This window comes from Bubalus kerabau, chromosome 4 (genome assembly GCF_029407905.1).
Source record: "Bubalus kerabau isolate K-KA32 ecotype Philippines breed swamp buffalo chromosome 4, PCC_UOA_SB_1v2, whole genome shotgun sequence".
In the NCBI taxonomy this organism is placed as follows: Eukaryota; Metazoa; Chordata; class Mammalia; order Artiodactyla; family Bovidae; genus Bubalus; species Bubalus kerabau.
This window is the reverse complement of record NC_073627.1, coordinates 120,884,854-121,029,032: the sequence shown is the minus strand read 5'-3', so window position 1 is coordinate 121,029,032 and position 144,179 is coordinate 120,884,854. Positions and strand designations below refer to the sequence as shown.

General features: G+C 42.2%; 3 long non-coding RNA genes across 4 annotated transcripts; all 3 read right to left on the bottom strand.

Annotated features, from left to right (window-relative positions):
• Window positions 1–29,305: 29,305 nt before the first annotated feature.
• LOC129650179 (uncharacterized) lies at window positions 29,306–35,471 on the bottom strand. The gene is made up of 3 exons (XR_008713652.1): window positions 35,448–35,471; window positions 34,420–34,517; window positions 29,306–30,618 (listed from the first exon to the last, which is right to left on the bottom strand). It is a non-coding gene; the product is annotated as an uncharacterized LOC129650179 (long non-coding RNA).
• Window positions 35,472–56,948: 21,477 nt separating this feature from the next.
• LOC129650178 (uncharacterized) lies at window positions 56,949–132,737 on the bottom strand. Its single transcript, XR_008713651.1, has 5 exons — window positions 132,527–132,737; window positions 66,102–66,214; window positions 59,110–59,213; window positions 57,238–57,333; window positions 56,949–57,118 (listed from the first exon to the last, which is right to left on the bottom strand). It is a non-coding gene; the product is annotated as an uncharacterized LOC129650178 (long non-coding RNA).
• Window positions 132,738–136,194: 3,457 nt separating this feature from the next.
• LOC129651584 (uncharacterized) lies at window positions 136,195–143,235 on the bottom strand. Of its 2 annotated transcripts, none has more exons than XR_008714214.1 (5): window positions 142,560–143,235; window positions 141,455–141,747; window positions 140,213–140,365; window positions 138,445–138,647; window positions 136,195–137,245 (listed from the first exon to the last, which is right to left on the bottom strand). It is a non-coding gene; the product is annotated as an uncharacterized LOC129651584 (long non-coding RNA). The 2 variants fall into 2 exon arrangements; XR_008714215.1 differs by lacking the exon at window positions 142,560–143,235 and adding an exon at window positions 141,894–142,553.
• Window positions 143,236–144,179: the final 944 nt, after the last annotated feature.

The following is a 144,179-nucleotide window of genomic DNA, read 5'->3' as shown; positions in this document are numbered from 1 at the left end:
ACCACAGTCTCCACCTCCCCTTATTGTCTCACACTGGACCACATGTTCCCACTGCCTGTCAGCCTCCAGAAAGCACTGGAGTTTTGGGTCCCTGACTTACCAATAATCAAAATCTTTGGTTTACCAAAAAGCAAAATCTTTGAGATTCAAGATCAAAATACAGGTTTCCAAAGGTAGGGGAAGCAAAAACAATTGCAGGGTCTTTCTGCTAAAAACCTCTGAAGTGATTGAGAATCTAACACTATCTCCTATCTTTCCTATCCCACAATACTTAGACTTAGCTCAGTAGGTACTAAAATAAAAAATAAATGACACATATGGAGCCTACCCACTCAAAGATCTTCCCCTGTGGCTCAGACGGTAAAGCGACTGCCTACAATGCGGGAGACCTGGGTTCAATCCCTGGGTTGGGAAGACCCCCTGAAGAAGGGAACGGCTACCCACTCCAGTATTCTGGCCTGGAGCATTCCATGACTGTATAGTCCATGGGGTCACAAAGAGTTGGACATGACTGAGCAACTTTCACTTTCATCCCCTCAAGTGCCCACTGTATAACAGAAATAGATGCTGACAAAGTCCCCTTCTTCCTAGGACACAGGCCTTGGTCTCTAACATTCTAGGAGCTTTCTCAGCTTTGCCTCTTCACCCAGCAGGGAGAGTGATGTGTAGCCAACTCCACTCCATGTTTTAGTCTCATTTGTTCCCATTTCTTGTCCTTGAAATCCTTCCCCTCCCTTACTATGCTTCTTTTCCTTTTTTCTCCACTGCTTTCTGCACAGGACACTCTGTCCCCATCTGCTATTGTGCAAACCAGGGATTACTAACTCAAAGGCCTTCAGGGTCCCAGTAGGCTGTCTAAATGTGTGAAATCACCAAGCGTAAGACAACAATAAAACAACTGAAGCAGTTGTTTAGATGGTGAACCGCAAACTGAAGCAGTGCACAGCCTAAAGTCAATCACAAGCAATTAAAAAAGAAAGAAATGCTACTATGAATGAACCAACTATTCTATTGCTGGGTTAGAACAGCTGGCCAACAGTTTGCAAAGAGTATTTTAAGCATTCAAACATAAAATCTGGGTTCCAATTCCCAGTCTAAACAAGTTGATTTCCAAGCTTTTTGGTGTGTACATCCTGGTCAGTAAATTATATATAGCATGAATGTTCACATATTCATTCAATGTTCACATATTCCTTTGTAAGATATATCCATTTATCCCTGCACTGAGTTTTGAACTTTCAAAACAAATACGAGGGAACCAAATTGCACAGACACTGAAGCACACCACTCATATTCCCCTTTAGACTTGAAAGAATTCCCAGCAGCTGGAGAGAGCTCCCTTGTGCAGGGTCACATCTGTTTCCAGGACTGCCTGCATCCAGGACTGGTCACTAAGGAGGGTGGCACCCTCTCGGCGACTCAGGAGGTCTCTGAAAAGCTTTCCCAACTCACAGCTCCCTGCGGGTGAGCTGAGGTGTCTGCTGGGACTGGACCACAGCCCAGCTTTTTCCTCTTGTCCTCCCCAGTCCTCCTTCCTTCACTCCCTCCACAGAAGTTCACCAACAGCCACTCTCTAAAACACCCCCTGTCTGTTAAACTATCTCAGAGTCTACTTTCTGGAACTAAGGGGCATGAATACAAGTTTTGATATTTTCTTCTTCCAGTACAAAGGGCTGCCTTACTGTTTGGGTGAACAATGATCTTAAGTCAGTGCAGCCCTACAGAATGTTCTGGAAAGAGGAAAATGTCCACTATGGCAGCCACCAGCTACACATGGCTATGGAGACTGTGATTAGTACAACTGAGGAGGTTAGCATCTTAAATTATTTAATTATAATTCATTTAAATTTAAGTAGCACCATTTGCTGAGGAGCAATCAGTGCAGGTATAAGCTATTTGTATGCCAGGTGGGCAGACTGAAAGGGTCCAGAGTTATTATTATTTTCTCAATACAAAAAGAAGAACAAATGTGCTGCAATGAATAAAATATATATATAGGTAGCCATTTAATTTAATCACAAGTTATAAAAAAAAATCACTTCCTCCTCTTGTCATATGAAATATTCAGTAATATCCCCAGACCACTCCTTTGAGCTGCACACATCAGCTGTCATCATGAGTTAGCCAGGCAGATGCTCAAGGGGCAGAGACAAGGCCTGCCATCTGCTTCCATTTGATCGTTCAGCTCTGATGTAAGTGAACATTCCCCTATCAAACAGTCCATTTTCTTCCCATGAACATGAAGTCTCCATTTAAGATTTCTGACCAAGAACCATCAGCTCCCACCTCGGAGAAATGCTGCTGCCAACCCCCAACAAAACTACTAGGAGTTTGCTCATCAGCAACCGTGCAATAATCAGGTAGATTGCTGGGAGCATATTTGAAAGGGGAGGACCCCTTCACCCCCAACCCCTCTGGACTCCAAATACAACTGCTTAATGACTGTGCTGGTCCCAGAATGTGACTCAGTGGCTTATCATTTTGAAGTTACTTAAGAAATGGCCAATGCAAGACGGACACATTGGCCCTCCTTCTGTCTCCCTGAAAGCAGGAAATAAATCTCTCATGTGAAAGGTACACTCCCTGCATTTGGAACCAGAAGGACACCCTTATCATTCAACATAGGGAATTCCTATGTAAACAAACCCGACACATCTATGTAAAAAAACTTGTAACCTCTTTCCTGTACTACCCCAAGCCCAAACTCTATTTAGACTCTTCACTAATTGAGCATCCCAAGCCTAAATTACTTTGTCCTGTAAATTCCTTACCAATTTACTGTTTGTCTAAAAACTATAAAAGCTGCCTGCTTTGGCCACTTCTTAGGTCCCATTTCTATGAGACTTACCTGCACGTGATTGACATTATTATTGTTGTTTAGTCGCGAAGTCATGTCTGACTCTTTGTGGCACCATGGACTGTAGCCCACTAGGCTCCTCTGTCCGTGGGATTTCCTGGGCAAGAATATTGGAGTGGGTTGCCATCTCCTTCTCCAGGGGATCTTCCTGACCCAGGGATCAAACCCATGTCTCCTGCATTGGCAGGCAAATTCTTTATCACTGAGACATTTGGGAAGCCCTAAATATGATTAAAATTTTTCTGTTTCCAGTTCACCTGCCTTGGTTCAGTTTTGTTTTTTTTTTAATTACTCCAGCCACAAGGAGTCAAGAGGGGTGGGGGAGAAATTCCACCTCCCTTACTACTATAAAGGAAGACCTCCCCAAGTAAAATGTACCTGGAGAACACAGTTCCGTTTCCATGAGAGATCCTTCCTCATCACTCTCCACAGCCCCTCCCTCCTGCATAAAGTAATTCCCTGGGCAGTGGTCATCAGAAGCAAGGGGGAGATACACTCAGATCTGGGAGACAGCAAACCTCACTGTGCTCTGGCAGCCGATGGAAGGTGTGAGGTGTTAATGCACTAACTACTCCTCTGGAGAAAGGTTAAATTTGGGCTTGAATCACAAGTGAAAATGAGCTTGGTGGCCTGGTCATCACCCCTTGTGGGCATTTATCCACAGTCTATAGAAGCCTCCCCGGGCTGGTGGTCTCAGCTCATTAAAGGAGCAAGACATGAGAAAAAGCAGGGTTAGGTACCCAGAGGGCTTTCAAAGTGGAACACTGGCTCATTTTCTCTTCAAACAACAGTGAAGCCACGCCTGCAGAAGGGGGCCTTTTCTGGACAACCAGCTGACCACAAACTCGGCACCTGCCTTTCCACTAAAGGCCTTCACCCCAATGTGTCTGGATGACCCTCACACTGTACTGTTCTCCCCTTCCTTGAGCCTTAGACTAACTTGACCTGGCTATCCAGAATTCCACTTTGCTAACTCTTCTTGGACATGGCTATGAAAGGAGTGACACAGTCCTTGCCTTCATGGAGATGATCGTCTGTCAGGGGAGGTGGATGCTAAACCAAAAAGCACCAGAGAGGAGGAGAAAGAATGCACAGAGAGAGACCTGAGTCCAGGGGCCCAAGGGAGCTTGTTTAAGGAAGAAGTTTCTAAGCAGATAATTCACTCAATTCCACTCCCCTAACTTGAAGTTCAACCTGCCTCAGTGTGGACCAGTATCATGTGTGGACCTCCTTCATAACACTTATGGTGTTCATCTCCCAGGGCTGTGACTATCTGGGCACTTCTGCATCGTAACTGTCTTCACATGTGGCTGTCACATGACTGTCTACAAACATCCCACTCTCCTCCTTTCCATGGCACATGTTAGAACTGTCCTTTCCACTCTTCCTTAGGAATTATTTTTGGCGCCAGACAATAAAATGTGAGTAAAAATAGCATGTGTCACCTATAGACAGAAGTTTTAGAAGCCAGGATGCAATTGACCATGGTCACCACAGAGACCCTGACACAGAGACCAGAGGTCACATGACAAGATGAAGCCACCTGGGGCCTGGGAGCCTGTTGGTTTGCAACCTCAGGGGCTTTTCCAGGTGAAATCTGAGACTGGGCCCTGTACATGGAGAGCAAGCAGAGATGGAAGGAAGAGGTAGGCCGCTTCAGAAGGTAGGTGACAGTTATCATAAGCAGAGGAACTTTTGAGGCTTGTCTCAGGTGGCAGCTAGACAAGTGAATCTCCATCTCTACCTGCCAGAATCTTAAAAGTTCATATAGAGTCCATAACACGGTCCAGATGATCTCAACATTGTACTCTCTCTTAAGACTATAGCTTTAAAATGGCTGCTAGCATGGGAAAAGAAGGTGAAATGTACGTTCCAAGGAGAGGGGAGAGGTGAGGGTCAACCAGTGGCCATGTCCTGTGGATGTTCCAAACAAAGCTTCCTGCTGACTTCATGCGGATGTCAAGTGCAGACACAAAATAAATGTGTTAAACTCATGAGATTTGGAGGATTCTTTGTTACTGCTCTATAATCTAGCCTAGCTGGCTATTACAATATGTTAGTTCCCCCTGGGCTGTGAGCTCCTTAAAAACAAGTGTTGCTTATCTATTTTTGTGTCTCCAATGCCCAGCACATGGTACATGCTCAATAAATGTTGATTAGAGAGTTTTTAATAATGAACCTAGGGAAAGCTCAATTTAGGTGCTGTTTTTAAAAATGATGAGATAATCAGAAAATTGATCACTGTAGGCCACCAAGATAGGAAATGGTCATCGTGGACTCAACAGAAGCAACATCACTGGCTGGGACATAGATCATACGTCATGTGCTATGATCTACAATAACCATGTAAAGAGCCCAGTTATTTGCTTAAAATGCTAACTTGCACTGAATACAAATAAGAGCAAAGTGAAAAAAGTTAATAACATCCTGAGTCACATCCATTATTTTTGTAATTGCATCTCTATTGAAATGACACTAGGGGGAATTAGTTTCAAATTCACAAACCAAGGAGAAAGGATCAGTAATTAGGGGGGAAGAACCCATTCCCTAAGGTTTTCTTGGAATATACTCAATTACTTCCTCTTGAAAAATTTTATCCATTTTTTTGAAAGCAGTTTTCAAGTTCCTGAGTCATCCTATTCATAATGCTTTATCTGAAATTATTTTTCTCACTGTATCTTTCATGGAATACATTTCCAATTTCCTGCTTAATTCCCTGTCTACAACTCATGGATATCTAAGCCTTGGCATTTGGGGTTGGTGCATATGTAAAGTAATAATGCGCTACTATATTCTTCCAAATAATTAAAGGACAAATATTTATTCCTGATTACACCTTGCATTACCCGTTAATTTGGAAATAGATCTTTGCTGAGAGGATAAAAGCAGAATTTGCCATAAATTTAGAAAAGCATGTCCTTTTCTAGACTAGCTCTGTGAAAAGAAGTCATTAATGATGTTACCCTTTAGTACAGTTTCAATTTACATGTCGTTGAGGAATATGAACCACTGTGAATTCTAATTAAAAGGTTATTATCCAAGCCAGTGTTCAAGGTAGGCTAATTGCTGTAATAAATAGACCCAAACACGTGATGTTTAAAACAATAGAAATTTATTTCTTGCTCACTTAATAGTCCTGGATAATGTTCACACATTTTCAGAATGCAGTCAGCTCTCCTCTACATGATCATTCCAATGTCCCTCCTCCCAACTCAATGGCCTTCCTCCTGATCCACATTTAGCCACTGGGAGGCAAACAACAAGACTAGCATGGGTGGTGGGTAGGGGACAGCCCTGGAAATAATACACAGCCTTTCCACTAATGTTACTGAACCTCAGTCTGATGCAAGAAAAGTTGTCTAGGAAAAAGATACAATGGATTTAAGAAACATCTAGCATCTCTGACACAATCAACTTCAGGTTGATGTGCAAACACCACTGAGACAAGAAAACAGATGAAAGGGACAGACATATGAATGAACTGGGCTTGGTTGTTCATTTTCTTGGTATATTCTAGCCACAGCACCAGTGACACAGAATGACATCGGGTCTGACCAACTTTTATCATTTACCATTTCCCCTTCTACGACACATCACTAGGAGGGGGGTAACACCATAAAATATGTATCAACTATTCAATGGTCAGTCCAGCAGTTCTCAAAGTGTGGCCTACAGATATCGAGGGGCCCCTGACACCCTTTTCAGGGGAACTAAAGAGGTCAAGAACATTTTTATAATCAAACTAAAATATTATTTGCCTTGTTCATAATGTTGACATTTGCATAGATGGTACAAAAACAGCTGGTATTTCAGCATAAATCAAGGCATGCACTCACAGCCAGAAAAGAGGTGGGAGGGCCAGGGGAGTAGAGTAGGTTCATTTAAGAGTTCTTGATGAAGTAATAAAAATTATTTTTATTAAATCCCAAATCTTGAGGACACATTTTTAATATTTTATGTGTCAAACTGGGAAGTATACATCAAGTACTTCTGCTACATGCCCAAGTGTGATGGCTATCTCAAAGGAAAGCACATGTGCAAGTGTTTGAAATGCACAAATAGCTTTTCTTATGAAACAATTTTTACTTGAAAAATTCTAAAAAGCAGTAGTCAATGACAAAATTTGAGCTGTCAAGTGAACATTCAAATTTGGGGGAATTTGTATACACCACCATGAGCTTATTAACAACTTCCCAACACTTAAAGACTTCTGATAAAAATCAGTGATAATATTAATAAATAGGATTTTTTTCCTTTATGTTTGATGAACTATGTCAATTTCATAACTCAGTAAACCAAATGAACAATACATAATGTTCCAAAATCATGCATGCAGAAAAGTTTCAAAATGAAAGATAGACTAATGGATTTTAATGTAACCAAATAATAAAATGTCATTAGTACGATTTCAGTCAGATACCACACAACTAACATAAAGAAACTACCATTTTTCAAGTTTCAATACAACTTCCAAAATTAATTTCCTGAAAATGCTTTAATATATTTCCCCCTTTGCAACTACACATCTATGTGAGGCCTACTTTTCTTAATATAGTTCAACAAAAACAACATATAGCAACAGATTGAATGTAGAAGCAGATATGAGAATCCAGCAGTTTTTCTATTAAGCCAGACATGAAAGATATTTGCAAATTCATAAAATTACGCCATTCTTCTAGATTTATTTTTATTTTTGAAAAATAACTTACACTGCATGAAGTATGATATATTAAAATGTAGTAAACATATTATTGCTTTTTAATGAACTAAAATTTCTTTTCAATTTCTGTTTTACCTTCTAATATGATTAAATTCACAAACAATGAGGAAATCTTGACATAAATAGGTTATTAATTCAGCAAATATTAGGATACCTTTTTATCTGTGGAGATACAAAGATGAATATAACACGGTTTCTGCCATTAAATGACTTGCCCAAGCTTGTGTGTCAGCTTTTATAAACAGACAAAAATCACACAGACATTATATAATGGCCTGGGATATATCACCTTAGAACTGAGAGGTTAGACAAAGTTAAAGAACATTTAGCTTGAATCTAAAAATGTGCTTTGAAGGTAAGATTCAGTTTTTGTATTTCAGAGCTTTAGCTTCTCCAGTCCATAAAGTGGGGCAACTATCTACTTCTCAGAATTGATATGAGGGTCAAATGTAGCATTTAAAGTGAGATACAAATGTTCACACTTAGGAGGAGGTTCTAAGATGGTGGAGGAATAGGACAGGGAGACCACTTTCTCCCCAACAAGTTCATCAAAAGATCAATTGAATGCTGAGCAAATTCCACAAAACAACTTCTGAACACTGATGGAGGATACCAGGCACCCAGAAAGGCAGCCCATTGTCTTCAAAAGGAAGTAGGACAAAAGATAAAAGATAAAAAGAGAGACAAAAGAGTTAGGGACAGAGACCCATCCCAGGGAGGGAGTTGTGAAGGAGGAGAAGTTTCCAAACACCAGGAAACACTCTCAGAGGCAGGTCTGTGGGGAGTTGCGGAATCTCAGAGGGCAACATAACCAGGAGGAAACACACACACACACACACACACACACACACACACACACACACAGATTATGGGCCTAACCGCAACTCCCAGTGGAGAAGTAGCCCAGACTCTTACGTTCACCACCAGTAAGCGGGGGCTGAACAGGAAGGCATAGGCAGCACTGCTTAGGGTAAGGACAGACTGGGCCTGAACACCCTGAGGACAATCTGAGGGGACTAACATGAGATAGCAACCCAAACTGCAGGATAGCCAGAGAGAGGGGGAAAAAAGAGAGAGAGAGAGAACTTTCCCACAAAAAGCTCTAACATAAGGCACTGCCAGGCCCACTCACAGAACAAAGGACTGAGCAAATACCAGAGGAGAGCTAGCCAGCTGCGGACTGGCCCATCCCCCGCTGGAGGCAGACAGGCAGGTGGGCAACAGCCAAAGCCAGAAGGCAAGGGGCAATCTCAGCCCCAGAGATGACATCCTCTACCAAACTGCAAGCAGACTCCCAGTTGCTAACCAAGTCTTCCTGGGATCCTGGACAGTTGAAATCCGCCAGGAGGCTTGGAGCCAGAGATCAGCTCCCCAGAGGAGACACATGGCACAACTGAGATGGTGCTCCCACTGCACTCCCAGGAAGCTGAGCGGCTGGGACCAGGGAGGTGATAAGACACACCGCCCACCTTGGGAGAGTGAGCTCACCAAGCACCTGGTCAGTTGAGCTGCTAGGACCTGGGAAGGGCACAAAATGCAGACCCAACCGAATCTGTGCCTTTGTGGAGTACCCAAGAACCTGAACCTGAGTAGCTTAGACCTAGGACGTGCATGCAATCCAGGGCCCGCTTTAGACTGCTCCCCTGCAGAGCAACCTGGAGCCCGAGAAGTGTAAACTGGGAAAGCACACACACTGTGAGTGGGGGCAAACCCAGTGTGGCTCAGACACTGCGAGCACGCCCCACACATGCCAGTGATATTTGTTTGCAGTGTTCCTCCCTCCCCACAGCACAACTGAACAAGTGAGCTTAAATAAGTAACCACCTTGACTCCCTTGTGTCAGGGCAGAAATCAGACACTAGAGACTTGCAAACAGAGGAAGCCAAAATAAACAAAGAAGAGGGAACTGCTTTGGAAGTTACAGGTGCAACATATTAAAACCCTGTAGTTAGCACCAACTACATTGGAAGGGGCCTGTAGACCATGAGAAGAAGCATAACCTGGAACAAGGAATTATCTGAAACTGAACTGACCCCACATTATCCTCAACAGCTCCAGAGAAATTCCTAAATATATTTTACTATTATCATTTTTTAAATTTGTTTTATTTTTGAGTCCTTTATTACTCTTTTAATTTTCATTTTTATAACCTTCTGTTACCTTACAAAAAAAAGAACCTATTTTTAAAGCAAATGTCATATATATTTTTCATAATTTTTGTGATTTTATTTTTTTAATATTGTATTTTTGAGAGTCTAAACTCTACTCTAGATTTTTAATCTTTGCTTTTTGATATTTGTTATCAATTTTGTACTTTTAAGAATCCAATCCTCAGTACCCATTTTTACTTAGAAATGTGATTACTGGCTTGACTGCCTGCTCTCTCTTTTGACTCTCCTTTTTCTCCCCCAGGTCACCTCTGTCTCCTCCATCCCCCTTCTCTTCTCTACCCAACTCTTTGAATCTCTTTGGGTATTCTGGGCTGTGGAAAACATTAGGGAACTGATTACTGGCTAGATCAGTCTCTCTCCTTTTGAAACCCCCTCCTCTCCTCCTGGTCACCTCTATCTCATTCCTCCCTCTTCTCTTCTCTGTGTAAATTTGTGAACCTCTCTGGGTGTTCCAGACTGTGGAGCACACATAGGGAATTGATTACCGGCTAGATTGCTCTCCTCCCTTTTGATTCCCCCTCTCCTCCTCCTGGGCACCTCTATCTCTGTCCTCCCTCTTTTCTTCTCCATGTAATTCTGTGAAACTCTCTGGGTGTCCCCCCCTGTGGAGAATCTTTTCTCCATTAACCTAGATGTTTTATCATTGGTGTGGTATGGATGGAGAAGTCTTGAGGCTACTGTAAGAATAAGACTGAAAACCAGAGGCAGGAGGCTTAAATCCAAAACCTAAGAACACCAGAAAACTCCTGACTCCAGGGAACATCGATCAATAAGAGCTCATCCAAAAGCCTCCATACCTACACTGAAACCAAGCTCCACCCAAGAGCCAACAAGTTTCAGGGCAAGACATACCAAGCTAATTCTCCAACAATGCAAGAACATAACCCTAAGCATTAAAAAAACAGGTGGCCAAAAGTCACACCAAACCCATAGACACCTCTAAACTCACTACTGGACATTTCATTGCACTCAAGAGAGAAGAGATCCAGCTCCACCTACCAGGACACCAACGCAAGCTTCCCTAACCAGGAAACCTTGACAAGCCACTTGTCCAACCCCACCTACAGCAAGGAACCTCCACAATAAAGAAGAACCACAAATTACCAGCATACAAAAATGCTACCCCAAACACAGCAATCTAAACAAGATGAAAAGGCAGAGAAATATTCAGCGGGTAAAGGAACATGATAAATGCTCACCAAACCAAACCAAGGAGGAGATTGGGAGTCTACCTGAAAAAGAATTCAAAATAATGATAGTAAAAATGATCCAAAATCTTGAAAACAAAATAGAGTAACAGATAAATAGTCTGGAGACAAGGATTGAGAAGATGCAAGAAATGTTTAACAAGGACCTAGAAGAAATAAAAGAGAGACAATCAATAATGAATAATGCAATAACTGAGATCAAAAACACTCTGGAGGGAACCAACAGTAGAATATCTGAGGCAGAAGATAGGATAAGTGAGGTGGAAGACAGAAAGGTGGAAATAAATGAAGCAGAGAGGAAAAAAGGAAAAAGAATTAAAAGAAATAAAGACAACCTCAGAGACCTCTGGGACAATGTCAGATGTCTCAACATATGAACAATAGGAGTCCCAGAAGAAGACAAAAAGAAAGGCCATGAGAAAATACTTGAGGAGATAATAGTTGAAAATTTCCCTAAAATGAGGAAGGAAATAGCCACCCAAGTCCAAGAAACCCAGAGAGTCCCAAACAAGATAAATCCAAGGCGAAACACCCTGAGACACATATTAATCAAATTAATGAAGATCAAACACAAAGAACAAATATTAAAAGCAGCAAGGGAAAAGAAACAAATAACACACAGGGGATTCCCACAAGGATAACAGCTGATCTTTCCATAGAAACTCTTCAGGCCAGAAGGGAATGACAAGACATACTTAAAGTGATGAAAGAGAAAAAACCTACAGCCCAGATTACTGTACCCAGCAAGGATCTCATTCAAATATGAAGGGGAAATAAAAAACTTTACAAACAAGCAAAAGCTGAGAGAATTCAGCACCACCAAACCAGCTCTTCAACAAATGCTAAGGGATTTACAAAAGGTTTATAAACTCGAACCCAAAACAACAAAGTAAATGGCAACATGATCATACTTATCAATAATTACCTTAAATGTAAATGGGTTGAATGTCCCAACCAAAAAACAAAGACTGGCTGAATGGATACAAAAATAAGACCCCTATATAGGCTGTCTACAAGAAACCAACCCCAAACCAAGGGACACATACAGACTGAAAGTGAAGGGCTGGAAAAAGATATTTTATGAAAATGGAGACCAAAAGAAAGCAGGAGTAGCAATACTCATATCAGATAAAATAGACTGTGAAATAAAGGCTGTAAAAAGAGACAAAGAAGGACACTACATAATTATCAAAGGATCAAACCAAGAAGAAGATATAAAAATTATAAATATATGTGCACCCAACATAGAAGCACTGCAATATGTAAGGCAAACGCTAACAAGTATGAAAGGGGAAATTAACAGTAACACAATAATAGTGGGACACTTTAATATCACACTCACACCTATGGATAGATCAACTAAACAGAAAATTAGCAAGGAAACAAACTTTAAATGATACAACGGACCCGTTAGACCTAATTGATATCTATAGGACATTTCACCCCAAAACAATGAATTTCACCTTTTTTTCAAGTGCACATGGAACCTTCTCCAGGATAGATCACATCCTGGGCCATAAATCTAGTCTTGGTAAATTCAAAACAATTTAAATCATTCCAAGCATCTTTTCTAACCACAATGCAGCAAGATTAGATGTCAACTACAGGAAAAAAAACTATTAAAAATACAAACATATGGAGGCTAAACAACACACTTCTGAATAACCAACAAATCACAGAAGAAATCAAAAAAGAAATCAAAATATGCATAGAAACAAATGAAAATGAAAACACAACAACCCAAAACCAATGGGACTCAGTAAAAACAGTGCGAAGGGGAATGTTCATAGCAATATAAGCTTATCTCAAGAAACAAGAGGAAAATTAAATAAATAACCTAACTCTACATCTAAAGCAACTAGAAAAAGAAGAACTCCAGTGTTAGTAGAAGCAAAGAAATCATACAAATTAGGGCAGGAAAAAAATGAAAAAGAAACAAAGGAGACCATAGCAAAAATCAACAAAGCTAAAACCTGGTTCTTTGAGAAGATAAATAAAATAGACAAACTATTAGCCAGATTCATCAAGAAACAAAGGGAGAAGAATCAAATCAACAAAATTAGAAATGAAAATGGAGAAATCACAACAGACAACACAAAAATGCAAAGGATTATAAGAGACTACTATCAGCAACTACATATCAATAAAATGGACAACTTGGAAGAAATGGACAAATTCTTAGAAAAATATAACTTTCCAAAACTGAACCAGGAAGAAGTAGAAAATCTTAACAGACCCATCACAAGCACAGAAATTTAAACTGTAATCAGAAATCTTCCAGCAAACAAAAGCCCAGGTCCAGACGGCTTCACAGCTGAATTCTACCAAAAATTTAGAGAAGAGCTAACACCTATCCTACTCAAATTCTTCCAGAAAATTGCAGAGAAAGGTAAACTTCCAAACTCATTCTATGAGGCCACCATCACCCTAATACCAAAACCAGACAAAGATCCCACAAAAAAAGAAAACTAGAGGCCAATATCACTGATGAACATAGATGCAAAAATCCTCAGCAAAATTCTAGTAAACAGAATCCAACAACATATTAAAAAGATCATACATCATGACCAAATGAGCTTTATCAGGGATGTAAGGATTCTTTAATATCCACAAATCAATCAATGTGATACACCACATTAACAAACTGAAAGGTAAAAGCCATATGATTTACTCAATAGATGCAGAGAAAGCCTTTGACAAAATCAACATCCATTTATGATTAAAAAAAAAAAAAACCCTCCAGAAAGCAGGAATAGAAGGAACATACCTCAACATAATAAAAGCCATATATGACAAACCCACAGCAAACATTATCCTCAATGGTAAAAAATTGAAAGCATTTCCCCTAATGTCAGGAACAAGACAAGGGTGCACACTCTCACCACTACTATTCAACATAGTTTTGGCAGTTTTAGCCACAGCAATCAGAGGAGAAAAAGAAATAAAAGGAATCCAGATTGGAAAAGAAGAAGTAAAACTCTCACTGGTTGCAGATGACATGATCCTCTACATAGAAAACCCTAAAGATTCCACCAGAAAATTACTAGAACTAATCAATGAATATAGTAAAGTTGCAGGATATAAAATTAACACACACAGAAATCCCTCACATTCCTAAACACTAACAATGAGAAAACAGAAAGAGAAATTAAGGAAACAATTCCATTCACCATTGCAATGAAAAGAATAAAATACTTAGGAATAAATCTACCTAAAGAAACAAAAGACCTATATATAGAAAACTATAAAACACCGATGAAAGAAATCAAAGATGACACGAGTAGATAGATAAATATACCATGTTCATGGATTGGAAGAATCAATATAGTAAAAATGAATATACTACCCAAAGCAATCTATACATTCAATGCAATCCCTATCAAGCTACCAACAATATTTTTCACAGAATTAGAAAAAATAACTTCACAATTTGTATGGAAATACAAAAAACCTTGAATAGCCAAAGCACTCCTGAGGAAGAAGAATGGAACTGGAGGAATCAACCTGCCTGACTTCAGACTATACTACAAAGCTACAGTCATCAAGACAGTATGGTACTGGCACAAAGACAAAAATATAGATCAATGGAACAAAATAGAAAGCCCAGAGATGAAGCCACACACCTAGGGACACCTTATCTTTGACAAAGGAGGCAAGAATATACAATGGAGAAAGACTATCTCTTAACAAGTGGTGCTGGGAAAACTTGTCAACCACTTGTAAAAGAATAAAACTAGAACACTTTCTAACCACATACACAAAAATAAACTCAAAATGGATTAAAGATCTAAATGTAAGACCAGAAACTATAAAACTCCTAGAGGAAAACATAGGCAAAACACTCTCTGACATAGCTCACAGCAGGATCCTCTATGACCCACCTCCCAGAATATCGGAAATAAAAACAAAAATAAACAAATGGGACCTAATTAAACTTAAAAGCTTTTGCACAATGAAGGAAACTATAAGCAAAGTGAAAATACAGCCTTCAGAAAGGGAAAAAAATAATAGTAAATGAAGCAACCGACAAAGAATTAATCTCAAAAATATACAAGCAGCTCCTGCAGCTCAATTCCAGAAAAATAAGTGACCCAATCAAAAAATGGGCCAAAGAACTAAACATACATTTCTCCAAAGAAGATATACAGATGGCTATCAAACACATGAAAAGATGATCAACATTACTCATTATCAGAGAAATGCAAATCAAAACCACAATGAAGTACCATTTCACGCCAGTCAGAACAGCTGCTATCAAAAAGTCTACAAACAATAAATGCTGGAGAGGGTGTGGAGAAAAGGGAACCCTTTTACACTGTTGGTGGGAATGCAAACTAGTACAGCCACTATGGAGAACAGTGTGGAGATTCTTTAAAAACTGGAACTAGAACTGCCATACAACACAGCAATCCCACTGCTGGGCATACACACCGAGGAAACCAGAATTGAAAGAGACATGCGTACGTCAATGTTCATCAGGGCACCATTTACAATAGCCAGGACATGGAAGCAACCTAGATGTCCATAGCAGACAAATGGATAAGAAAGCTGTGGTACATATACACAATGGAATATTACTCAGCCATTAAAAAGAATGCATTTGAAGCAGTTCTAATGAGGTGGATGAAACTGGAGCCTATTATACAGAGCGAAGTAAGAAAGAAAAACACCAATACAGTATATTAACGCATATATATGGAATTTAGAAAGATGGTAACGATGACCCTATATGTGAGACAGCAAAAGAGACACAGTTGTAAAGAACCGTCTTTTGAACTCTATGGGAGAAGGCGAGGGTGGGATGATTTGAGAGAATAGCATTGAAACATGTATATTATCATATGTGAAACAAATCGCCAGTCCAGGTTCAATGCATGAGACAGGATGCTCAAGGGCTGGTGCACTGGGACGACCCCGAGGGATGGGATTGGTGGGGGGGAGGTAGGAGGAGGGATTCAGGATGGGAACACGTGTACACTGATGGCTGATTCGTGTGAATGTATGGCAAAAACCACTACAATATTGTAAATTAATTAACCTCCAATTAAAATAAATAAATAAATTTTAAAACAAAACAAAAAACAAATGTCACAGTTATTATCTATGTTATTATCAAATTTTTTAAGAAACTCAGCAATCTGAGCCAATGGAGTAAGGTGAATAGAAATATTACACTGTTTATTGTGTTACCGTTATAAAATATAAGAACTATAAATTCTGAAACAAAGCTGCCTCCAAGCCTTTGGGACAGATTGTAAACCATTTATCTTAGTTCCACTCATAATAAGACCAAGAGAAGACAGAATACTTTTCCCCAAAATTGGTTCTGAACCATGGACCAACCTGCCCAGCCAGCTTGGAATCTACCTAACTGCATGGTTTAAAGGGATCTCGTGAGTGACTGTTGGATATTCCAATGATCTACTAGCTTCCTATCCTCTAAAAAAAGAAGCATGTTTCCATTAGCTTGAAATGATTGGTTCTAGGACCCCAAATTGGCTCACAGTAATAATAAGTTTCTTATCTAAGTAATCATAAGTCATCTGTTTAAAGCTTGTTTTTATCATTGGAGAAATACTTCCATAAAACTCAGTATCCCATGCTTTTTATATAGTTTGAAAAATCAACAATATTTAATATATTCAGTTGACAAGTATGTTTTAAGCACCTTCTGAGTGTCTGACACTTTGCTAGTCAATGGCAAAGTAAGATGAACATGGTTCTTACACTCTCAGGTCTAAAATAGTCTGGCAGGAAATATAGGCAACAGCAAGGAGATATTATAAAGCATAATAATATATACTAATATAGCAAGTTTGATATTCTAGAAGTACATTTTAAAAGCACTCAACAGATCTTACAGAAATATGACACACAGAGCAATCATGTAGGACTTCCTAGAAGAAGATCTCAGCCAGTAGATCTGAAGGATGAGTAGAATCAACCAGATGAAGAGAAAAGGGAAAAATATTTTAGGCAGAGGGCACAGCTACTAACATCTTCTCTCCCTCCAGCTATGACCTAAAGATTTCATCCCCTTCAGAGCAAAAATTCAAGAAACATTTTGAAGTCATCATTTTTCTTGGCCACTCATGTGTATTTGGCAATCCCTCTTTCTTGAAACCCTGGCTTCCCTTAGCTTATGTGACATCACAACACATTTCTTGTCTCTTTATTACTCTGACTTTTGGTGCTTTTTGTAATTTCATTCTCTCTCTTTCTCTGTTAAATCTTGACTTTCCTCAAGGCTTGGTCATGTGCCCTCTCCTCTTGACACGCTATGTTCTCTCCCAAAGTAATTATATTAAAGCCCACAACTTCAATTACAAATTCTGCAGGGTGTCTTACAGTGTTTGTCTCCAGCCTCGACCTCCCCTCAGAGCTGCAGAACACTGACCTCTCCACCTGCTCAGCTCAGAGGCTCCTCAGACTCTGTCCACCAAACATGTGAGTCACTCTGGTCTTCTTCCATCACCTCCTCTACAGGGACTGTCTCCACTGCCATCCAGTGACCCAGCCCAACACCTGGCAGTTTTCTTTGACAGGCCCTCCTTTATTCACCTCTTGTTTAATCCACCACCAAGTCCTACTGACTTTACCTCCAAAATCTCTCTCAAAACAACCCCTTACTCTCCACATCCTCCATTACTATCCTAATCCAAACCAGGGCATCAGTTGCATGGATTACAACCACCTCTTCCCCCAACAGATGCATTCCTCACATCCTGTCAGCCTCCCTCTCCATATTCACTCTGCAGACAAAATGATCCTTTGCAGACATTTTATCCTGCTGCCCCTGCTTGAAATGCCTCAGAGACTTTCAACCACCTTTAGTACAAAGACAAACATTCTTTTTTCAAAGCCTACAAAGCTGAGCACCATCTGATAGTGCTGACTCACCTCCACCCTCTCCAGCTACGCTGACTTCCTGTGATGACTCATCATCATTAAGGATTCCCTTGCTGGACAGGACTTCATAAATCCTGTTCCTTCCTATATTGGAAACACCTTTCCTTTCTCTTCTTCCCCTAGTTAATGCCTATTCCTCCTCATCCATTTTACCAGGTTGACCTGGTAGAACTCTTTGACCTGGCTGACCCCATCTCTCTCCTTATCTCTGTCACAACATTATAGTTTATTTGATTATTTAATCATTATTTGAATAATTATCATCTCCCCTCACAAAGACCACAACTCTTTCTATTTTTATTTTCTCTTTTATTCTCCTTTATATCTTTTCAACACCTAACACAGGGCCAGGATCATCAAATATAGCTTTTGAATTAGTTAATATAACATGTGCAAAGGCTCAGAGAAAATTACATATACTTGAGAAGCTGGAATGTAAGGTTGGAACCTCCAGAAGAGGGAACAGATGGAGAGAGTCAAGCCCGGAGAGACTGATGAGAGGCAGGGCAAATAGCCACAAGAAGTGATGAAATGGAAAGTCCCAGCAGCGGTCTTGACAGGATCAAAACTGCATCACTCTGACATCCCTGCAAAGGCTACACAGGAAATGCAGCCAAGTCTAGAGACAGAGAAAGGATTTCAGCTCCTCAGTAATCTGGGAAGTGAATGACTGACTGAGAAATAGAGACTGACAGTAGTGACAAGAAAGACTGGAGAAAACTGGGTTGATCTGAAAATCAGAAAATGAGGAGGACTCAACAAGACTATTGGGGAAGGCAACGGCACCCTACTCCAGTACTCTTGTCTGGAAAATCCCGTGGACGGAGGAGCCTGGTGGGCTGCAGTCCATGGGGTCGCTAAGAGTCAGACACGGCTGAGCGACTTCACTTTCACTTTTCACTTTCATGCATTGGAGAAGGAAATGGCAACCCACTCCAGTGTTCTTGCCTGGAGAATCCCAGGGACGGGGGAGCCTGGTGGGCTGCCATCTATGGGGTCACACAGAGTCAGAAACGACTAAAGCGACTTAGCAGCAGCAGCAGCAACAAGACTATGGCCCTTTGTCTTCCAAATGAGGCTGAAATCACCTACTAATTTCAGCATCCGGACCCTGTCTTTTCTGTCCCCAGAGAATTGAATGTACTGAAAGCAGCCAGATGCTCTCTTATCTTGTATATCCTCTTGACTCCAAGGGTCTTTGTAGGTCATGCTCCCTGATCCAGAACCTTGCTTCTGTATACTATTAGTTCTGTAGCTCCCTGCCATGTGCGACATTATGCCATAAAGTAGAAAAAAAGAGTTCAAACATTTGAGGAACACTGTAGGCAATTAAAAAATTTAGCCTCCACAGATGAATGGATAAAGATGATGTCATACATATATACAATGGAACAGTACTCGGCCATAAAAAAGAATGAAAAATGCCATTTGCAGCTACATGGATGGACCTAGAGAATGTCATACTAAGTGAAGAAAGAGGCAAATACCATATGATATCACTTATATGTAGAATCTAAAATATGACACAAATGAACTTATCTATGAAACTGAAACATATTCACAGACAGAAAACAGTCTGTAGTTGCCAGGGGTATAGGGGAGGGAAAGATTGGGAATTTGGGACTAGCAGATGCAAACTATAATTTATAGAATGGATAAACAACAGATTCCATTGTATAGCAATGGGAACTATATTCAATATCTTATGATAAACCATAGTGGAAAAGAATATGAAAAAGAATAGACATGTATAACTGAGTCCCTTTGCTGGATGCCAGGAACAGACAACACTGTAAATCAACTATACTTCAATTTTTAAAAAGTCAGGACTTAAAATGCTCTGATTAACACAATGATTAGGATTAAATGCTATTCAATAAATATACTAATGATATATAAGCACAAACTTTAGAAGCCCCAAGACTCTCCTGGGGATAAACTGATAACCAAAGCATAAGAAGGGACTTTTGATCTGAATCTTAAAAGCTGAGTGAAGTTTAATGTACAGAGAACATGTGAAAGGCATAGAAGAGAACATCCCATGTAAATTCATGAGCTGTTATAATAATGTGACGTGATCAGATTTGTTTTTTTAGGAAAGTAACTAAACCAGTCATATTGGTTTCCTTAGCCACCTCTCACTTTTCTTCCTCATTGGTACCATTTAGTATTATACTGTGAATTTCTTTTAGAATCTCTCTGGACTATCTTCACTTTTAGAGAAGAGCTAGCTACTAGTAGAAACAACAGGCTTCCCAGGTGGCTCAGTGGTAAAGAATTCGCCTGCTGACACAGGAGATGCAGGTTAAGTCTCTGAGTCAGGAAGAGCCCCTGGAGTAGGAAATGGCAACCTGCTCCAGTATTCTTGCTCAGGAAATCCCATGGACAGAGAAGCCTGGGGGCTGCAGTTCAGGGGGTCGCAAAGAGTCAGACACAACTGAGCATACACACTCACAGTAGAAACAACAGGATATCATGTATCCCATGCTTGTTTCTTTACACTAGATTGGTCTCTGAACTGAACTGGTCTAGTGGGCGCTGGGTGGAGTCAGTAAATCTGGCACCAGGTCTTCAACAAGACAACTCTTTATTTATGAGGAAAGACTGCCCTTTGCTTACCAATTCCTATAATCCCTTCAGGAGAAACTACAGAAGCTCAAAAGAAGCAAGTGTTCTAACAGGAATCACACAACCCCAGGTATCATATATAACATTAGGGGGGAAAAAAAGTGATTCTGGTTTTCACTACTCTTTAATTGCAAGCAAAGTCTGCTGTGTTTCACCTTACTCATCCCCTCTTTCTAAAAGAAAAAGAAAAACCACATTTATTGGTAACCCTTAATCTAAGATGTAACTAGGACTTCCTGCCTTGAGCAGGAATCCGGGCCTTCCAACTTCAGCTGACTGAATGCCTGTGCTTTGTGTCTGAGTGGCCATGAACTTCTACAGCCCCTGGGCTGTATACTCATCAGCACTTCTTCACACCCTCAAACTTCCATTATGGATAAATACCCACAACACATGTTCTCCCTTCATATCCTGGGTGAACTCTTAACCGTCCTATCTCCAAGAAACAGGCTCATCCCCCAACCCCTGAGTATCAGAAACCAAGGATTTCTTAAAGACAGTGGGAGGAAAATGCTCGTTAATGAGCAATCGTCTCCTGGGAAACTCACAAATACACACCTACCCCATCATCATTCTCATTAGCCATAACGTCAAAAGGAAGAACTAAGATAGAAGGGTCAACAGCATTTTTCAGCCTCTGCCAGGAAAAGACAGGTTTTTTAGAGCTGAAAATGGTCCCTGTTGAAACTGTCATTTCCAGATTACAGCTGGCAGGACCCGGAGCAGCAAGGAACCGACAGGAAATCACCAAGCCTGCTCCCAGCCGGCTCCTTGGGAATAGCAGGCCGCCTGTCAGCGTGCCTCTCTGCCCACAGAAGTGAGCAGCTGGGCGGCTGCAGCTCACACACCACCTGACAGCCCCATCTCCCGAGGCTCCGTATTATTACAGCCTGCCCTTCTGCTGGCGTGGAATTAACTTGTTCTGACGCTGTGACAGTTCTGGCGACTACACAGTTTGAGGCCAGGAGTCGGGTCACACACTGCTACATGCATGGGCTGTCACTAACTGTGCCACGAAAACCAGACAAAACCTTGTCAGGGGAGATCAACTCCTCTGGAGACAGAGGTAAGTGACTCAACTCGTGGCCGTCTTGTGAGGGGTTTGTTCAGTTCAAGGACAGGATCCGCTGACAAAAGGACCTGATGTTTCAGAAGGACACCATCGACTACAGCACAGGGACAGAGGCATAGATGCAGAAAGAGAAAAACACACTGGGACAAATGTGAGAGTGCTAAAGGAGAAGGGCTGCTAGGAGGCGGCCAGAGAAGATCGTGTCCTCGCTTTTGAAAATCAATGGTGTAAACTCCCAAATCACACCAACTTCACAGCCATAAAACCTCCAGCAAGGAACGAAGGCAGTCAACCTTGGTTTTACTAAATACGGTATCTACTGCATGCCTGACAGCGTGCCAGGTATTAGAAAGGCTACAGAAACATAGCATGTGACTCCTAGATTTGGCAACCTTACAATTTAGCTGTTGAGGTAAGACTCACTTTCATAAAAAGATATAAATGTGTTAAACATAACCCTCTTTCCCTAGGCCAGTATGCTCTGTGGGAATCTGAAGACCCAGGCTGAGCTCCAAAGAGAGAGACTAAGAAACAGGGATGCCCAACAAGAAGAAATCAGAGAGAAGTCACTCCAAAGCTCATCACACCTTCCTTGGGCTGCTAATGGTCATAATTTCAGCTATTCTTTCCTCTCTTTTTGGTTGTGCCTGAGGCAAGGCCCTCCAGGGTCCAGGCTAAGAATCAGCTGACTTGGTTTTCACACATCATAGTGGTGTGCTTCTTAACGTACTCCCTCCTGGAAGTGCTCACACTCCGAGATCCTGATAACTCTGGTAAGCCCCAGGTTCATCCTTCTGTCTCCTCCAACTCCTATCCAATCAAAACTCATGCAAGTTAAGTGATAGGAACAATGTGAGTATATGTCCCATGGCTGCCCAACTAAAAAGATGGGCTCTGGGGCAGTTAAGTATTAACTGTGTGGCCTTAGTCAATTTAATCTGTGTTTCCATTTTTCTTACTTGCAAGGACTTATGTAAAAAAGAGAAATTACATGGAAGTGCCACACATGGTACCTGATATTTGGAAGACAATGAATAAAAGCTGGTTGGTTTTAATCCTTTAACAATGACACTGAATACCTAATTAAGTGTAAATGGCTATATAGTCTCTAAGTCCTTAGTTAATATAGTCAGTTCTCATTACTCACCGAGTCTACATTTATGAACACCTATTCACTAAAATTTACTTATCACCCCAAAATAAATACTCATGGAACAATTTTGTGGTTGTTCACAGATCTACATAGAATGGAAGAAAATTTGAGTCACCCAGGGCACACATTCCCAGCTGAGGATGAACAAGGTGACGTTTTGCCTTCTTTCAGCACTCATATTGTATGTAGACAGGTATCCTTTTCACAGTTAATTTAGTGTCACATCTTTCACATATTGGGGTACTTTTTTGGTGATTTCACTGTTTAAAATGACCCAAAAGCATGATGTTGAAGTGTTTTCTAGTGTTTCTAAGGGCATAAAGGCTGTGATATGCCTTCAGAGATAATACATTTTTTATAGACAATCCATTCAAGCATGAGTTATGGTGCCATTGGTCATGAGCTCAATGTTAATCAATTAACACTATGTATTAAATAATGTGTCTTTAAACAGAAACCCACACAAAACAAATGAATTGATCGGTTGACAGAAATGTGAACCAGGAGCTCACAGGCACCTAAGTCTATTTCCTTTAGGAGCAGCAGTTCAGACTTTGCTAATTCAGCATTTGATGTCACTTTACAGAAAGCACCTGCCAAGAACAATGAGAATCAATATATATCCTTTCTTCATTTAATTTCCACATCCATCCTGTGAGGCAAAGGGGTAATCAGAAGGGTCACTAAATACATCAAGACAAAGGAACAACTGTCTGAGTATTGAAGGATCTTAGAGCACAAAGGACCTTGGGAGAGAGGGGAGGTGGGCGGGCAGTGGAAATAGACAACATCTGTTGATTGCAAAGGGCTTCACTAGATCAGAGGACAAGGTGGTAGGTACTAGGGCTTTGTGGCACATTTATACTTCTATGAGGGGGTCTATATTATTAATAAATCATTTGGGATGACTGGATAGATGACATGCATTCTTCTTTCCCTCGAATCTCTCTAATGAGCTTAAGCATTTGTATGGCATTTGTCTACAATTAGCATGATAGTAGGTGATATGCTAAATCTGGGGTAAATTTCTAAAACCAAAATCTGATGATATATCAGAAACATCAGGAGAGTTTTTTCAGTCAACCTCTCAGCTAACTCAGGCAAGAAAAATGAAAAGATTCAATATGTCTCTATCTGGAAATCATCTCTTCCTTGCTTTCATTTCCTGCCCTAAACACACTCTCTCTTGGACAGCACAGGGATTTAAAGAACTCTAAATAAAACGCTTCTTTCAAGGAAGTTTAGAATTACTGTTTAGGGACAGGAAGGGAGCTTGATAGCCATCTGTTTCAATTCCCTCTATTTCAAACAAGAACTCTGAAGTTATGGGAATTACTGTGACAGACTGGGAACCATAACCTATTTCCAACCCATAACCAAAGCCCAGTTAAGTGGACTTTCCATATCTATAATTATGACACATATGCAGATTTTCCAGGAGAGCTTTGGTTTTGAGGACATTTGTTCCCTTCATTGCTCTAAGAGTACTTGTATCTGTTAGTCTCTGGGTCAGATAATATGGTTACTACAATTATTATGCTACATTTTCTCTAACTGATAGCTAGACTTTAAGTTCTATCCTCCTGTGGCTATTCATCCAAGACTGTGGCTTCTCTTGTCACATCTATATGAATGATTGCCAAGTCAAGAAAGAAATTCATAGAATTTTACAAGAAATAGACTAATTGGTCATTTAATCAGTCCCTTCGTTTTACTGATAACAGTGAAACTGAGTCTCCAGGAGGCTAAATCATGACCAAAACACAGCTAGCAAAAGAGAGATTCCAAAAGTAAAATAAGCCTCCTATAAATATTTTAAAAGTATAAAGAGATTGGTTAACATACTTGCTATTTCAACATTATGATGGACCTAAGGGTTGCAAGAACCTCAGAAGAAGCATTACAAAACATACACAATACAATGGCAATGACGAAGACTTTCATTTGTCTCCCAGGTGAGAGGCTGCAAGCTGGTTTCCTCAGTACATAAGGCAATACTGACTGGGTTATATCAACATGAAAAACAAGTGCCCTGAATAGCTACCTGCAAAAATAACCATGAAAACATTTGCCAGGGGTTTACATAATAGAAGGAATACCTTGAACAAAATACAAATACCTGGTCTACATTTTAACAGTGCTTAAAAGTCAATTATCATTTCATACCAGAAGTGACAGCAGGGACACTGTCAGGCTCTTAGTGACAAATAGACACAATAAGACTAAGCTTTTAGGTCATTTAGAATCTTCTCAAACTGCTAAAGGCCAGCAGATCACATGAGGTGAATAGTTGTGCTAAATGATTAAGAAGCAAACAGTAATTTGGCCTCCCTAAATCTTTGCCATTAAGGAAAAGCCTTGTTTAAAAGGCACACTGGGTTATAAATTAGGGGGTATCTGGCAATGGAAGTGCATGGATACTCTCATCACACTGCCCTTCCTCCACAAAGGACATGCTGATAACTGGGCTTTACATCTGCTTATACAAAATAGCTGAGTCACTGCCACCACCTCTTCCTTGGTCTCAGTGACTCACAATTCTTGCCCTTCTAATCCATCCTACATTCTTTGGTCCAGGCATTTCTGCGTGAAACATCATGTTACTCATTCCAGTCCCTGCTCAAAATCCTCAGTTACTCAGAGGAAAGCCAAAGTTAGGAAGTACCATCTGGGACAGGAGCCTATTCCTTCATTCTGTCTGGAGTGATGTCCCACGATCTGGGGTCAAAGGAAGACAAAAAACAACCTGGAAGACATAACTATCCTAGTGCAGCCCAAAAGCCACCTGGGCTACAGGTAGGTGGCCCTTACGCTTCAGTCTGCCTGGCACATCACAGTTTGTGCCTATTATTCCAGCTAGTAGCATCCCCTCCAGCTCTAAAACAGGCTCTAGTTTAGATGTTTAGAAATGTCATGATAACCCTAGTTCTGACTATTATGATGCCTCGTGCCCTCCACCAACAGAAACATTTTTTTTACCATAAGTTACAGAACCCACAAGAAGCCCATCAGTATGGTGCATCATAGTCCTCTGACCTCATCCTCCACCTGGCACTGCATAATCAGCCTGAGAGTGAGGAGGAAAGAGCATGAAGATGGGCAGGATCAACCAGCCAGCTAGTAAAAAACTTTATCCTCTGTCCTAAGGTTGCATTCCATGTTTTCCCTATGTGCCCTTGGAACCTGTGATTCTCCATCTGAAAACACAGAAGGGCTCAGGTTTTACTAGACATCTTGATGCATGTCTGCCTCCTGCCTGTCCAGCCATCACTAGGTTGGCACTGCTGCTGCTGCTGCTAAGTCGCTTCAGTCGTGTCCAACTCTGTGCAACCCCATAGACGGCAGCCCACCAGGCTCCCCCGTCCCTGGGATTCTCCAGGCAAGAACACTGGAGTGGATTGCCATTTCCTTCTCCAATGCATGAAAGTGAAAAGTCAAAGTGAAGTCGCTCAGTCATGTCCGACTCTTAGCGACCTCATATACTGCAGCCTACCAGGCTCCTCCGTCCATGGCACTAAGTAACCAGAATTATACCAGCACCTGTATTAGCCAGGGGAGAGGTTTGAAGGTATAACTTTAATTGTAGTTTTGAAGGTATAACTTTGCTGAATCCTGGAATAATTAAAATCTAAATCCTAATGTTCAAATGCCCCATGTATTCCTACTGAAGTTCTTCTAACAAAAAAGGAATTTTAAGCACATAGCTTGGAAATAAATATTTATAATCCTTTGATCACACAGCTATTAACTTTTTGTATATTCCCTTCTAATCTTTGTCATGTGTATAGCATTTTTATAGTCTCCATTACACCATACATTTAATTTTATATGACGCTTTGATCAAAACTACTTTTCCAAGTTGTAACATAGAGTTACCAAGTGTAATTGCAGGAGCTTCGCAAAGGTTTTTTTGAATTGATAAATTATAATTTAATAATTTCTCTGGTTTTAATATTTTGCTAAGCTCTGAGAATAATAAGGTTAAAAAATAAAAATAAATGCTTTTTACTGAGTAAAATATTTTTGACTCTTTTTGAAGATCAAATTTCAACTGTTGAAATAAATTTAAATAGCTCTAGTACCTTTTTCATACATTCATCACAAACTTGAAGAAAATAAAGAAAAGGCAAATGAGAGAGAAAAGACCAGAAAAGGAATGGGGGAGGGGCATGGAGGGGAAAAGAGAACAGGAAGATAAGCAGAGGGAAGGACTTATAATTACAAGGATAAATTGAAGGTCTTACTTCTGTTCTGACATTTGCTTCATGTAAATGATGAAAATACCATACAAATTCATTTGAATACATGTCAAGTCTTTCCATGAATTATAATAAATGTCAGCATCATTCTAATATTTAAAAACAAAAGCTATCTATAACTCAGACATGACCCTTTCCCTATTGTCTACTCCATCATGTAAAATATCCATTGCCTGGCCTTTAAGGCCTTATATACTCTAGCCCACAGAGCCAAACCAATTTTTCTGCACACAGAATTTCATCTCTAATCAGAAAGACATCCTGGGAAACAAACACAGAGAGGCTGCAGTTTCAGCCATGGAGCAGTAGCCTACATCAGAATCTGACTCCTACAACTAAGAATTAAAAGTCTCTGGACAAAATTATTAAAAATAGAAAATTATCTGTAGGCCCTAGAGAATAACTAAAAGTATGCACAAACTGGAGGGCAGTAAACCCTTGAAATGGGAGAATTGAACCAAGAGAGAGCATCCCTTTTAAAGCTTTTCTCTTAAGTGACCTCCTTGGCCCAAGGGATGTTCAGGTAGAACTTGATGTTTGAGAACAGAGTCCAGGGCCTCCAGAGTAGCTAGAGATTAAGAAAGGAAATCCAGAAAATGAAAGCATCAAAGAAAGGAATCCCTCGATCTGATATATACACTATTCTCAAATCATTGGCTGACTTTGTTACATCTACACAGGAAGACTGCTGAAATCCAGCAGAAAGCAACAGCTGGAAGGTTGGTGATGAGCAGGAATATTTGGTGCTGCTCACTGAAGAGTAGGAAGAGTTTAAAGTTGGAGTGTTTCCAAGTTATAAGCTTTTGGTAATAAACACCTTGGTCTTTCCACTGAAATCCAAGGAGGACATGTCTTAGGATTGACTTGTATGTCTCTGAAGTATTAACCCCATCAATACAAAGGGCAAAAGTAAACATACCCATCTTAATAAAACAAACCCTCTATAAGTTTAGCCAATAACTCCGTTGCCTAGAAGAATGTTAACTTACTATTCCAAGATTTCATAGACTTTCAAGCAGAATTTTTCAAAAAATTTAAACCACATATATAAACATCATAGTTAAGCAGCTGAAAACCAAAGGTAAAAAGAAAATCATAATAGCATTCAGAGAGAGAAAAAAAGAGACTCTTGGTGAAAGTGAAAGATGAGAGTGAGAAAGTTGGCTTAAAACTCAACATTCAGAAAACTAAGATCATGGCATCCAGTCCCATCATTTCATGGCAAATAGATGGAGAAACAGTGGAAACAGTGGCTAACTTAATTATTTTGGACTCCAAAATCACTGCAGATGGTGACTGCAGCCATGAAATTAAAAGATGCTTGCTCTTTGGAAGAAAATTTATGACCAACCTAGACAGCTTATTAAAAAGCAGAGATGTTACTTTGCCAACAAAGGTCTGTCTAGTCAAGGCTATGGTTTTTCCAGTAGTCATGTATGGATGTGAGAGTTGGACTATAAAGAAAGCTGAGCACCGAAGAATTGATGCTTTTGAAGTGTGGAGTTGGAGAAGACTCTTGAGAGTCCCTTGGACTGCAAGGAGATCCAACCAGTCCATCCTAAAGGAGATCAGTCCTGCATATTCATTGGAAGGACTGATGCTGAAGCTGAAATTCCAATACTTTGGCCACCTGATGAGAAGAACTGACTCACTGGAAAAGACCCTGATGCTGGGAAAGATTGAAGGCGGGAGGAGAAGGGGATGACAGAGGATGAAATGATTGGATGGCATCACCAACATGATGGACATGAGTTTGAGTAGGCTCTGGGAGTTGGTGATGGACAGGGAAGCCTGGTGTACTGCAGTCCATGGGGTCGCAAAGAGTCAAACACAACTGAGTGACTGAACTGAACAGGGAAACAATAAATAATAAAAAAGAATACTGAGCTCTCATCAATAACAGTGGAGGCCAGAAGACAATAGAGTATCTTTTTAATTACAGGATAAGGAGAAAAGGGGAGAATCTATCAACCTAGAATTTGATATCAAGTGAAAACATTTTTTGATGTTTCATGATACTTCATGACACTGAAAACTGATAAAGACATTCATCACCAAAAATGATAAGAAATGATAAAATTATTTTGAGAGAAATGAAAACAAATGGAAACTCAGATCCATAGGAATGAATAAAGAGTACCAAGAATAATAAATATATGAATAATTATGAATGAATTTTTTTTCTTCTCTTAATTTTCTGGTAGAGGTATTAAATTGTGCCACTGCTTAAGAAAAAGTTGACAGTCTCTCATAAAGTGCACATCTGATCTATAAATGTGTGTTATCTAATATTTCTCTAAGAGTGATGAACATGTATATCCACAAAAATACTTCAAAGAATGTTTATTATGCATGACTCATAACTGCTAAAAACTAAAAGTGATCCAGATGTCCATCAACAGGAAAATGAATAAACAAAACTGCGGTATACTCAATTAATGGAATACTATTCAATAGTAAAAAATGAGTTACTGGGACTTCCCTGGTGATCCACTGGTTAATAATTTGCCTGCCAATGCAGGGGGCAGGGGTTCAATTCCAGGTCCAGGAAGATCCCACATGCCACCGGGCAGCTAAGCCCATGTGCCACATTACTGAAGTCCCCAGTCCTAGAGCCCTTGCTCCACAACAATAGAAGTCACCACAATGAGTAGCCCCCGCTCATCACAACTAGAGAAAACCCTGTGCATTAACAATGACCCGGCACAGCCAAAAATAAAAATGAATGAAGTACTGACAAACAGCATGGATAAATCTCAAAAACATGATGAGTGAAAGAAACTAGATTCACAAGAATACATAGTGTATAGTGAAAGTCGCTCAGTCGTGTCCGACTCTGCGACTCCACGGACTACACAGTCCATGGAATTCTCCAAGCCAGAATACTGGAGCAGGTAGCTGTTCCCTTCTCCAGGGGATCTTTCCAACCCAGGGATCAAGCCCAGGTCTCCTACACTGCAGATGGATTCTTGACCAGCTGAGCCACCAGGGAAGCCCACATACATAGTGTATGATCCCACTTATATTAACTCCTAGAACAAAAAAAACCTGGTTTATGGAAATGGAAATCAAAAAACTGAGTACTCCGGGAGAGAAAATGACTGGAACTGGAAGGAAACTTCCTAGATGATGGAAATTTTCTTTATAATGATGGTAGTCAGGCAAGTTACACACATTTAACAAAACCCATCCAACTGTACTCTTAAGACTTGTGCATCTCATCGTACATAAATCGTATCCATACTAAGAGTCTCGAATCAGCATTGTCCATCTTCCAGAAATATGTTTATCTGCTTTGAGATTAGCCCATCCAGACCCTCCAAAAGCTCTTCCTCCTCCAGAGAGCATTTCTTGACAGTGCAAGTTTCCATGGAGTTCTCTCTTCTCTCAAACAGTCTGTGTGTTTTAGCTTTATCATCCTGTAACAGATGGCAAGCTTCTTGAGGGCAGGAACTGTACTTTATGCGCAAATGTCAGTGCCAAGGGCAAGAATGTGGTTTAGCTCATCCAATGGGCAAGGCACCCTGCTGAGTGTTCTTGTGTGAGTGAGAAATTCTCAGGTCAGTAAGGCACAGATTCAGCCCCGGAGGCACACCCCGTCCAGTGTTGGAGGTACACAATTCATCCTGATCCTAGGAAAACTGAGAAAACAAGAAAAGAAAAGCATCCCATGAGAAGTGGGGATGGAAAATCAATTCCAGCTTAGGAGACCTGGAAGTTCTCACTGAAGAGGTTTGAATTCAATCGAGATATCAAAAGGAAAAATAATACTTCCCACTTATGTAATGCTTATTATATGTCAGGCATGGTGCTAAGTATTTACACACAGCATGTCATCTGATCCTGATAAAAATTCTATGAGGTCTGTGCTGTTTTCTCACAGTATTAACAATGAACTGGTCTTAAAAACCATCCAACAAAGCCACATAGCTAGTAAGTGTCCAGTAAGTGGGTTTAGGCACAAAGATGCCAAACACTGGGACTTGATGACACTGCTCTATATTAACAGGGAGAAGAAGAGGACTGAGGTATTTCACAAAAAAAGACAAGCAAGTCTCAGAAGACAGTGCATGGAACTGTAGCATGTGATAATTACAAAGCTGGAAACAGACGACCTTAAAGACCAGGCTCAAATTTCTGGACTGTTTCCTCCATGCCTTAAGTACACTCTGTCTGAAAGCTCTTCACTGGTAGGTTTCATAAGTAATAAGTCAAGGGATCATTTTCTAAGAAATATTTAATATAGTTAGCTAGGAAACTTAAAATAATACAGTCATCCTGTTGTCTGTGAGACCGCTTGCTTCCCTCATGGTTCAGTGGTAAAGAATTCACCTGCAATGCGGGAGACCACCCACAATGCAGGACTGGGTTCAATCCCTGTGTCAGGAAGATCCCCTGGAGGAGGAAATGGCAACCCACTCCAGTATTATTGCCTGGGGAATCCCATGGAGAGAGGAGCCTACTGGGCTACAGTCTATGAGGTCGCAAGAGTCAGACATGACTTTGGGTCTAACCCACCCACTAAACCACCACCACCAGTATTCCGTATATAATCATACTTCTTCAGGGCTTCTCTGATGGCTCAGACAGTAAAGAATCTGCCTGCCAATACAGGAGACCCAAGTTGGATCCCTTGGTTGGGAAGATCCCCTAGAGGAGGAAAGGGCAATCCACGCCAGTATTCTTGCCTGGAGAATACCATGGGCAGAGGAGCCTGGCAGGCTGCAAAGAGTCAGACATGACCGAGCAACAGACACACACAATGTTAGACTCAGGGCAGTGTCTCCAATGGAATGGGTAGTTCCTTTTGGGAAAGCTTTCTGAATTCTTTGTAGTGGAGTGGAGGTTGGTTAGAGCTGAATTCAGGGAGGCTGAGAGTGAGAGCAAATTAGCCTGAGGATACTCCACTCAAGTATGGATGAGTTTCTCTCACTTATCTAAACTTATTTTGATGCTATATAGATGAATCTAATGCTAACTTTTTTGACAACATAAATCAGTGACATAGACCAACCACAGTGAATTCATGGAAACAGAGGCCTCTCATGAGGCTGTTTTTGTAAAGAAGAAACAAATTACAATGTGATGAAAAAGAAAAAGAGACAATGCCCCAAGAGTCTAACATTACCAGTTTTATCTTTCCCTTTGAAGGTTTATAATTGTATTCAAATAGAAGAGAGACAGACAATAAGTTGTTCTGAAGTTCTATTGAAACGAAAGTATTCATTGGTCAAAACCATAACAATTGATGAATGAATGCCCATACTAGTCATCTGTACATCACACAGAATATTAAAGTTAAAGGGTGTGCCTTATTGCATGCTTTAGACTGACTGTACCCGCTCTCTATTTAGACACCAATTTGCAAAAATAATTATACTTATTTGAATTCAAAGCTTTGGGTACTGTTGTTGACTGAAGCCCTTGAAATGCTTGCTGATTGCAGTGCCAACATAATGTACATTAGCAGAGAGAGCAAGTATTATACAATACCCTTAAATCAGAGAGAGTTACAAGAGGCTAATAATGAAGATGAAGTAATGCTGCGAGTACTAGCCTTTTATTCTGAACTCAAGAAATGCATTAGAAAATAAGTTTTAAGAATAGGTCACAGAGAATGTAAATGTAAAGCAGAAGAAAGAAAAGGGGGGGAAAACCCTCCTGGACTAAAGAAGGAGACCTGGAGAGAAGGAGAGGAAAGAGGCCATACCTTAAGGGGATACGAATAATTTAGAGAAAAGAAAGGAAGAGCTCCATAAAGGAAGTTCTGTCCATTTAGATAGAGTGGCAACAGCTTCCACAATAACCAAGAGGACCCTGCCTGCAGTCTCTAAGAAGCATTTGAATTTGAAGGCACATTTATATGAAAATCTTCAATACTGCATCCCCATACCATGCTCTTAACTAACGCATCCTTTCTACCAACAGTTTCATTTCCAAAAGCCAAGAATAACCTATGTGAAGCTGTGACTCAACATTTTTAAATAGACCAGGGTGGAAAATAAATAAGTAATGAAGTCTTTACAAGGGAAATAAGCAAGACGTAAGATAAGGCTCAGGGAAATATTAATTGACAAACTTTGTGTCTTGTGCTGAAGGTGGACTGTAAATCTGGTGCTGGGCTTTACATTTTTGTCAATCTTATTAATGTCTGGCTTAATAGAAGACAGCTGGACTCCCATTTGTGCTTCTGCATTCCATCTGTTGTGATAACCATGTGTGTAGCCCCTGGAAAACTCCACCATACACCCATGAGACAGTGAGAGTTCAAAAGTGAAATACCATCTTTGTATTATGAGGAACACAGTCTTTCCCTCAGGGACTTCCTCAATAGGTCTCAGGGACCCCTATGGATCTCTGAAAGACATTTTGAGAACTACAAAGTTACTGCAAAAACAGGTCCTATTAAAACAAAAGCAAAGATTACTCAAGAGGTACGTGGTCTTTCAAAGAGTGAGTTCTGAGAGAAACACGTTTCCTTCGATCTTAAAGGAAGAGACATGTAACAGGGTATATGCCAGCTCAGCCCATCCCCATAATGCATGCAGCAGTGAGTGGCATATGATTAGCCATTCAGAAGGGAGATATACATACATTCCCTATTTCCCATAATTTATAGCTTCTGGACAAAATGTGAGTTAATGAAATTGACGCTTCCTGTAATTGATGTCAAGTGCATTCTGTAATTATGTTTTGTGGTCTGTGACTTTTATGAGCTTACACCATAAAACAATTAACAACTCCATAAAAATAATGCTTTGACATTTTTTTTCACTTAAAGCCTTCTGCTCTAGCCATGCTATCAAAAAAAAAAGATACAGTACCACTAAACCATGACTTTTCACTATCTGAATAAGATTATTTCTCTTATCTCCAAACTATTCTAACATGTTTTATTTATAAATTATTAATATAAAAATTTCTTAGCAGTTAAGATAATAACTTTGGAGAAAGGCATGCCTGCATTAGAATCCCAACTCAACTTTTTATTCGTTTTGTAACCTTGAACCCTTTCTTTGACCTCTTGAAGCATCAATGTCCTCATATGTAAAATGAGAGTCATAATAGCAGCTACCTCATTATGTCACTGTGAGAAGTAAAAGATGTAGAGATAAAAATATCTTAGCACTTAAAAAACAGCGAAAACATTAATTATCATTAACTATGGTTATTACACAATCTTCCCTCTCTGGATCACTCTTCTGGTTCCATGGTCAAAAGCACATTATGGACCCAAAAGAAAGGTGGGAAGTGATAGCAAAATGTAGAACAAGGGAAGGGGAGGCCAGAAAATATACAGCAGTAGAACTAGCAACTTAGAACTGGGGCCAAGGAGCAGGGAGACTCTGAGGATTCTCATGTCTGAGCACTTTCCATCCTTCCACAGGACACACAATGAATGCCAGCCTCCGCTGAGTCTCTGTGCCTGTGTTTCTACTTACTGTGAGTCTCTGTGATGATGGATGAATTGCACTGATGAGCTCCTTGTGCCGAGCACATTACCACTAGATTCCTCCAGGGGTCATGACTCCCAACAACCCTAGGGTGATTAGTTTAAGCATTATTGATAATACTCATTTCTCTTTTCAGCAATTATTTTAGGAATTAGAAATTCTGGTTTATATCCCAAGAGACGAAATCAGCTTTGGGAGGAGAGAATGTAATAATATGGATTATCGTTCATTAAATATTCACTACCCAACTCTTCCCACTTTGAGTGGAGTTTCATCTCCATCCCACTTGTGTGAGACTTGCCTATGGAACTTGCTTTGGCCAGTGGGATTCAGTAGATGGCTAGTCACAGGGCTTAAATGTGCACGTACAGTGTGACTCAGCTCTTATTCAAGTTTATCCGCCATCAGAAGACATGTGTCTTTAGTAGTAGCTGTCCTTCAGTCCATGTCCCAAAACAAACACCACTGAAGCAGACCTGAAGCCAACCCAGAGCCTAGAGCTATTCTCAGAAGCCCCTGTAAACTAAAGTAGATCTGCCCAGCCTACAAGAGCCAAACCACAGTTGAATTATAAGTATAAACATATATACTTTTTCTTTACTACAAATGGGTACTCTGTTACTCATTATTACTATGGCAATAGCTGACATATACAACTGGTTGGGCAGAGTATCTGGGAAAGATTTGTGTAATTCCTAAAAAGAGATATACCAGAAGAGAATGGATGTGACACCTGGACCTGCTGCAGCTATCTTGTAACCACGAGGAAGGCAGCCTGCCACTAAGGAGGCCCTGACCTTGGTAAGCCTCCTGATGACGGAAGGCCTGTTGCTTGCCCTCCCTGTTAGGAAATTTTTTTTTTAATATTCTTAATGTTTAGGCCAGTTTAAGACATATATTTCTATTTAGTACAGGAATATTCTGATATTTTTGTTTTATTAAAAAAAATTACACAATGAAAAGAAAGTATAAATACACTCTGCTGGCAATAATAGGATAGAGATATTATCTGATACCTTAGAATTTTGCCTTCTAAGAGGGTTGTCTTGGTGCCTACTGATGTCAGTCTGATTTCTAATCTTCTTTTCCAATGAGGTAATTATTATATTTTTGAAGAAGGTTCTGGACTGTGTATTCATGAGCATCTGGAAGACCAAGCTACTTTATATTAACTGTAAGGATTTTCACCAGGCAACTGTCACTTAGAACTAGGGCATCTTATGATGCATGGGGAGCTTGAAGGGATGGTCTTGGGCTCATCACTGAACCTCTGAATTCTAGTTTCCTCATCTGCTAAATGAGGTTCCCTTTTACTGGAATTCCCATCAGCTCTAAAACCACTGTAACTGAGTTTCTTATAGGTTTTTTGAGCTGATGTGCCCTAAGGCCTCAGTGTAACACACAGCAGCCTCCCATAACATCAAGCCTCCATGGACCTCTTGGGCTCCAGGACCTCAGGCCAGCTGAGTGTGTACCAAGCTGGTATGCCTGAACTTCCCTGCAATCCCTGCATGTTTTTTGGCTTCCTCCCTCATCCTCCCAGCGTTGGTTTCTCTGTGTTCCCTCTTCACACTCAGTGCTGCACCCCCACTGACACTCCCTGTGATGCAGAATGGTCTTCTAGAATTGCTGCCCCAAATGGTGAGGACCAAGTCTGTCTGAACTTTTTCCATCCCACCTTTCTCCTAGAAATCCTCTGTCCACAGCTATCTGAAGGCACCTGACTACTGCCACCCCAGCTGATGGCCTCCACAAAAAACACCTGGCCTGGAGCAACAGATGTTCTTGCCGGTGTTCCTCCAAGCCTTAGAGTATGAGATACAATGACAGGGAAGGGGGGGAAATATACTTCCTGAAGCAAACAAGATTGAATGACAATTTTGTTTTCAAAAGCCCTACTACCCAATTCGTGAAAGCAACCTTCAGTTCCCCACCTTACAGTGACATGAGATACACTCATTCAACCAAGAAAGCTTGGGAAATACAGTAAAATTATAATATCCTCTATCACTGGAAACTCTTACCACTGGAAAAACAAACTGATTTTGCCACTAGGTTTGGTCTGAAGAAGGAGAAAAAAAAAATGACTCCTAGATTTTCCCCAGACTGACTGTCCACTCCTGTCAAAACACCCTACATGTTTTCATTCTGTAACTCGGTGGCCAAGGCATTCGTGGTGCCTGTCTCACTTATATTCTCCAGTCTTGACTGCCACTTCCACAGCCTGAAGTAGACTGAAGATTGAGAGGATAATTAGGAGATTTCCATGCCACCAGACAAGGATAGTGCGCTGGCAGGGTGAAGTCCCATCAAATCACATAACACCCACCCAGTATTTAGGCATCAGTTACTGCTGACAGTTTCCCCAATCCAGGCTTGCTCCTTTTGTGGGGAGGCCAGCATGCCTGATGCTTTCTGTCCAGGTCTTCTGAATACTGGGAACTTTTCTATCATTAATACACACACACACACACACACACACACACACACACACACACACACACACACGTTTCCAAGTGTATCAAAGGGGACCATAATTATCTGACTAGGATCTGTCCCACTTGGGGATTCTACCAGCCCTTTTTTGAAGTCTCTGAACCTATTACCAAGTCTTTTTTGCCTTGCAGTAACCTTCTGTTCTCAGTTAAGCATCCAGATTTCACCCATCTAGCAAATGTGTACCAAACCCCTACTATGCATAATTCGTACACTTATTATTAGATTCTTCATTAGATCCTGCAATTAGCGACTGCCAAACTTGCACAGCTGCCCTCTCCACCCTGCCAGGGTCAAGAACATATGCTTAAATACATAAAAAACATTCTTGACACTCTGTCCTAGAGCTTAATTTTTAATTTGCTGCAAATACTACACAAAAATAATTGAATTGAGCTGTTAAATCACATTTTTATGGCTAGCCTTCACTTCCTAGAACACAAAGACTTCCTTTTTCTCACAAAGACACAACAATCAGAAATGAAAACATCATCTATGCCCCCAAGTTGATCAGTTTTCTTCCTTGAACTTCAATGACAAGAGAATCATTTGCATCAAGGAGTATCTTTCATTCTCCCACTAATCAGGAATAAGCCATTCCAAAGGCTTCTTAAACCTTGGCAGATTTCCCCCATAAAAGCCACAGAGATTTTCACCAAAAGTAAATTACAGGAACGTGTAACTTGACTCTGTCTCTCTTAGAAGAAATCCATATTTCTTACTTGGAATGATAAGGCCTTCACCTGCTCTAAAGCCATCTATCTTATTTAGTCTCTCCCATATTTCTATCATATAGTTTTCTACCAATGTCACTATCTGAAATTACTTTATTAATGTATATAATTGGCTACCCTTAGGATGAGCAAGCTCCTTGAAGGCAGTGAGCATGCCTGCCTCATTGTCATTTGTTCAGTACCTAGCAGAGCGCCAGGCAATAGTACGTGCTCAATAAGTATTTTTTATGAATAAAGAACAGATGCCTGGCTCTTCTTAAGCTTTTGTCAACATACTTAGGGGAGGTAGACAGCATCCTTCATTTCAGTGATTTCTGTTCTTTCCATTGGCAAGGCCTCAACCACAGCTTTCTTGATCACCCTCCTGGAACTGCTCATGACTATCATTATTTCTTTATATGCTTTTTAGAAACCAATGAGCTGATTGAACTTCTTTGCATTAAAGAGTTTGGTGAACCACCACAAAGTGTGGCCAGGGTTGACCCAAGCTGCAGCTGCTGCAGTATATTTGGTTTACTGCATGAGATTTTTTCCTTTCGAGACACCAGATCTTCCATCTAAATAAATGCCTAAAAGACCTCCACCTTCCTTTTCTTCAATAACCACAAAATATAGTACTGAACTTTTATGCACTTTTAAAAACTTTGCCAGATCAGAGGTCTTTCTAGTTCTTTCCTAAGAGCTCAGTGTGTGAATAATAACTCAGAATTCTTTAATGCATTTTTTCATCTATGGATTCATTAAAGATTAACATGCAACTATGGTTTAATATAACTTTAAAGTCAGAAGATGCCTACTTTGCTGTTTGCATCTGTAGCTTGTTCCTTTGGCTGTGAAATAGTATCCATTGTATGAAATGTTACGATTTCAGTTGTCCCTTCACATGTTGATGGGCATTTGAATTATTATCAGGTTTTACAAAGGTAAGTAAAGCTGCTATGAACATTAAAAATAAGTGAATAAGTAAAATTGAAAAGAACTTATTTTCTGGGAAAGAGCAGATTTCAACTACCCAGGTAGGCTTGCCTTCAAGATGGGGTCAAAGAGATGACACAGAAAATGAACTACAGTGGGGGTGGCAGCAGCTGTCGTTATGGTCTGAGTTGTTCCTCTAAGTGTGGGGCACTCAGCATCCTGTTCTTCCCATCAAGAGTGACAGACAGATGGGGACACGATGACTCATAGTACCAGCAAATGCTCAAGCTCTTTTAGACTTCAGCTTGTCCACACCTCTGCTATATGCTGGCCTGAAATGTTTTGGCCAGAGAGGAAAAGGCCAGTGGGAAGGGGGAGTCACGGCACAAAAACAGAATTTCTCTTGCCACTGCCCCTTTCACAGCTGGAGCCAGCAGTACATTTTATCGCATGGGATCGCAGAGGACTCAGACTCTGGAAGAGGTGTTTGCTCCTGTTCCTTTCACTAAAAGTCATGGTGAGGTCTCAATCCACTGAATAAACAGAAGCACAAATCCAGTTTGTCACAGGGAAGGGGAAGGCATGAGTGTGAGATAAAACCTCTGGAATCTGTCACTGAGAAGAGGGGGGGAGAAAAGCAAGGCAACTATAGAAACACATGTGCTGATCCAGATCCATGTTTTCTTCTTACTGATACCCCAGGAAGTTCAATTCATTACTACTATGAACTAAAGGGCAAGGCAAGCTGGCTAAAAACACCAGTACATCTTGTGCTTGGGAGAAGGCACAAGCAGTGTGATTTCAGCTCCTTTTCAGAGGCACGGATGGAATATTTCAGAAGGCTGTGTTGCCTTTGTTATTAAGAAGCTGTACATCATCAAAGGAGGCAGTGAAAGGCCATATTCCCACAGGGTCTCACCCTCCTTTCTATGCAATGCCTAAACAGGCTCATTTATTCCCATCTTATTCGTTTCTCTCTAGCTGATACCAATGACCCCCAAAATGTTCAGCTCCTAAGTTAATGCACATTTACAGCCAGGGAGTATTTTCCTGGCACTGAATTTGGGAATGAGGAGTGGGGAGGGAGAAAGGAGGTAATTTAAGTTGCTCTTTTGTTGGAAGGGAGGGGAGTAATTCTTGCTTCTATCAGCAGCTTGCTGAGTCTCGCCATCATTCCTACCCCCTTTTATTTTATTTATCTCTTTATGGCCTATCTGATAATGCTATAACCATTTCCTGTTGTATCCTAGCTGAGGAAGCTTTCTCCAGGCCCAAGAGCAAATCAATAAAAGCAAGCCATAGCGATTCATAAAAATAAAATTGTCATCATTATTGTTCAATTATTGCTGTGTCTGTGGAAAGAATCTCAAGACCTGAAGGCTTCTCAGCTAATATTTATAATCTGCGTTGAATGGTGCTAATGAATGAGTGGGTGTGCATTAGACTGAAATGCGATGGTGTTTGATTTATACCAAGTCCAGGTCTGATTGCTAATGTTAAATCCATTAAAGTGTCTCTTAGATCTGCTTTAATGTACTCCCCTGCATATAATAGAGCTTAAACATACCCGTTTACTTAGCTTTTCATTATTGGTTGAATATTTGTCTTTATTACATTATCCCCATGATAAATTTGACTTATGATAGTTTAAAAAACAGCTCTTCGGCAAAGCTAGGCTTTTAAGAAGCTACAGAAGTAACTCCAGATTCCCCAGCCTTCCCACACATAAAACAGCAGAATATCCCCCAAATAATTATTTTTTAAAAGTTCAAACTGAAATCCGAGAATCTCCCAGATCACAAAACCCAGACACTCCGGGGAAGAAGAACTATTTCATCCTGGAAGGGAAATAACAAACAGAGGTATGAACATTAGCTGCCTAAGCTGACACCTTTGCGGGGTCTCTGGGATGCAAAGCTTTTTGTATTTCTTTAAAACTCTTCTCCCCGAAGGAATCCATAAAGCACAAGTGTAAATAGGGACAACAGGTTGAAAAGACTTAGGCATAATCATCGAGAGTCCTCTCTAAGGTCAACCGTTTCACTGGGATTCTGCAAAGGACTGTGAGGATGAAATACATCCGCTGCCTACACTCCCCGGCTTTCATCTACAATAGTTTTCCATTCACAGCTGAGGCAGTCCCAGGCGGCAGGCGCCAATCCAATTTGGGGTCTATTTCTGATGCCTCTCGCCTTCCGTGGTTTACTGACTTTACTTGAAACTTGGCTCTCTGCTAAGTCTGTGTTTGGTGAGGTGTGTCTGGATTAGGATGAGGTACTTCCTGTTTATTTCTGACAACGCTGCCACTACTTCCACCCTTAGCACTCGTATTCACCCTCTTACAGAAGACCCAAGACAGACAGGACACACAACATGGAGAACAAACCCTGAGGCTCTGGACAAAATGAGGCAAGATAGATAAATAGGAGAAATAAATAAATCCCATCAATAAAGTAGCTAAACGTGAACTGCAAAGTAGCATGGAGAGGATTCCCTAAATACCTTCATGGTTATTTAGTTCCTACCCAGGATGTGGACAAGATGGTGCTGAACAAGGGATATTGAATATGCCCATGCTGGGCAGCATGGGAAACATGGAGAATAGGCCACACAGTTCCTCCCCTCAGATAGTCTATAGCTCTGTTTTATCTTGTGGAGGAAAATGAGAAACATATACTAACTTGGATAACCAGGAATAAATAAGCAATATAAAATCTCGGGGGAACACATGTATGCCTGTGGCAGATGCATTTTGATATATGGCAAAACCAATACAATATTGTAAAGTTAAAAAATAAAATAAATTAAAAAATAAAATAAAATAAATTAAAAAAAAAAATCTCAACTACTGCCAATACTCATGCAATGGTTGGGGATAGAATAGGCTGGTCCTTGCAGGGCTTTTAGAGAGTAAGATGGGCTCAATACAGACTGTGAGGGAGAGGCTTTCTGGGAGAGGTGGGGAGTGAACTACAGCAGTAGAGAGGTGTGCGCTGACGCAACAAAGTGTAACATAGTTTGACTTACATTAGGCAGAATCATATTTCAAAACTGGAACATAAATAAATGCAGGCACAAATGCAACTACCAAAATCCCAGTATTCATCACACATTTTCATTGAACCCATACCTGTAGTACCACTAGCGTGAAATACTGACATATTTTGGGTTTACATAAACAAATCTAATCCCACAAACTGGATCTATAGTCAACTCTATTTTTGATGGCTTCAGATTTCATGATGAAAATTGTACACTCCTTACTCTAAGACAAATGCTAAAATTAAGTTTCACTAAACTGAAATGGTAGGGTTTATATAGATATAAACTTAAGGTCCCTAGATTCATTCTTAGCATTGTTGCATGAGGTGCTAGGTAAGAATGGAAAAAGAGTAACTTTAGTCTTGCAATATATGTTGCCAAGGAGTTGTCACATTATCTGGTAGCTGAAACTCAAAAAAGAAACACTTTCCACATCATAAATATTAGCTATAGAACAGAAGGGTCCTTCTTAGAAGGGTGTATAGCAAAAAGAATTATTTTTAAAACTGTACACTGTCATTTGAAATACTACTACAGATCCTCTTTCCACAGAAAATCCATGTGGAAGTTTCCCTCCAGCAACAGGAATGAATTCACTCTGATCCTTCCACCATCTCTCAGTCCATTTTTCTCGGGTCTAATGAAGGCACAAATTTGGAAGTTGACTGACTGGATTAATAATACAATGAATGTTCAAATAAATACTGGACAAAGTATACACAAAACAAGTACACATCTCAACTAGAAATGCACACAGGCAGGGAAGGAAGAGAGAGAGAATGGTCTGAATTATAGTCAAAACTTTTACCAATGAAACAGATCCCTGAGTTTAAAGGACTACTGGACATAATGATCCCAGCATTCCCTCCAATCTCTGAGGTTCTGTGATTCTCTGATTACTGGGATAAGGGATTATTGTTGAAGTAAAGAAAACAGACGGAATGCTAGATGGAGACTAATATTCATTAAGCATCTACTGTTTATCAGAGAAGATAGTAAATATTCACACACAATAGCCAATTGCAATTTTCCAACATTCCTAGTATGTCCATTTCACGGATGAGTAAAACAAGGCTCAGAGAAGCTACTTAAATACATGGTTACATAGCTACTAGGTGGCCAGGCAAGGATTTTAGCCTAGATCAGTATAACCAGGGTTGATAGCCACAATATTTACCAGCCAGTATGGCATGGATTGGAGAAGGCGATGGCACCCCACTCCAGTACTCTTGCCTGGAAAATCCCACGGACGGAGGAGCCTGGTGGGCTGCAGTCCATGGGGTCACTAAGATTCAGGCACGACTGAGCGACTTCACTTCCACTTTTCACTTTCATACATTGGAGAAGGAAATGGCAACGCACTCCAGTGTTCTTGCCTGGAGAATCCCAGGGACGGGGGGAGCCTGGTGGGCTGCTGTCTATGGGGTCGCACAGAGTCAGACACGACTGAAGCGACTTAGCAGCAGCAGCAGCAGCACGGCATGGATACTGATGAATCAGAGCAGATACAGCAACCAGTCAGAAAAGATGTCATTTGTGAACAACCAGCACAGGATCTACAGAAATCAGCTCAGGTTTAACTCCATGCCCAGGTTCCTCCTTTTATTTTTTTTTTTTTTTTTTTTTTTTTTTTTAATTTTATTTTATTTTTAAACTTTACATAACTGTATTAGATTTGCCAAATATCAAAATGAATCCGCCACAGGTATACATGTGTTCCCCATCCTGAACCCTCCTCCCTCCTCCCTCCCCATTCCATCCCTCTGGGTCGTCCCAGTGCACCAGCCCCAAGCATCCAGTATCGTGCATCGAACCTGGACTGGCAACTCATTTCATACATGATATTTACATGTTTCAATGCCATTCTCCCAAATCTTCCCACCCTCTCCCTCTCCCACAGAGTCCATAAGACTGTTCTATACATCAGTGTCTCTTTTGCTGTCTCGTACATAGGGTTATTGTTACCATCTTTCTAAATTCCATATATATGCGTTAGTATACTGTATTGGTGTTTTTCTTTCTGGCTTACTTCACTCTGTATAATAGGCTCCAGTTTCATCCACCTCATTAGAACTGATTCAAATGTTTTCTTTTTAATGGCTGAATAATACTCCATTGTGTATATGTACCACAGCTTTCTTATCCATTCATCTGCTGATGGACATCTAGGTTGCTTCCATGTCCTGGCTATTATAAACAGTGCTGCGATGAACATTGGGGTACTCGTGTCTCTTTCCCTTCTGGTTTTCTCAGTGTGTATGCCCAGCAGTGGGATTGCTGGATCATAAGGCATGTCTATTTCCAGTTTTTTAAGGAATCTCCACACTGTTCTCCATAGTGGCTGCACTAGTTTGCATTCCCACCAACAGTGGAAGAGGGTTCCCTTTTCTCCACACCCTCTCCAGCATTTATTACTTGTAGACTTTTGGATCGCAGCCATTCTGACTGGTGTGAAATGGTACCTCATAGTGGTTTTGATTTGCATTTCTCTGATAATGAGTGATGTTGAGCATCTTTTCATGTGTTTGTTAGCCATCTTTATGTCTTCTTTGGAGAAATGTCTATTTAGTTCTTTGGCCCATTTTTTGATTGGGTCATTTATTTTTCTGGAGTTGAGCTGTAGGAGTTGCTTGTATATTCTCGAGATTAGTTGTTTGTCAGTTGCTTCATTTGCTATTATCTTCTCCCATTCTGAAGGCTGTCTTTTCACCTTGCTAATAGTTTCCTTTGATGTGCAGAAGCTTTTAAGGTTAATTAGGTCCCATTTGTTTATTTTTGCTTTTATTTCCAATATTCTGGGAGGTGGGTCATAGAGGATCCTGCTGTGATGTATGTCAGAGAGTGTTTTGCCTATGTTCTCCTCTAGGAGTTTTATAGTTTCTGGTCTTACGTTTAGATCTTTAATCCATTTTGAGTTTATTTTTGTGTATGGTGTTAGAAAGTGTTCTAGTTTCATTCTTTTACAAGTGGTTGACCAGAGTTCCCAGCACCACTTGTTAAAGAGATTGTCTTTAATCCATTGTATATTCTTGCCTCCTTTGTCGAAGATAAGGTGTCCATATGTGCGTGGATTTATCTCTGGGCTTTCTATTTTGTTCCATTGATCTATATTTCTGTCTTTGTGCCAGTACCATACTGTCTTGATAACTGTGGCTTTGTAGTAGAGCCTGAAGTCAGGTAGGTTGATTCCTCCAGTTCCATTCTTCTTTCTCAAGATCGCTTTGGCTATTCGAGGTTTTTTGTTTTTCCATACAAATTGTGAAATTATTTGTTCTAGCTCTGTGAAGAATGCTGTTGGTAGCTTGATAGGGATTGCATTGAATCTATAGATTGCTTTGGGTAGTATACTCATTTTCACTACATTGATTCTTCCAATCCATGAACATGGTATATTTCTCCATCTGTTAGTGTCCTCTTTGATTTCTTTCACCAGTGTTTTATAGTTTTCTATATATAGGTCTTTAGATTCTTTAGGTAGATATATTCCTAAGTATTTTATTCTTTCCGTTGCAATGGTGAATGGAATTGTTTCCTTAATTTCTCTTTCTGTTTTCTCATTATTAGTGTATAGGAATGCAAGGGATTTCTGTGTGTTGATTTTATATCCTGCAACTTTACTATAGTCATTGATTAGTTCTAGTAATTTTCTGGTGGAGTCTTCAGGGTTTTCTATGTAGAGGATCATGTCATCTGCAAACAGTGAGAGCTTTACTTCTTCTTTTCCAATTTGGATTCCTTTTATTTCTTTTTCTGCTCTGATTGCTGTGGCCAAAACTTCCAAAACTATGTTGAATAGTAATGGTGAAAGTGGGCACCCTTGTCTTGTTCCTGACTTTAGAGGAAATGCTTTCAATTTTTCACCATTGAGGATAATGTTTGCTGTGGGTTTGTCATATATAGCTTTGATTATGTTGAGGTAGGTTCCTTCTATTCCTGCTTTCTGGAGAGTTTTGATCATAAATGGATGTTGAATTTTGTCAAAGGCTTTCTCTGCATCTATTGAGATAATCATATGGTTTTTATTTTTCAATTTGTTAATGTGGTGTATTACATTGATTGATTTGCGGATATTGAAGAATCCTTGCATCCCTGGGATAAAGCCCACTTGGTCATGGTGTATGATCTTTTTAATGTGTTGCTGGATTCTGATTGCTAGAATTTTGTTAAGGATTTTTGCATCTATGTTCATCAGTGATATTGGCCTGTAGTTTTCTTTTTTTGTGGGATCTTTGTCAGGTTTTGGTATTAGGGTGATGGTGGCCTCATAGAATGAGTTTGGAAGTTTACCATCCTCTGCAATTTTCTGGAAGAGTTTGAGCAGGATAGGTGTTAGCTCTTCTCTAAATTTTTGGTAGAATTCAGCTGTGAAGCCGTCTGGACCTGGGCTTTTGTTTGCTGAAAGATTTTTGATTATAGTTTCAATTTCCGTGCTTGTGATGGGTCTGTTAAGATTTTCTATTTCTTCCTGATCGAGTTTTGGAAAGTTGTACTTTTCTAAGAATTTGTCCATTTCTTCCACGTTGTCCATTTTATTGGCATATAATTGTTGATAGTAGTCTCTTATGATCCTTTGTATTTCTGTGTTGTCTGTTGTGATCTCTCCATTTTCATTTCTAATTTTATTGATTTGATTTTTCTCCCTTTGTTTCTTGATGAGTCTGGCTAATGGTTTGTCAATTTTATTTATCCTTTCAAAGAACCAGCTTTTGGTTTTGTTGATTTTTGCTATGGTCTCTTTTGTTTCTTTTGCATTTATTTCTGCTCTAATTTTTAAGATTTCTTTCCTTCTACTAACCCTGGGGTTCTTCATTTCTTCCTTTTCTAGTTGCTTTAGGTGTAGAGTTAGGTTATTTATTTGACTTTTTTCTTGTTTCTTGAGGTGTGCCTGTATTGCTATGAACTTTCCCCTTAGGACTGCTTTTACCGTGTCCCACAGGTTTTGGGTTGTTGTGTTTTCATTTTCATTCGTTTCTATGCAAATTTTGATTTCTTTTTTGATTTCTTCTGTGATTTGTTGGTTATTCAGCAGCGTGTTGTTCAGCCTCCATATGTTGGATTTTTTAATAGTTTTTCTCCTGTAATTGAGATCTAATCTTACTGCATTGTGGTCAGAAAAGATGCTTGGAATGATTTCTATTTTTTTGAATTTACCAAGGCTATCTTTATGGCCCAGGATGTGATCTATCCTGGAGAAGGTTCCATGTGCGCTTGAGAAGAAGGTGAAATTCATTGTTTTGGGATGAAATGTCCTATAGATATCAATTAGGTCTAACTGGTCTATTGTATCGTTTAAAGTTTGTGTTTCCTTGTTAATTTTCTGTTTAGTTGATCTATCCATAGGTGTGAGTGGGGTATTAAAGTCTCCCACTATTATTGTGTTATTGTTAATTTCTTCTTTCATACTTGTTAGCATTTGTCTTACATACTGCGGTGCTCCCGTGTTGGGTGCATATATATTTATAATTGTTATATCTTCTTCTTGGATTGATCCTTTGATCATTATGTAGTGACCATCTTTGTCTCTTTTCACAGTCTTTGTTTTAAAGTCTATTTTATCTGATATGAGTATTGCTACTCCTGCTTTCTTTTGGTCCCTATTCGCATGGAAAATCTTTTTCCAGCCCTTCACTTTCAGTCTGTATGTGTCCCCTGTTTTGAGGTGGGTCTCTTGTAGACAACATATGCAGGGGTCTTGTTTTTGTATCCATTCAGCCAGTCTTTGTCTTTTGGTTGGGGCATTCAACCCATTTATGTTTAAGGTAATTACTGATAAGTATGACCCCGTTGCCATTTACTTTATTGTTTTGGGTTCGAATTTATACACAATTTTTGTGTTTCCTGTCTAGAGAATATCCTTTAGTATTTGTTGGAGAGCTGGTTTGGTGGTGCAGAATTCTCTCAGCTTTTGCTTGTCTGAAAAGCTTTTGATTTCTCCTTCATACTTGAATGAGATCCTTGCTGGGTACAATAATCTGGGCTGTAGATTATTTTCTTTCATCATTTTAAGTATGTCTTGCCATTCCCTCCTGGCTTGAAGAGTTTCTATTGAAAGATCAGCTGTTATCCTTATGGGAATTCCCTTGTGTGTTATTTGTTGTTTTTCCCTTGCTGCTTTTAATATTTGTTCTTTGTGTTTGATCTTTGTTAATTTGATTACTATGTGTCTTGGGGTGTTTCGCCTTGGGTTTATCTTATTTGGGACTCTCTGGGTTTCTTGGACTTGGGTGATTATTTCCTTCCCCATTTTAGGGAAGTTTTCAACTATTATCTCCTCAAGTATTTTCTCATGGTCTTTCTTTTTGTCTTCTTCTTCTGGGACCCCTATGATTCGAATGTTGTAGCGTTTAATATTGTCCTGGAGGTCTCTGAGATTGTCCTCATTTCTTTTAATTCGTTTTTCTTTTATCCTCTCTGATTCATTTATTTCTACCATTCTATCTTCTAATTCACTAATCCTATCTTCTGCCTCTGTTATTCTACTATTTGTTGCCTCCAGAGTGTTTTTAATTTCACTTATTGCATTATTCATTATATATTGACTCTTTTTTATTTCTTCTAAGTCCTTGTTAAACCTTTCTTGCATCTTCTCGATCCTTGCCTCCAGGCTATTTATCTGTGATTCCATTTTAATTTCAAGATTTTGGATCAATTTCACTATCATTATTCGGAATTCTTTATCAGGTAGATTCCCTATCTCTTCCTCTTTGGTTTGGTTTGGTGGGCATTTATCCTGTTCCTTTATCTGCTGGCTATTCCTCTGTCTCTTCATCTTGTTTAAATTGCTGAGTTTGGGGTGTCCTTTCTGTATTCTGGCAGTTTGTGGAGTTCTCTTTATTGTGGCGTTTCCTCGCTGTGTGTGGGTTTGTACAGGTGGCTTGTCAAGGTTTCCTGGTTAGGGAAGCTTGTGTCGATGTTCTGGTGGATGGAGCTGTATTTCTTCTCTCTGGAGTGTAATGAAATGTCCAGTAATGAGTTATGAGATGTCTATGGTTTTGGGGTGACTTTGGGCAGCCTGTATCTTGAAGCTCAGGGCTGTGTTCCTTTGTTGCTGGAGAATTTGCTTGTTATGTCTTTCCCTGGAACTTGTTGGCCCTTGTGTGGTGCTTGGTTTCAGTGTCGGTATGGAGGCGTTTGATGAGCTCCTGTCAATTAATGTTCCTTGGAGTCAGGAGTTCCCTGGAGTCAGGGATTGGACTTAAGCCTCCTACTTCCAGTTATCGGTCTTAATTTTACAGTAGTTTCAAAACTTCTCCTTCTATACAGCACCACTGATAAAACATCTACGTTAAAGATGAAAAGTTTCTCTACTGTGAGGGTCACTCAGAGAGGTTCACAGCGTTACATGGAGAAGAGAAGAGGGAGGAGGGAGTTAGAGGTGACCCAAATGAGATGAGGTGGAATCAATAGTGGAGAGAGTGGGCTAGCCAGTAGCCACTTCCTTATGTGCACTCCACAACTGGACCACTCAGAGATGTTCACGGAGTTATACAGGGAAGAGAAGAAGGAGGCAGGAGACAGAGGTGGCCAGAAGGATAAAAGGGGGAAATGAAAAGGCGGGAGACAGATCCAGCCAGTAATCAGTTCCTTAAGTGTTCTCCACCGTCTGGAACACACAGAAATTCACAGAGTTGGGTAGAGTAGAGAGGGGTTAGGGAGGAGATACAGGTGACCTGGTGGAGAAAATGGAGAGTCCAAAGGGAGAGAGAGCAGTCAAGCCAGTAATCTCGTACACTAGTGAAAAATGGGTCCTGAAGATTGGGTTCTTAAAGGTACAAAATTGGTAACAAATACATAAAAACAAAAATTAGAAATTAGAGTAGAGTTTGGAATTTCAAAAATGTGATGTTAATGAAAAGGAGAAGGAAAAGAAAGAGAGAAAAAACGAACAAAGAAAAACAAACAAGGTCGTGAAAGTAATAAAGAAACTACAGGTACAAAATTGATAACTAATACCAAACAGCAAAAATTAAAAATCCAGAGTAGAGTTTGGAATTTCAAAAGTACAACGTTAAAAAAAAAAAAAAAAAAAAAAAAAGAAGAAGAAGAAAAATAAAGAGAGAAAACAAACAAACCAACAAAAACAATGTCGCAAAAATTATAAAGAAAATACAGGTACAAAATTGATATCAAATACCAAAAAGCATAAATTAAAAATCTTGAGTAGAGTTTGGAATTGCAGATATACGATGTTATATAAAAGAAGAAGAGAAAGAAACAGAGGAAAAAAAAAAAGTCACAGCAATTATGAAAAAAACTATAGGTACAAAATTGATAACATATATCAAAAGGCTAAAATTAAAAATCTAGAGTAGAGTTTGGAATTTCAAAAATGCAATGTTAAAGAAAAGAAGAAAAAGAAAAAAGAAAAAGAAAAAAAAAAAAAACCACGGTCAAAAAATTATAAAATATATATATGAAGTTTGCTGAAGAAGAAAAAAAAAAAAAAAATAGGGTCTTTTTTTTTTTTTTTGCAAAGTAATAGTTATAAAAGTGAAAATTAAAGGACAATAGAGGACTTAAAAAAAATTTTTTTTTTTAATTAAAAAAAAAAAGAAAGAAAGAAAGATTGATCGTAAAAATAGTAAAAATATATCTAGGTCTTTCTCTGGTTTTGTTGTGAGTATTGTGGGTTCAGTTCATTTTTGGCAGTTCCTTAGTCCGATTTATATTTCTCAAGATCTATAGGCCCCTTCCTATGTAATCCGTAGTAACCACAGGGTTTTAATCTATGGCCTGTAGCTTCCAAGGCGTTTCCCTCTGTTAGAGCTTCTTCTGTTTGCTGGTCTCTTCAGTGTCTGGTTCCCGCCCTGACACAAAGGGGACGGTGGAGGACCCTATTTTTTTTTTTTTTTTTTTTTTAATTTAGGCTCACTTGTTCAGCCGCGCTGTGGGGAGGGAGGGAGGGATGCTGCAAACAGATAACACTGGTGTGCGCTCGAAGTGCCTCAGCCACACTGGGTCTGCCCCCGCTCACGGCGCGTGTAACCTCCCTGCCCACACTGCTTGGGCTCTAGGTTGTTCCGCCGGGAACAATCAGAGGCCGGCCCTGGACTGAGCTCCCAGGTCCAAGCCGCTCAGGTTCAGGCACTCGGGTAGTCCTCAGAGGCGCAGACTCGGTTGGGCCTGCGTTTTGTGTTCTTCCCAGGTCGAGCAGCTCAGGCGATGAGGTGCTTGGCGGGCGCCAATGCTGCGACTTATCGCCTCCCCGCCACTCGGTTATCTGGGTGTAAAACCGGCGCACCTTCTCAGGCAGATGTTGACCGTCCAGACCCCCAAGAAGTTTTAGTTAGCAAAGAAGCCTGCTTACAGTTTTATAGATAGTGTCTCTCTGGGGCTGCGATTGCCCCCTTCCGGCTCTGGTTGCCTGTCACCGGAGGGGGAAGGTCTGCAGCCGGCTATCTCTGTTCAGTCCTTTGTTCTGTGCGCGGGCCTGGCGGTGTCTTAGGTTAGGGCTGGCTTTTCGCGTGGTAGATATCCCACAGTCTGGTTTGCTAGCCCAAATTATTTCGCTCAGATAGCGCTCAGGACATTCGGCCCGATTCTTACTCTAAGGGACACAGCCTGCGCCGCACTTCCCTGCCCAGCCCCCGCTTGCTAATGCCGTGTGCAGGCGTCTGCGCTGCTTCTCCGCTGGGGGAGTTCCCGTAGGGCTCACAGTCCGCGATTTTTAATTGTTTATTTTTTTTTTTTTTCCCCTCCCTTTTATGTTGCCCTCTGTGCTTCCAAAGCTCGGCACAGATTCGGCAGTGAGAGGGTTTCCTGGTGTTTGGAAACTTCTCTCTTTTTAAGACTCCCTTCCCGGGACGGAACTCCGTCCCTCCCTCTTTTGTCTCTTTTTTTGTCTTTTATATTTTTTCCTACCTCCTTTCGAAGAGTTGGGCTACTTTTCTGGGTGCCTGATGTCCTCTGCCGGCATTCGGAAGTTGTTTTGTGGAATTTACTCGATGTTTAAATGCTCTTTTGATGATTTTGTGGGGGAGAAAGTGTTCTCCCCGTCCTACTCCTCCGCCATCTTGGCTCCTCCCCAGGTTCCTCCTTTTAAACAAACTTGAACTCAGTCCTGAAACGGTTGCTCTGTCTCTAAATGAGAATTCTCATTTACTTATTCAGGTATCTTTTTTGATAATTTAAATAATTTAGGTAGACATCCATCAATCCACTTAAGTAAGTCTTATTTAAGGAGAAGGTAATTTTTCTCTTATCATATTAAAGCAAAAAAAAAAAATCCCTATAACATTTTATCTGCACTGGAGTACACAGGATATGCTTCAGTTATCACTGGCAAATAGTCAAATCATCATTCATTTTCTCTCAAAGCTAATACAAAGTTAATCTGAAAAGCAACGAAGTCTACAGCCATACCACCCTGAATGAGCCCAATCTCGTCCGAAAAGCAACCAAAGAAATGACTTGTTTTAAAATGTAGGTGTGTGAAATCTGTATTTTTCTCTAAATTATGAGGTAATACCAAATCTAGACAAATATAATAAGTGTAAACTTATCTCAATGGAATGTGATCCTGCCAATATTATTTATCACCCAAAAATAATCGACATGGAGGGGACCTATAGAGACTGGCCTTTTCAGAGTCACCATTCACCTATAACATCAAAGATATTAATAGACACATGATAGAAAGATAGAAAAGTATTTCATTTATGTGAAGACACTGTTTCTATCATCAGACCTTTACCAAAACTATACAGTGAACTTACACTCACTATGTAAGTCAAGTTAATCCTTGACACTGACATTTACCACCTCAGAATGGATGTTGGCATGGAATGTAGCATCCTGACCCAGGGATTGAACTCACATGCCCTGTGTCTCCTGCATTGCAGGCAGATTCTAATATTCCACTAAGAAAAGAGCAGCCCATTCTAGGTCAGATTTGGGTGACAGATGTGCTTACTTTCACTGGATAACCACCAATAAATAATCCTTTTGGTAATGCATGGAAATGATTACCTTGTATAAATGTCACCCTCCTAGATTTGTGTGGAACAAAAGGGGAGATTCATTAATAAGGGAAAATTAGACACAGAGGGCAACCCAACATAGAGAGATAAATGAGACAGGAATGCCAGCCAATCTACTGCATATGAGTTACAAACAAGAAAGGGCACTTTGTTTGGAAAATATAACTTACCTACTTATGTTTTCTCTATTTTACAAAATGCACCAAAGCACACTTGAGCGTATTCCCATGTCACTAACAGATGAATGAAGAGCAGAGGAAAGTGATAATAATAGGACCAGACTTTGCTTTTATCTTCATGCCTTTCATCCAAGGATCTTTCTGCCCTTTAATAATAACTGATTAAATCTCACAAGAACCCTACTGAAAGTATCTTCGGATGGGCCTAAATAGAAGCGGAGAGAAGAGGAGTGCATCAGATTACCCAAGTTTAAGCCACAGGGCTCTAACAAAGCTAGAGAATGACCAAGTGAATCACCTCCCCCACCATCACCCATAATCACTGGGAAACAGTCTGGCTTCTGGAAACTGTTGACCAGCCAACCCCCATTTTTAGAGTTAGTTATGCTTTTCACTTAATTATCTTCAGGACATCCACCTTCAACAGCTGCTCCTCAGAGAAGGTGACTAGAGAACTGTCAACAGGCTTGCCTGTAGCCTCCTCAGAGGGCTGCCTCCCAGGATTACGTAGCACCTATCTAGTACAGTTCAGTAATTGAGGGGGCTGCTGCCGAAGTACCTTCATGCTGACTAATTAATCTCTAGTAATAAGCACTCAGAAGTAAGAAGTGTAGTGTTTAAGGGCCGTAATGAGGAAAATAAAATCTGCTCTTCAGAAATTTGCTCAAGAGTTTGATTGCCTTTTTTCAGATAAATAATGGCACCCATCCATTCAGACACAAAAACTGGAGTATGGAATGTACTTCACAGGCCCATACTAAGTATTGCTCAAAAGTTTCCCCAAATAATCAATACGACTAGGTCTAATTCCTACAAAACCTCTGCAAATCATAGAGTCTTAACCTTATTAGAACTGAAAAAAACTTCAGAAATCATCTAGCCCAACTTTATCCTCCTGCAGATCAGGAAATTGAGGCCCAGAGAGGTGAAGACACCTGCTTAGGTCCCTGAAGCTAGTTGGGACAGAGCTGGGACAAGAAAGTGGGTCACTGAGCCTTGTGTCTCACCATGTTCCCCTTTCTCTCATATGAACAGGTCTGAACCCTGCCTGATGTTGGGCAACCTTAAGAACAGCCTATGCAAAGGAGCACCAGCAGCAGATCCGTGGGGGCCCAGATGCCCTGAGACCAGGATGCAGTGTCTCTGCAGTGCCTTCCTCCATCTCCCTCAGCATGAACGACCATTCTTTGCCTTCCTGCACTTCCACCCTCAGCATCAGCTCTTTCCCTGTGTCTCAATCCAGTAGCACCCAACTCTCAGACTGAAGGATTATGTGATCCCCACAGTGAAAGGGCACACCCAGCTCAGGGATACATGTGTTCTACTATAGAACCCTGTGTCCAGAGGCTTTTTCCTGCCGAAGGGACAAAGCTATGTTATGCACACGTGGAAAGAAGGAGAGAGGTGGGGAAAAGAAGCGATCGAGCACTTCCTTTGAATATACAACCATTCTAGATAGAGACAAGTCTCTCTCTTTTATTAGAAAGAATGAAGTCACCCAGTCTTTTATCAACCTCAGGGCAAATGATGGCACCCACAGCATATCATCCCCATTTATGCCTGCCACTCCTTCTCCTTTGCTCCTTTTCCAGGCCTCTACATTCTTTTCCCTTTCCCTGGCCCCAGAGCTGAGTCTCTCCCACCCTCTTATCTGACCAAATGATAAACTAAAGGCAGACACTCTCTTGAAAGAGAGAATCAAGTGCCTGGAGAGCCTGGTGTCTTCTTCCCATGGAAAGCCTTGCCCTATCCATCATTTGAGAAGGAGGAAAGGGAGTGGACAAGGTTTGGACCCCTCACAGCCTCACCTCTGAGAGGTGCTATGTTAATTGTCCATCAAGTAGGGAAGTTCAATTCCTGTTGGGCTGGAGTCAGGCACAAAGCCTTACCACCAGTACCTTGTTGTCCTTTGTGTTTTGGGGGTTTTGCTTTAGCTTTTCCTTTCTGTAAGTAGAAGGTGTGAAGGGAAATAAATAAGCCCTTTCAGAGCTTTCCCCTCCTGTTCTCATTTCTTGCAGCCAGATCTGTATAAGCCAGCCCCAGCCCTGGAGACAATGGGATGCATTGGCTGAAGCACTGGCTGGAGGGGTCCAAATAAGTACACAACTTAAAAAAACTCCTATTAATGCCTCTGTCTCCAAAATTATTTATGCCTCAGACTCCTAATTATTTATGCCTCAGAGGCCTAGAGTAGATATTCTCAATGGTTTCTTTCTGCTCTAATATTTCAGTCCCACTTTTTTTCAGCAAGTATTTATTGAGTACCTACTTAAAGAAATCACTGTCCAAAGTGCCAGAGATAAAGAGGCCAATTAAGCCTCAGTCTCCACCCTCAAGGGTGTCATATACAGTTACCACAAGATTTGAAAAACAGGATAATAGAGCCATATTCAAGTGCTCTGGGCAATGGCAGTGAGATTGTGGGAATAAGCGGGGGTGACCCTGGAAGCCTTCATGGAAGAGATGACGTATGTGGTCGTGAAAGATGAGTTGGAGTTTCCAGGTGAACGAGGCCTGAGAAGGGCAGGGGATGCAGGACATTACAGGTAAAATAAACTACATACACAAAAGCCAAGGTCTGAGAATGTCAGCTAGCATGGTTCAGCTAGGGAGAGGAGAATGGAAAACATCAGGGTTACATCATACTAGAGAGTTTAGACTTTGTATGTGACATGAGTTTACACAATTGCGAATGTGTTAGCCACACCTATGAGACTAAGTCTGATTTTTCTTCATCACCAAAGCACTGCCTGGGAGTGTTATGTGAAGTCCTCATAAAATCCTAATATCTGACCTTACTCCAAAATGATATTTTTTCTTTCTTCTGGGAAACAGGAAGCTAATAGACTTGGCCTCTGGTTTTTAAGCAAGTTCCAACAAGATCCCCAAGACTCTTTCCCAAAAGATAAGCTGCCCGTGGAAATAATGAAGGGAAACAAGTAATGACCGCAAACTTTTGGGTAAAATTCCTCTTCACCTAAAGACCACATTTCTTTCCTTTCTGTGTCTATCAGAGAAGAAAAAATAAGTCCCCTAGAGTCCTCAGATTGGTAGTCAGATTCCTCAGGATTCCTGTCCCAGGTATCACCTGCCCCTTTTGTGAGGTGGGAGTAGTTGCACTAAGCAGCTTGTGAGGACTGAAACCAAGGACTAAAACTTTGCCCTCAGCAATGATAGCGCCCAGTCCTAACCGCTGGACCTCCAGGGAATTCCCGGACCACCTGCCTCTTTTTAACACTCTTCCTGAAAACCTTAGAGTTGAGGACACTCTCTCCCCAGTCTGCTTCTCTGTTTTTTTAATCATGTCAGCTCAGGGGTCCATGACTGCTTGACCACATAAAGAAACCCCACCTTAGGCCGAGGACTGAAAGCAACGCGGCTAGACACAGTTTGTCAAAAAACAAAAGGACAAATAATTCTCTGGGATTGGACACGGCCTTCTGATGTTCTGCAAACTATTGTCCCATCACAGCAAGAAGATTTAAACAGGAAGTAGTCCAGACAGAGATAGCATACCTCCAGACCAGGCAGATTCTGAAAATGTTTATCTCATTGTCTCTTAGAAACCTGAATTGTAATAGTGCCCCTTCAAACCCTCAACATTGGTCCCAACCCACCCCTGCAGCAGTTGATCTACAGGTGTAGCTTCTCCTTCAAGACTATTTTCTCTGTCTCTACAAAGACTCTCCTCTCCTGGGCCAAGCAGATCTCAGACTGGCTTCATTCACTTAAAACCGCAGGTCTGGTACCAGGCAGGAGTCAACACAGTTTTCTAAAAGGGCCTGATAGTAAATGTTTTTGGCTTTATAGGCCAGACAGTCCTTCAGAACCATCAACTCTGCTACTGCAGCATGGAAGTAGCTTTGCTGCTAAGTCGCTTCAGTCGTGTCCGACCTTGTGCAACCCCATAGACGGCAGCCCACCAGGCTCCGCCACTCCTGGGATTCTCCAGGCAAGAACACTGGAGTGGGTTGCCATTTCCTTCTCCAATGCATGAAAGTGAAAAGTGAAAGTGAAGTCGCTCAGTCATGTCCAACTCTTCGAGACCCCATGGACTGCAGCCCACCAGGCTCCTCCGTCCATGGGATTTTCCAGGCAAGAGTACTGGAGTGGGGTGCCATTGCCTTCTCCGGAAAGTAGCTTTAGATGATTCATAAACAAGGGAACGCAGCTGTAGTTCCAATAAAACTTTATTTACAAAAACAACCCACAGCAAGATCCGGCCCTTGGGATGCTGACCTCTGATCCAGACCATGAATCCTGTGGGCACTTATGTTTTATTTAAAGTAGCAGAGAGATTCTCATACTAGTAAAGATTCAGACATGAGCAGAATTTAATTACCTGGAATAATCACAGAACACAAGAAGTCACAGGTATGACACCGAGGACAAGGATTTCAATACACACAGAAGTTCAGACACTGGAACCTCACTCGTTTGGGGCTGGCAAAGGAGACTAACCTAAATCCTCCTGGGGGACATGTTTCCAGTCCTCTTAATTAAGGCCATTCACAAATGGCTTGGAAAATGTCTGGGAAATGAAGCAGTTGGGAAAACCTATGAAATGGAACATTGGCTATTAGCATCTGCTCCTCCCCACTTGCCCCACCCACACCACCACCCCGCAGGCGAACACACACACTGGAAAATAAAAGCATGCACAAGCGTATTTTCAATGATTAATCTCACTGTTTCACTTTGAAATCTAAAAGGGAAAAAAATGGAAGCATTCCTATTTCCCATTGAAAGTAATCACAGCTTTATATCCCTGGGTGTTTACATAAAGAGAGCTGTTTATTTAGAATCCTTGCTGATAAGAACACCACACGCTCATAACTTATTATATATTCCCTTTCCATTTTGTCTCTTTTTTGGAGGGGGGGGAGAATTATGTATATTTTATGATAACCCAAAATGACTTATACATAAAAAATACAGACTTTAAAGATAAAAAGGATTAGTCGCAGGTAATGCATTTTCCATGAGTGGCTATAGGGCTCTCGGTTCCAAGAGGTACCGACTGCATACAAATGAATTGATAAAAGTCTGACGCCGTGGATGGGTAGCAAGGCTCATGCTTTGCTGGAGATGATTCTTAAAGTTACAATAAATCAGACAGACAGTGTCGGCCTTTGAGGATAAACCTGTGATGGCTTGTTGTGCCTCTCTGAATCGCCTCAGAGGCCCAGGGACTCAAAAGTGCCTAGATGTCACATTAAATCTACCGGGAGAATGGAGCACTTCAAAGACGAACGCAATCAGATCTGATGGAAAATACATTTTCTGAAAGCTACTGACAAAAAAGTAATCTTTGATGTGGATGTTGAATAACAATTGATATTGTCTTCCCTGACATTTTTCATTATTGCCGTCTTATACAGCCTACTTCATGTATTAAAGCAATATTAACTGTTTGACAGGGACAAATCCTCCAACTATCACATAAGCAATTGTTTCTGAATTGTCCTAGCCCACTGCCTGTAAAACCTGTCCCAATAACCGCTTTTAAATACGACAGTAGGCTCTTTCTCCTGACTAGCTAGACAGTGTCTGAGCTCCAGTATAGTTCAGTGGAGTCTGGGGAATATTAAAAATGGTTAGGTGGTTATGAGGTGTCATTTGATTATAAGGAAGGAGCAGGAGTGTTTTTTGAAGGTGAGTTTTAATGAGAGAGGTCTATAAAAGTTAGTCCTTATTTTTCCCCTTCTTCGGTACATGTTTATATCGAGTAGATGCCCACAAATCTCAGATCTGCTGCGATTCTTGTTGTTCAAAGCGTAAAGCAACGTACAAAAGATCTTTGTTACTCATGCTATGAAATAAAGCAATCTCTGCCTGTGCAAGAACCTATAAATATACTGGAATTAAGTCCCTCAATATGCTTCTGGAAAGCAATCCAAGCAGATCTGGGAGGCATACATGTCTCTTTCAAAATCCATGCTACCTCCTGAGGTTTGATGTCTTAACCTTCAATTGTAAATAAATGTGATTTCAGTGTAGGTATTTGTAAAACCTAAAATCTCTAATTTTCTGATGACCTTGAGCTTCTTGAAAAATGGACAGGAGAAGTTCTACAAAAGAGCTAGGATTTTTTTTTTTTTTTCATGAAATAGGGTTAATTGTGCCCCAGAGCAAAAGATAGAACTAAAACCCCTCAATTCAAAATCACAAAACCACAGTAACCTATGTTGCAAACTCTCAAAAGTTATCATTTGTGGCTTAGATACCTAGGGGATGTAATATATATTCTTCACTTATATCATTATTATTATTATTTACTCACCTTCCCTGGAGTTTCTAGCTTTCACACACCTTAACAATATTGGAGCTCACCTGCATTTTTATGGTGCAGAAGTTTTTCTCAAACTCTCCTTGTCCACTGGGATTGGGGGTGGGAGTGGAAAGTAGTGCAGGAGGCTCCGTTTCCTATACAATATCTGAAATAAGGCAGGTCATGGTGGGGAAAAAAAATGAACAAACCACTCCCCAAAAGTGGAGAATTATAAGATAAAGCATTGCCACTCAGGAATTTTTGTGACCTTAGGCAAGTCACTTAACCCTTCTTTGCTCTCCATCAGGGGTCAGCAAGCTTTTTCTTCAAGAATCAGATAGTAAACAGTTGATACTTTGTGGGCCATACTGTGTCACAAATACTCAATTTCACTCTTACAGCACAGAAGCAGCCACTGCTGATACATAAATGAATGGCATGGCTGTGTCCAAATAAAACTTTAAAATAAAAAGCAAGCTAATGAGCCAGATTTGGCCTGCAGACCAGATCTGGCCAGTCCCTGCTTAGAATCCCCTTTCTGTAAAGTGGATCTTAACAGACTGAGGTCTAACATGCTTTAACGCTGAACAGATTAAACTAGTTCACAAATGCAAGTGTTTCTCCCTTTGATAAGAAAAAGCGACAGGAAAAAATGCACAACACAGCAAAAGAGTCCCTGGATGAATATATTTATCTTAATACATATATTAATAATATGTAATAATATATTAATAATAAATATATTAAGGCTGTATCATTACTTATTAACCCATTTGGTCAACTTTTCATGACTGTATATTTTAAGATATCATATAGGGACTGCTCTGGTGATCCAGTGGTTAAGTCTTCACTTGCCAGTGAAGGGGACATGAGTTCAATCCCTGGATGAGGAGCAAAGATCCCACATGCCTCAGGGCCAAAAAAACCAAAATATAAAACAGAAGCAATATTGTAACAAAGTCAATAAAGACTTTAAAAATGGTCCACATCTAAAAATCTTAAAAAGAAAAAAAAAAGGATTTAGCACAGCTATGTTCTCTTGAAGTTCTTTACAAACTTGCAAAACACATTATATAGTCTCTCTGATGGTCACAGGAATAGAAGGCTGGTGAAGTGTATCAAAACTATCTAAGGAGAGAAGCTTCCGGGTAGACACAGAAACTTGCCCTCAGGCAGGCCTTCTCTGAATGCTTAAGTAGCCTCTCCTAATAGCACAAATGTGAGATAAATAAGTATACATGGCTTATTAGGGTGCGACAAGACCCGAAAAGGCTAGTGCCTCCCATACAATCACATAAGAACCAAATCCATCAAGACCAGTAAGGCTATGCTGTAACAACAAGAAACCAAGATTTCTTCAAGGTTTAAAAAGGCAACAAAGGTGATTTTCATTCTGTGCTGAACCTCTACCATGGCTTGGCCAGATGGCTTTTTTTCTTGTAGGTATGGCAGAAAGTGAAGAGGAACTCAAAAGCCTCTTGACGAAAGTGAAAGTGGAGAGTGAAAAAGTTGGCTTAAAGTTCAACATTCAGAAAACGAAGATCATGGCATCTGGTCCCATCACTTCATGGGAAATAGATGGGGAAACAGTGGAAACAGTGTCAGACTTTATTTTTCTGGGCTCCAAAATCACTGCAGATGGTGACTGCAGCCATGAAATTAAAAGACGCTTACTCCTTGGAAGGAAAGTTATGACCAACCTAGATAGCATATTCAAAAGCAGAGACATTACTTTGCCAACAAAGGTTCATCTAGTCAAGGCTATGGTTTTTCCTGTGGTCACGTATGGATGTGAGAGTTGGACTGTGAAGAAGGCTGAGCGCCGAAGAATTGATGCTTTTGAACTGTGGTGTTGGAGAAGACTCTTGAGAGTCCCTTGGACTGCAAGGAGATCCAACCAGTCCATTCTGAAGGAGATCAGCCCTGGGATTTCTTTGGAAGCAATGATGCTAAAGTTGAAACTCCAGTACTTTGGCCACCTCATGCAAAGAGTTGACTCATTGGAAAAGACTCTGATGCTGGGAGGGATTGGGGGCAAGAGGAGAAGGGGACAACAGAGGATGAGATGGCTGGATGGCATCACTGACTCGATGGACGTGAGTTTGAGTGAACTCCGGGAGTTGGTGATGGACAGGGAGGCCTGGCGTGCTGCGATTCATGGGGTTGCAAAGAGTCGGACACGACTGAGCGACTGATCTGATCTGATTCAGGGGTCGAGCCTGACAGATAATCTGATCCAGGCTTCTGTGATTAAGAAGGCAAAAGAAATTTAAGTGTGCAGAACTTCACCTGAGCTCTTAAAAGTGGTACACATTGAACTACCACTCACTTTTTCTTGGCCAAAGCAAGTCACAAGGCCAAGTCTGACCTCGATATAGTAAGGAAGTGAAACTCTTCCCTTGTACACAACAGCGGTGTCCACTGTAGAGACCATGTCGTTTTCTTTGTGAAGCTCTGACTTGTCTTCTTCTGACATGTAACTTCACTGGAAACTCTCTAAACCAGGAAGACATGGATCCTGGAAGGGCATAGAAAGAGTCAAGGCTCACCAAGAAGACAAGAAAGGGAAATGGGCTGAGGGCTCCATTCCAGGGCCGAGAGGCTCACGGGAGAGCATTGGCTCTGATACACATGTACGTAGCAGCTCGAGAAGGCTGCAGCCTGATACCCCTGATATCTCAACAGGAATCTGCACCGTGCCACCTTCATGAGCAAACAGAGCCATCCGGATGGGCCTGATTCAAGAGTAAAATTCCACAGAAGGGACAGAACATCCGAGATAAGACCCTGGATCCACTGGCAGCCCCCTTCAGATGCTCAGCCCCAGTGTCTTTCTGTCCAGAATGTGGAAGCACAACCCACTCAACTGGCTTGAGTCAGTCCCTAGAACCTGGGGTCTGAGGAGGTAAATAGAAGTCAAAAGTGAGATTGGCCCAGAGAGCATGACTCCTCTACATCTGAGGCTGGGGAAGGAGTCTTGCAACTACATGAGTAGGAGAGTTTATTCTCTCTACTCTCGTTTTCTCTTTTGTTTGTTCATCAGCATCACGGCATGAGCCGGCCTGAGGAAGTTCCTCCCTTCCATCGAATCCATGCTATCAGGCTTTCACCCACCGCTGAGTGAGAATTTAATGAACTGTTAGGCAGCTGACTGGGAGCAGAGATGAGTTTTGCCACTTAAGCACTAAATGTACAGAACAAAGGCCTTGGGAAACAAAAAGGAGAAAGACACCTCAAAAGCTTCCCAACAAGGGTAAGAGGCTCTGACTCCAGGTACTGCTGGGGCTGGTCCTTCCTGGCCCCTGAAAGTCACACGTACACCCTCGTATTTCATCTGGCAGCCACCGGCAGCTGAGCCCAGCTCACATAACGGATTCAAATCAGACTGGCACACAGACTCAGTGCAAAGACTGGAGCACACCTTTCTTCCCAGCAATGCTGCTCTGCTCGCTCTGACACCTCACCTGCCTTCCCAGAGAGCATCATCACCCCCAGCCACAGGGCGTACATCGCCCAGAGCAGCGAAGCTCACGCTTTAGAGTCTCTAAGATCTGAATTCAGCGTCTGTGCTACAAGCTGTGTGGCTTTCAGAAAATCACTTAACCTTTCTGTGCCTCAGTATTCACATCTGTAAGAAGGAATAATAACCTCTTCACATGCCATTCAGCGGAGGGGAGGGGGTGCCTAACAGCTACTGACCACTATAGCATTGATCCTCACTATCATTTGCCTCTCAACAGTCTGCCACATTCGCAATTCTCTTGCCTTCCTGACACAAGGAAGATGATGGAATTACTCTTCCTTGAGCAACCACTATATACAAATAAATTAGTATATCTAACCTCACATATTTATGAATTTTATTTCATTTGAGGTCTATAAGAGCCTAGACACGTTTGTGCCCATCTTACAAATAAGGAAAGTGAGGCTTGGGATAAGAAACATGTCCAAAGCCAATAGAAGGGAGATTTCAAAGCAATTCTGAAATGCCTGTGACGTGTTGCTTTCCACCCCTTTCCTCCTTGAGCCAAACAGAGCAAGACAACTGGTGTGGGTGGCAGAGAAGGGACCTTGTTGACTGATGAATTCTTCTACCAAAATAAAATAGCAAGGAGGAGGGGATGTGAAGGAGGGGGCGGAGGGCACCGCAAAACAGACTGTGGGGCAGCAGTGCCATCTTGAGCCCCCGGAGAGGCAGCCGCCTCATCTCTTGATTCCACACTGTGGAATCTAGCTGTGTTATTTCACAGCAAGGACAGGACAAGCCTATCCCTTCTGAACATCTGCCTCAAGTCCATCTCTGCCCCCACTGGGGGGCAGACTGTCCAGCTGCCGGCTGCACACTCCCAGAGACCCTCAGAGAAACTTCTGCCCCTTCCAACTTTCCTCCCCTCTGGAGGCACACTCCTCATCTGGATTTAACCAACATCCCCAAGTTTCAAAATAAAGCAACTCGACGAACTGGAACCTTTGTGAAATGTCCCCAGGGATGTGTGTGTTGTCAGGCTCGGCCGAAACTCCAGCAGTCGGAGCCTGTGGGCCAGGAGGTCTGGATTCTGGTCCTAACAGTCACAGGCTCACTGGAGCAAGAATCCCACCCCCAAGCTTGAGAAGTCCCCTCCCCACTGTGCTCAGATGCCCTGTAAGGAGAAGAGCAGATGATCCAATGGCTCCTCCAACTCTAAAAAGCAGGTTCCAAATCAAATCCCTTCCTTGATCAGTTGTCCCAAACATACCTCTTTAAGTCCTAGAAAATTCCCAAGTGGAATCCAGCATTGTAACTATCAACGACCTCACTTTTTCCATGTCAGTTAATTGGACCAAATTTGACAGAGTAAAAATGACCAACCTTAAATGAGGAGAGAAACAGTCTGTCAGTTAATCTCAAACACCAAAATAATTGGAACTGAATCAATGCCACTGAGGTATGAAAAGATAGCAACCAAATGCCTCACTATATATAATAATATATAGCTCTTGTCCTGAGACTCCCATAAGCGGAAAACCAACAGAAGGGAGATTTTGTGCCAAAGAGAGAGTGAGAAGATGTTTGTGAAAATGCTTAAAAACCACCAAGTATATACAGATGATCACCTAATGCATGGTGATAATGGGAACAGCTGAAGTGCTGGCGATACTTGTCCTCAGGCTGTGACTATCATTTTCCTTAAGTTATGCAGGAGAGGTGTTAACTCAAATATTCTGTCGGAAGGAGAAAAAGGGGAGACCTCTATCGGGCACCTACTCCACACCAGGCCCTATGACAGGTGCTTACAATACTTTGCCTCATGGAATCCTCACCCCTGCCTTATGGGGGTGTTGTCTCTGCTATAGATTAAACATTTATGTCCCCCCAAACTCATAGGTTGAAATCCTAACCCCAAGGTGATGATATCAAGAGGTGGGGGACCTTTGGGAGGTGATAAGGTCATGAGGGTGGGGTCATCATGATGGGATCAGTGCCCTCAAAGAAGAGATCTCACAGAGCTCCCTTGATTTTTCTATCATGGGAGGTTACAGAGGAAAGATACCAAGTATGACCCAGGAATAGGGCTCCCACCAGACACTGAATCTGCTGGCACCCTGATCTTAGATTTCCAGCCTTCATAAACGTGAGACATAAATTTCTGTTGTTCATAAATTATCGCTCAGGCTCTAGTATTTTGTTATAGCAGCCCAAATGGATTAATATAACCTCTGTCCTTAGATTTCAGACCTAGAAACTCAACTCTGTAGAGGTTACAAGGACTCTACAGCCACTCAACCAGGCAGAGGCAGACTTGAAGTTTAAGCCTCCAACTCCAAATATAAGTCTATCAGCCCCTGTCTCCAGCCATGATGCCATGAATAAAAGCAAATGCAGCAGAACAGTTTACATGTGGCAAAACAGTTAGAAAAACAAGGGCAGAGTCCAGTAGACTGATTGTTTTTGTCACCTAATATCCATTCACCACTCTTCCAGTTGAACAGAAGCCATGCCCAGTGGGCATATTCAGCCCTGCTGTTTTCACTTCCCGGATTTGAGAGGTAGAAAATGAAGATCCCGCCTGGCCATCAGCACCCTGACCTCCACCACCCACAGGGCCAGCTTCAAGAACAGCTGAGTCCACCTGTTCAAATGAAACATGTCTGCTCTGCATGGCATTGGCTTCTAAGGCACACAGCTGTCCCCACATGGTACCAAGGCTGGCCCCCAGCAGTTGCAAGCATGTATCCTTCCAGCCAAGCAATCCCAACAGATACTTTATTTTTTTCCTCAATCTCCACTTTAAAGTCCTAGGCTGATTTCAGTTTATCTGCTTTGGACAAACATTCTCTTTAGAACCAATAAGGTTGCCAGACAAAACACAGAATTTCTGATTCTTTAAAGTTCAACTTCAGGTAAGTCATTTTTTAGTATGGCAATATTCAAGACATACTTGTATTAAAAAATAATAACTTTTTTATCCGAAGTGCAACTTTACTTGGGCACCTTATTTTGTTTTCGGTTGTTGCTGCTTTGTTAATTCTGGTGACCCTAAGAACCAGTCATCGTGGCCAAGCAGGGTGGAACAATGGAAGCTGTGGCCAGAGCTGGGTTGCATGTCCGCCCCACAGCACATAAGGAGAAAGCTGTCAACCTCGTCTAAGCTACAGGAACAGAGATGGGGAGAAGGGAAGAAAACCAGGTGCCCCTCCCAGGAGAGAGGAAAAGGCTGCTTAACAGCCAGAAACAACAGATGAGCACGAGAACCAGAGAGACTGCCTCTAAGGAAGAGGAACATATGCTTTCAGTGGGGGCGAGGGGCCTGCGGGCCCACTAAGTGGGAGAAAGAAGCAGCCTGCACCAGCTCCTCCTCACCCTTCCAAGCCTGTGTTTTTACCCACACATATTTGCCAGATTGCTCTAAAGAAGCAACAGCTGTGGAAACTGACAGTTTACAGTTGTGATAAATCGCATTAGTAAAGTATTTCAAATAAGTCATATCTAACTAAAAAACAAGAAGTCATCTCTGAACAAATAAATTCCTCCTTCAGTGTGCGGAGCCTTCAAGTGGCAGGTTTCGGCACTTACCCACCGGCTGTTGTTCTGCTTTCCTTGCAGGAGTGCCTTTCGTGGGGGCAGGGGACAGTGCATTCTTTCAGCTGGGGAAGACACTTACTCAGGACCCATGCAAAAACCAAAATCTGAAATGAAGCATGTATTTCATTCCTTGGGGGGGCTTTCTTAATGACTTAGGGCCCAACTTGGTTTCAGATCTGCCTGTCATCCCTCTTGTGTGGCAGGACAGAGGGCATGCAAGAGCTTCCTGTGCAGTCCGCCTGTCCAGCCCCATCTGCCGGGTGGCCAGGCCCCACAGGGCTCTGCTCTCTTTCTCAAGCCAATTCATCTACATCTGTAACATTTTTTAAAAAACTCATGGATAGGTCTTCTCCAACACATTCTTTTTACTTCAGTTTAGAAAGTCATTCGCCTGCACAAAATGAATGGCCTGAAGACATCACTGAGCCTCTTTCTCTCCCAGGGTCAGGGCCAGCACAGCCTCCCCAGACCACAGGGGCCCAGGGCCCCACAAGGAGCTTCAAGCCTTCGCCTCCCCTCCCAGCCCCGCCCACCCCCATTCTCCCCCTCCCCTCCTCCCGCAGAAATCACATCTCTTTCTCCAAAACAGTCTACTTCAGCTTGATTTCCAGCAAATCCTTTACCCTGCCAGTTAGTAATTCAGGACTAATTAGGTGATTGCTTTCATTTATGGTGGCAGTTGGGGTGAAGGTGGGGAGGGGAATGAAATGGTTTTGCCCCTATTCTTGTTGGAAAAATAAATTACATTCATTGTCACTTTAGATCTTATTTTTCCCCCCAATCAAGCAAATTAGCAGCTTGGTTCATTTTCCCAGCATTCACTCCTGAACAGACGGCAGCGCCCTGGAATGTGGCTTAGAGTTGTGTGGTCAGTGCAATTGTTTGGGGTTGTTTGTGCCAACAATGAGAAGAGCCGGCTGTCTTCTGAAAGAGGAGTGGCACTTGTCTTGTTTAGGCCAAGGAGTTGCCATGAGCTAAGCCAGCCTGGCTTCTGAGGAAGATGTACACCGCCATCTAGTGGAGATGCGGGCTCACTGCAATGCCCTCATTGTGGGCTTTTCCTTCTGTCCAGTAAGGACCAGCAATGTTTTTTGTAGGTTCCTGAAACTGTGGTGTTGGAGAAGACTCTTGAGTGTCCTTTGGACTGCAAGGAAATCCAACCAGTCAATCCTAAAGGAAATAAATCCTGAATATTCATTGGAAGGACTGATGCTGAAGCTGAAGCTCCAGTACTTTGGCCACCTGATGCAAAGAACTGACTCATTGGAAAAGACCCTGATGCTGGAAAAGATAGGAGGAGGGAGGAGAAGGGGATGACAGAGGATGAGATGGTTGATGGCATCATGGACTGGATGGACATGAGTTTGAGTAAACTCCAGGAGTTGGTGATGGACAGGGAGGCCTGGAGTGCTGCAGTCCATGGGGTCACAAAGAGTAGGACACGACTGAGCAACTAAACTGAACTGAAAAAGGAGTGACGCTTCTGAACTGTGATGTTGGAGAAGATGCTTGAAAGTCCCTTGGACTGCAAGGAGATCAAACCAGTCAATCCTAAAGGAAATCAGTCCTGAATATTCATTGGAAGGACTGATGCTGAAGCTCCACTACTTTGGCCACCTGATGCAAAGAGCCAACTCATTAAAAAAGACCCTGATGCTGGGAAAGATCAAAGGCAGGAGGACAAGGGGACAACAGAGGATGAGATGGTCGGGTAGCATCACTGACTCAATGGACATGAGTTTGAGCAGGCTCCAGGAGATGGTGAAGGACAGGGAAGCCTGGCATACTGCAGTCCATGAGGTCACAAAGAGTAAGACACCCCTGAGCGACTGAACAAAAACAAGGTCTCTTTATATCACCAGGAGTGAAATATTTGCCTCAATGATTTAATGAAAGTGCAACCCCATGCTTGCACAACATCTCTGTTGTGAGTAGCTCTCTTTCATCCCCATGTTCAGTTCCAAGACAGGTTTGTCATCGTCTGAGCATTGGGTAGCTCTGAAGCTGGGGATCTCTCCCTTGTCCTAAGCAGTGTGGGAGGAGAGCATGGGCATCTGCGGGCAACAGGCTCCTTCTACTCTGCAGCCTCACTATCAATCCATCTCACCCACAGCAAGTCCAATTCCAAAGTGCACGGGGCAGAGGTATTTGAAAGCTTGCTTGTTCACCCAAGGGCATTGCCACTTCCCAGTGGGAGCCAGAAACATATCCAAATCCTAAGACTCTTTCCAGTCTTGGTATTGAGGAACAGGTCCTACTCTCTACTCTAACAACATACAAGTCCGCATCCTTTCCTTTTCCACTGCTGCTGCTGCTGCTGCTGCTAAGTCACTTCAGTCGTGTCTGACTCTGTGCGACCCCATAGACGGCAGCCCACCAGGCTCTCCCATCCCCGGGATTCTCCAGGCAAGAACACTGGAGTGAGTTGCCATTTCCTTCTCTAATGCATGAAAGTGAAAAGTGAAAGTGAAGTCACTCAGTCGTGTCCGACTCCCAGCGACCCCATGAACTGCAGCCCACCAGGCCCCTCCGACCATGGGATTTTCCAGGCAAGAGTACTGGAGTGGGGTGCCATCGCCTTCTCCATTCCTTTTCCACTAAGTCTACCTATATGAAGAGCATATTGATCTCCCCTATTTTAACACCGGAGCCACAATTTTCTTGGATTTTGTGTACAGGGAGAGGGGAGAATGGGGATAAGAGAAAATAAATCCCAAAATGGAAGGGTTTGGGGCTGTGGTTGGCAAGCTGGGGCAATTTTGCACCCAGGAGACATTTGAAAGTGCCTTGGGACATTTGGGATTGTCACAATTTAGGGGCTGCTAAAAATTCTTCCATGCACAGGACAGCCCCACCATAACAAAGAATTATCCAACCCCAAACAGCAGTAGTGCTGAGGCTGAGAAAGCCTGGTTCAGGCTCATAAAGACTGCCCTCCAGCAACCGAGTTAACACCGATTGTCCTCCAGTGAGCCACACTGCAGAGGCTGTGGATAATTCATCCTCTCCCAAGTCAGTATTTACCATCGTTTTTCTTCTTTTAGACCCTTCCATTTTAAACATAATTTAGCTGTCTCTTCCCCCGCCCCCGCCCCCTCCCCTACCCGCTCTGCTAGGAAGAGAAAGGATAGGGAAGGGGGAGGGAAGGCGACAGAAAAGGAGGATTAGAGGCATGACCTGTTTCTCCTGGAGAAGCCGGGCACATTCCTCTCTCAGATGTGCTTTGTGACCGAGCAGGGTACAATTAAAAGCACAATAATTTACTTGTTATTCAAGTCAGGCATTAGTCCGGGTAATGGCGTGCTTGGTGGAGAGATGGATTTCCTTGTTAGGAGCTAAGCACAGGATTAGCTGAATTCTCCATGGAGAAATCTTGATTTGTTCAAGGTCTTTCATGTTTTCTACAGAGAAGGGATTATGTCTTCTTAAAGAGGGGCCCTGCTTAAAAAGCTACAAAGTATAAGAAAAGGATTTAGGGCAGAGGGGCCTGTGGTTAAGTAGCTGAGGGGTACAGGGAATTTTAGAGCAAAGGATTATTTAAAGCCATAAAGTTCAAAAAATAATTGGTTTAGCTCTACTGGGTCAGTGCTGGCAAGTACACTGTAAAGGCAATTAAGCATGAGCTAATATTCATTTTACTTTGGCTAATTATTGCATGGATCCAGGAAAGAGAGGGGAAAGACAACACGCCCCCTCCCTGGCAATCAGGACGTTGTTTTTGGTTTCTTTGCCTTATAGGCACGCTTATTAGTTGGGGTGCCCAGAATCCAGCCATCACAAGGGCCTTATTAGTTAAAACACAGGAAAATTGTTCTCTCAGGGCAGAACAGTGCATGCTTTGCTATCCCGGCAACAAAGTAGAAGCCACTATTAGTTTCAACTCCATGGATATTATTGGCCAGAGAGGACACGAAATACACAATCCTGACTTCATTGATGCACCAGCTAAGCCTGGGTCAGGGGCTCTCAACTGGGAAAACCAGCCATCCACCCCCACCCCTGAGGGACAACTGACAGTTTCAGGAGACATTTCTGCTTATCACAACTGAGGAAGTGCTACTGGTATCTACTGGATAGAGCCCAGGGATACTGTAGGAATACCTCCCAATGCCAAGGACAACCCCACAACAAAGATGCAAAATGTCACCAGTGGCAAGGTAAGAGGTCCTGGCCTAGACAGAGACAATTTCCTCTCTTTGAGAAAATGAATGTCTTCAGAATCTCTGCTTTCTCAAATACCTAATTGACAAGTAATCAGATGACCATATTTAATGCTAACTAACACACTTTTCTTCCTCCTTTTCTACACTGGGCATTCATTCTCCCAATTCTGGAAATCAAGCAATGCAAAGAAAAACTTGCCCTGGAAGAATGGTCCTTGGGGGCCAACCAGGACCCAAGTCTATGACTGCCTTCTCCTTCCAGGATTCACACACACACACACACGCACCTCCACACACATCCAAGAGAGAAGAAAGCAAACTTCTCCGCAATCCTCTGGTTTGGAGTTTTAAGGACTTTTCTTCCCTTTTCTGAGATTACCCATTCCTCCCTGCATGAAACATGTACCGCGAGGTCATTTGTCCTGCAGCTTAAAAGGAGTTAAGAGTCCAAAGCTATAAAATATCCATTTCTCCCTGGTGAATGATGACTCACCCTGAGGGAGGTTCACACTCAGAACAGGAGTGTCCACAGAGCTGGTTCAAGCTAAGGGGCTGTGAATCAGGACTGTTCTGAGGACCTCAACACTCTGGGAGAGACTCAAGGATGCACTGGCACAGTGGTAAAGAAACTGCTTGCCAATGAAGGCGATGCAAGAGACACAGGCTTAATCTCTGGGTCAGGAAGATCCCCTGGAGTAAGAAACGGCAACCCACTCCAGTATTGCCTGGAAAATCACATGGACAGAGAGCCTGGCAGGCTATAGTCCACAGGGTCTCAAAGAGTCAGACGCAACTGAGCCAGCACAACCTCCTCTTACAGGAGGTAAGGAAGGCAGAGTGCTGCAGAAGGCAGGTGAGGGGGCCACTCAGACTAAACCCTATCCCTCCCCCTGCAGGAGACAGAAAACCTCTTCCCTCAGGTCCCATCAGGTCTGCTTTCCCTGCTTCTCTGCACCCCCTCCAAACTGGCTTTTCTGCTTTGCCCCTTCTCATTCAATCCACTCTCCATACAGCAGACAATGGTGATCCTCGTAAGTCCCCAGTCAGATCGTGTGTCACTCCTAAGCTCAAAATCCTTCAGAGGCTTCCATCTGGATCCAAATAAAAGTATTCTCCCTCTCCTTCCCCATCTCTCCCTCTCTGTTTCACATACACACCCAGTTCCTCCCCTTCCCTCATGGCCTCCCAGACATACTTGTCCCAGCTGTCCCTGGCTGTTCCTAGCAGCTCCCTCCCCACAACCTTCCACACTTACTATTCACTCTGCCCAGAATGTTCTTTCTCTCCTTATCTATAGGGACTACCATGTTATTCAATTCCACAAAATCCATGTTCATGGACCCACCTGCCTCTATTGCTTTTTTTTAAGATACAGAATTGCTGAATGAGGAAAGCTCTCTGTTATTAACTAAAAAAGAAGAAACTCTTTAAGCCATCAGGTCATTATTTACAAGATGAAACTGGACAAGCACAGCACATTTCTAGCTTCAGTGTTAAAATTTTCAGTGCTATCTTACATGAAATAACATCAAGACATAGAAGGAATACAGTTTTGTTTGAAATGAGGGACTCCCCAAACCTGCCTGATTCCTTCTTATACTTTGACTTCTTGACCTGAAAAGAGGTCTCCAAGACCCATCTTGGACCATCCAAGTGAACCTAGCATTGAGCTAGATGACCACAGGCTCCCTTCTAGTCCAGTCAGACTTCACATGACTTTTTTCCTCGACTCTCATTGCTTTAAGAGTTTTTGAGAGTTGAGCCTGTCACACATCTCCATTTCACCTTCAGTTCAGTTCAGTTCAGTCGCTCAGTCGTGTCCGACTCTTTGCGACCCCATGAATCGCAGCACGCCAGGCCTCCCTGTCCATCTCCAACTCCCGGAGTTCACTCAGACTCATGTCAATCGAGTCGGTGATGCCATCCAGCCATCTCATCCTCTGTCATCCTCTTCTCCTCCTGACCCCAATCCCTCCCAGCATCAGAGTCTTTTCCAATGAGTCAACTCTTCGCATGAGGTGGCCAAAGTACTGGAGTTTCAGCTTTTGCATCAGTCCTTCCAATGAGCACCCAGGACTGATCTCCTTTAGGATGGACTGGTTGGATCTCCTAGAAGGGTACAGGTGAAAGTCACTGATACTTGTTTTATGTACTACTAAGATACTGAGTGGCAGTATAATTTAAAAGATAAGTTAGGTTCCCTAGAAGTCACGAACCCCAGCATCATGCCCTTAAATGCTCAAATGACCTGAAAAATGAAAGGTCTCCAGACCTCTCAGTTCTCATCTTCAAATGAGAAGACATATCAGACTACATCAGTCGCTGTTTCCTGAAGTATGAAGTATGGTGTTTACACCACTGTGGAAATTAAGCAAAAGGTAGAACAAAGTTAAGTGCTTTTGTATTATGTACATATCTACCAAGCATGGTAATATTTAAATAGCCTCGCAACTCTATGTTATCTTAGCTATCATTGCTACATGAAGGCTAAAGTAGGTCACACACATACAAGCAAGACCCAGCACTAGTACATGAAGTCAAAGTATCACAGGAATCGTCCCTTCCACCCGAACTGTCTAGAATTATTGACACCAATGAAATGGATACGTAGTGTGGATCCTCATATACCAAATTTCCATGAGCTTTGCCGAAAAGACCTTAGCAGTACATCTAAGCATCGTTTTTGATGAAATGTGAATGGGTTAAAAACATATATATTAATGTGTTAAGTGACTGACTGCAGTTTGAAAAATCCTACACGTGATTTCTCGGTTTCTTCCACTTCTAGCTGTCTTTGACAAAGCCCAGCATGCTCTCTGCATGTCAGTCTTAATATATAATGGGTATTATATATGTGCCTCATTAAGGACAAACTTTCTAGTTCCAGATGGGGAATCTGGAGCAGGCTCTTTTTTCTCTAAATGAATGGGCCTTTACTCCAAGAACACCGACTTACGTTTATGGCCCTAAACACACACATACACAAAAGTCAAGTCACTTTCTGCCCCTCTACTCTCAGTTTAGGCCCTGAAGGTATTGCTTACAACCCAACACTTGGCCTGCGAGGAAGATTCTCATCCACCTGACATCCCAAGCAGCCTCCTTTTCCTGTTCTATTTCTGCAAAGGAAAAGAACTACCAGTGCGATGTAGAGACTGGCTGGAAAGTTGAGAACAGGCCTCAAAGACATAAGGCTGAAGATGATCCTAAAGAACAGATGGGATGTGGACAGTTAGCATGGAAGCTGGGGAAAATTACAATTGGGCAAGGAAGGAGTGGGCACTATACATGGTGGACAGACCTGGAACATAGGGTTTGGCTGGGAAGTAGGGAAAGAGCATGCTAGAGGGCAGGTTTGAGGGGTGGGTAAGAGAGATCTCGATAGCTAGCTAAAGCGTGTAAGCTCCACCCTGTGGCACTCACTCCAAAACATTTTCCAAAGCAAAAAGATTTCACTGTGAGGAAAGATGTAAGTGCTGCTTTAAGAGTTTAACTGAACAAGAATGACTTGGGGACCAAGATTCTTGTCTATCCTCCTGGGGGAAAAACCGCAACAGAAAATGGCACATTAGTCTGCTTGGGCTGCCGTAATAGAATATGACAGGCTGGATGCTTAAACAATAGAAATTTACTTTACAGCAATTCTGGAATTCTGCAGTCTAAACTCAAGGTGCCAGTAGAGTTGGTGTCTCCTGAGGCCTCTCTTCCTGGCTTGCAGACAGCTGCCTTCTCACTGCATCTTTACATGGTTTTCCTCGGTGTGCGCATGGACACAGAGAGGCTACTGATGTTTCCCCACCTTCTTATAAGGACACCAGTCCTATCTGCTTAAGGCCTCACCATTACGACTTTATTTAACCTTAATTACCTCCTTAAAGATCTGTTTCCTAATATAGACACTTTGGAAGTGAGGGCTTTAACATATGAATGGGGGGTGCGGAGGGAGGCTCCAAGATGATACCATTAATTTCAAACAATTCAGTTCACAGTAAATGGTATGAACTTGGACCAAAATAGTCACAATGGAAATTCAATAGGAAAAGAGAGAGATTGTAAGGACAAATAGAAGATATTTGTGAAGTATAAAAAGGGACTCCAAGACAACCCAACATGGCTGGTGGGAGATGCCTCCCAGTACAGAGTCCCCTCGGAGGGCTGATATGCCATTGTCCTCTCCATCACTGTCCCCTGCAGGGTGACTCAGGCACTTTCCAATGCAAAAGCACCCTGTCTTTATCAAATGAGAATTGTTAGGTTCAAGTATAAAGAGTTTTTAGGGTGGTGCAACAGACTATAACTAAGGAAAATAGAATGATAGTAAATGAAGGGGATGTGGACTTCAGCAAAAAAAAGACCATAATATTGAGCTACGTGAGACAGGATAATATTCAGCTTCCCAAAGGAAGTAAGAGCTGACACATTCATTCAGCGGCCCAAAGCCAGTTTCAAAATCGTACTTATGTGAGTTCGGCAAACCACTCTCAGAAGACAGGAAAACTTTTCCTCTCTTTTCACCTAACTCCCAAGGTGCTTAAGTCCGGCGTCACTGGCCAGACCATCACAACATCCCATCTGATCAGTAGTTGTGCAAGCTCTTAATCATTTTCATTAAAAGCTGTTCAGTCAAAAATCTGAGGATTGTTCACAAACTGGCTTAGATTACATTCCCCAGAAGCAGACTGGAAGATGAGGATTTGTGCATACACAGTTCATTATATACATGCTTCCAGAGACTGGTAAGGAGAGGAGGGGAGCAGGGTGGAGATGGGAGGAAGCCACACCAAGATGCATGTACAGCAGCTCCTACAGAGGGCAGCTTTGCCTGGGTCCCTTGGGCCACTCTAAGCACTTCGAAGTGCAAGTCGTAGCTCAGAGCCGAGGCCAGGGGACTGGGCTCTCCTACTCCCCCATCATCGGTTAAGGGCTGCACCAGAGTGATTTCCAGGCACCACAGGCGGTCTCCAAGCACTTCAGTCTCCCTGAGTGTTTGGACAAATTACAGTAGCCCAAGTGCAGTTTTCCTAAAAAGAGTCCCAGGTAACTACAGTGGCAATGAAAGCACATCAGAGCCAGTGGGAACATAACTGTAAAAAAAAATTCAAGGGGATCTGACCAAGCACACACACCCTAATTTCACAATTCTACTAAAATATAGGAGAAGGAAAAGTCATGGATACGCACAAAGATTTAACCGAGTATGTCTGTCACCATGCTATTTAAAATGGGTGTGTCACCAAGGATGCTTTTGGTTTCAAGTAACAGGAACCTTAACTCAAACTAGGCTCAGTAACACAGGGAGTCAGCAGGTTCACCTACTGAAAGGTTCAGTTTAAGTTTACACCATGATTCTACGTAGGCTCTGCTTCATTTTCTGCCACTTCTCCCAACTCTGCCTTCCTCTAAGCACAGACTGAAATTTCCTTACATATACCTTTTAAAAAAAGGTGGGGGGGTGTTTCTCAGGTGGCACAGTGGTAAAGAATACTCCTGCCAATGCAGGAAATGCAAGAGACTCAAGTTCTATCCTGGGTTGGGAAGATCCCCTGGAGGAGGAAATGGCAATCTACTCCAGTATTCTTGCCTGGAAAATTCCATGGACAGAGGAGCCTGGTGGGCTACAGTCTATGGGGTTGCAAAGAGTGGAGCACAACTGATCAACTGAGCACACAAGCAGCTGTTATGGGAGAGAGAGGGTTTTTTCCTCCTCTGTTCCAGGCATGAACACATAGAACGTAGTACCAAGCTTCATTCCAACGAAATTAACTTAGGTTCCTTGCATGATCCTGAACCAATCACTATGGCAATGGTCACAGGGCCACCTTGAGTTAGTTTAGACCAAGCAGGGCTGATTTAGGGCACAGAGGGAGAAGGGAAATCCTACCCTGACTTCATACTTGATAGACAATGGACATGATGGAAATTCTAAACAGCCATTAAAGCCAGGCAAACCGAAAGTGTTAAAGTGTTAGTTGCTCAGCTGTGCCCAGCTCTGCGACCCCATGGACTGTAGCCTGCTAGGCTCCTCTGTCCATGAAATTCTCCAGGCAAAAATATTGGAGTGGGTAGCCATTCCCTTCTCTAGGGGATCTTTCTGACCCAGGGATCAAACCCGGCTCTTTCACATTGCAGGCAGATTATTTATCGTCTGAGCCACCAGGGCAAACTGAAGATAACCTAAATATCTATAAATTGGGCATTGGTTTTACAATTTATCTTCATTTCAGTGGAAAACCAGCCATCCATTTAAAACATGTAACAAAACAAAAAGAAGTTAAAAATGTGCTTTATATAGAAAGAGGTTATAAAACTCTGGGAAAGACATACATCCATTCATTAACAGCCATTATCTCTATGTGGCAGCATTTTGTTTTGTTTTGTTTTTTTAAGATTTTCATGTTAAATTTTTATTTATCTTCTATTCGTATTTTCCAAAAGTTTTATAATAAAATGTTTTACTTTGTGAAGAGAAAAATATCCATCCTACCACCTTCCTGCTTTTTAAAGGGCTGTATGTTTCTCATCTCATTTGCTTTTCCCATTAACCTTCCTAATAGATAGTCCAGCATTGATCCTTTTTTTTTTAATGAAAGAAATAGGTGCAGCAAAATTAAAGGACATGCCCAAGTTCTTACAGTTAAGGTATTACAGGAGTTGATATTAAAATTAAGGGATCTTGGTTTCTATAACAATTCTGTCTCAATTCTCCATATTCAATGATGCATTTCTCCAAGCTGATAAGGAGGAATATTCACACTCTTGATACCCTTGCTCCAAAGAAAATCAGCACCGACAAAGGGACTTCTCCACTTGGAGCTCCACATTCCAAAGAAATGCCAGTCCCTTTCTTTTCCTCCCAAAAGTAGTCTAGTGGATAACCCTGCTGAACGGGATTGTTAGGGACACACAGCGAATGAGGTTCTCCTGGCAGTGTCCACTAGTCAGTGGTGCGTGGCAAACTGTGGGGGCTGATCCTGCTGGACGGTAAGCCTGACCCCACTTCCACAGGCTATTTCATACTTCCTTTTGTAACGGTCAGTGCCAATGTGATGGAGGATGACCCAACTGCTGGAGAGCAGGAATTCCTCTCAGCTCACAGGCCCAAAGATGGGCTGGGTTGTCTTTCCAACCTCTCTGTCAATAGTGGTGCCGAACCCTGCTCTGGGAAAATACTACTAAGAGAAAGATCAAACTAGCAGACTCGTGTCCTCAGTGAACCACGTCATGTGGGATTTAGATAAAAAACTGTCACACCCACACCCTCATTACCAGCACCAAAACTCTGAAAACCACTACAAACCATCCTGTTTTATCCTTCATGTATTGTCTATGAAACATCAGCTTATTTCTGAATTTGGACCATCGTTTTAGACTAGCCAGGCCATTCGGAATCCTAAATTCTGAGGACTAATGAAAAACATAAGATCTTTTTAAAGCCTAATGTAAAACTTCAAACTCGGTGGCTTCAACATCAGCTGACTTCCCGGAGGACATTTCCCTGGTATATAGCGGCACTGTGTACTATGATATTTTCTTTATTTATGGCTACATCCAGAGTGGGGTTCACCCTCTTCTGAGTATATGGGAAGACTACACCTCTGCTTCTTTTACCTTTAGGCCCTGTGACTAGTTCTGGCCAACTTGTTCTAAGGACAGTGATATATGTCATTAATGGGCCAAAGCACTTGACAGTGAGACCCTCGACCTACATCATCAACCATGGAAGAATGTGTTGACATGGAGGGGCCACGAGATCGAAGCAGCCTTTACCACTGAGCCAACCCTTGGAAGAGTCTCCCAGAGCCAATGTTAGGTGAAAGAAAAATAAAAGCGTATATTAAAGATACTTAAATCCTATGTTTATTGTTACAATAACACAACTAGCACTTGGCTGATACATATCCCGCTATTGGGTCAGACACACGGCTGGGCCCATCACATGCATTACCTCGCTCTTCAAAGCAAACTGATAAGATGGATTCTATTATGATTCCACTTCACTGATGGAGAAACGGAAAAGTTAAGTAACTGACTGAAGATTACACAGCAACCAAGTGACAAAACTGAATTAGTCTCCAAAACGTATTCATAACCACCATATTGCTAAAGGAGCCAAAGGTGAGCTCAGAAGAGTGAGCTGAGTCAAAAGGAGAGAAAGCAACGAGAGAGCCTTAATGGCCAGAATTGAGAATGGAATTTGAGGATTAAAAGAAAAGACGCTACCTTAGAAAAAGACCTAAGGCATCAACTCCAAAATAACATTTGGCAACGTAAGTACATCAGAATTGTCATGGGTTAACAGTCCCAGGTGGTGCTAGTGGTAAAGAACCTGCCTGCCAATGCAGGAGACGTAAGAGACCCAGATTTGATCCCTGGGTGGGGAAAATCCCCTGGAAAGGAAATGGCAACCCGCTCCAGTATTCTTGCCTGGAGAATTCCATGGACAGGGGGGCTTGGCAGTCCATAGCATTAGAAAGAGTTGGACACGACTGAGGCGACTTAGCATGCACGCAAAAATCACAAATATAAACAGTTAACTGAATTACATGTGTATAAATAGAGCATATCACAATCAAGATGAGTATAGAGAAGTTTCACCTATTTTAAATGCTGAGAACAATGGCCTGTTTTCCTATCAGGTGGAACACTGAGCCATTTTTCCTCAAAAACCACTTTACTTCCAGTGACTACTCAGATGCCAGTCTTTATATAAACCCAAGAAAAAATTTAGGAAAATAAATTCTATTAACCATTCATTTGTTTAGAATATAATCAGACTTGGCATTCCACTGGACAGTAAATCAAAGAACCCAAAGCAGTATCACTGAACCAGATAATTGTGGTATGCCTTAGATACAGACACATACACTGCCACTTTTAAGAAACTTCAAGATGTGATTATAAATAGACATCTCCAGAAGTTAGTAAAAAAAAAAAAAAAAAATCTAAATTAAAAACTTCAAGCAATAAACATGAAAGATGAGTCTTCAGTAAATTAAAATTCATTTTTAACAATGTTGGAAAACATCTACTTATTTATATGCACATTTGTGCATATAAGATTTTATTACACTTTAAGGAAAGCCAATTGGAAGAATCAACATAAATGCACCATGTCTTAATATTCCCAAAGTTTAACTCCACCTAAATACTGACAATGAAGATGCTAATTTTAACTCAACCCATAACTATAGGTTTGCTTTAGAATCTGTGGAACTGTTTAAATTTCTTGTCTGGAAATTGTCAGAATTCACCTGCCTTCCCCTCCTACATTTAGTTTCTGGTTTCAATTTCCATCCTTTTCTGCCTGTATTCTTCATGTTCTTCTTTCAGTTAGACTCTGGGTTAAATATCAGTGAAGGACAGAGATCCCCCCACCTCCCACTGTATTTATGTTCTTCATTGAGCTGTGCCTATAAACTCTTTTTAAAAATATCCAAGGAATAAACAAAAACTGAAAGTAGGTTGTCACCCATGAGACCTACTCATAAGGCCATGTCCACTGAGCACAAGGGCCCTGAAATGATTCCAAACTTCATGTTTCACATATTGTTCCCTTTATTAAGCAACTGAAACCCCCTCCCACCACACCACCCCCAAAAAATGATGTTTCAGAGTAAGAGGAAATCCAGTATTAGGACATACAGGAAAGAACACTGCCCTTGGTGCCACTGTCCCAACCCTCCCGCACACCTAACTGCCACCCAGTTGCCACTCCAGTTTGACTTCTCGGGGATCCCAACACACAGCATGCCAGCACTTATTCTCACCCTTTGGTAAATGCCCTTTCCCAGTTCTTTTTCCCACCAGATCCTTATCTATTCTTCAAAGCCCAATTCAAGTGTCACCTCCACCATGAAGCTTCCCTGCAAGTTCAACTCAATGGGATCTTTTCTAAATTTCCATTGTTCCAAACTTCTTTCACCACACACTCAGGATGGGGTTGTTTTTGTCAACATTTCCACGTGATTAGTCCTGTCCCCCACTTAGACAGTGGCCTTCACACATCATTTTTATTCCCCAAAGTATCTAGCATGATACTGATCACACAGCAGAGGCTTAGTTTCACTGTGTTGTTTAGATAACGATGTATAATAATGAAATATTGAAAATGGGATGACAAAAAGTCAGACTTAAGGATTACAATCCAGTTTCCTCAATATAAGCAAACATCAGTCTTAATTGTGGCAAATCCAACCCCAACGACCTAATTCATCATTTAAGAATACATAAATAATTCATTTTTAAATATCCTTAGCTTCTAGGAGGGAACAAAAGGTTACAGCCTTGAGCTTTGACAATAACCCTCTAACACATTCTGTAGAACAATGTGACCTGCAAAAGGCAGCTCAAGAATCACGCCGAGAATGAATTTCATTATGGCAAGACTAGATGGAAGGCCAGGGCTCTGCTGTTGTACTCATATTGATTTTCTGGAAAACTTGGTTTCACTAGTCCTCGCTTTTGTCCATTAAGCAGCAACCACTGCTGAGCATGTCAGACAAAAATTCTGAGAACCTAACATTAATGTGCTTTCATGCGAAATTTTGAAATTCAATTTAGTTATGTTATAGAACAGGAATCACTGAAAACAAGCTGACTCTCCAACAACAGAGGAACAGATGAGTTAAAACTAGCGTACACTGCTGACGTCTCCCTTCCTGCCTTGTGTGGCAGCCGCGCTGCTTGGGCAGAACCTCCCCACGTCCAACACAAGCAGGTCCAAATCATCTCATCCTCCCCACCCTAAGCTACAGTGATTTCTATCAGTTGTGGGCAAAAAGCCAGCTCATCAGTTTGTGGCATTCCCTGGCTACAATGACTGGTTTCTTCTCTGGTGGCTCAGATGGTAAGGAATCTGCCTGCAACATGGGAGACCAAGGTTCAATCCCTGAGTTGGGAAGATCCCCTGGAGAAGGGACCAACTACCCACTCCAGTATTCTTGACTGCAGAACTCCTTGGACAGAGGAGCCTGGCAGGTTACAGTCCATGGGGACAAAGAGTCAGACACAACTGAGTGTGACTAACACACACACAACAGCTGCAGTGACTGGTTTCTTCGAGTCCAAACAAAGTGAAGATACGGCTTTCATTCAACAGTCTGGGGAGATCTGTCTGGAAAATTCAGTGCTGTGGACTGAGTTACATTTGCTACCCCCAAATTCATTTACTGAAATCCTGACCCCCAACTTTTGATTGTATTTGAGGATATGGCCTTCAGGAGTATGAGGTCATGAGGGTGGAATGCTCATGATGGGATTAGTGTCCTTATAAGAACAGACACCAGGAGCTTGCTTCCTCTCTGTCTCCACACCCAGGCAGTATGAAAAGACCATGGGAGGACAGAGAGAAGGCAGGAATGTGTACCCAAGGAAAGAGACTTCACCAGATACTGGCCCTGCTGGCACCTTGATCTTAGACTTGCAGTCTCTAGGATGGTGAGAAATAATTTCCTATGGTTGTGGCATTTGGTTCTGGCACAAGCTGACCAAGACATCCAGTATGTAGGTGTGGATCCTGAAGTTCAGTTCAGTTCAGTCGCTCAGTCGTGTCCGACTCTTTGCGACCCCATGAATCACAGCACACCAGGCCTCCCTGTCCATCACTAACTCCCGGACTTCACTCAGACTCACATCCATCGAGTCAGTGATGCCATCCAACCATCTCATCCTCTGTCATCCCCTTCTCCTCCTGCCCCCAATCCCTCCCAGCATCAGAGTCTTTTCCAATGAGTCAACTCTTCACATGAGGTGGCCAAAGTACTGGAGTTTCAGCTTTAGCATCATTCCTTCCAAAGAAATCCCAGGGCTGATCTCTTTCAGAATGGACCGGTTGGATCTCCTTGCAGTCCAAGGGACTCTCAAGAGTCTTCTCCAGCACCATAGTTCAAAAGCATCAATTCTTCGGTGCTCAGCCTTCTTCACAGTCCAACTCTCACATCCATACATGACCACTGGAAAAACCATAGCCTTGACTAGACGGACCTTTGTTAGCAAAGTAATGTCTCTGCTTTTGAATATGCTATTTAGGTTGGTCATAACTTTCCTTCCAAGGAGCAAGCGTCTTTTAATTTCATGGCTGCAGTCACCATCTGCAGTGATTTTGGAGCCCAGAAAAATAAAGTCTGACACTGTTTCCACTCTTTCCCCATCTATTTCCCATGAAGTGGTGGGACCGAATGCCATGATCTTCGTTTTCTGAATGGTGAGCTTTAAGCCAACTTTTTCACTCTCCACTTTCACTTTCATCAAGAGGCTTTTGAGTTCCTCTTCACTTTCTGCCATATCTGAAGTGATTGATATTTCTCCCGGCAATCTTGATTCCAGCTTGTGCTTCTTCCAGTCCAGCATTTCTCATGATGTACTCTGCATATAAGTTAAATAAACAGGGTGACAATATACAGCCTTGACGTACTCCTTTTCCTATTTGGAACCAGTCTGTTGGTCCATGTCCAGTTCTAAGTGTTGCTTCCTGACCTGCATACAGATTCCTCAAGAGGCAAGTCAGGTGGTCTGGTATACCCATCTCTTTCAGAATTTTCCACAGTTTATTGTGATCCACACATTCACTCTTGCCATCTCTTGTTTAACCACTTCCAATTTGCCTTGATTCATGGACCTGACATTCCAGGTTCCTATGCAATATTGCTCTTTACAGCATTGGACCTTGCTTCTATCACCAGTCACATCCACAGCTGGGTATTGTTTTTGCTTTGGCTCCATCCCTTCATTCTTTCTGGAGTTATTTCTCCACTGATCTCCAGTAGCATATTGGGCACCTACTGACCTGGGGAGTTCCTCTTTCAGTATCCTATCATTTTGCCTTTTCATACTGTTCATGGGGTTGTCAAGGCAAGAATACTGAAGTGGTTTGCCATTCCCTTCTCCAGTGGGCCACATTCTGTCAGATCTCTCCACCATGACCCACCCATCTTGGGTTGCCCCACGGGCATGGCTTAGTTTCATGGCTTTTTATAGCCCCAGAAGAAAGCCAGCCTGAGGATGGAGCCTTTTGAAGAAGAGCATACCTCTAGACAAAGAAACGGAAACAACATCCTGAGGACATCATTCCTAATCCCACCTGAAGTTTGGGCTTCTTTCATTTGCTAATAAAAGTCTCGTAACATGCACAAATTATTTAGGCACAAGAATAAGGTTTAAGAAAGAATAAGGAAGGATTTCCTCAGTGGCCTGGTGGTTAAGACTTTGCCTTCCAATGCAGGAGGTGCAATCCCTGATCAGGGAGCTAAGATCCCACAAGCTTCAGAAACATAAAACATAACATAAACACAAAATATATGTTTCCAAAACATAAAACAACACAAATATTATAACAAATTCAATAAAGACTCTAAAAATGGTCCATATCAAAAAAATCTTTAAAAAAACAGAAACGGAAACATGAAAACATTGAATTTTCAGGGTAGGAAATTGGCAGCTTCTCTTCTATTTCAAATCAGTTCACCTTCATTATGAGCTTACAAAGGTCAGGTAAATGCACTGCCTCATTTAATTCCCATTTTACAAGGAGGTAACTGTAAATACAATTTTAATGTTTGTTCCATAAATTAGAACTTGCACATTAATAATTGAACTGTTAAAAAGATTACTTTATGTGCTCCTGGAAACCATTCTCCTATAGAATAGTAACAGTACAGAGGTCAGTTGACACAGAAGAATCACTCTACATAATACATTAAGGGCAGATGGACAATCTCTTACCCAAACAAGTTTACTAAGGAAAGGTAGTGCCAGTTGAACCTCACATAAATATCTTTTAATCCCACCCTCTATTACAGTGATACCAATATGGTTCATAGATAAGATGACCACAAAACCAGGGACATGGTAAGGATTCAATAAATATTTGTTGAATTTTATAAACAACCATGTGGGTAATCCTCTGTAATGTATTTCATTCTGTTAATAGTGTTTATTCAAATGCTTCTGTTGAGATGTAGCATTTTTATACTAGTATGTTCAAACTAGAACTAAGAACTGTTGTTGCTGTTTAGTCTCTAAGTCATGTCCAACTCTTTTTTCAACTCCCTGGACTGTAGCCTGCCAGGATCCTCTGTCCATGGGATTTCCCAGGTAAGAATCCTGGAGTGGACTGTCATTCCCCTCTCCAGGGGATCTTCCCAATCCAGGTATTGAACTCATGTCTCCTGCATTGGCAGGTGGGTTCTTTACTGCTGATCCATCAGGGAAGCCCCAGAACAAAGAATGACACTCACCTGAATCCTCATCGAACTGGCGTCTCTTTACTCTATCTGGAAGTCCTTGATATTTTAAATGTGCTGTGTTTCATAGCTTCCGTATGCCTTTCCAGACCCATGCTCTACCCTGTGATCTTTACTGACAAGCTTCCAGGTGGGTTTGGCCAATGGAGAGAACATTGTAGACAAGAGAATGAGGTGGGAACACTTATCCCTCTGACTTCCCTCTACAGGGCCACCACAGGCTCTCTCCTGTCATTCACCACTTCTATACAGCTCGCCCCATCTCCAGAATGTAGCAGTTGAAACCTCCACTGTGGGTAGTGCTAACAGAACCCAAAAAAACCCCACTGTTTACAACCCCAGCATATGGCAAACTGCCTGTGATTCTGTTCCACACATAAAACTTTATCAAACTCACTACAAACTATCCAATTAGGGTATTACATTTGATTTCTTCAGGATTCTGACTGATATACAGTGCACAAGTAACTTTGTAATACAACTTGAAATCACAAAGACAAATTATGCAGATGTGGGAGATATGCCTCATATGTTGACTTAGTGGCAGAGTATTAAATCTTCCAGCAGAAATACCTCAAATTTTTTTAAGTCTCCACAGAAACCAAGGAGGGGGGAAAATTTTTAAGCCACCACTCAGTTTTATAAAAGCCATTTTGACTTCTTTTCTCTCCTCTACCATTCTTGGGATTCTAAGTTTCAGCTCTCCCCAAATGCGAAAATAAGTGGGAGGAAGAGTATCATGTAATTTACACCTGACTTTGTAGGTCCAAGTATGGAGGAATCTGGGGAAAGCCACAGCTTGGGAAGAGAAGGAAAGTGGGAACTTCAAGAGAAAGGGAAGTATGCGGGCATGGGGTGTGAAAATTAGAAAGTGTGTCCATGATAAAACACCAACACCAGCTGAATGAACTTCCATAGGGAGTTGCTATGATACAAAACCATTGTGGATGGCTATACAGCTTTCCCACCACACAACTGCAAGAAGCACCATATACTGTGTTACTCAATGGAAAGGCCATACAATCAGCAGACCTTCTGAATCTCGAACTCAGATCCCATGTTCCCACATGGTTCAGTTCAGCTCAGTCACTCAGTCCTGTCCAACTCTTTGCGACCCCATGAATCGCAGCACGCAAAGCCTCCCTGTCCATCACCAACTCCCGGGGTTCACTCAGACTCACATCCATCGAGTCAGTGATACCATCCAGCCATCTCATCCTCTGTCGTCCCCTTCTCCTCCTGCCCCCAACCCCTCCCAGCATCAGAATCTTTTCCAATGAGCCAACTCTTCACATGAGGTGGCCAAAGTACTGAGTTTCAGCTTTAGCATCATTCCTTCCAAAGAAATCCTGGGGCTGATCTCCTTCAGAATGGACTGACTGGATCTCCTTGCAGTCCAAGGGACTCTTAAGAGTCTTCTCCAACACCACAGTTCAAAAGCATCATGGTACTTTGGTGTGATTAGCTAGACCAGATGCCATGGCCTACTTTTTAATGTCAAGCTTCTATCACTTGGATTCTATCATCATGAATATGGGGAACAGACAAACCTTAGGGAGGTTCTGTGAGTGTACAAACTCAGCTGACTTTCAATTATCAAAACATTCATGAGATTCTTTAATGTGAGTAATTCACAGGGAAAGGGGGCTACTCTAGGATGGGCCAGAAATGTACCATCAAAATAACTTAAGGTATGTATACATACCTTATGTATAATCTGAATTGTCTGTCATCATAAAAGCCTGGAACTCCAGCTGCTGTTGAAAAAATTTCTAAGATCAGGTAACACTGGGTTCACATTCCCAAAAAGCTACCATCACTGGGCCCGAGTAACAGGCATGCCCTTAAATCAGGCCTTACGCCATCTGCCTTAGCAACTTACATTAAATCCTGGCTTCTGGAACCATCTGAGTGCAGCAAGCCTGAAAACTCAGGAAAGGAGTTCCTGACTTTCCCTTCTCTGGGCAGAAACAAAATGCTCATTGTCACCAGCAACCTATACGGATCACTCTAATGAAGAGTAAGAAATACTTGAACCCTTGTGACTGAGAGACAATCTTCTTGATTGTAAGAAGTGACATAAGCTTTACCATCATTGATCAACAAACAGTAATTTCCCCAGATTATAGAAAGACTTCTGTATGTGAAGTTCCACACTCTCTCCATCTAGAACCCTTTATGAGAACTCTTTAACTTTCCAATGCATGCTCTTTTAGGTTTTACTCTGCACTGGGTCTCTGGCTACCCCATCCACTCCTCCACTCCACTGCAATCCCATTCTGGTAAGATGGTGAGAACATGTGCCCTCACCCACAGTTTGGCCCCTCTGCCTCTGGAGGTCCAGGTTTGCCACACATTCACCTTTCTTTGGAGCTTTACATCATACTCCACCACATCTCTGTGAGAACAGAGAAGGAAAATATAAGAGCTTTTCATGAAACAAATGTTGAGTCCCTCACTCCTTTTTAAACTCTGTTAGTAGTACCAACATGACCATGATGAACAGAAAGAAGTGCAGCCCTGATGAAGCCTCGGCTAACTTCTCAGTCCCACAGCCTGTGAAGGCAGAGACAAAGTTTTCTGCCCTGAACAAGGCCATGCCTCCACACCTGATGCACCTGAACAGTTGTCATTTATCCACCACATCAGACTGCCGTGGGAAGAGCCATATGCCTCTTTAAAGCTGGGACATTGGCAGCCTCCCAAGTCACCTCTGAAAAGTCCTCTAAACATTGCCGTTTTCAGGGTGGCTGGCACTTCTAAGGTTTTAAGGATTAAAGGGTGAATGCTAACTTGGAAGCCATAGAATTCAATAACCCTGAAATGGCATAGGATGAATTAGCAAGGAAAACACATAGGACCTCATAACAACACCTTTGTCACTCAGCTGGACAAGGAGGTGGCATGTGGTCTGCACAGAAGGGTCCTGGCAGATATCCTAGTTTAGTAGGGGTACAACAGACAAGGATTCCAAAAATAACATAATTGAATTAGGTCTTCATTACAATTGCACTCATCTCACATGCTAGTAAAGTAATGCTCAAAATTCTCCAAGCCAATACGTGAACCGTGAAATTCCAGATGTTCAAGCTGGTTTTAGAAAAGGCAGAGGAACCAGAGATCAAATTGCCAACATCCACAGGATCATCAGAAAAGCAAGCGAGTTCCAGAAAAACATCTATTTCTGCTTTATTGACTATGTCAAAGCCTTTGACTGTGTGGATCACAATAAACTGGAAAATTCTGAAAGAGATGGGAATACCAGACCACCTGATCTGCCTCTTGAGAAATCTGTATGCAGGTCAGGAAGCAACAGTTAGAACTGGACATAGAACAACAGACTGGTTCCAAATAGGAAAAGGAGTACGTCAAGGCTGTATATTGTCACCCTGCTTATTTAACTTCTACACAGAGTACATCATGAGAAACGCTGGACTGGAAGAAGCACAAGCTGGCATCAAGATTGCTGGGAGAAATATGAATAACTTCAGATATTCAGATGACACCACCCTTATGGCAGAAAGTGAAGAAGAACTAAAGAGCCTCTTGATGAAAGTGAAAGAGGAGAGTGAAAAAGTTGGCTTAAAGCTCAACATTCAGAAAACTAAGATCATGGCATCCTGTCCCATCACTTCATGGCAAATGGATGGGGAAACAATGGAAACAGGGAGAGACTTTATTTTTTGGGCTCCAAAATCACTGCAGATGGTGACTGCAGCCATGAAATTAAAAGATGCTTTCTCCTTGGAAAAAAAGCTACAACCAGCCTGGACAGCGTATTAAAAAGCAGAGACATTACTTTACCAACAAAGGTCTGTCTAGTCAAGCCTATGGTTTTTCCAGTAGTCACATATGGATGTGAAAGTTGGACTGTGAAGAAAGCTGAGCGCCAAAGAATTGATGCTTTTGAACTGTGGTGTTGGAGAAGACTCTTAAGAGTCCCTTGGACTGCAAGGAGATCCAACCAGTCCATTCTAAAGGAAATCAGTCCTGAATATTCATTGGAAGGACTGTTGTTGAAGCTGAAACTCCAATACTTTGGCCATCTGATGTGAAGAGCTGACTCATTTGAAAACACCTTGATGCTGGGAAAGCTTGAAGGCGGAAGGAGAAGGGGATGACAGGATGAGATGGTTGGATGGCATCACCAACTCAATGGACATGAGTTTGAGTAAGCTCTGGGAGTTGGTGGTGGATAAGGAGGCCTGGCGTGCTGCAGTCCATGGGGTCACAAAGAGTTGAACATGACTGAGTGACTGAACTGAACATGACAGAGTATTGTTCTTTATGCAAAAGATAATTACCAAGTTTTACTTCAATAACAAGTATGCTTTTTTTTTTTAATTTCCTTCTCATTAGAGTCTTTGTCTACATGAGGTCTAGCACTCATCGTGGGCTTGTTCAGACCTAACTAGGATCTCCTGTGACTAGAAAGAAAAGTTAAGTGTGGGCCCTAACAAATCAGAGGGAAATGTGTTAACTGGATACCACTTTCAAAGGGTCATTCCAAAGATAAATATATTTTTGTTCACAAGGTTTTTTCAGCTCTCAATAAAAAAGATGTGCTATTCATCTGGTCCTATTAATAACTTCTTTGATTTTCATTTGTGCTCATACCGACACTAGCAGCTATGTAGCCTGCTTCATTCATTCATGCATGCATTTTAAATTTACATAGGAAAGTAAACACTGTGCCCTCTTACTTTTTTCAAAGTCTACATTTAAACAGAAGATGGGGTGGGGCAAGGACAAACAAAGCCTTTTTCATCCTAGTTCAAATCTAAGTCTATAACTCCTTGTAATTAGTTTTTGTTTTTTTTTTTTTTCCAGGAAAATAAGGTACAGCATGGTGACTATAGTTAATACTGTGTTATATACTTCAAATGTGCTAAAGAGTAGATTTTACATGTTCTCATCACAAAAAGGGTAACTATAGGAGGTGACAGATGTTACCTGTTAGCTTGATTGTGGTAATCATTTCACAATGCATACATATATCCAATTATCATGTTACACACCTTAAAAACAAGTATCATGTATTAATCCATATATGGAATCTAGAAAAATGGTACAGATGAACCTATTTGCAGGGCAGAAATAGAGACACAGACACAGAGAAAGGACTTGTGGACGTAGGAGGGGAAAGAGAGGGTGGGACGAACTGAGAGAGGTAGCATTGACATATACACATTACCATGTGTAGAACAGCTAGCTGGTGGGAACCTGCTGCATAGCACAGGGAGCTCAACTTGATGCTTTCCAATGGCCTATTAATAGAGGGGCGGGATGGGTTGAGGGAGCCAGGAGGGAGGCTCAAGGGGGAGAAGATATATGTACGCTTATAGCTGATTCATGTTGTTGTACAGCAGAAACTAACAACGCTGTAAAGCAATTATATCCCAATTAAAAAATGTTATACACCTTAAATATATACGATTTTTATTTGCCATTTCTATCTCCATAAAGCTAGGGGAAAATGGCAAACCACTCCAGTATTCTTGCATGCGAAATCCCAAGGACAGAGAAGCCTAGTGGGCTACAGTCCATGGGGTTGCAAAAGAGTCGGACACAACTTAGCGACTAAACAACAAAAGTTAGGGGAACAGGGGGAGGCAAATGTTCCACAAGTAGCTTGCCCTGTCCTAGAGGTACCATCAATTCCTGGTACCTACCTCTCAAGCCCACTGCCCACTAAAAGAACACTAGCAAGTCCAGATCCAAGTTTTAAATTAGCCAGCCCTCTCAACTCCTGAAAGATAGGAAAGGAAAAGCTAAGGAAGGTGAGAGGCTACAGGGGTAACAACAGTGCTAAAGCTGAGACACAAGCCAACAAATGTAAGGAAGGCCGCCGCAGAATCTTAAAGCAGGCCTGTTGCGTTTCGCTCGTGCAGCAGCACATCTGGCCTTCCATCAGCAGGTCTCTGAGCAGTGGGCAACGTTGTCACACCATATGGGCTGAGCGCAACAATGGGGCTGATTTATGTTAGTGAACACAAGGGTTTTTCTTGGTATTTCGTCTCCTTGTTATTTCAAGAGAAATGTAAGGGCAGATTTATTCTGCCGTTACAGAGAGGCTCCTAGAGTTTGTTTGTTTAAAGTTGATAGTTTCCAGGAGGGTGAGGCAGATCTGTTTTCTACAAAAAGTTGGTGACAGCTAGGAGTTCCCTCTCTTCCTTCTCTACTAAAATGAAAGGAGATTGACTCTCATCCCCACCCCCCTGCAAAACTCATTCTAGAATCATAGAAAAAGGACAAAGTCAAAGAATATTGTAGAGAATCATCACTCCATACTCCTAATGCTTACATGTGGCCTCTCCTGTTTTTTCCTAATTCTTTCCTCTCCTTGGGGAGTAACTCTGACCAGCAATGAATGACTTCACAAGGCTGATCAGGGAAACCCCAAGACAGTCAAATAACTAGGTGGAAATTTTGGAGATAACAGGCCAGCTCTCCCACCTTCATCTCCACTGAAGAAGTCTTGTCACCGAAGTGGGTCAAAAGGAATTATTATTGCTTGTAGGATGTACAAACAACATGCCAAGGGCTATCACCACATGCCCCACAGGGTTCAGTCATGTCTAGTCCTTTGAGGCTGCCGCTGCTAAGTCGCTTCAGTCGTGTCTGACTCTGTGCGGCCCCATAGATGGCAGCCCACCAGGCTCCCCCGTCCCTGGGATTCTCCAGGCAAGAATACTGGAGTAGGTTGCCATTTCCTTCTCCAATGCAGGAAAGTGAAAAGTGAAAGTGAAGTCGCTCAGTCGTGTCCGACTCCCAGCGACCCCATGGACTGCAGCCCACCAGGCTCCTCCATCCATGGGATTTTGCAGGCAAGAGTGCCGGAGTGGAGTGCCATTGCCTTCTCCCAGTCCTTTGAGGCTAGAGAACCATTTACCTTGTGTGTCTCTAATTTTCTACTGCACTAGGGACCACCCCCACTTCTGAACCTGAACCAGCCGGCACCTTCAAGTCATGTGACAATTCCACAATAGCCTGAAGCACTACCTGCCCTTCCAATGCAGGTCCCTCAAATCCTCTTTCATAAGGTCTCCCACTTCCTCTCATCAACAGACACCAGACAGGCCCAAAGGAGTCTAAAGCTTAAAGAAATACAGCCTGAGGTATAAGTAGCTGACAGCCAATCTCGTCTCTACCTCCACGTGAACTGTTGGAAACAGGAATGAATTTCTAGTTGGTAGAAAGGCAGACGATGAGACAAAAGGGGAGAGAATCATCTTGCACCTTGTGGCGAAGAGGCACACTTTCAGGCTGACTCTCAATTTTACCAGGCTGTCTACCTCCTTACATACCCCATTCACCTCTCTCTTACTCACTTCTTTTTCCTAATAGATCAGGAAAAGATGGCGCATTGAATTAGCAGCAAAGCCAAGGGCAAGAACCTAGAGTCTGGAGGAATCTTCCTCCTTTGGCTAACAAATCTCCTTGCCTTACAATAGTAAGGTTTTCTTTCCCTCATCTACTTCATTCAAATTGAGAAGGTGACTTTGACAATCAAATTCAACCTGTCACCTGAAACAGCAAAGTAAGGTATTTGAGAACACATGCATTATAAAGCAGTAACAAGTACAGTTTTAGACTCAAGCCAACTTCAATTTGGGTCTTTGTCACAAACTACCTGCATCATTTAGGGTAGTTATGACCCCTCTAGATTTCAGTTCTCTCGTCTGTAAAATGGGGTTATTCATACCTATGTCATTACGTGCTGAAAGGCCTGAATGAGATAAAGTCTGTGGACACTTAACAAAGTGCCTGCCATATTGTGAGTGCTCAGTAGCAACTGGTTTTTGTTGGAAAGGGGGTTGTGGTTATCGACAGAACCCATTCCTACCACATGGACATCAGCTGAGAGGCTTTGTGTCTTCCGTGCCCTTGACCACAGTAGCATACAGACTGCAGATGCCATCAATATCTACTGGACAGAGTAAAAAGCATGGTGTAGACAGTCAATTAAGTTATTCAACAAGTATCTGTTAGGCACTACATTCCATAGAATACCTTAAACTTTGGAGATAAAGCTGTAAAGAAGAACAGATAAACTCCCTGCCCTAGCAGAGTTTACAGTCCAGTGGTAAAAGACAGATAATCAACAAGTAAACAGGCAGGTAAAAGGCAGATAATCAACTGGTGCACTGGGTTGACCCAGAGGGATGGGATGGGGAGGGAGGTGGGAGGGGAGCTCAGGATGGGGAACACATGTATACCCACAGCTGATTCATGTCAATGTATGGCAAAACCACTACAATATTGTAAAGTAATTAGCCTCCAATTAAAATAAATAAATTTGAAAAAAAACTAAACAAATGACATAATTTCCCATGATGATACAGCAACATGAACTAGGAGATGTTACGGAGAATTATGGAATGAAGAATAAGTTGGAGTGAGGAGTAACTTTGTACAGGTACGTTCATGAAATCATCTTTGCAGAGATGGTAAATCTAAGCATTGAATGGTAAAGTGTTAACCACAGGAAGATCTAGAGACAGAGGGTTCTGGAAGCAAAAAGAAAGACTCAACGTCCTAGACAAGCATTTAGTATTTGAACAACAGAAAAGCTGCCTGCATGGTAAAAGCATGGTGACTATGTGAGCGTGTATGATGTGGGGTGGGAGAGAGCTGAAGCAGACAGAGGTGAGGGAAAACGAGGGTAGTCTGAATTTTATTCTAATTGTGATAGGAAGTCATGCATCAGAAGTTTTCAGTATTTTCTCAGAAAAGATGCCTGCTTGGTGCATGACTATATGATGAAGCAAATGAGGCTGTTCTGGCTCTTGTGTGATTGTTTGTTTCATGCAAATACAGCAGGCCCGGTTGTCAAAGCAGGTACTTGTGTGGTTAGTACTCAGAGTGGTTGTATCCAAGGAATGAATTTCCTCAGAAGAAAAAGTAAAAATCAGGACTTGCTTTTAACTTCAGAGAAAAGAGGATTAGATCAAACTTATCAACTCATTCAATGGCAGAAGCCTCTAAAGATTTAAGGAAGTGAGGTAGGGGAATCTTGCTTTGAATCCCTTCTCAATCAGAAAGGTTATAAAATCTTACCTCTGTAAGAGACCATTTTTCTCTTTGCATTAGAGTTCAAGCATCCCATTTACTAGGATTCATATCCTAACCGCCAGGAAGTAAAATTTTATAATGATTAATCTAAACCTCCATAACTCAGAAAAACCTGGGAATGGGATTGTGCCATCCTAGTACTATATCATCCCATGTCTCACTAGGAAAACAGAAACCACTATAGGTACTGCAAACAGAAGGAATTTAAGGTAGGAAACAAACATGTGGAAGAAGTGACAGAGAGGAAAGATACGAGGTGAACTTAGCCAGAGGTCAGTAATTGCATGGAGTTGCTTCCATCCTAGGACCCGAGGAACAAAAGGAAATGTTATTTGAAGTCCATGATCTCAGGATTTCCCTAGTGGTCCAGGGGTTAAGAATCTCCTGCCAATGCAGGGGACACAGGTTCAACCCGTGGTCCGAGAAGATCCCACAAGCAGCGGAGCAATTAAGCCCGTGCGCTACAACCACTGAGCCCGTAGGCTGCACTGCTGAAGCCTGCACAGCTGGAGCCCGTGCTGCACAACGAAAGAAAGCCACGGCAATGAGGAGCCCAGGCACTGTACTAGAGAGCAGCCCACATTCGCCACAACTAGAGAAAGCCCACACGCAGCAACAAAGAGCCAGATATAAAGACCAAAAATAAAATTTTAAAAATAAAACAAATACATAAACAAAACAGTCCATAATCTATGCCACCGCCAGAACATTCAATGCTGGTGTTAATTGGAACAGCCGTGGTTTCTTTGAAGAAAATCTGGAACCTAAAGTTGTCCGTAGCGGTCATTACTACTGGAGTCAGAGTCTGCAGGAGCTTTGTTGCTGGCATACCTGCCACCCTGGGCAGGATGCAGAGAGTCCACACTTGTCTACCCCCACTACTACCTTTGCTGCACTTCAGAAGTGTATAAAATATTGTTACTTTCTTCATGCCTCCTAATCTCCCATGAGTGCCTCCAATTTGTAGAAGGTAACTATAAGTCATTTGGCAGGGGAATTTTAGAAATGCAGTTTGCAGAATTCTAGCCCTGTACTCTCAGCATACATACCTAGGAGAGCATGGAGGAGCGGGAATGGAGCCAGAAGCCAAGAGACAGGTAAGTAGCTCTTCTCTTGATCTTCACTGTTAGAAGTCCTAGTAAACTAAAGGCTGCTTGGAGATTTTCTGAAAAGTGTTTGGGACTATAAAGAAGAAAAGGGAGAACCTGAAAATCTACAGAATGGAAGAGGATAAGCTTGCAAGACAAGTGAAATCTATAGTGCTTCCCATCTCCTCCTTAAGTTACTTTCCCTGACCTGTCAATCTTTTCAATAGACCAAACAAGCCTCATTCACACTAAAGTGTAAAGGACTAATAATAGTTTCAACAATAGCCAATACAGTATGCAGAAAAAAAACTTGGAAATATCAAGTCATTTTAAAATAAATAATCCCTAAAATGTTCTATATGCCAGAATATAAAATCTTGTCCTTCAGTTTACACAATCTAAGGATAGAGACTTGCTTCATATAAAATGTGGACGATACAGGCAATAAGTACAAAGGAATAGTAACACAATGAAATTTGATCTAAAGCAGTTTCTCCATCTCAGCACTGCTGGCATTTTAGGCCAGGTAATTCTTTGTTGTGGGGAGCTGTCATTTGTATTACAGAACATTTAGCAGCAGCCCTGACTGATAGTATGTCCAACTTGTGATAAGAATTTCTCCAGACTGCCAAATGTTTTCAGCGTGCAGGATCTAAAATATCTCAGAGAACCTTAAACAAAGAATTAGTGTACATGTAGATTGCCTAATGATTGCCTAATGAGAGGAAGGGAGGGATTTCAGGCAGGAAAAAATCAAATGCAAAGGTAAGAAAACATAGAACAGCAATGAGGCTGGAAAATAGGGTATAATGAAGGAAATAGAAGGATGCAGCTGGGAGGCAGAAAGTGTTTACTAAGCCAGGTTATACATTTGAGCTTTAATCTCTAGACAATGGGGAGCTATTGAAGGATCTGGGATAGGGCAATGATTTATACAAATTTATGATTGCAAGCATGTTTTTGGTGGCTGTGTGGGTAACAGAATAAGGGGAAAGGAGATGAGAAGAAAGGAACTCAGTTATCTATTTGTCATCATCCTGACCATATAATAAGGATCGATATGAAGTCAAGGTGAATGATACTTAGGAGAGGGAAACAGGACAATTTAGTGATAAAGTACATACGGAAAGCAAAGAAAAGGAGCTCAAGAATTGCAGGTTGAAGGCTCAAAATGGCAAAATAGAGCAGGCTGAGAAATTGTCTGTCTTTGAAAAGTCAGTGTTGGCTTCTCAGTCACATCCAACTCTTTGCAACCTCGTGGACTATATAGCCCTACAGGTTCCTCTGCCCATGGAATTCTCCAGGCAAGAATACTGGAGTGAGTACCCATTCCTTCTCCATGGAATATTCCCGACCCAGGGATCAAACTCAGGTCTCCCGCACTGCAAGTGGATTCTTTACCCTCTGAGCCACCAGGGAAGCCCAACGGTCTGTCTTTAGGTTGTATGTAAAGTGTGAGTTGTCTGTGAGGCATCCAGGTCAAGATTTCTATTGGGTAATTATACATGCTCAGGAAAGCTACCTGGGCTAGATCTGTTTGGGGATCTTCAGACTAGACAGCAATTGACACGCCCACAAGTTACATCATGGAGGGAGAGCAGACATCATGAGAAAAGACCTACAGACAGACTTTAGAGGAATATTAACTTTTGGCAAAGGGAGAAGTTGAGGACTTTGATGACCCAATAGAGATCTGAACCCACTTGATTTCAGAGGGGCCACTTTGTAGGGATGTGCAGTTTTCTAGGCTGTACTCAATAGCTCAAGTTAGGAGTAGACTGAGTTTGGGTAGATCCTGACTGCACTGTCCAACAGAATATGGTAGAAAGGATGCTATTTGAGCTTCTAGGACAGGCCCTTAGACACTGGCAGCTTCTACTTCTAGTCCATGGAATGCTCTCTTGGATCCCAGGGCAACTGTGGAAGCAGTTCAGCTCCTCTGTTGGAAGGACCATATGGAGGGACTGAGACCACACAGAGAGCTGGGTCCAGCTGAGACCTGCAACCATCTAGCTTCTTCCATCAAGCAGCTAGACATGTGAGCAAAGCTGACCAGGACCCTCCAGACAAGCTGAGCACTGAATGGCCCAGTCCATGCCACACACTGGGTCCTGCCCAAATTCCAGACCCACAAAACCATGACGGGAAGTGATAAGAAGCTGTGGTCACAGTGTAGCTGAAGACTTCAGAAGCAGAGCTACCCCAAGTTTGGCATGGGCTGGGGTCTCACCCTGGGAGCAGGTTGCCAGGCTAGGTGGTGATGAGATCCCAGCAGTTATTAGGAATGTGGGGGAGAAATTTTGCTACAAGACTGGGGAAAGGGGGAGAAAAAGCTTACCAGGTTCAAATTATTGCTAATCGTTCCTGACTGTTCTTATTTTACAAAAAAAAAAAAGGATTCAAGGAGGAAAATTGTTCACCAGCAGTCACCTCAGCTGCCACTGTGATGCCTGGTGACACATAATTAGAAAACAAATGACAGATTAGTTTAATAATATTCATTAGCAACTAATGAAACTGACAGTGTTTCCTATTGAAAGCAGGTTGGGCTGCTAGTAGATTTTAAGCAAATTCTGCTCCTCCCCTCCACCCTCTCTCCATACCCTTCTTCAGCTGCCTTTCAGCTAGAATCTGGGGGGTGATGGGGGTGCAAATGGGTCATAAAACACTGCACACAGGGTGAGATGGTTGAGGGGACAAAAAGAACAAGAGGAAACAAAATCAGAGTAGAAGAGGTGTGATGCCTGGGAGTCTTGGGGGAGATAAGAGATGAAGAAGGGGGTGAGTGTAAACCCACACCTCCCCAGCTGTCTTTGGACCTCTAACTTCCGTCAAAGACAACATTTCCACTTGCCGCGGGAAGGACATGGTTAACAGGGGAAAAGAAGGGGGAAAAAAAATCAGTGCTTGCTTTCAGGCATTGTTTTCTTTTTTCTTAGAAAAAAATTATCCTAAGTAAGAATTTTAACGATATGCAGAAATCATAGCTGTCTTCGCTGAATCGCTGTAGGACTGACCCCCCTTGACAGTTCTTAAATTATTCAGCTATCAAGGGCCTGCTAAACATTAAATTAAGCATCCTCTCTCCCCTGTCCTAAACCATTAAGTTATGCAAATGCACAGATAATGGGGCATATGACAGCTGGAGGCATTAATCACGCAGCTCTGTCTCTGGGCTGTTGTTATGTAGAAACTGCATCTGCCAACAGACCGAACAGCCACAATTAGATCTCACTTAATGGAATGAGGAGACACTACCTAGCCCTCCATGCTCGTGTTAGGTTGTAGACCTGGGAGTGAATAAGACACTAGGGAGAGCTGCTGGCTCTCATCCTCCCTCTCCTCCCTCTCCTCCCTCTCCCCCTGCTCTCTTTTTAATACCTGCTCCTCCAATTGAAATGAAAAATTACCTGTAATTGTTATCATTTGCAAACAAAACCTGTCAGAAGACAAACCTGCTGTTTACAATGGATGTTTCTGTTGTTCCCCAGTAGGGCTCTTTGGGGAATTTCCCTGATTTTTTTTTTTTTTAAACAAATTCTCCATCTTGGAGGAGAGGCTGGGGCTTGAGCAGAAGCAAACAGACCTCCCACCACAGCCTCCAGATGGCTGTCTGGGAGGCCAGACTGACTTTCCCCACAAGACTGTTGGCTGGAACACTCATCAGCTTACCTGCCTTGCTCCCACTCATACCTTATCATATGGGAAAGAAGGCAGACAGAGACTAAGCCAGGGTCTCCTCACTGCAGTAAGGGGTGAATTAAATGGGCTGGGAGACATCCCACTGTCTTCCCAAGAACTTTCATTGTGCTTCTTCATGATTTAACACTCAAGTCACAGCATATGTATTCTATAAAATCCAAGTTGTTAAGCATTTATATGGCAGCCAGTTGCTTGTCTTTTGTCTGTTCAGAGTTTTGGGGGTTTTTTTAGTTTTATTTTGGAGCTCTGAGGATAACACTGATGCCTTTGTAGGAACCATCTATATATATGTAGATATGCAACTCGACACAGGAGTTGAGTAGACCTATCTTCTTTTTTATACCAAAACACTGATTTCCAACTGGTGTCTCAAGAACCCTGTGATTCAACAATCCTTCTTGGTAAGTAGGAGACCCACTGTGGGAGAGACAGATGATCACCATCCTCCCCAACCCCCAACAGCAGCAGGAGCACTGCTCAACATGACAGCTAAGTACACGAAACAACTTTTTAAGTTCTGTTTAAAAAAAAAAAAAAAAAAAGTTTGGGAAACCACTGATCTAAAACAAAGTCATGGAGACATTTAGACTTAGTCCCTGGCAACAGGCATTCGATTTCAGAGCTGTTCTTCCTGTCTGCTGAATACAAAATCACTAAATTGCAAACAATCAATGGTACTGTTTTTCCTCCTTTCCTTGAAAGTTCTCCAACACTCTGAGGAAGACTACATGTGTTTATGAGCCAGAAACCCAGAGCAGAAAGGAGGAGTGAATATATGCCGACTGTAGAAGCCAGCCTGTCGTCTTCCACCTCTCCCACTAGCTACACTAACGCCCATATCAGACCACTTAGCTCTGACCCGGGTCAGCACACCCCTGACTTCTACATGCGGACAGAGCAGATCTGTGCAGAGACAAGGAGCAGGCCAGCTGGCGGGGAGTCCATGATCATCACGAAGGGGGAAACTCCCCCAGGTTTCTGAGTAAGATTGAGTTCAGTCAGCTCAAGCATCAAGAAAATGAACTGTATTCTTTCCAAGCCTTCCAGGCCTGCCTGCTCTTTACTGTCTTCTCCTCAACCTTCAAGTCTTCCTCCCAAGGCCCCCCAAACCAGGGCGAACCCAACCACAAGGATTCAGGTACTTCTGGCCTCATCTGGAACACTGGCCTCCTGAACTCTGCTGCACCGCCCCCACTCCATCTTCCCACAAATCCCTTCGTGCAGCAGTCCCCAACCCTTTTGGCACCAGCGACCAGTTTCGTGGAAGACAATTTTTCCACAGGCCTGGGAGACAGGAGCTGGTTTTGTGATGATTCAAGAGCATTCCATTTATTGTGCACTTTATTTCTATTTATTACATCAGCTCCACCTCAGATCATCAGGCATTAGATCTCGGAAGTTGGAGACCCCTGCCTTAGTGTCTCAAACACAAATCTGTGTGGCTTTTCCCCATTTAGAAGTCACAGCTTTGGTGACATTACGCTGGGAGCCTTCCCTGACCTTCCTCCCCCACCCGTGCCTCATGAGCATAACTCACACCCTCTTCCACACTCATAGCCCACCCACCCCCTCACTACTTGTTTGTAGCTTTTGCACTAGGTCGTCATGTATTTGCATGTCTGTCTCCATCAACAAACTCAAGATCTGGATGAGGGCAGGTTCCAGATCCACTCATTGCTAACTGTTGCCTAAGCCAGTGCTTCAGCGTTAAGGTGTCTGAAACCATGAGTTACCAGGATCTTACTTGAAAAGCAGACTGATTCAGCATGCCCAGAGTGGGGCTTGAGAGTCTACATTTCTAACAGGCTCCCTGAGATGCCAATACTGCCTGTCAGTAGACCACACGTCCAGTAGCCAGGCCCTAAATGACCTTCAAATCCAGTCTCTATGTCATATTCCCAGTGCTCGGTACACAATACAAGGTTTTAATAATTACCTCCCCCAACCAGTTGTTAAATGATGAGCTGATAAGTCTACCTACTGATTCTCATGTCTAATAAGCCCATAGTAAGATACCATTCTCTTAGGCTACTTGTTACTAGAAACAATTCAGGTGCACACACAAATGGATCACTAGTCCCCTGACTCATATGAAGGTTCACCAGCTTACCTAAATAGGAAGTTGACTCCTCCCTCCTCACTCCCTCAATTCAGTCAACCCAACCCTGTCACCCCCAACAGGTCCAGCACAATTTTCTCTGAAGCACTAGTACTCATCATGTGAGTAAAAATCATGCTATCCATGCATCCCTTCCCCTGCTCATTGCCCATCTTCCCTCTGAAGGGCCAGGTCCATGGAAGCATGTCTGTCTCTCGCTCTATCACTTCATGAGTGCAGAACACGCCTTGCATTTAAGCATCAGAAATGCCCCCAAACCACTAGGGATCCCAGTGGTATCCCACAAATTCCCCTGGGCCCACCTCATGTTTTTCTGTGGAGATTTTTGAACCACTCTTGCTCTTCTTCCTCTTATCAACACTGAATGACTCCATAAGCCAAAAAGGCAGAAACTCCATAGAAAAAAACTATCTTTTCACCCTGGAACAGAGGCAGGGATTTATCTGGAGAGCACTCTGTCATTTTTTAACCTCAGTTGGCTTTTTAAACGTTGGAGTCCTCTGGAAATGCTGATTTGCATGAAAAGCAAACAAGCATACTCTTTTGTAATGATCTTCATTTCTGAGGACCCTTGTACCTCCTGTGCTGTTAACATGTGCTCTGAGGCTGAGGAAAGCGTTCCATTTTCATCCCAGTGCTTCAATCTTCTAAGGAAGCTATTTCACAAAGAGCCAATCCATGAAGATTGGCTTGGGGTGGGGGGTAAATAAAGCTGGAACATGACTTCACTAAGGCAGCTTTGAAATTCAGAACAATGCTTAACACTGCAGCTGAGGAGATTTGCATTTTCTGCCACTAAGAACTGGGTTTGGATAAGAACACTGGAAATTTTACTATTTTCCTTAAAAATTCAGTTACGCAATTATCAGAAACTGTTCAGCTAGAGAAAATTGAGAAGGAGGGTAGGAGGGACAACTATAAGCCTCTCCACCATCTACTCTGAATTTCTAGCTCTCTATTTTGTTCAGAAGTATTTTAGGAGTAACTGACAGGAACCCACCTCATACCAGCTTAAGCTGAAATATAGAAAGAATTCATTGGCTCATGTAATTGTCAAATTCATGAAAAGATGTAGCATTAGGCATAACTGGACCCAAGGTCTCTACAAAGGTCAAGTGTTAGAAGGTCAGTTGTTTTTAAATCCTTCAGCAAAGACATGTGAAATCATGTCTATGTTGGTTCAGCTTCAATTCTAGGGACAATCTGTGGCCCTAATATTGATAGAAACATTGTACAAAAAAGGGAACCTGCAAGAGACAATGACACACACTTCAATTATCCAAATTTCTATCAACACCAAGGCTTTGCCAATTAACAGTGAAACTAAGAAGACAGGGGCCAATCAATTAAATGAATGTTAAGAATGAGTTATTAATGGTGGAGTTAAAGATATTCAAAACTATGCAGACTAGCAAATATTTGAGACATTCCTTCCCCTGCAAGAAAAATGCTGGTATATCATTTCTGCAAGACGTAGGGTTTTTACCCCCGGTAATCCCCTCCCAGTGCTTCATCCCAAACCAGGCATGTGTCAAGCTACAGGTCTGGCAGATTTCTGGTTATTTATGCAGATCTTAATGGTAGCTCAGCTGGTAAAGAATCTGCCTGCAATACAGGAGACCAGGTTCAATTCCTGGGTCAGGAAGATCCCCTGGAAAAGGGATAGGCTACCCACTCCAGTATTTTCGGGGTTCCCTGGTGGCTCAGCTGGTAAAGAATCTGCCTGCAATGTGGAAGATCTGTGTTCAATCCCTGGATTGGGAAGATCCCCTGGAGAATGGAACAGCTACCCACTCCACTATTCTGGTCTGGAGAATTCCAAGGACTGTATAGTCCATGGGGTTGCAAAGAATCAGACAGGATTGACTTTCACTTTCACTTAATGGAAAAGAATCCTGCCTCTAGGATATCATTATCTCTGCCAGAGGCAAACCTTCCAAGCAAAGACCTTGATGTGGCCACTCTGCAGACACAGGATGGACTCTTACCCAAAATTGGATTTGGAGGTCAAGACTGAAAAATAGAAGACTGGCTTGCATTCTTATTATGTTTAGGGGATGGGGCTGGGGACAGGGTTTGCACAAAGAAAGAGGCTTGAGTGGTTTGAATCCACCCCCCACCCCACCCCGGCAACAAAGGAAGGAACACCCAGGCTTTCTGACCCTTACCCACACGTGGGGAAGAGGAAGGAAGGATGCTAAGAAGTTGTCAGAAAACATCTAAAAAAAAAAAAAAAAAAAAAAAGGAGAGCAGCCTTTTTACTGCAGAACTAAAAAAAAAAAAAAAAATCAAGATTTCTAAATTTGTAAAGCTAATAGAATACATCAAACTATGTGGCTCCTGCTAGCACTTACATGCACTTATTAGGTATCTACCTGTGTGATAACATTTTTTGTGAGACCTGCTTTCCTTATCATCAGAAAGTAAGGTTAGAGGGCAGTCAACCCTACCCACCTTGAACATTTTGACGGTTAAAATCACCAGTCAAAAACCACCCACGGGGTTCACATGAGCCACTTGTTTCAGGCAGCTTTACAAGTCCCCTGCTTTCCTTTATGTCACACCCATTTTCAGGCAGATTCTCTGCAAGTGGTGACAAAGGTCAGCACACTAGCCACACAACCCCAGCCAATGGACAGGTCTCCATTCTAACAAAGTCATATCAGGCTAGGGTCACATACCTGAACTGGAGCCAAACCCCTGACAACCAGGCCTGGTTCCCCTGCCCTGGGAACAGACACGCATGCATGCACACATGCACACATATACACACATACACACAGGCAGTAAATATGACTGTACAGACAGAATTAGTCCTGGCAGAGAAGAGTTTAGGCTCCGAGGTTTGGAGCCCCTCTCACTCAGCATCTCATGTGACCCAAGGAAGCTTTAATTATGCAGTGGCAGTTTAGCCATAGTCTTGCTTCTCCCTCTAAAGCGTCCTTCCTTCAAACCACAATTTCCCAAAGTGGTCTTCTGCTGATCACCTTGGAAGTTTGGGAAACAATCAATGGATTAAACAAAGTCAAAAAATTTCTTTCTGCAGTACTTCTGTGTGTCTCACCATACTAATGAGCACTGTGAACCACTGAGAAGAAAATAGCATGCCACTTCTCACACTGGGCTACCAAACAATTTGGTTCCCCTCCACTACTCTAGGAGGAAGATCTTCTGAAATGAACTCCATGGAAAGTGGTTTGAAAAAACACTGTTCTCCAGAACTAACTGGCTTTTCTTTTCCTTAGATGTGGAAAGATCTATACACAACAGATCTCATTAAAACTTTTTCTTCTTTAATCTACTCCAGGGTTTGATCCCTGGCTTTGCCCCTTATTGACTGTGTGACTTTAAACAGTTGCTTCAGTCTCTGAGATTGTTTTTCATCCATCAGATGGAAATAGTACCTACCTCTCAAGGTTATTAGAAGAGTTCAGTAAGAACAAATATAAAATGTCTAGCACTGTACTTGGTACATAGCTGGTGCTTAATCAATGTGCATCCTCTTTCTTTATCAAATGTAACAAATCCTTCTGGGAGAAGCAGCCATCTTTCTCTATAGCCCACAATGCTGGCATGTGCTGTGTCCAACATGGACTTTAAATATTTTCTAAATTCATGGATTAATGAACCACCAATAGTCTGCTAGACCCTCATCCCTGAGCCACACAAATCGAGGGAGGATGACCGATGACAATGTGATGATCATAAAATGGGAAGAGTTCTGGCACTTACAACTTGATCTCTAGTTGAAAATTTTTCACTGAATGTCATCCCTCCATGCCAAAATAGATAATTAAAGAGCATGGCAGGGAGGTTTAAGTGTTCCAAATCTTTGCTTAAGGACACTGATGACACGATGTTGCTTTTCTAGTGAAGGCAGATGGATGATACTAACGCAGAGAGCATTAAAGCAGAGAGAAAAATCAGTACACGCAGGAAACCCTACACTTGAACCTTAGAACAGACCACAGGGGTTTGAACTGGAGTCTAGTCAAGTGTGACCTTGACCTCCTCATGTCTCAGTTCCCTGTCTCAGCACCTGTTTGTAGGGCTATGGTTAGGATGTAAGTTAATAAATGAGATGTTCTCAGAGCAATGCTTAGATCACAATAAGCACTCAATAAATACTGACTGCTATTACAGTCACAGAAATTGAAACTGCTATTAATTCCTCATCAGAAACCCACTACAGCCCTGTTTCAAAAGGTTTCTCTCGCTTCACTGTCCTAATCTCATGGGTGAAACTGGGGAAGAGACTCAGCAACACAGAAGGAGTTACTGAAGAAACTTTATTTCCAGAACAAGTGTGAAAATTTTTTTATTGGTATTAAAATGGAATTTTCAGGCTGTAATACCAGCTCTTTATTCCTCAAAGGGAAGTAGTTACTGTAATGATGTACTTGGAGCCACATGGCTACTTAGCACCCTCCCTCTTCAATGGGGAACCATGAAATCTATTATGTTCCCTTAGGAGGGCAATTTTCAACGAGAGATTGCTACATTTGTAAAGAACATATTGACCATGATGAAAGATTTTATCCACATCTACACAATGAGAAAATTGGACATGACTGAAAGGTTTGGGCAGCCCAATTCTCAGGAACAAAACGTAGAAACAAATGTCATGACACCCATAAAAATGCCTTAATGTGTCACAGGACAGCAATCTAAGTCTTTAATTCACATTCCAGTGCAGATGGCCTCAAAGGTGTTTAGGATCAGTGGTTTTTAAATTTTATTTTAGCAGAACAGCCCTTTTCTCAACATCTTACATGGAACCCAAATATGTAAATACAAAAAGATACTGCTGGGCCACTCTAGGTTGAAAATCGTAGGATGGCAGTTCTATCCAGCAGTGGCCCCTGAGCTCTTCAAAGAATTTTCCTGGCTCTGTGAGATCTCATGAGTCTGTCTCATAAACTGATACTAAATTGGAGAAGATCGGACAAAATGAAGGAGAGGGTATTGCAACACAAGAGACTATAAAATTATCCCCCAAAGACCAATCACTCTCTAAAGGGACTTTACACTTATTGGAGCCTACCCAGTTCTAAACCACAAAAGACTTAATGGTATCAATTTTTTTTCCTTCAACCGGGTAAGTGGGGCTCTTGAGGAATATTAGACCAGCTTTAAGCAAATTTAAGAAACATTTTTTCTATATATTTCAGTTGTAGTTTCAGTAAATTTGCAACCTGTGTGCTAAGGACTTTCTCATTCTAGACCTGGCTTTCTCAACCTCAGCATTATCTCCATTAGGAGCAGGATAATTTGGAGTGTGGGGGTAGGAGCTGTCCTCTGTGTTCTTAGATATGTACCTAGATACCAGTAACAACCTCCAAGTTATAATAACCTAAAACATCTCCATACATGACCAAATGTCCCCTGGGGAATAATATCCCTCCACCCCATAAGAGTTCTGTTCGACATCCACCCCTTTCAGACCACATTTCAGGAGAAATCCTGAAGTCCTTCCATTCATTCATTCAGTCATGTAGTAAACATTTATGAGCACTCACTGTGTGTGCATGCACTCACACAGCTCCATATGGCCTTCAGAGGGTGCCTTTTACAGCCTTAGCCCCACCTCCACTGGCACTTTGACCCGCAGCCCTCCACCAGCTGGCCATCACGTGATAACTAAAGATCTGTTCATAATCTTGCAACTTTGTGCTTGCTTTCTCCTGTATTTGACATTTCTTTTCTCAACACATCAACCTCCATGGGAGTCTCTTTTTAAACTATTTAACAAAGCTCCATCAATGCCACATTCCAGGGATAAAGTTAGTAACCATACACAATCCCTGCTCTGCAAAGACTTAGCCACCAAATACAAACACCTCTAAAGACCTATGGCAATTGAGGGCTGGCTCATCTGCTTCTGCCTAGCGGCTGAAACTCCTTGAGGCCTGCCTATATGCTCAGCAACCACCACAACTGTTAGAAGAGTAACTTCAGTAGGATGAAAGTTTCCTACACTCTTAAAATCTTGAGGGCCACAACAGTAGTGTTAAATGCCGTTAGAGAGGATTTTAAAAAGCAGAAAAACAATCCAAGGAGGAATATTCAATAGAAAAAGACACTACAACTTCTTATAATTCATTACAAGGACAGCAAAACAGCAACTGATATTAAATTGGAGAAATGGGTAATCAACTAATTTCAGTTCTACTGATTTCAAGATTGCTGGAGAAAAACAACCACGGTTGAAGCTAATTTTGAGCCCTCTCTTCAAAAGCTTTGTATCAGCCAAATGCTGTGTATTAGGCTAAATTTCCACTGGCTTTTCTAAATTTGTGTCCAGACAAATTGCAAACATCACACCATCCAGTGGTCACTGTGAGTCTGCTTTTCACAGGCTGATTGATTTTTATAATGTTCCAGGCAATTTCAAGTTGTCAGTAAGAACTAATTCTGTCTCGTTACTGCCTTCACTCTTGGCAGCTCTGTGACCACTTATTGGTTTTTTGTCTTCATGTTCATTTTCTCCTGCTAACTCTAAAGCCTTATTTTCCCTCTCTAGCCCTATTCAAGGTCTGAAGCTGTAATCACAGGGAGCCCCGCCCCCAGCACAGTTACAGGTGTAAGCGTCAGCCCTTCTCATGGGCTCCAAAGTTGAATCCTAAAGCCCCAGACCCTGTGAAACCTCCTGTCAAACCTATTATGGCCTGTAATACTGTATTACTTAATCAATCCAGCAACTCTGTAGCTTCAGCCCTTTCTCGAGCTGATATTAAGCCAACTTGTCAATCTGTAATTGTGGCGTTCGACACACTCAACTTACACAGCTAGGAAATAGAAACTGGCTCTGAGACAATTCTCTGGGTATTATCACACAAACTAAAATAGGAATCTCTTATGAACTCCTTTGCTCAAAATCCATATGGTGGGTGAAGACTCAAAGTCATGAAATCTCAACCAGCACATTTTATAGTAGCCAATTATTAAATTTGTAGGACTAGTGGGGCTTACGGACTCAGAATCAAACTATTGCCATTAAACAGAAACATAGGCAATTACTCCCTTTGTACCACACATACTTCTTAGACAGTGGGAACTACTTTTAAGACCTGTACTCAAAATAAATTCTAGCATAGCATGCAAAGTATTATAAATAAAATGCTCTGTGGCTTCTCCCTAGTTGATGAGAGCTATGTTTTAAGAGGAAACAGCAAGTCTTTGGCAACATTATATACATTACATCTTACCCACATGATTGTTGATGTTGTTTAGTCTGTAAGTCACTGAGACTCTTTTGTGACCCCATGGACTACAGCCCCACCAAGCTCCTCTTCCTATGGGATTTTCCAGGCAGGAATACTGGAGTGGGGTGCCATTTCCTTCTCCAGGGAATTGTTCTGACCCAGGGATTGAACCTGCAGTTCCTGCATTGGCAGGAAGATTCTTTACCACTGAACCACCAGGGAAGCCCCTGCCCACATAATTACTAAGAACCAAACCTTCTTTGGGTAGAACCAATAAGAGGAATAAAATATGCTTATACACTTGAGGAACTCAAAATCAACTGAGGCCCCTAAAACTGAAGCAGTGCTATAAAAGGAGTGTAGACGCTAGGGGCCCATAGACAAGAAAACCACGAGTTGGGGTGAGTGTCAGATAGAGTTACACAGATGAGATAAGAGCTGTGCCCTGGGGAGATGGTCCCAAGATGGTGGAGGAATAGGATGAGGAGACCACTTTCTCCCCTACAAATTCATCAAAAGATCATTTGAATGTTGAGCAACTTCCACAAAACAACTTCTGAACACTGGCAGAGGACACCAGGCATCCAGCAGGGCAGCCCATTCTCTTCTAAAGGAGATAGGGCAAAATATAAAAGACAGAAAGAGAGACAAAAGATTTAGGGACAGAGACCCATCCTGGGGAGGGAGTCATGAAGGAGGAGAAGTTTCCACACAGTAGGAACCCTCTCACAGGTGGGTCTGTGGGGAGTTTTGGAATCTCAGAGGGCAACATAATCAGGAGAAAAGGGGGGGGGGGCGGGGGAAAGCCCACAGAATACATGCCTAACTGCAACTGCCAGCAAAGAAGTAGCTCAGATGCTCACGTCAGCCACTGGCGAGCAAGGGCAGGGCAGGGAGGCACAGGCTGCATCATAGGTCCTTAGGGTAAGGACCGGGCCTGAATGCCCTGAGGACAATGTGAGGGAGCTAACATGAGACAGCAACCCAAATCATGGGATCACCAAAGAGTCCACTCACAGAACTAAAGATTGAGCAAATACCAAAGGAGAGCTAGCCGGCTGTGTATAGGCCCTGCCCCCAACTCCTGGAGGCTGAGAGGCCTGCATGCAACAGCCAGAGCAGCAAGGCAAGGGGCTGCTGCAATCTCAGCCCCAGAGACAGCATCTCCCACCCAACTGTGAGCAGTCTCCCAGTTGCCAACCACATCTTCCTGGGATCCTGGATGGGATCCACCAGGAGTGTCGCAGCCTGACATCAGCTCCCCAGAGGAGACATGTGGCACACCTGAAATGGTGCTCTCATGACGCACCTAGGAAACCGAGTGGCCAGGACCAGGGAGGTGATAAAGATGCACGGCTCTCCTGGGACAGTGCATTCACCAAGCACCTGGTCGCCTGAGCTGCTCGGACTTGGGAAAGGCAAAAAATGCATGCCCAATTGGGTCTGTGCCCTTGCGGAGTACTTAAGAACCTGAGCGGCTTAGACTTGAGAAGTGCATGAGGTGCAAGGTCCACTTAGGACAGTGCCCCTACAGAGCATCCTGGAGCATAAGCAGTGTAGACCCAGGAAGCACACACTGCCTTGGGCTGTGGCAAACCCAGTGTGACCCATACACTGCAACCACTCTCCACGCATGCCAGTGATATTTGTTTGCAGTGTCCCTACCTCCCCACAACACAACTGAACAAGCGAGCCTAAATAAGTGACCACCTCTGCCCCCTTGTCAGGGTGGAAATTAGACACTGAAGAGACTTGAAAGCAGGGGAAGCCAATAAACAAAGAGGGAACTGCTCTGGAAGTGACTGCAACAGATTAAAACCCTGTAGTTAACATTGACTGTGCACTGGAGAGGGCCTATAGACTTGAGAACAAGTGCAACAAGGAAACATCTGAAACTGAACTGACCCCATATTGCCCACAACAGCTCCAGAAAAATTCCTAATTTTATTATTATCACTTTTTAATTTTCTTTTAATTTAAGTTCTTTCAGTTCAGTTCAGTCACTCAGTCATGTCCAACTCTTTGCGACCTCATGAATCGCAGCACGCCAGGCCTCCCTGTCCATCACCAACTCCCGGAGTTCACTCAGACTCATGTCCATCGAGTCGGTGATGCCATACAGCCATCTCATCCTCTGTCATTCCCTTCTCCTCCTGCCCCCAATCCCTCCCAGCATCAGAGTCTTTTCCAATGAGTCAACTCTTCACATGAGGTGGCCAAAGTATTGGAGTTTCAGCTTTAGCATCAGTCCTTCCAAAGAACACCCAGGACTGATCTCCTTTAGGATGGACTGGTTGGATCTCCTTGCAGTCCAAGGGACTCTCAAGAGTCTTCTCCAACACCACAGTTCAAAAGCATCAATTCTTTGGTGCTCAGCTTTCTTCCCAGTTCAACTCTCACATCCGTACATGACCACAGGAAAAACCATAGCCTTGACTAGATGGACCTTTGTTGGCAAAGTAATGTCTCTGCTTTTCAATATGCTATCTAGGTTGGTCCTAACTTTCCTTCCAAGGAGTAAGCGTCTTTTAATTTCATGGCTGCAGTCACCATCTGCAGTGATTTAGGAGCCTAGAAAAATAAAGTCTGACACTGTTTCCACTGTTTCCCCATCTATTTCCCATGAAGTGATGGGACCAAATGCCATGATCTTCGTTTTCTGAATGTTGAGCTTTAAGCCAACTTTTTCACTCTCCTCTCACTTTCATCAAGAGGCTTTTTAGTTCCTCTTCACTTTCTGCCATAAGGGTGGTGTCATCTGTCTTTATTACTCCTTTAATTTTCATTTTTACAATCTGTTACCTTGCCCAAAAAGACCCTGTTTTTAAAACAAATTTCATATATTTTTTTTAATCTTTGTGATTTTGTTTTATATTTTTTATATTGTATAGAGTCCAACCTCTATTTTAGATTTTTAATCTTTGCTTTTTGTTATTTCTTATCAATTTTGTACCTTTAATAATCTAATCTTCAGTACCCATTTCCACTTAGGGATGTGATTACTGGCTTGATTGCTCTCTCCCCTTTTGACTCTCCTTTTTCTCCCCTAGGTCACCTCTATCTCCTTCTCCCTTCTCTTCTCTACTTAATTCTGTGACTCTCTCTGTGTGTTCCAGGCTGTGGAGAACACTTAGGAAACTGATTACTGGATAGATTTGCTCTCTCCCCTTTTGACTTCCCCTCTTCTTCTCCTGGTCATCTCTATCTCCCTCCTCCCTCTTCTCAATGTAACTCTGTGAATCTCTCTTGGTGTCTCTCGGTGTGGAGAATTGTTTCACCATTAACCTAGATGCTTTATCATCTGTGCTGTATGGATGGAGAACTGTGAGAGAAGGACTGAAATTCAGAGGCAGGAGGCTTAATTCCAAAACTTGAGAACATCAGAGAACTCCTGATTCCAGGGAATATTAATAGACAAGAGCTCACCCAAAAGTCTCCATACCTACACTGAAACCAAGCTCCACTCAAGAGCCAACAAGTACCAGTGCAAGACATACCAGGTTAACTCTCCAGCAAAGCAGGAACAAAACGCTGAGCATTAAAAGACAGGCTGACCTAAGCAATGCCAAACCCATAGACACCCCAAAACTCACTACCAGACACTTCCCTGCACTCCAGAAAGAAGAGATCCAGTTCCACCCACCAGAACACAAACGCAAGCTCCCTTAACCAGGAAACCTTGACAAACCACTAGTCCAATTCCATCCACAGGGAGAAGACTCCACAATAAAGAGGAACGACAAGCTTCAAACCTACAGAAAGGGCACCCCAAGCACATATAAACAAAATGAAAAGGCAGAGAAATATTCAGCGGGTAAAGGAACATGATAAATACCCACCAAACCAAACCAAAGAGGAGGAGATAGGGAGTCCCCCTGGAAAAGAATTCAGAATAATGATAGTAAAGATGATCCAAAATCTTGAAAACAAAATGGAGTTACAGATAAATAGGCTAGAGACAAGGATTGAGAAGATGCAAGAAATGTTTAACAAGGACATAGAAGAAATAAAGAACAGTCAATCAATAATGAAAAATGCAATAACTGAGATCAAAAGCACTTTGGAGGGAACCAACAATAGAATAACAGAGGCAGAAGAGAAGATAAGTGAGATGTGAGATAGAATGGTGGAAATAAATGAAGCAGAAAGGGAAAAGAAAAGAATTAAAAGAAATGAGGACAACCTCAGAGACCTCTGGGACAATGTTAAACATCCCAACATTCGAATCATAGGTGTCCCAGAAGACGACAAAAAGAAAGGCTATGAGAAAATACTTGAGGAGATGATAGTTGAAAACTTCCCTAAAATAGGGAAGGAAATAGCCACCCAAGTCCAAGAAACCCAGCGAGTCCCAAACAGGATAAACCCAAGGTGAAACACCCAAAGACACATATTAATCAAACTAATGAAGATCAAACATAAAGAGTAAATATTAAAAGCAGCAAGGGAAAAGCAACAAATAACAGACAGGGGGATCCCCATAGGATAACAGCTGATTTTTCAATAGAAATTCTTCAGGTCAGAGGGGAATGGCAGGACATACTTAAAGTGATGAAAGAGAAAAACCTACAACCAAGATTACTGTACCCAGCAAGGATCTCATTCAGATATGAAAGAGAAATCAAAAGCTTTACAGATAAGCAAAAGCTGAGGGAGTTCAGCACCACCAAACCAGCTCTTCAACAAATGCTAAAGGATCTTCTCTAGACAGGAAACACAGAAAACGTTTATAAAATTGAACTCAAAACAACAAAGTAAATGGCAATAGGATCATACTTATCAATAATTACCTTAAATGTAAATGGGTTGAATGCCCCAACCAAAAGACAAAGACTGGATGAATGGATACAAAAACAAGACCCCTATATATGTTGTCTACAGGAGACCCACCTCAAACCAAGGGATACATACAGACTGAAAGTGAAGGGCTGGAAAAAGATACTTCATGCAAATGAAGACCAAAAGAAAGCAGGAGTACCAATACTCATATCAGATAAAATAGACTTTGAAATAAAGACTATGAAAAGAGACAAAGAAGGGCATTAGATAATGATCAAAGGATCAATCCAAGAAGAAGATATAAAAATTATAAATATATGTGCATTAAACATAGGAGTACCTCAATATGCCAGCAAATGCTAACAAGTATGAAAGGGGAAATTAACAGTAACACAATAATAGTGGGAGACTTTAATACCCCACTCACACCTATGGATAGATCAACCAAACAGAAAATTAGCAAGGAAACACAAGCTTTAAATAATATAATGGACCAGTTAGACCTAATCGAAAGGTCCAAAACAATGAACTTCACCTTTTTCTCAAGTGCACACAGAACCTTCTCCAGGACAGATCACATCCTGGGCCATAAATCTAGCCTTGGTATATTCAAAAATATTGAAATCATTCCAAGCATCTTTTCTGACCACAATGTGGTAAGATTAGATGTCAATTACAGAAAGAAAAAAAAAAACAATTAAAAGCAAAAACATATGCAGGCTAAACAACATGCTTCTGAATAACCAACAGATCATGATAGAAATCAAAAAGGAAATCAAAAGATGCATAGAAACAAATGAAAACATGACAACCCAAAACCTATGGGATTCAGTAAAAGCAGTACTAAGAGGAAGGTTCATAACAATACAAGCTTACCTCAAGAAACAAGAGAAACATCAATTACAAATAACCTAACTTTACAGCTAAAGCAACTAGAAAAAGAAGAAGTGATGAACCCCAAAGTTAGTAGAAGGAAAGAAATAATAAAAATCAAAGAAGAAATAAAAAGAAACGAAACTATAGCAAAAAGCAAGACTAAAAGCTGGTTCTTTGAGAAGATAAATAAAATAGACAAACTATTAGCCAGACTTATGAAGAAAAAAAAAAGGAAAAGAATCAAATCAACAAAATTAGAAATGAAAACGGAGAAATCACAACAGACAACACAGAAATACGAAGGATCATAAGAGACTACTATCAGCAACTAAATAAAATGGACAACTTGGAAGAAATGGACAAATTTTCAGAAAAGTATAACCTTCCAAAACTGAATAAAAGAAATAGAAAATCTTAATAGACCCATCACAAGCACGGAAATCAAAACTGTAATCAAAAATCTTCCAACAAACAAATGCCCAGGACCAGATGGCTTCTCGTGTGAATTCTACCAAAAATTTAGAGAAGAGTTAACATCTATCATACTCAAACTCTTCCAGAAAATTGCAGAGGAATGTAAACTCCCAAACTCATTCTATGAGGGCTGCTGCTGCTGCTAAGTCACGTCAGTCGTGTCCGACTCTCTGCGACCCCATAGACGGCCGCCCACCAGGCTCCCGTCCCTGGGATTCTCCAGGCAACAATACTGGAGTGGGTTGCCATTTTCTTCTCCAGTGCGTGAAAGTGAAAAGTGAAAGTGAAGTCGCTCAGCCGTGTTCGACTCTTTGTGACCCCATGGACTGTAGCCTACCAGGTTCCTCCATCCATGGGATTTCCCAGGCAAGAGTACTGGAGTGGGTTGCCATTGCCTTCTCCTTTCTATGAGGACACCATCACCCTAATACCAAAACCAGACAAAGATGCCACAAAAAAAAAGAAAACTAGAGGCCAATATCACTGATAAGCATAGATGCAAAAATCCTCGGCAAAATTATAGCAAACATAATCCAACAACATATTAAAAAGATCATACATCAAAACCAAGTGACTTTATCCCAGGGATGCAAGGATTCATCAATATTTGCAAGTCAATTAATGTGATACACCACATTAACAAATTGAAAGATAAAAACCATATGATTATCACAATAGATGCAGAGAAAGCCTTTGACAAAATTCAATGCCCATTTATGATAGAAACTCTCCAGAAATCAGAAATAGAAGGAACATACCTCAACATAATAAAAGCCATATATGATAAACCCACAGCAAACATTATCCTCAATGGTGAAAAATTGAAAGCATTTCCTCTAAAGTCAGAAACAAGATAAGGGTGCCCACTCTCACCACTAATATTCAACATAGTTTTGGAAGTTTTAGCCACAGCAATCGGAGAAGAAAAAGAAATAAAACGAATCCAGGTTGGAAAAGAAGTAAAACTCTCACTGTTTGCAGATGACATGATCCTATACATAGAAAACCCTAAACACACCACCAGAAAATTACTAGAGCAATATTCATTATACAATGAATATAGCAAAGTTTCAGGATATAAAATTAATACACAGAAATCCTTTGCATTCCTATACACTAACAATGAAAAAACAGAAAGAGAAATTACGGAAACAATCCCATTCACCATTGCAATGAAAAGAATAAAATACTTAACAAATAGATGGAGAAATATACCATGTTCATGGATTGGAAGAATCCATATAGTGAAAATGAGTATACTACCCAAAGCATATTTGGATTCAATGCAATCCATATCAAGCTACCAACAATATTTTTCACAGAACTAGAACAAATAACTTCACTGTTTGTATGGAAACACACACACAAAAAAACCTCGAATAGCCAAAGCAATCTTGAGAAAGAAGAATGGTACTGGAGGAATCAACCTGCCTGACTTCAGACTATACTACAAAGCCACAGTCATCAAGACAGTATGGTACTGGCACAAAGAAAAAAATATAGATCAATGAAATAGCCCAGAGATGAATCCATGCGCCTATGGACACGTTATCCTTGACAAAGGAAGGAAAAAATATACAATGGAGAAAAGAATCTCTTTAACAAGTGGGGCTGGGAAAACTGGTCAACCACCTGTAAAAGAATGAAACTATAACACTTTCTAATACCATCACAAAAATAAAATCAAAATGGATTAAAGATCTAAATGTAAGATTAGAAACTATAAAACTCCTAGAGGAGAACATAGGCAGAACATTTGATGGCATAAATCACAGCAAGATCCTCTATGACCCACCTTACAGAGTAATGGAAATAAAAGCAAAAATAACAGATCAGATCAGATCAGTCTCTCAGTCGTGTCCGACTATTTGCGACCCCATGAATCGCAGCACGCCAGGCCTCCCTGTCCATCACCAACTCCCGGAGTTCACTCAGATTCACATCCATCAAGTCAGTGATGCCATCCAGCCATCTCATCCTCTGTCGTCCCCTTCTCCTCTTGCCCCCAATCCCTCCCAGCATCAGAGTCTTTTCCAATGAGTCAACTCTTCACATGAGGTGGCCAAAGTACTGGAGTTTCAGCTTTAGCATCATTCCTTCCAAAGAAATCCCAGGGCTGATCTCCTTCAGAATGGACTGGTTGGATCTCCTTGCAGTCCAAGGGACTCTCAAGAGTCTTCTCCAACACCACAGTTCAAAAGTATCAGTTCTCGGTGCTCAGCCTTCTTCACAGTCCAACTCTCACATCCATACATGACCACAGGAAAAACCATAGCCTTGACTAGACGAACCTTAGTTGGCAAAGTAATGTCTCTGCTTTTGAATATGCTATCTAGGTTGGTCATAACTTTCCTTCCAAGGAGTAAGCGTCTTTTAATTTCAGGGCTGCAGTCACCATCTGTAGTGATTTTGGAGCCCTAAAAAATAAAGTCTGACACTGTTTCCACTGTTTCCCCATCTATTTCCCATGAAGTGATGGGACCAGATGCCATGATCTTCGTTTTCTGAATGTTGAGCTTTAAACCAACTTTTTCACTCTCCACTTTCACTTTCATCAAGAGGCTTTTTAGTTCCTCTTCACTTTCTGCCATAAGGGTGGTGTCATCTGCATATCTGAGGTTATTGATATTTCTCCCGGCAATCTTGATTCCAGCTTGTGTTTCTTCCAGCCCAGCGTTTCTCATGATGTACTCTGCATATAAGTTAAATAAGCAGGGTGACAATATACAGCCTTGATGAACTCCTTTTCCTATTTGGAACCAGTCTGTTGTTCCATGTCCAGTTCTAACTGTTGCTTCCTGACCTGCATACAGATTCCTCAAGAGACAGGTCAGGTGGTCTGGTATTCCCATCTCTTTCAGAATTTTCCACAGTTTATTGTGATCCACACAGTCAAAGGCTTTGACATAGTCAATAAAGCAGAAATAGATGCTTTTCTGGAACTCTCTTGCTTTTTCCATGATCCAGCGGATGTTGGCAATTTGATCTCTGGTTCCTCTGCCTTTTCTAAAACCAGCTTGAACATCAGGAAGTTCACGGTTCAACGTATTGCTGAAGCCTGGCTTGGAGAATTTTGAGCATTACTTTACTAGCGTGTGAGATGAGTGCAATTGTGTGGTAGTTTGAGCCTTCTTTGGCATTGCCTTTCTTTGGGATTGAAATGAAAACTGACATTTTCCAGTCCTGTGGCCACTGCTGAGTGGTCCAAATTTGCTGGCATGTTGAGTGCAGCACTTTCACAGCATCATCTTTCAGGATGTGGAATAGCTCCACTGGAATTCCATCTCCTCCACTAGCTTTGTTCGTAGTGATGCTTTCTAAGGCCCACTTGACTTCACATTCCAGGATGTCTGGCTCTAGGTCAGTGATCACACCATCGTGATTATCTGGGTCATGAAGATCTTTTTTGTACAGTTCTTCTGTGTATTCTTGCCATCTCTTCTTAATATCTTCTGCTTCTGTTAGGTCCATACCATTTCTGTCCTTTATCGAGCCCATCTTTGCATGAAATGTTCCTTTGGTATCTCTGATTTTCTTGAAGAGATCTCTAGTCTTTCCCATTCTGTTGTTTTCCTCTATTTCTTTGCATTGATCGCTGAGGAAGGCTTTCTTATCTCTTCTTGCTATTCTTTGGAACTCTGCATTCAGATGCTTATATCTTTCCTTTCCTTCTTTGCTTTTTGCTTCTCTTCTTTTCACAGCTATTTGTAAGGCCTCCCCAGACAGCCATTTTGCTTTTTTGCATTTTTTTTCCATGGGGATGGTCTTGATCCCTGTCTCCTGTACAATGTCATGAACCTCATTCCATAGTTCATAAGGCACTCTATCTATCAGATCTAGGCCCTTAAATCCATTTTTCACTTCCACTGTATAATCATAAGGGATTTGATTTAGGTCATACCTGAATGGTCTAGTGGTTTTCCCTACTTTCTTCAATTTAAGTCTGAATTTGCAATAACGAGTTCATGGTCTGAGCCACAGTCAGCTCCTGGTGTTGTTTTTGATGACTGTAATAGGACCTAATTAAACTTAAAAGCTTTTGCACAACAAAGGAAACTATAAGCAAGGTGAAAAGATAGCCTTCAGAATGGGAGAAAATAATAGCAAATGAAGCAACTGACAAAGAATTAATCTCAAAAATATATAAGCTGCTCATTCATCTCAATACCAGAAAAATAAACAACCCAATCAAAAAATGAGCCAAAGAACTAAACAGACATTTCTCCAAAGAAGACATAACAGACAGCTAACAAACACATGAAAAGATGCTCAACATCATTCATTATCAGAGAAATCAAAACCACAATGAGGTACCATCTCACACCGGTCAAAATGGCTGCTATCAAAAAGTCTACAAACAATAAATGCTAAAAAGGGTGGGGAGAAAAGGGAACCCTCTTACACTGTTGCTGGGAATGCAAACTAGTACAGCCACTATGGAGAACAGTGTGGAGATTACTTAAACTGGAAAGAGAACTGCCATATGACCCAGCGATCCCACTGCTATGCATACACACCAAGGAAACCAGAATTGAAAGAGACACATGTACACCAATGTTCACTGAAGCACTGTTTGCAATAGCTAGGACATGGAAGCAACCTCGATGTCTATTAGCAGATGAATGGATAAGAAAGTTGTGGTACATATACACAATGGAATTTTACTCAGCTATTAAAAAGAATGCCTTTGACCCAGTTCTAATGAAGTGGATGAAACTGGAGCCTATTATACAGAGTGAAGTAAGTCAGAAAGAAAAACACCAATACCGTATATTAATGCATGTATATATGGAATTTAGAAAGATGGTAATGACAACCATATACACAAGACAGCAAAAAAGACACAGATATAAAGAACAGACTGTTGTACTCTGTGGGAGAAGGCGAGGGAGGGATGATTTGGTAGAACAGCACTGAAACATGTACATTAAAGTATGTGAAATAGATGACCAGTCCAAGTTCAATGCATGAAACAGGGCACTCAAAGCTGGTGCACTGGGCCAACCCAGAGGGATGGGATGAGAAGGGAGGTGGGAGTGGGGCTTGGGACAGGGGGGACACATGTACACTGGTGGCTGATTCATGTCAATGATAGCAAAACAGCCACAATATTATAAAGTAATTAGCCTCCAATTAAAATAAATAATTTTTAAAAAAGAGAGAGAGAGCTGTGACCTGCACAGGAAGGGCCCTGGCAGGTAATCAAAGAGGAGGACAGCTAGAAAGAGGTAAGCCTGTACGACACTCTCTAGAATGGTCCAAACACAGCCAAGAGTGCTAGGGGTATCAGCTGGCCTCAGGAGTAGGCAGGGTGGATACACATGAGGCTGCAGAAGACTAGGAAGGAGTCTTTATCCTGAAGACCTCAGAAATTTAAGAGGAAGATGGTGTAGCTGTTTTAGAAACTGGCAAAGATGGCCTTAATCCCCTCAAGCTGACTAAACTTTAGATAGGATTCTTCCTGACTCTGGAGCACTTTCTTTAGAAAACTTGTATATTCTCTCTCTGTCCTTCTTAAAAATTACAAAAAAGATCTTTTTATAAAGCTTCTTGGTTTCTCAAGCCAGTACGATCTTTCTCCAGGACCTGGGCACCTTCTCTTGAAACACTGATGCAATCAAAGAGGACAGGATCTTCACCACCCATTTCCTATGAAAGGGGAGAAATCTAACCTCAGTGGGCACCTTGCTTCAAGTTGTAAACTTGCTTCAAGTTGTAAACTCCCTCCTATTATAAAGATATGAATTTACTTTTCTTTTGGATAAAACCAATTAGCAAATATGGATAGCCTACAGCTCCCTATCACCAAAGCCCTTAAGAACCCTACCTCTGACCCCAGCTTCAGATGAGCTGAGCTCAGAATGAGATCTGGCCTCTCTCTCCTATTGCAATAGCCTTGAATAAAATCTTCCTTGCCCATTTAGCTTCTCCCAGTATAATTTTTGCTGTAACAAAGCATTCTCTTGGATCTCACATTCCCCTTCAGCTACCTCACCATCTCTCATCCCTTTTACAGCAAAACTCCTTCTAGGACTTATCTAGACTCACTGTCCCTCTTCTCTGCTCTACTCTGACTGCTGCCCCATGATTCCACCAAAACTGCCCTATCAGTCCCATAAGTGACTTCCCATTGCTAAATCCCGGGTCACTTCTCAGTCCCCAGCAGCATATGACCCAGCATATGATCATCCCATCCTCCTGGAAATATCTTCAGCTTCCAGCATATCTTATTCTTTCTCTTACCTCTAGCTGCTCCTTCTCAGGCTCTTACTGACCCTCTGATCTGTATGTAAACTCTGGAGCATTCCAGGACTCAATCCCCATACCTGTTCGCTTCTCCTCATCCCCTCATCCCCTAGGTGTTCTCACTGCATTTAGTACGATGGATTTTCTGACTGTCTCCAAGTGCATATCTTCAGCCTGTACCTTGTCCATGAACTCCAATGTGCATTACAAGGGCTTATACATCAGTGATTACTAAACATCTCCACTTACAGCTCTAACAAGCATCTCAAAATTAATTTGTCCAAGACTGACATCCTGTCTCCCTTCCCCAACCTGCTCTTTCCACAGTCTTCCCCATAATAATAAAAGGCAACTCCAACCTTCTACTTTCATAGTTTAAAAAACCCTACAATCCTTGATCCTACTTTTACACATAACCATGTCCAATTTATCATGATATCCTGTCCCTACTTTCAAAATACACCTGGAATGCAGTCAAGTCTCAATTCTTCCCCTGCAAACACCCTACTCCAAGCCATCATCTCGTCTGGATTTTAGCAGTTACCCGCCACTGGGTCTCCACTTTCCTTCCAGCACTGCCTCCACAGTCTACTCTCACTGCAGCAAGCAGACACCTCCTTTTAAAACACATGTCTGTCATTACATCACTTCCCTGCTCAGAACTTGCCTGACACATCCCCCCTCACTCAGCACTGCACATCCCTGCAGGAGTGCAGCAGGCATTACATGACTGGTCTCCACTGCTCAGGTGGTCAAAGCCCCCACTACTTCCTCTCCTCCCTCCACTCATTCTCTCTTCCTCACTCTTCCACAAGCCTTCTCCCACCTCAACATTAATGCATGCTGTTCTCTCTCCCTGGAGAGCTTTTCTTCAGGCCTCCACCATGTCACATTCACAGAAATGTCTGCCCTGAAACTTTGCAAAGTTGTACCTCTTCTCCCTTCCCCAAGTGATTTTTCTCCGAAGCTCGTATTCTCTCCTATCCTGCATATTTTTCGCTATAGCGTTGTTTTTTATTTTTTTATCACTACATCACTCCCTTGACTAAAATATAAAAACTACATGAGGGCAGGCCACTTCCCAGCAACTAGAACAGTGCCAGCATCCAGCATGTGCTCAGATATGAGTGAATGGAGGTAACATGTAAGATCAAAGATGGTGGGGAATAATGACATATGGGGGTATCAGAAATAAGGCTACTGAAGTCCAGGCAAGTGAGGTAAGGGGTCCAGAACAAAGGCAGTAACAGACAGAATAGAACTAGAGACACAGAACCTATTACCTTGAGGTGGTGACATCATAGGCAGGATTCCCAAATTTAACTGGTCATGGAACCTTCCTGGGTGGAAGTGACTTACAGGCCTATAAGTTGCATGGAACCTAATGTGAGAAACCAGCAATTAGAAGTTCTTAAAAGTTGTTTCCCTAGCTGCTGCTGCTACTGGTGGTAAGTCACTTCAGTTGTGTCTGACTCTGTGCGACCCCATAGACAAGTCCACCAGGCTCCCCTGTCCCTGGGATTTTCCAGGCAAGAACACTGGAGTGGGCTGCCATTTCCTTCTCCAATGCATGAAAGTGAAACGTGAAAGTGAAGTCGCTCAGTCGTGTCCGACCCTCAGTGACCCCATGGACTGCAACCTTCCGGGCTCCTCCATCCATGGGATTTTTCCAGGCAGGAGTACTGGAGTGGGGTGCCATTGCCTTCTCTGTGTTTCCCTAGCAGTAAAGACCAATGATCCTGGGTCAAAAATCATAGATGACTAGGTACATGTGAGTCACAATTATGGAAACCCATCTGTGATGTGGGCCTCTAATATCAAAGATGAGGAGAGTGAGAATACTCCCAGTTTCCAGTAATAGAACCAGATAAACACATGTGATAAAGATATCTAATCTCATATAACAGGAAATCTGGGAGCATGTATTCCAGTTCTTGGAGAAGGCAATGGCAACCCACTCCAGTACTCTTGCTTGGAAAATCCCATGGACGGAGGAGCCTGGTAGGCTGCAGTCCATGGGGTCGCCAAGAGTCGGACACGACTGAGCGACTTCACTTTCACTTTTCACTTTCATGCATTGGAGAAGGAAATGGCAACCCACTCCAGTGTTGGAGAATCCCAAGGACAGGAGAGCCTGGTGGGCAGCCGTCTATAGGGTCGCACAGAGTCGGACACGACTGAAGTGGCTTAGCAGCAGCAGCAGCAGCAGCAGCATTCCAGTTCTGGTGACAGCCTGCCAATCAGGTTCCACCTGGTTTCTCTGATTTTCATGTTTCTAAACTTAGGGTTGCAAATTGGCTGCTACTGCTCCAGATATTGTATCATCACAATAGTGTTCCACCTTGGGAAGAAAGAGGAGGTATAAGACAAACTCATTATCGTATCTCTATAGTGAAACATTTTTAAAAATTTTTCCTAGAAACCACCAAACTCATTGGCCAACGTCACATTGCCACTCTGAGCCAGAAAGTAGGATGGGTTTGGGTTTGGATATGCAGGTCAGGAAGCAACAGTTAGAACTGGACATGGAACAACAGACTGGTTCCAAATAGGAAAAGGAGTATGTCAAGGCTGTATCTTGTCACCCTGCTTATTTAACTTATATGCAGAGTACATCATGAGAAACGCTGGGCTGGAAGAAGCACAAGCTGGAGTCAAGATTGCCGGGAGAAATATCAATAACCTCAGATATGCAGATGACACCACCCTTATGGCAGAAAGTGAAGAGGAACTAAAAAGCCTCTTGATGAATGTGAAAGAGGAGAGTGAAAAAGTTGGCTTAAAGCTCAACATTCAGAAAACGAAGATCATGGCATCTGGTCCCATCACTTCATGGGAAATAGATGGGGAAACAGTGGAAACAGTGTCAGACTTTATTTTTCTAGGCTCCTAAATCACTGCAGATGGTGACTGCAGCCATGAAATTAAAAGATGCTTACTCCTTGGAAGGAAAGTTATGACCAACCTAGATAGCATATTCAAAAGCAGAGACATTACTTTGCCAACAAAGGTCCATCTAGTCAAGGCTATGGTTTTTCCTGTGGTCATGTATGGATGTGAGAGTTGGACTGTGAAGAAGGCTGAGCACTGAAGAATTGATGCTTTTGAACTGTGGTGTTGGAGAAGACTCTTGAGAGTCCCTTGGACTGCAAGGAGATCCAACCAGTCCATTCTAAAGGAGATCAGTCCTGGGTGTTCTTTGGAAGGACTGATGCTACAGCTGAAACTCCAATACTTTGGCCACCTCATGTGAAGAGTTGACTCATTGGAAAAGACTCTGATGCTGGGAGGGAATGGGGGCAGGAGGAGAGGGGACAACAGAGGATGAGATGGCTGGATGGCATCACCAACTCAATGGACACGAGATTGAGTGAACTCCGGGAGTTGGTGATGGACAGGGAGGCCTGGTGTGCTGTGATTCATGGGGTCGCAAAGAGTCGGACACAACTGAGCGACTAAACTGAACTGAACAGGTTTACTACAAGTAGCTCAGACCTCCCTGCTTCATCCCTTAGGGTTAGAGGAGGGGTCTCTGTTTCCTAAGATCAATGCATCTTCACTCTACCTGAAAAAAACAGCAGCCACTTAAAGGGAAAGAAGTGGGGGTAATGGGCTATGAACAATGGGCCACAGCTGCTGATGATTGAGCCTGTTGGCTTTAAGGCCACCACATCAGTCCCAGCAGTTCCAAATAGCACATGGTATGCTTATCACCCAGTGATCTTGACTGATAGCAGCAGCATCCTGGAAATGCTGTGTTGGGAAGCACCTACCAATAAAGTACTTATAGGATCCCAGAAAAGAAGTGCTGTGCTTTACAACAGTGGCCATGACCCAAATGGCACAGGCGGGTAGCAAGTAGCATGGTATCTATAATGCAAGTCTTTTCTCACAGCTGCATAGCCCTAGCTTATGATGTCAATTCCTTATGATGTCAATTTTCTTCCCCCTAGAAGATTAATCCCAACCCCACTACACCTGCTTCCACTTCCTCTGGGTCTGAATGTCAACTGCTCACATTGAGGAGGAAAGGATGAAGCCCAGGAAAGGCATAGGCAGATGGAATCCCACATTCCTTCTGATATCCGATTGAAGCACAGGTAAAGTGAGCCTTATGTTGTCCTTACCAAGTTCTAAGTGTAATGAACTGTACTATACCCACAACCCCAGAGTAAGAACTGGAAATAAATCGATCTGGAAACTTTGTATCTGAAAAATCGCCTCAAATATGAAGTCACCAGTATTTCCACACAGTATTTAGTATCTATTTTTATGAACCAGTGTTCAAAAGCACAACTAGCAAGAAGTCTGGAGCATTCCAGACTTGAACATTTTTAGGCAAACTTTTCATGTTCCTTGGCTAAATGAGCTCAAGAAAAACATTTCATTAAGAGGGCTGCATTACAAAGCTCTGCCCCAAGAAAACACAAACTCCTCAAGAGTAAGGATTTGGGGCTGGTTTGCTCAGTGTCCCCAGTATCCACCCGAGGTATCCTTACATCAAAGTATTCAATAAATATTTGCTGAATTAATGCCATCAGATGACCATCCTTCTTGCAGTGTCTGAGAGGAGCTGCATGACTTCTCCCTTGAAGATTAAGATACTGATGGAGCATCCTGCAAGATCAATGGTGTGCCCTAGATGAGAGATAGAGATGTGTAGGAGGAAATGTTGCAAGTCAAAAGTATCTATCTATTCAGTCTTAAGTGGAAACTCAAAAGACACCAAGGGAGCTGATCATAGGCCCAAAGTTACAGCTCTCCTTAAAAGGAACTGTGTCATGGTAGAAGTCACTTAACAATAACCGCAGACACTTACATAAATGTCAGGCCCTGTTCCAAGTGCTTTGTATAGATTACCTCACTTAATCTTCACAACAAGGCTACAAAGCCAGTCTATTACCATCATGTCCATTTAACCGATGAGCAAACTGAGGCACTGTGTTAAATCACTTGCCCAGTGTCACATACACAGCGTCAGAACCAAAATTTGAACCTGGCAATCCAGCTTAAGTAGCTGTGTGTATAACATCTGCACTGTGTGACCACCTTGGCCTCCCAGGACCTCTGGGATTTCAGTTTGTTCACTGTCTGGGGGTCGGGGGGCAGACAGTGAAGAATGATGGATATACTAGGGGGCTATCAAACCTTTTCAGCTGCTTGATTGCTTTTTGAAAAGAAATCTTACTTGGTTAATCAAATTCACAGAAACAATGTAGAAGGAGAGGAAAGGGAGAATTGCGTTTTAAAGAGAATAGAGTTGCGTTTGCAAGAGGAAAAAGTCTGGAGATCTGTTTAACAGTGAGTACACTGGGTCAGGAAGATCCTCTGGAGAAGGAATGGCAACTCTCTCCAGTGTTCTTGCCTAGAAAATTACATGGATAGAGGATCCTGGTGGGCTACAGTCCCTGGAGTTGCAAAGAATTGGATGCGACTGAGCATACACACACACTTAACACAACTGTTTTTAAATGTACTACTCAGTAAAGATGGAATTTTTTGCTATGTGCTTAACCACAGGAAAGGAGGAAAGGATGGAGGAAAGAAGAGATGAAAGGACTCTTGCCTGGCAGTAAGAAAACAGAGGCGGAACTGCTGATTCAGTGGGAATAGGCACCTAAGATCCCAGCCTCTCAGCTTCTTTTCCCAGCCCCTCCCTCCAGAACAGCCCTGCAAGGAGATCATCAAAGCAAAGGTTTAAAACCACTAGACAAGACAACTTCTAAATTCTCTTTAAGACAGTTTCAAAGGCCTCAGGTTAAATCATACTCTCAAAATTCCAGCTCAAAAACCCTTATGGCCCCTCAGTGCAGAATCGGTTCAGTTCACATTCACTACCATGGTCCTTGAGATCAGCAATGATGTAGCCCCAGTGTAAGAGTCCAAGCTTAGAGCGCACCACTGAGGCCCCCTGTACTCAGAATTACTCATTGCAACAGTCTCGCGAGCCTCTACGTATTGCCTATTTCATCCTTTTTGTGAAGCGAGAGTGTGTGCTCACCCACCGCCCCAGCTTAGAACTGTTTCTATTCCCACCTTAGTTACGGTGGCAGTGCTCCCTCTATTCCCCTGGCACCTGCACAAGGTGCCCAGTCCCCATCCTGCCCCAGATGGAAGGGAGGGTGAGGAGTGATTCACAGGAGCATGATGATATGCCACCTCTCCCTATCTCCTAACCTGTTTCATGATCAGGGAGAGAATGAATGCTGGGAAGGCAGCAACGTCATAACCAGCTTGAAGCAATGAAGGCCAGAGAACTCAGACAAATATGTGTCATTGTAGGGACAATGGCACGTATTTTCAGCTAAAAAGACAGAAAGAGAAATGCTAGGTAAATGCTAGATAAAGGACAGAATAATTATTATCCTTGACTGTAAACCTCTCTCTACATTGTCCTTGGGCCCTAAAGTGACCTATTTCCACCACATGTTCATTCCACCAGCAGCCAAAATTCATCTCAACACCCATATTATATTCTCCATTTTACATGGAGCTGACTGAAAGGCAATGAATAAGAAAGTGAGGCATTTGAAAGGGAAATCCAAGCTTCCTAGTTCAGAACTACACCAACTCCTTTGCTCACCACAGGAAGGGATTTGGCTGCTCAAACCATGTAACCCATTTCTCTTTGTTTGGGAACATGGTGATTATACTCAGGGGGTATAAATAAGATAAAGGACCCATGCACACTAGATTTTTTTCATTTAGCAAGCAGAATAAAAATCATCTGAATATATCCCTGTGGAAAAATTATCAATTTTTTATAGACTTGTTATAGGTTTCACAAAATCTACTGCACACTTTTTTTAAAGTAAGAAAATGGCTTTTTAATGATACTTAAAATATATGGCATGGCAAGAATTATTTAAAATGTGTTTCTGGGGCCTGAAGTTTGGTACTGCCTGTTAAAATATAGATGATTTGGATAAAGCTGTCTTCTTGGGATAAATGTGAGACCTAGGCTTATTACAAAGCTAATAGGAAGGAACTTGGTATTCAGGCAGTTAATTAACTGGTATAAATCCTCCCAAGATATTAGATCCCCTGAACTCACCAGTTAGTGGTTGGTCATTGGCCTGTGTGCCTTAACTTCTCTTAACCCAGAGACCAGAACACACTGGTCACACAGAAGAAGTCAACACAAAGCAGACCAAGAAGCAGCAGAGCTGAACCCAATAGATATGTGACCACGACTCACCAACAGGGTTTCCTGAGCAGTGTGCCAGGCCCAGGGAAGCAGGACACATGATCCACGTGGTCAGGATTCTCAGACTTCATTTTTATGAGCCACAAGCTTGATTTTCCATGTTGGTGGGCATACTTTGTGCAAAAATACATCTCCGTTTTTTAAAAAAAGGTTATGCACCTACACCTGTGACCAGCCTGTATGAACATGTGTGTGTGTGTGTATGTACATATGTGCATGCATGTGGGTGTATGCATACATATGCGTGACTAAATGAATGGGTAAATGAATGAAGTTCTTTATATATGAAGATCTCTGTTTACAAAAAGGCTTTCCTTTTTTTCATCATGCAGCAAGTCACTGAAATATTCCACTATTTTGTGTCTAGCATCTCCCTTCATGGACCTATGAAGACATGAAGCACCACAGAAGTCAGAATTCATAGTCTATCTGAGAAGACACATGACAGACTCGAAACAGACCACATCAAATATCTGACACCAAGTGTAAAAGCTTCCAAAGTCACTTCAGGCCCAGTTTGGCTGAGAAGACTTGGAGAGAGAGTGGGTGTTAAGGACAGGAAAGATGGTAGGTTTTAGATGGCTAAACAGGCATCTCAGGGAAGTACAAAAGCAGAAGAAATGATTTAGGAACCAATATAAACCTGTTTGCTGATTGAGGTGACAGCACCTGCCATGATCAGAGCCACAGGAAACAGGGATCATTATAGGGTGGCTACTCGTTATGAAGGGGTAACAAGCTGCCTGGAGAAGTTGATTTATTATATCAGGGAGTCATTTTAGCATCTTTAGTTGGAGTAACAGGGTGTTCCTTCAGTATGGTGAGAATTCACCCCAGGATTCCTTTAAAGAACACACCCCCCTTGACATTGAGTTAATGATTTCATTCGCACTCAGCTTTTCAATATCTCATCTCAGTAGTTCCCAACTTTTAGACCACAGAGTTATGGCAGAGGTCCCTGCAGTCAAATAAACACTGCCTAGAAATGACTTGCTCCTGGTATATTGCCACGATCTCTTTCTAATATGAGTAGATACTGCATGAGACATAAAATGCAAATTCACTTGAAAGCAACAGTAACCTACGCTGCCCCAGGCGCCAGTCTATGGCTTCACATGGAGTCACTTTAACAATAACCCAAATGTCACTGGCTCCAGTCTCGCTGCTGTTCATGCAGGACATCAGCCTCCAGTAAAATACACCCTAAGCATTTCTAGGCGATCTCAAGGATTTTGGGGTCTGCACCTGCAAACAAAGCCGTCCTCTTCTCCAGCTGGCCACTGGGCATGCATTTGCACGACTTCGCCTCTTGAGCCTTCAAGCACCCCAAGGCCTCTAACTCCAGCCAGGCCAAAACTGCAGGATGTGTTATACAGAGTATATATTAGTTGCTCAGTCGTGGCTGACTCTTTGCAACCTCATGGACTGTAGCCCGCCAGGCTCCCTTATCCATAGGATTCTCTAGGCAAGAATACTGGAGTGGGTTGCCATTTCTGTCTCCAGGGGTTTTCCCTACCCAGAAATCAAACCTGGGTCTCCTGCACTGTAGGCAGATTCTTTACCGTCTGAGTCACCAGGTAGATGGGGAATATCTCATTCTTCCTTCCAGTTGCTATTCCCAGAGCAGTCATATTAGCACCACACGCAATATTTTACTGAAAGTTTTTTAGGAAAACAACTCTTTCCGTTTTTACTTACAGCCCCTAAGCTATAAATGAAAACTGTATGTGAATGTGAATCCAGTTGAGGTTGATCAGGAAGAAATACACCAGGGACAGAGTCGAAGATGTGCTCACAATCACCCTTTCCATAATCTGCTGTCAAAATGCACATTGTTTGACCCAGCAAATTAAACCTCTAAGTGCACAAGGAAGTAAAAGGTGTAAAAGGATTTTCACTGCAGATTATTTGCAAAAGTGAAAAAGGAGAAACACACATCTCCTAGTACAGTACAGAAAGGGTTATGACACGTGGACAAGGTAGAATATAGGCAGCTGTTGAAACAAAAATGATGCCAACTTGTAAGTACTGCTGGAGATCTCTGCAATGCATCATTTTTAAAAAATATTTATTTATTTGGCAGCTCTGGGTCTTAGTTGTGGCATGCAAGTTCTAGTTCCCTGACCAGGGATCAAACCCAGGTCCCCTACATTGGGAGCACAGAGTCTTATCTAATGGACCACCAAGAAGTCCCTCTGAGATGCATCTTTAAGTGAAACAAGCCAGTCAGAAAACATTAGGGACAGTGTGATCAAATTTCCAAAATGTGTGGGGAAGGGAGGGGAGGTGTACATATTGATATTATATGTCAGGAACAAAACCCATGGAACTATTGAAAACCTTTCTCCCTCACCCCCATTCTCTGAACACTCAGAGCCTTTATGAAACTGATCTGGGAAACCGTAAGAGAGATCCAAGTGTTAAGAGTCTTCAAATGGCCGTATTCATCTTCATAAGAAGAGACGAAAGAGGAAGTAGTGAATGAAGGCAGGCAGGCAGCCAACCAGAAGATGGAAGAAAAGAAATACCTAGGGTTTTTAGAAGCAGTGGGGAGATGGAGATCCTGGAGCAGTGACTAAAGATTTGGTTTATGGGAGAGAAAGCTAGGTGAAGTAGGGCTCAAGAATGTTTTAACGTGTCATATTCTGTGTGACCTCCACCGAGTCTGCAAATACAGCCATGGCAAAGATCTAAAACACGCATGAGGTTTTGAGATAAGATTGGTGTTTCTTTCCCATATTTCTGTGCTGCCCATGAGGTGACAACAAAAGCCTAGTTTAAGGTTGTAGCAGTCTGAAAAATTGCAAGGAAGAACATCCCAGAAGTTGTCCCAGCATTAACCTCTGCCAAGTTTAATTAGGTACTGGTGGGCTTTGTTATAACAGAAGTCCACTAGTTATAATGAGAGTGTATTACATTTATAATTGTAATAGGTAGATATTTTACCTTCACTCAGGACAGGGGATTTGGGTGAGGGAAGTGAGGTGACTAGGGTGCAAAACTTAAGGAGACACTGACTCTCAGCATCTTGCTGGTTCAGAGCCCACATATTAAATTCCCCGTGAGGGAGTGCCTCCTTAACTGAGCACTCTAGCCACCCTGCTTGCCTCAGCCCTTCCTGTCTCTGCTTACTTTGTTAATCATAGTTCTGAATCTCATTTAAATTCAAACTGGGATGTTACCTGCCACACAGACTGTATACAGAGTACCTTGCCATTCCAAAAGCACTTTCATATACATATTTCACTGGCTCTTCATGACAATCTTAGAGGAAAATGAGAAGGGGATAATTCCATTCTACCAATGGAGACCAGAAAGGTTAAGAATCTTGTCCAAGGTCACACTGCTAAGTGACAGCAAACTAAACTCAGTTCAGCTGACTCCAATGATCACCATCCCCAAGTATTTCCATGATATCACCCACACAGAAAACACGGCAAAACAAGCAAAAAAAAAAAAAAAAAAATTCACTCATATGTATCAGGGGAAAAAATGAATCTCTGAAGTGAACCTAGTCCACATATTCATATCTCCCATCAAATAAGGCCCTGCATCTCCCTTCTGCCCCCTTGGAAACCATAGGAGGCAGAACCCACAGAAGATAGAGGCAGCCTCTAACCAAGACGGCCACCCCAGCAGGAAAAGCTCCTCTGAATTCTCTATTAGCAGCAGGTTTTCAGGAGGGACTGTGGGGTGGGAGAGGGGGTCGGGGGTCGTTGAGCACGGGAGTGTCCTTGGCTGCTGGTTGGTACCAGGTGTGAGCCATAGGAACTCTTCTGGAGTTTGGGGTGGGGGGAGGGCATCTGCCCAAGAGACATTGGCCTGAGAATCTTCCAGAATTGGACATCCCAGCAAGAGTACATGCAACTATTGGTGGTCAGCACTTCCAGCTTTTCCACTTGAGAGGAGCAGAAGGAAATCACATGGCATCACTAGCTGCTAGCCTGGAGCTCAGCCAGGTGGCCTGTAGACCTAGAAATTTGCTTAGGGAGTTAATTTGGGCAGACTCTGAACTACCCTGTTCATCCAGTTGTATTTTAGGGCACAGCATGATTCCAACACTGCATTTAGTAAAAATGAAGAATAACTCTCCCCCTGCCCTCTGAAGGTTTGTTTTTCTCAGTTCCTACTAGTACTTTCTTTTTTAAAAAGTTTCAAAATTAATCAGCAAAGCACACTCATTTGCGAATTGTGCTTTTTCTCCCCTTTCTTTCACAAAAAAATCCTAAATCATATCTGGTAGAATTCATCCTCTTCTTGTTTACCTGTTCCTCTAAAAATATGGATTCAGTTCCCTTTAGCCTGGGTTTTAGGTACACTGTTTAACCAAGCCTTTGCCTCCCTCTTCTGTTAAAAAGAGGAAAAAGCACACAAACTCAAGTTCTATATTTAAGAAAAGGTTAAGAGAAACTATCTTGGATGCTTACACAAGCTGTGCAAAGTGGCTTTAAACAGCGCCTAGTATTACAGCATTACCCTCTTACCAGGTTTGAATTAATACTTCCCAGAAAAAGTAAACTTTAAATATCAAATCAGGATCAATTGCACACCCACCTAAGTAGCTGAACAAAATCAATGGAGCAATTCTTTAGTCACTGGACTAAAAGATTCAAGATTGATTTTTCCCCCTTTTAGCAAAGTATGAAACTCCCTGGTAACCTGAACTATTATTGGAGTCCTGTATCTTGCAGGGATTTCTGGGCAGTTTATCGAAAAACCATCTTTCAACAGCTACACGGGTAGCTGAATTTGCATGATCTCATCAGGCAAAGATTTTTTTAAAAAACATTAACCTCAGAAACAGAAAAAAATTATATATGCATGTGTGTGTGTCTTCTGCTAAGTACCAGAGTTTTCAATTATAACATTCCTTTGCAAACTCAGCTATATCCTAAAACAGCCACTGATCACCTCTCATTATACTCTATTCTGAGGACAATTGAGTTCTAAAGGACTTTACACTGTCTTGAAGGTAATGGGAGATTCCTTGAAGGGAGTTTTTCTTTCTGAGGAAGACGACTACACACCCCTGGACTACTGAAAAGCCCTGCTGGGCCTGTCTTGTTTAGGAGCTGTTTCCACAGTCGGGTCTACTGGGTTTACACGGTGCCCCTCCTCTAAGTGAGGGTGACCACTACTGAGCATTGAATTAGGCTCTCAATGTACATATATACACACGCTGCCAACGAGGCACCATTACCCTCATTTCTCAGCGGAGGAAAGAGACCAAAAAGTAACTTACCTGGTGGAATGCCAGATCTGCGCTCTCGAAGGCAGCGTGCCTCTGCCCAGCCCCGCTTCTGTAAAGCCTCTTTCCTTGCCTGGTAGGCAGGCACACCTGAGACCTGGTGATCAGAATCACCTGGGAAACTTGTTCGCTCTACCTTCCCAAAGCCTCTACCCTCGAGATTCTTCTTCAGCGGTTCCAAGATGGCCCCGGAAATCACTGCTTTAACAAATGATCCAAGTGTTTCTTATCATCAGAAGATTGTGCCAATGGTTTTAGCCGGGGAGTTGGCCGTGGCCGGGGAGTATTTTTGGCTTTGTGGGCCATTAGCTCTCCGTCACAACTACTCAAGGCAAAAGCAGCCAGAGAGGATTCATGAATGAACAGGACTGACTGTGGTCCAATAATTTAGTTACAAAGACGAGTGACTGGCTACAGTTTGCTGACCCCTCTCATAGACCATTCATCATAGCATTAAAAATGAGACATTAATGCTTGCTATTTGTCAACTCAGTAAGACTGTCTCAATCAGGCAATTGACCCAATGAAAATCTCCCCAACTCCATGAAACATCGCTCTCATCAAGGGATAAAGTCAAAGTTATGTCTTCCTGCCCTCTTCAGGGAGCAACACTTTTAATGTCAGATGCAGGTTTGTGACTTCCTCTGTCTGCATAATTTATGACACAGTGGAAGACTTAAGTCAGATACATGCAGATAAAGCAAAGCTTTCACTTCAGCATGTTGGTGTGTCCAGAAGGCAGAATTCTAAGATGGCCTCTGGGTTGGTCATCCCATGCTGAATACACACCTTCCTCTAAAGATTCAATTGCCCTAATTTTTTTTTTATTTTTTAATTGGAGGATAATTGCTTTACAATGTTGTGTTGGTTTCTGCCTTACAGCAACACAAATCAGTCATAACTATATGTTTGAATATATCCCCACCCTCTTGAACCTCCCTCCCACCACCACCCCCCATCCCACCCCTAAATTGTCACAGAGCACCAGGCCAGGCTCCCTGTATTATATAGCAGCTTCCCACTGGCTATCTATTTTACACATGGTAGTGTATGTAGGTCAATGCTTCTTTCTCAATTCATCCCACCCTCTCCTTCCCCCGCTGTGCCCACAAGTTCGATCCCTACATCTGCATCTCCATTTAAGTGTCACTTTGCAGGGACTTTGCAGATGGAAATTAAGATCCCAAATTAGTTGATCAAAATCACCCTGATGGCCCTGATCAAATCAAGTGAGCCCTTTAAGCTTGAGTCTAGAATTCTGAAGTAGAGAAGTCAGAGAGAATTACTGTGAGAGGAGGATTCAGCATAAAGGAAGAGTCTCCATTGCTGGTGGTAGTTATGGAAGGGGGCATGGGGCAAGGGTAATGGTTAACCTCTAGAAGCTGAGAGAGCACCCTCATTGACAGCCAGAAAAGAAAAGGGTTCTCCATCCTACAACCATAAAGAAATAAGTTCTTCCAAGAAGTGTGAGCTTGGATGCAGACATTGAACACCAGATTAGAACTGGAGCCCTGAGCAAGGCCTTGACATCATCAGGTGAGACTCCCAGCTCAGCAGAGAATTCAGTCATATCATGTCTGGACTTCTGACCTATGGAAACTATGAGTTGATAAAGTTATATATGGAAAACTGCTAAGTTTGTACTAATTTGTTACACAGCAATAGAAAACTATTATAGGGAGGTCCAAGACTTTGATGTCGGAACTACTGCTGGGGATTTTTATTGGATTGGCCAATAAGTTCATTCAGGCTTTTCCATAACATGTTATGGGAAAACCAAGACAAAGTTTTTTATGAACCCAATAAGTCCAATAACTTCTGGGTTTAAATGTAGATAGATGTGTCCCTCTAGATCCATTTTCATTCATTCTGTCTGAATTCTCATGTGGCTCAGGCCAGTGCATACAGCCCACCTTTCAGGACTGTGATTATCAAGATACTGACTGCAATAATCTTTACCCAAGACCAACTTGCAGGCTTATTTCAACATGCCTGCCATATGCAAAGCATCAAACCGCATATGGGGGGGGGGGTCAATTAGTGATCAGGGATGAAAAGATAGATAAGAAGTTTACATCTTGGATGAGGGACAGATGTTTGGAAAATTAACTGTCAGGCAGGTATTATAACTGAAGTGTAAGAAAACCATATGGGAGCTCAGAAAGCAAGAAATGATGGAATTTACATGAGAGGATGCAGTCTAAGCCAAAGTGTAAGAAGCAGGCTGTATTTTAAAGGACAAGAATGAGGTGGTAAGTGTGAGATGTTGGTGGAGATTGTGGAGGGTTTTCTTTATTTAATGGATATTCCCTGAGGGCCTCCAAAACTCTTCCTGTACCCTGGGAATTATGAGTTTGGACTGCCACATCATTTTTAAGGTACCTATTGTTATATTCTTTTTTCACTCCCTCATGAGGATGACTGGGGCTCATCTGAATTCAGAGGAGTGCTTGATTTGCCTGCCATCCTCTGGGAGTACCCCTGCTAAATGCATGAAAAGTCACTCAACATCAGAGATCATTCAGCCACAGATGTGAGAGTGCCTGTCACCTTATAGAGCTTGCAATAGCCAGTGTCCTCTTAAAATTTTCCCCAGAGGTGGGAAGGCTGGAGGGAGTACTGGTTAATACAGTGGAATTTCTATTGGCACCAGCTCCAAGCAGTGTTTTAACAGAGATGTTTAATTGATCTTTATTGAGCAGAACCTTCCCTTCTGCTTATAAAAGAAATGATTGCTCTTCCCTCTGGTTCTATCTGAAGAAGTTAATAGCCCCAGTTTTCCTTGACAGCAGAGATACTTAATAACCTGGAGACTATCATAAATATAGTTTATTGTCCAAAATACAAGTCACGTTCTAATCACCCTTCACACTGAGATTGCTTGCTTGTATCTGTTTATATTTGGAGGAGTTTTTGCCAAATGACAAGTGCATTGTTCTTTCTACTCAGGGTCTGCTGTCCAATTAGGCTTAGGCCTTCAGTGAAGTAACCTAAATAGGCCTTTGCCAAAGGGCTTCCCTGGTGGCTCAGACAGTTAAGAATCTGCCTGCAGTGCAGGAGACCCGGGTTCGATCCCTGGGTTGGGAAGATCCCCTGGAGGAGGGGATGGCACCCACTCCAGTATTCTTGCCTGGAGAATCCTTATGGACAGAGGAGCCTGGTGGGCTACAGTCCATGAGGTCGTAAAGAGTCGGACGACTGAAGCGACTAAGCTGCTGCTGCTGCTGCTGCTGCTGGTGCTGCTAAGTCGCTTCAGTCGTGTCCGACTCTGTGCAATCCCATAGACGGCAGCCCACCAGGCTCCCCCGTCCCTGGGATTCTCCAGGCAAGAACACTGGAGTGGGCTGCCATTTCCTTCTCCAATGCATGAAAGTGAAAAGTGAAAGTGACTGAGCACAGCAGCACAAAGACTGTTGTAGATGCCCTGACGTGTATCAGCACCCTCACAGGCAGTAGCTCCTAGAGGAGGCCCAAGAGCTGAGCCACAAGCGTTTACCTGCCTGGTGCAGGAATGTTTTGCAGATGTGAAGATGATCACTGCAGTATTTCCAGGATGCAGACACATTCAGGATTCAGTACAAACAGAGTCATTACTGCCTAGTAGCTATAAAGAGTGATTGGGGAAAAAAAGTAATACTTTCCAAGTTTCTTGAGTTCATTTATAAAGGGCTTTATTGATATTAACATTACTTTTTGAAATAACCTTCAAACAGGAAAAAGCAGCTATTAATGTTTCCATTTTACAACTAGGAAATTTTGTATTAAGTGTTCCAACTGCTGCGCGACTTGAAGGATAGATTTAGCAGTAAACCAGAGGCTAGGCCTTGCTGCCACAGTAAACTATTATTATTAGGGAATTTGCTCTAAAGTTATGGATCTTCTGGGCCTTTTTCTTTTTTCTTTCCTCCTCCATGTTTCTGACTTTGCCCACTTGTCACCTGCTATGTCTTTCTCACCCCTCTCAGTTGCCATCTTAGCCTGGTAGGCACCATGACCATGATTTCTGAACCAAATTTTGGAAGTTGACTTATGAAAAATACAAATGTTCTTAAGTGGACAGGAAGACATAATTTTTGAAACCATGATTTTCCAGAAAAATCTGAGATATATGATCACCCCCATTTTACTGAGATATGGTTGTCATATAATATTGAATCAGTTTTAGGTATACAACATAGTAACTTACATGTTATAAATTGCAAAATAATTACCACAATGTGTTTAGTTAACATGTACCACCTCACAGAGTTACAGTTTTTTTCTTGTGTTGAGAACTTCTAAGATGTACTCTCTTCAGTTCAGTTTAGTTCAGTTGCTCAGTCGTGTCCGACTTTTTGTGACCCCATGAATCACAGCACGCCAGGCCTTCCTGTCCATCACCAACTCCTGGAGTTCACTCAGACTCACATCCATCGAGTCAGTGATGCCATCCAGCCATCTCATCCTCTGTCGTCCCCTTCTCCTGCCCCCAATCCCTCCCAGCATCAGAGTCTTTTCCAATGAGTCAACTCTTCGCATGAGGTGGCCAAAGTACTGGAGTTTCAGCTTTAGCATCATTCCTTCCAAAGAAATCCCAGGGCTGATTTCCTTCAGAATGGACTGGATGGATCTCAAGAGTCTTCTCCAACACCACAGTCCAAAAGCATCAATTCTTTGGCACTCAGCTTTCTTCACAGTCCAACTCTCACATCCATACATGACCACTGGAAACAACTTTCAAATTAAAAAACAGTATTATTAACTGTAGTCATTGTGTGTATTTTAAATGTCCAGTACATATTCACATTATAACTGTAGGTTTGTACCTTGTGACCACCTTCACCCCTCCCAACACCCACCTCTGACAACCACCAATCTAGTCTCTGTTTCTATGAGCTCAGCTCTCATGATTCTACATATGTGTAAGATCATAGGGTATTTGTCTTTTTCTAACTAATTTCGCTTAGCATAATGGCCCCAAGGTTCTTCCTGGCTTTCTTTTCACTCAGTATCACAGTTAAACATTCAGAATCATGTTGTTCTTTTTATAAGGTCCTTGTCAGGTGTTATGGACGGATTTGTGTCCCCTCAAATTCATATGATGAAGCCCTAAACTACAGTACCTCAGCATATGACTATACTGGAAGATAAGGCCTTCAAAGGGGTAATTAATATGGGTCCCAATCCAATCTGACTGGTGTCCTTGTAAGAAATGGAGATTAGGACACCCAGAGACCCCCAGGCCTGCCCGGAGTCTAAAGACCATGTGAGAACAAGAGGCAAATGCAGCCCTCAGCCAGCAAAAGAGAGAAGCCTGGTCCCTCAGAGGCCTCAGGAAACCAACGCTGCTGACACTTTGACCTTGGATTTCCAGCCTCCAGAACTGTGAGAAAATACATTTCTGTTGTTTAAACTCCCCAGACTGTGGTATTTTGTTATGGCAGCCCTAGCAAACTAATACAGATAATTAAAAAATGGGTATAGAAAGAGGCCAGAATATCTACCAATTACATGGATTTTGCCGCATGCAAATAGTTTCCAAACACTAACTCGATCCTCACCATAGCCCTGTGAGGGGCCATAGCACTGTCATTTTCATCCCCGTTTTACAGATAAGAAAACTGAGGCACAGAGAGGTTCAGTGAAAGCCTAAGGTCATCCATCTGGCATGTGGAAAAGCTGGAATTTGAACCCAGTCACCAGTATAGGAATTCTCTGTTTTGTCCCAATTTTCTGCCTATGTTCCCCAATTGATCATCCACTTTGGAAGGACCATCCTTCCAAAACTGTTTTTGGGGGCAGCATGGAAGGTAAATCTTAGGATACTGTGCCCCACTCTTGAGAGACAAGGATTCAAGACTTACTTGGGGAGCTTTGGAGAGACAAGGAAAGCTGGTTCATCCCAGAGACCCCTGGACAGAAGGAAGAGATACCTGGGCCTGGTGAACTGAGGGCGTGGAGGCAGGAAGACTTTTCCCACGATGGCTGTCACCCTGATCCACAGCTTTGCCATCCGATATCCCTGGGCTCCTCCAGGCATGTTGGCCATGTACGTAAGTGGTGTACTACATATAAGCTGCTGGAGCATGCTGGAGGCAGAATCAGAATTGGCTCATTCCCTCTCCAGTAGTCATTTCTCCATGGTAAGCAAAGAAAAAATGCCAGAGTCAGGGAGGTTCACCTTCATCCTCCAGACCAGGGTTTCTCAGCCCTGGCTCTAGTGACATTTTGAGCTAGGTCATTCTTTGTCATGCAGTTCTTCCATGGGCACTGAAGGATACTTAGTAGCATCCCTGTCCTCTATCCACTAGATGCCAGTAAGACATCAGTCACTTATGACCACCAGAAATGTCTCCAGACATTGCCAAATATCCTCTTAGAGACAAAAATCACTCCCACTGAGAAGCACTTCTCTATCTATGAGAAACAGAAAAAGATACTTCCTCAAGACACTATTTCCCTCTGTCAGGAAGTTGTCATAATAATATATGTGAGCATTCTACATTTGTGGTGTTGTATAGTGCACAACCTGCCCAACTGCCCACGGTCATCCTTCTCCTCCCTCCCTCTCTTCAAGTGTCACAGGAAAATGAGGCTAACGAGCCCTACACTTTATCATTCCTTTCTACTTTCCATATTTCTGAGATACTATAAGGAACCTGAGGGCTTCCTGACCTAAGTTCAGGGTTGGGTTTGAGACTGACCTTTCTCCTCCCTGAGGTAAGGACTAAGAAAACAAAACCTATGCTGATCCTTCTGATTTTCTAGTTCAGCCATTGATGTGACAAGGCATGAGGTGTTGATAACATTTTTTTCTCTCTGTTGAAGGAATAGATAAAACAATTTTATAGCTGTGTTCCCCTATCCCTAAAGCAGGCAGTATTAATTAGGAAATAAAGCAGTGACAGGGTGTGCATTAATGGGCTATTAATGCCTGCCATGGGTGCCCGGCATGGTCCGAAGCCAAAGGCCAAGCGATTTCCACCACCCGGTAAGCGCATTAATGGCCAATTAAAGTCTATCCTGAATAGGCTCTTTCCTCTTGGTCGGGAGTTTTTCGATTTAAAAAGTGGTGAAGTTTCCAAGTATGCATAGATTTGTTTTCATGCATGTTCCCATCTCTCTGTTTTTGCAATAAGAGGCGAATCCACCCACAGAGGGTAAGGGGAAGAAATCAAAGAAAGGACTGGAGTGACAGGGACCAACATACTGACCCTTGAAGCAGTCCCTTGGCCCTGTTTCCTGGAGGCAACAGGCCCCTCGTGGAGATTTTACTCCACCCATTTCTCTCCTGTGTGTCCAAGAAGCAGGAGGGAAAGAAGCTGACATTTTTGTAGAAGCTTTTGTTTTAGTGACTATTCAGTCCTGTTGACAGCTTATCTTTCTAACAATACCTATCTCCTAATACATGTAAGAGCTACGGTAGCACACACTGGGTGTCCACCATGTGTCCATGCATCCATCTATATGTCGCTGAACCCCCATCATGGCCCCTAAAAGAGGGATTCTGAGTATCCTCATGCTTCTGATGGAGAAACAGGCCCAGAGAGGTTCAATAATATGCCTAAGATCACACAGAGGTGGAGAAAGCCAGCAATGTCGCCAGCACCTAGGAGCTTGTTAGAAATACAGAATCCAGTCCCCACTCCAGAACTGCTGCTTAAGAACCTTCATTTAACAAGATCCACGGGAGAGGCATACCCATGTTAAAGTTTGAGAGGCGCGGAACTGGAGTCTCATCCCCTGGGTTATGTTCTTCTCTGCAGTCAATTAAAAGGAAGTGAAGATTCATTCTGTGCCTATTCTTCCTCAGTCACTTGGTTATCACACAAGTTTATTTAATCCTCCCAGAACCTGCAAGTGAGACTGAGAGTCAGAGAGTCAAGCACCCAAGATTCCATAAAAGAAAGTGACCAAGCCTCACTTGAACCAAGAGACGTAGGTCCAAAAGACGTAGCCCCAAAAGACATAGCCCCAAAGACGTAGGTCCCTGAGCACAGCAATTCAGACTGTGGATCAGTGGGGCAGTCAGGGTCCCCACGCAGAGGTCACACAGTTCCATAGATGGCCACAGCAGACCACAAGGAAAATGTGAGAAGTTCTCACTGTGGAATCTCTGAATTCTGTGGTTTAAAGGAAAAAAATCTACTTTTCTGGGCTGGTTAAAAAGTTCTATCAAGGAGTAAAGAGCAGGCCTCTCAAAGCCCCTTCTGGACTTATAATTTAATGCCTATTTATTGAGAACCTCTCTGTGCATTTGCTCAGTCCTACATCAAGATGAAGTTGTTCTCTGTGTCCTAAAAGCTTCGGTTCTAAAAAGGTCACAGAAATGGGTGAGACATAAAAAAATACCGGAACAATGCAACAGCTTTAATCAGACTGTCTTTGCTTTGCTTGCTTATAAGTCACTGGCTTTAAATTTAATATAGTTTCATGTCTTTATTTTTCTTGAAGTTTTTTTTAAAAGATCATATAAAGATTTCCTTCCATGTTGAGACTTTTATATTGTATTTTTCTTAAAATGGAGTATGGTACATTTACCCGCCATCAGATGATTGCTTATAACTCTCCTTGCTTTATTAAAAACACTGCTAGAGGCTTCTATGCCTCTAGTAATAAAAATGTATTTTCAGGCCCATTCAAACCAATGAAAATCCAAGTTTTCAGAGCACAAGATAATAAAAATTCTCTACATCAGTGTCTTTTAGTACTTTTAATCTGTTAACAGACCCTAAGTGTCTCAGATGAAAAGTACTCTAGTGTGAATTGCCATCATTAGCAGCATTCCATATAGGTAACTCTTGATTATTCCAATTTCTCACAAATTTGGACACTTTTACTTCCTCTATAAAATCTTTAAGGTGTGTGAAAGATAAAAAGAGGCTTGTCAATTTATTTCTCAAAATATACACAATATTATTTTGCATATACATATAGGCAAACCTTATAAATTTTGCATGAGGAGCAATGTCAGTAAAGGAGCGACTCATTTAGAAAGACAAAGTATATGAGTGTTCAGTTGTGTCTGACTCTTGGTGACTGCAGCCCACCAGGCTCCACTGTCCAGGGAATTTTCCAGGCAAGAATACTGGAGTTGCCATTTCCTATTCCAGGGGATCTTCCCAGGGACTGAACCCGCATCTCTTGGAATCTTCCAACCCAAGGATCAAATTCACATTTCTTGTGTCTCCTGCATCGGCAGGCAGATTCTTTACCACTGCGCCACCTGGGAAGCCCTGGAAAGACAGCACTTGTTACCAAGTGTTTCCTCACTGAAACCGATTGAGAATTTTAAAGAATCTGCCTACAATGCAGGGGATCCAGATTCAGTCAACAAGACTTGTTTTTGTCAGCCAAAAGACAAATAGATCTCGCCACCCACCTGCCAGAATTTTGAGTTTACATACAGACTTTAACAGGGTTCAGTCACGTTTACTGTCCAGATGGCCTCAATAACACATTACTGTCTCAAGGCAGTGTCCTTGGAACTTCCCTGGCGGTCCACTGGTTGAGATTCCACCTTCCATTTCAGGGGACACAGCTTAATCCCTGGTCAGGAAAGTAAGATCCCACATACCACAGGCAACTAAAGCCCATGTGCCACAAGTAAGACCCAACACAGCCACATTAATTAATTAATTAAAAACAAATGGCTGCATCCTTCAACATGGTTCCCACTCCCACTGTAGCAGTGGTAGGCAGAATGTATAATCCAAGGTCAGGGGAGGGGGTGAGGAGTCCTTGATCGCCCAGGTCAAGCTCTCTGGTCAGCTGGTGGTCACATCCCCTCAGTGACCTCCTCCAACGTGTCACCAAGGAAGGATGCCAGGAAAGATGGCCTAGGGAAGAAACCACTCAACTTGTTATCACGAATGCCTGGGCAACCGAGCAAATGGATATATAAGCTTATGTAGGGCTCAGAAGTAGGAGGCATTTGGAGGCTACCCCTGGGCTGGTACTTTTCATTTTTCTCCCCAAATGAAAAAAAGAGCAGAAACCTGAATGGAGTCAAGAGAGAACCAAAAAGTAAGACTGCATATGGAGTTACCTGTGGAGCTAAGAGCATGTGTCTCAGAACTGCTGGGTCTCTGCAGACCAGTTGCTCCTCCCTTCTCCTTGAAACCTCATTGGTATAATTAACCCAGGGCAGGCCCATTCAGGCTCCCAAGTCACTTCCAAACTGTCCATGGAGCTAACAGTTACTTGCTCAAAGTGAACCAACTTCCCTAGAACTAACAGCTGGGCTGCCGTCTATGGGGTCGCACAGAGTCGGACACGACTGATGTGACTTAGCAGCAGCAGCAGCAGCAGCAGGAGGCAGTGGTGGAGAGCAAGTTGACAATAATGACCAGATGAGAAGGGGGAAGACATGCTCAGTGGACCACCTGGGTGGATTGATTCTGTGTGGTTAAGTCTGAACAGCTGGTGAGGGCAGATGCAGAAAATGCAAAAGGGAAGGAGAACCATGAGGATATAGCCAAGCTCTATTGTATGGATATTTCACCCATATATTTTATACAAATTCCATTAAACTTGCTCTGAATGAAAGAGAGAGAACAGAATTACCATTTCAATCATGTCAGTGATTTTAATTACATCTCACTTGATGAGCTCATAGCCCAGGGTCAGAGGGAAATAGGAGCTGTGGAACTGCCATCTCTCAGGAAGACTCAGGCCTCGGAGGCCTCTCATAGCCAAAGTCGCTCACCTTTTGCACTTTTCAAGCAAGATTATTCCTAAGTGTGAGTCACCTTCTTCATCAGGTTCCCCAAGAAATAGCAATCTCTCTCAATGGTAGAGGCAAAAATGGGCTTCTTTGACTTTTTGTGAAACAATATGTAGTTCTCCAAAATGCTACACTCCTGGGGGATTTTTCAAGAAAATTGACCATCAGTAATGATTTATTTGTCTTCACATAATGTATGACCCAGATGTGCTGAGAAGTAAGAAAAGAATGAATGGATCAAGAAGGGCTGATCCAAAAGAGTCCAGGGGGAACCTCCACAGCCTACATGGAATGCTAGAGAAAGAGGACACCCAGCTGGTGGGAGCTGAAGATAGCAACCTCCTTGGGCTCAGGAGTGAGCCCCTCTTCCTACATCTTAGTGCTCTCTTGCTCTGTTAGCCCCACTCATCCAGAGCTAAAAAGCCACAAGGGAACACTGTTCTCCAGCCTGTTCTCACATCCTTCTATCCACCTCTCTCCTCTTTCCCTTTGCCATTGGATTTCTTCACTTGCCCCCCGTTCCCCTCCCATCTTCACTTCTGCCCACTGCGATCTGGTTTCTGCCCCACTACTCATGAAACTGCTCTCCTTGAAGTCCCCAATGATTTTTTTTATTGACAAGCCCAGGGACTACTTTTCAATCCTTACCTCTGTGACCTCCAAGCCAAGTTATATATTAAACCATGTCTCTTTGGGGGAGAGTGGAGGGGGATAATTTTTTTACAATGTTGTGTTGGTTTCTGCTATACAACGAAGTAACTCAGCTATATGTATACATATATCCCATCCTTCTTGGATCTTCTCACTGCCCCCCATCTCATGCCCTCTAGGTTACCGCAGAGCACCAAGCTGAGCTCCCTGGTCATTAGTTACCCATTTCACACATGGTAGTGTATATATATATATGTCAACCCCAATCTCCCGATTCACCCCGCCTTCCCT